A 144,179-nucleotide genomic window follows, 5' to 3' on the forward strand; every position below is an offset into this window, starting at 1 on the left:
TGGGGCACGCCTTTAATCCCAACACTCAGGAGGCAGGGGCAAGCAGTCTCTGTGAGCTCCAGGGCAGCCAGGGATATAGTCTGAGGCCATCTCAAAGAAGAAGTAACAGGGACCAGAGACACAGCGCAGCAGTTAAGAGCACTTGCTGCTCTTCTAGAAAACCTAGGCTTGATTCCCAGAACTGGCATGGCAGCATACAACTGTAACTCCAGTCCTGGGGTCTCACACCTTCTTCCGGACTCTTCAGGAACCATGTACACACATGGCGCACAGATATACACATAGGCAAAACACCCATACACATAAAAGGAAATCTTTTTTTTTCTTCTTCTTTCTTTCTTACTTTTTTCTTTCCTTTTTGGTTTTTTGAGACAGGGTTTCTCTGTGTAGCCCTGGCTGTCCTGGAACTAACTCTGTAGACCAAGTTGGCCTTGAACTCAGAGATTGGCTTACCTCTGCCTCCCGAGTATGAGTGCTGGGATTAAACATGTGTGCTACAACTGCCTGGCAAAAAGAAATAAATCTTTAAAAACCTGAATAAATAAACCAGAGAAAAGCTTATAACATTGCTTTAAAGTTTCTCTATGAATTCTCAACACTCCTAAATCAACCACATGAAAAATCACTCACTGCACTTCAGAACAGGAAAGCAACACATGGCAACCCACAAAGCCTCTGCATGGGCAACCATTGAAGTATAGCTTTAAATATTCTATCAGAATTTCTAATTATTGGCTAGGCATTCTATAAACTCAATACTTAGGAAGCAGAGGAGGACTGCCATAAATTTGAGGTCAGCCTGGTGGATACAAAACTCCAGGCCAGCCAGAGCTAGACGGCAGACTCCATATCAAAAAATAAACAATAAATAAAAAATAATTTCTGGTTCTGTGTATGTGTGTGGGATACCTGTCAGATCCCCCACAGCTGGAGTTACAAGCAGTTGTGAGTTGCCTGATGAAGTTCTAGGAACTGAACTCAGATCTCTGGAGGCTGGACAAGCAGTAAGTGTGCTTAACCACTGAGCCATTTCTTCAGGCCCCATTTCTGATTATTTTAAGCAAGAGAGGTACATTTATCTTACTGTGTATGTTCTTGTGTTGGTCAATCCTCTCCTTCCACCAAGTAGGTCCTGGGGATTGAACTCAGCTTGTCAAGCTTCATGGCAGCTTCATGGCACTGAGCCATCTTACCAGCCCAAGGTACACATTTTTAGCTATATTGCCACATACCCATATACCCACATATGATTAGTGGTTAACAGATACCTAGTGAAATGATTTATCAAAAACAAAGTCACCAAAACCTGTAAGCAGTCTGGATTCACGTTTATTGAAGCCAGTAATTAGACATCTTCCCCAGCACTAGAAAGCAAGGTTCCACATGACTGCATACTGCACCCAGATAGAGCCAAGCCCTGGACTAAGGCCAGTGGGAGATCATCTGCACTCCGGATTTAAGTTAAAAACACCAATGAACTTAGCAGAGAGACAACAGTGAACTTTCACTTACAGCATCAGCATTGTTAAGGTCATGATGTACAGAGCAGTCACTTTTAACTTCATCAAGTTAAGAAAACAGTTTCTTCAGTTTAAATACTGTTTTTTAAATGCCAATTTAAAAAAAACAAAACAAAAAAAAGGTACAGCTGGGCATTGTAGCACACACTTCTAATCCCAGCATTTGGGAGGCAAAGTCAGGTGCATTTCTGAGCTGGAGGCCAGCCTGGTCTACAGAGCAAGTTCCAGGACAGCCAGGACTATATAGAGAAACCCTGTCTTTAAAAAAAAGAAAGAAAGAAAAAAAAAGTGCAAATAAAATAATCTAGCAGCATATCTGTTGGATTTTTAGGAAAGACCAATCCATAGCCCTCGTCTGGGCTGTAACTTTTATGTTGGGCTTATTTAAAATTATCCATTTAAAGACAAACAGAGGTAATCACTATAATGTGTATAAATAGTCATAAAATTGTCTTTTACAGTCTACCATACAAGTGTATTCTGCAAATAAAATTAATTTTACTTTAAAAAGTGAAGGCTGTTTATTATTTGGCCTTTGGTTCCAATGCTTGAGAATCCTAAAATAATAAAAATTACCTCATCTCCCCAAACCCCATAAGAACCCTGAAGCTCCCCAAAGCTGGTAGACTTTGGCAACCACTGAGCATGTGGTAACATGCGTCAGTTTCTTCTGAAACTAGAAGCATCCAAGTGTCAAAGGAGTAACAGTGCTCTCCCAGAAACCTTCACAAGACCAGGCCTCAGCATTTCATTGGTTGGTTTTAGCACGTTTTACATCAACACAAAAAGTGCTTAACCATTCAAATGATACATTTTAAATTTTGCATCAAAATTAAAAACAAAACAAAAACACACAATTAGGCATGTTGTCTTTCCTTCCTTGTTTCTGAGGTCACTCGTTTTGCCCTGGCTGCTGCAGAGATTAAGCGACCCTACCTTTATGTGCCCATATAGCATCTGTAGGTCACTACATCACAACTTTCACTCTATCAGTTTACTGTCATCACTTAAGACAACCTGGTCATTTGAAGCAACAATGCATGTTTACAGAAACAAGAACAAAATAAAAACCCCAAAATAACAACAACAAAAAAAACGGAATTAAAAAAGGAAAAAATAATATATTTCAACAGTAAAACCGGCACAAAAAACATCTTTTTGTTGTTAGAGAGGCAAGTAAGCACTCAGCTTTCTCCTTAACAGTGTTCAGACCTTTACAAAATGACTCCAGACAGTCGAGGAGCCTTGTCATAAAACTAGATGTTAACTTCCGCCCAGCACTACATTAGTGGTTAGTCAAGTCTGGTATGTATATAAAGTAATGACATTAGGGACATTATGCCAAGACACACTATAACAAACATTCATATAAAAAAGTAAACTCCACGGAAGTGAACTGTGGTTTTCCCCTTGGTTTGGACAACAAATGTCTTATACATTAAAGTCATGGTAGTGTTTGCATTTACATGTGCTGTGTCACACAGAAAACTCAAAGTGCTATTTCATATCCACAGAAGTCATTCTCAGAATGGTGGTGTGACATGATGATGTGCATGAATATGCCCCTAAATGGAAGACACATAAAACTCTCACTTCCATAAGAAAAGAAGTGCTACATTTATGACAAACACAAACCTGTCACTTCCATTTTCAATGTAAAGCACTCACTTGTTGGTCTGGTAACAGTGATCAGACCAGGGAGCTACAGAAAGAACCTTTTGTATCAGTGAAGGTTACCACAGACTCTAAGGCAGGAATTGGTACAAGCTAATTAACCAGAATGCAATGACGTTAAATACTTCCCCCAAACTTTATATAGCACACTGCCATTATGGTAAAATGAGAGATCAATCACCCATTTTCTGTTAGTTGGCCAGCCTGTGGTAGTTAAAAATAATAATTAAAAAAACAAAGCAGGAGCTATTCAAAATATATAAATCAAAGTAAACTAATTTTGTATCTGCTGACTTCGAACACAACCCACAGCAACTGCCTGTCCCAGGTTATAGATGCACAGAGTCAGCATTTCTCCAAGGACAAAAGGACAAGGCCTGGGCCAAGCATGTGGGTTCTGGGCAGGTGCCATCTTCACCACCCGTGTCAGATCCACCTTTCTCAGGTGTCCCCACACAAAACACATTTCTCATAAATTAAAGATGCACTCAGAACAGTCCAATTCCCATCTGTTTAGTGTTTAGTTTGGAAATGCTTCTAATTGGTTAAGTCTTAAACGATGCTATCTGCCTTCTACCGTGCATGTACTTCATGCCGCTCACTTCCTTCTTCCACCTCTCTAACGTTCAGCTTCCCCACAAGCACGTCTCTCATCCCTCCTGAACTCTTCTCTTTCCTGGACTTTCTGCTCCTTAATCTGATTCCCAAGAACAAGGGACTTTGCTAACACGCATCTGGTCAAACTAACGACCATCTGATCAATGACTTCCTAGTCTCATTTGCTCCACCCTGATAGCAAGTGGGCTTCCTTTCTCCACTCTAAAAGAAGCCCAGCTGTGCTTGCTTCCCACAAGAGAACCGCAGCCCAAGAGTCCACGGGACATCCCTAACAAGGGGCCTGACGTGTAACCTTCCTAAATGTGCATTTCACACTCGGACAAGCCAATGAAGTATATATTTTTTTAAAAGTTCATCTCCCCTACCCCAAAAAACTGATAGCATGTGCCATATCAGAAAAATCCTGGTCTTATCAGATAAATATACATAGTTATTTGGTCATTTGACATATGCACTTTTAAAGGAAGATCAGGCTTCATTTTCTGTTGTAGAGTTTGTTACCATGGAGTCTGGCTTTCGAGTCATTCTATCCAGTTCTTCTTGAACGTTTGACAACACAGTCTTTTGTCCTTTAAAAAAAAAAAAAAGGAAATGGAACGAGAGAGAGAGAGAGAGAGAGAGAGAGAGAGAGAGAGAGAGAGAGAGAGAGAGAGAGAAATAGCAGTGTGAGAAAAAATTTTCCCCCACAAGGCAGTTTCTCTGTGTAGCCCTGGCTGTCTTGAAACTCACTCTGTAGACCAGGCTAACCTTACTTTTGCCTCCCAAGTGCTGGAATTAAAGGTGTGTACCGCCACTGCCTGGCTCTGATGAAGAAAAAAATTTTTTAAAAGAAGCATTTAAAATCATACAGATAGCCTTTAACTCCAGTACTTGGGAGGCTGAGTCTGGTGGATCTCTGAGTTCAAGGCCAGGCTGATCTATAGAGCTAGTTCCAGGACAGCCAGAGAGACAGAGAAACTCTGTCTTGAAAAACTAAAAACAAATAAAACCACACAGACTTCTGCCATCATTTGTAGTGACAATATCCTCAAACATGAGAAAAGCCTTTTTGCCAAGGACAATGAGACAGATCCTAACTTTGTTAATGCCAGTGTCACAGGTCTGTGTTCCTCCAATTATGCAGCTGCCTTCTTAGCAGGGGGTAGGGAAGCCTCTGTGCCAAACTCAAGGGGCCTTTCTAAAAACCCTCACCCCATCCCTATGCCCTGTGTACTTTCTCCACCATCTCCCTGGAGGTCATCACTGAGTTTGAGGCATGCAGTAAACTACTTTCTTTCCCAGACAGGCACTCACTCAGCTTTTATTTCTAACTGCAACACCTCAGACTGACTAATGGGCTGATGATGGTAGCTTTGGCAAACTATTTGCATTAACACACAGGGTTCAATTCCTGAAAAATAAAACAAAATGAACCCATAAAGTAATTTAGCTTAAACTGACTCACATGGAAAGACCATGTTTTATGATGAGATTGAGGCTGAGCAGTTCAATCCTGCACAAAACTGGTACTCCTATTTTCTGTTGTCAAAACAATGTCTGGGGCCTGGAAAATGACCTCTATTTCTGGTAAGGGACAAATACCAGGTCAAGGCTGAGGCACAGATCAGATTCTTGAGTCTCTAAGAAGTCCTAAGTTGCTGGAGACCTAGACTGCCCCAAGGACAAAATTATCTTTTAATGTTCTATTTTGGAAAAATAGATTAGAGAAAACACCACATTAACATATGCCTAACATGCCCTTTATATGTGGGGTACTTGGTGCACACTTACAGTCCTAGTAAGAGGATCAAGGGTTCGAGGCCAGCATAGGTCCATCTCTAAATATACAAAGGCAAGCCTAAAATATACTCTATGGCTTGTCTTAGTATTCACCAACTCCTGGGTTTGATCCCTGGCCTCACAAAAAGAAAATAAATGTTCTCTAGACTAAGAAAGAATGTGATTCCCAAGGACTCCACCATTTTGTTTCAGAAACCTCTTATCTTACCAACCTAAATGGAAGGATAGATGGCTGGGTCACCACAGAGAGATCCTGCAGCCAGAGTGCAGGTTCACAGGCTCTAACTCCCTGGAAGATTAGGGGCAGCAAAGCAAATGAAACTTTTTTTTTTCTTTCTTTTTCTCCTTTTTTTTTCCCCCCACCACTTGCATGCTTGGTGCCCAAGGAAGTCAGAAGAGGGTATCAGATCCTCCGGAACCCGAGTTAAGGATGGTCGTGAACCACTGTGTGAATGCTGAGAAACCCAGGTCCTCTGCAAGAACATCAAGTGATCTTAAACGCTGAGCCATCTCTTCAGCTCAAGCAAATAAAAACTCTTGAAGTATCATATAAAATGAAATAAATGTCAATAGCATATTTCACGATGACCTCCAGCGGAGTTTCCAGATCAAGGGCACAGTCACAACTTAAACCTTATGCTGCTTTACTCAACAGCCTGAATGTACATCCAATCACACTTTAAATGTGATGTGCCAAGTAGGCCAGCACAAGGCTTAGTTCTGTTCCCAGCTGGTCAGAACACTGGAGGTCTGCAGGCTGGTGAAGGCAATCACTGTGTCTATATCACCATCCTGCCAGCACTGTTCAGACAGGGGATCTAGAGCTCTGAGGGCCCTACCTGACTTCTTGGCTGTGTTCTGCACTCCACCAGCACTAGGACTTCCAGGAGAGCCTGTTTTTTTACTCAACAGACTATTGAAGAAGCTGGCCAATACCCCTTCACTTGCTGCATTATCTAAGGAAACACAAAAGAAAAACATAACAAAACATCACACTGATGACTCGACAGAAAAGTGGCTCTTAGATTGGAATTAAGTAGCAGTGGCTGTCACTTTCTTAGCTCACTGACCACATTCACTGTGGTCACTGTTAGCTGAGGCTAACTGGGCAGTGTTGAGATTACCAGTGGAAACATGTTTACATTTCCCACCTTTGAAGGTCACAGAAAAATCTTTGTTTTTGTCATTTCTGTGTCCTTAGTGCAGTGCTTTTCAGTTTTATAAGCCCATAAAACTCACAGCCTATTATGAAACACTCATATCCTATATAAAAGATGATAGCTGAACATGAAAAAATTTACAGAATTTTGTTCTAATGGTTTACTGTAGCCAGTACTTTTGGGTATCAGTAAGTACTGGGATAACACCTTGGTCTAGCTTGGTAAGAACAAAAGGAAAATAAAATAGCCAATTCATAAATAGTATTAATACAAACCTAAGAAATAAAACTACAGATTCAAGATACATATTGAACAGTGACTTCCTAAGTTGTATTCTTTTCTGACGGCACCTGCAGGGTCTGAGGTTTTGCACAATGCCAGGTACACATGGTTAATCCTTACTGGGAAGTAACTTTTGTTGGAAAGACAAGAGCCCAGCTTTACTAGATTTCCACCTGAGAGCCTCAGCTACTGTTATGGCATGTCCTGTGGGCCCAGGACTACAATCTTTCCCCAAAGACAGCATACATACTTTTGATGTTTGGATCTGGTTTCTTTACTGATGTTCCTGGGGAAGCGCTTGGCACACTAGCTGGTCCACCCCGACCCTGGGTCCTTGGAGAGCCAGAAGGTCCTCTAGCAGGAGATTCCTAAGTCCAAAACCAGCCCACATCACACATAGGTATAAAGATAACAAAAAATACAAATTTCAAATTAACACATTTTTGCATGTCTAAGGTATAAGTAGTGGTGGTTTGCTCCCAGCTCGGTCCCTTTCTATGCTTCAGTCTCCTGAGAAAAGAGCTAAAAGCTTACCGATTCTCAGTTGTAGTACTTCATCAAACATTTCTAAGACTCTACTGTATTTCTGGCTGTGGGCCTTTAGGGAGACCAATTCACTTTAGAATATAAAAGCCCACATAAACATAAACTGTTACAAATAATGGTGGAAAGTTAGAAGGCACCCATGACACTGGGCCATGACCCCCTGTTTGGTTTAAGGTACTCACGGAGGTTCTTGTGGGCGTGGCAGGCTGCTTGGCAAGAAGTGACTGCAAAGAGAGGGACAAACTGGCCATTAAACAAGGCCTGTAGCATGAACTGAGGACTGGAGAAAGGGTTGACTCCTATGACTCTACTACAGGGCGCCAGTAACCAGTTTTGAAGCTAAGGAAATATCAGGCTACAGAAAAGGGAAAGAGTTGGGAAAAAACTGCCAAAAACTAACAGGACCTGGACAGACCGTTAGGAGAGGGTGACAGGTCTAACAATTTGGGTCAAAGAGAAATGTTAAGATTGAGTTTGTGGGGACTGGAGAGATGGCTCAGCAGTTGAGAACACTGGTTCCTCTTCCACTGGACCTGGGTTCAATTCCCAGCACCCACATGGCAGCTCACAACTGACTGTAACTCCAGTTCCAGGGGATCCAACACCCTCACATAGACATACATGCAGGCAAAACACCAACGTACATAAAATTAAAATAAATAAATAAATAAATAAACTGGTAAGATTTAAAAAAAATACTGGGTTTGTGTTCAAAATTGTCATCTTAGGTGGAATCAGAGTGACTCTGGAAGAAGTTGAGGGTGAATGTCATAAAATCAGTGTATATATGCATAAAGTCCTTTTTCTTTAAAAAAAAATATTATTTATTTATTTATTATGTATACAGTGCTCTGCCTGAATGTATCCCTAAAAGCCAGAAGAGGGCACCAGATCTCATTACAGATGGTTGTGAGCCACCATGTGGTTGCTGGGAATTGAACACAGGACTTCTGGAAGAGCAGCCAGTGCTCTTAACTACTGAGCCATCTTTCTAGCCCACATAAAGTTCTTTTAAAAATAAAATACTGTGGGAAGAGAGATGGCTCAGTAGTTAAGAGCACTGACTGATGTTCCAGGTTCAATTCCCAGGCCGTCAGGTGTCTGACCACGCCAGGACTTATAAATAAATAAATAAATAAATAAATAAATAAATAAATAAATAAATAAATAAATAAATTAAAACCGTCAGTTTGGAGCCAAGGATGTAACTCAGTTGGTGGAATACGTGCCTAGCACACACAAAGCTGAGTTAGATTCCCAGCACTGCATAAAACCAAGTGTTGGGCCACATTCCTGTAATCCCAGCAGGGTTCAGTGCCATCCTTAGCTACATATTGAGCTCAAGGCCAACCTGGAAAATATGAGAACTTGCCTTAAAAAAAAAAAAAAAAAAATTTAGAACAAAAAAGCTAACAGCTTGGGGAAATTACTCTTTTTACCTACAAAATATGTATTATCTGCTTTTATATACTGTAAGAAAAACGGAAGTGAAGCCAGGCCACTTGATAAATTGTCAATTCAAGAAGTCAGCCAGCCAGTTTTCCCAGGGCACATAGGGCACATAAGCACACTAAGCCCATCCCTGCAGGATAATGTCCAATGAGGCAAGCGCTCCAATCCCCATCCCGTAGAGAAAGGAGGAAACAAGGAAACCTCTTCTTAACCTCCATGCCTCTGTAAACTCTCCAACACATACAGCCCCCATTCCCCTCCGGAAAGGGAACTCCCTGGAAGAGAGGGCCTCTTACCTGTTGTTTCATTAGGAACACTTGCTCATCCTCTGCTGCCAACTCTTTGTCATGGACCAGCTGTGAAACAATACATGTTTGTGGCCACAAGCAATGAAAATTCTCAAATGACTCTCAAAATTTATGCTACAAAAATCTTGGTCCAGGCCTCCACATAGATTTGGGGGATCTTACTTCAAAGTGTAGTTACATTTTTCTAACCAGGTACAGACTCTCTCCCAGAACTAGCCATGGCATATAGCCAATTTTTAAGTCTGGCAGGTCCTAAACAGTACCTCCCAGATCATAGTCTTCAGAAGACTCCAAAGGGAGGGGATTTAGCAAAAATAATCCAGAAGTGATAGGAGCACCATTGGAACTTGACAGGAAATGAGACCACAATTGACACGGACATATCATCACTCACACTTCATATCGAAAGCCATTCCTGTAATATCAGCTCTCATTTTCATGACTTACAACCACCTAAAAAAGGCCTTCAAGGGACTAAGGTACCTTTCTCACAGGAGGCTTTACAATAAAATCTTCATATGCATCTTCTGGCTTCACGGTTGTAAAATTTTCATGTAAAATAGCTATTTTCTTTTCATTATCCCAGCCTGCAGGTCTAAAGACAAGGAGGCACAGATTAGTTTGCTTTGCCTGGAATTGCCTTCCCACATGTATCTGAAAGACATTTCAGGCTGTAAGAAACTCCTGGGTAAAGTCCTTTTCCACATCTCTAAGTCTGGAGGTGTTGTCAGTGTCTTGTAGCTTTGGGTACATAAGCCAAAATACACAGCAGGCCTATCTCATCAAATTGATGTGACACATCCTGCTCCAGGGATTCCTGCTTCAGGGACTCAGGGACACTAGGCCTAAGGAGCCTGTGTGAGACACTGCCCCAGTGGAAGGCTTCAGGAACCCTGTTTAGACCAACAATGCACAAGGGTTAGAGGTCCAGAGAGGACTGTTATTCCTGGGCGTTGGCTCTCCTCTTGCATTCCGTCCCTCTGAGGACACTTCTTTATAACAATCATCTTATGGACAGTTCATTAATTTTGCTGGCATGGAAGATATGCCTTGAAGCCAAAGAGGGAAGCCCTGTATCTATCCTGAGCCCCACAAAAGAGACACAAGAAGACCTTAGATTCCTGTGTGGGTGTTGTAATAGCTTAATATCACAAGCAAGAAAGAACAAGGTTTGATCAGGGTTCTCACTTTACTCTCTTAAAGGTAGCAATGCCCTATATGACACATTTCTGAGCTCAAGAAGCTCTAGATTTAAAAAAAAAAAAAAAAAGACAACTGACTGTTCTCACAACCCTCTCACTGGCCCAACTCCTAGTCCATAGCTATACCAAGAGGATGCCCATCCAGGATGCTTCTCCCAAATGGCCTTGCTGACTTACTAATTCCTACATAGGCAACTACCCACAGACACAACAGTAAAAAGGGGCTGGACACTGGACACAACTGAGATACATCATGACCCATGCAGCCTCTAGAACCACAAGATGCTTCTCCATTATACACTAGCCCTAAATCCAACCAGAATCCCTGCTACTCAGGATCATATAATTAGGAATGAAGTAATTACAAAAGCACACCATTCAGTAAGTTTCTGCTTTAGTGCCTGTCTGACTGTTCTGGGTGATTCTTCAGAGTTAGGGTATGAACAATCTGAGTGAGACTCTCTTCAAACACACAGGCGATAACCTGTTCAGTTTCCATGAAGCACCTGGCTCTTGTACTTGCGGCCTTTCATGGATCCCTTGGCCCCTTCCTTCTGGTCTGCCTGAGATAGTCCACTCATCTACCCACACCCTTCTGGCCCTCTACACTAGCCCACCACTACCCTCCTCTTCAGTATATGTCTGTCTCTATGTGATAACAGGGACGTATCTCATTCATTTCTGTGTCCTCAGCAGAGAACCTGGGTACCTAGGAGGTACTGTGTAAAGCTTGCTGAATGGACAAATGTACTTGTCAATCAAGTCCAGAAGGTATCAAATTGTAACATCAATCTGCTAATCTAAGACCACAGCACTGTCACGGACAAACATGGCAACGTGATTCTCTAATTAGAAAAAAGACAGCAACTCCAGCAAACAGGCTAGCTAAGTCTCTAGCACAATGGCCATCCTAGAGGCTTGCAAAAATACAAATGCCAGAAAGTACTAACAGCAGAGTTTAACCCACACCGACAGGGACACGGAGAAGAGGCTTGCAATCACCCTGTAAACAACAGTCACCAGGTGCTTTTACTACAGCCACTGAGGAACCCCAAACTGAAATCTTGAAATCTCTATCCTTTTGAGTCTCTCCACAGCTAATGCTTCACCAGAACTGACAGTAAGTATACAAAATGGCTGGCTTACATTCTGACTACCTTCTTTCACTGATGGAATGCAGCACCTCTGACCACACCACCCACTCCCCTTAAACCAAATGAGTCAATCCAGAAGGAGCAGGGAGGAAAGGCTGCATCTATCTGCCACCTGTCAGGTTCAGCCCAAGCACTTTCTTAGACAGAAGCGCTGAAAAGCACAACATAAGCAGCAAATGTACTATAAAGAGATGAGCTTAGACGCCATCACCTCCAAAGAACTCACATAAAAACTGCGTCCTTTTCCACAACTAAGGCGGGTATGGTAAAGTGGAAGCCATATGTCTTATGAACAATGTACTTATACAGCAAGTCAAGGTTTTTCTCTTCCTTCACTGAGGTGTAAATCAAGGCAGCTCCATCTATTCAATCTGCTTAAGGAAAACCAATTCATTGTGAGACAAAAACCAATCACACATAAATATATCACACCTTACAGAGCTAGGTGATCTGTTGTTATCCACATGCAAACAACAAAGCATGCAAAATTTAAAACTAAAAAGGAACAGGAGCAGAGGAACCATGAGCAGTCCACACAGGTGGAGGCTGTATAGGAAGCAGCTGCTTTTCTTTTTCAACATTCAGACTGCTGTCAATTCTCAAGGCTGCTTCCTAAACAGCAAAATCAGTGGACAACACCTCAGCATACAGAGGCACACAGATTACTCACAAAGGAACGAGTTTACCATCAAGTACTCCGTCAGAGATAGGTGTCAACCAAGGGCTCAAAGGAAGCACTTGTCACCCCTACTCCAGGGTGTGGAACTAAGATACCAACTGCTGTTGGCTTTATACAAGACTCAAAAAGCTGCTGACATGGTATCTTTCTCCTGGGTAGCACAAACACCTAACAAGCAGCATCTAACCTAGTCCACACTGGTGACTGTACCTCTCTGAGTAAAAGCAAAGTCTAACAAGATGGCTAAGTACAATCAATGTAATTTGTCATAAAATGGTCACACATCAGTTTCTTCAGAGAAAAGCCAATCAAAAGTACAGCCTCAAAAACAAAGCAACTAAACTGGGCATGGTAGCACGTGCGTAATTCCAGCACTCAGTAAGCTTGGGCAGAAGATCATAAGCTTCAGGCCAGCCTGGGTGACACTGTAAGACTCCATCCAAAAGTAAAAATATTAATACTTAACAAAGTGACCAAAGACATGCCTAAGTTAGTATATATAAAATGCCAACATAGCAAAAATATAAAACTAACCAAAAGATGACAATTTTTCCTCCCATGGCAAAAAAAGTACCCTGTGAGACAGGTGAGATGGCTCAGTGACTGAAAGCCTGATAACCTAAATTTGACCTGGAACCTACATAATGGAAGGAGATAACTGACTCCCCAAGTTTTCCTCTAACCTCCACACTCATGTGCCCCACCCCCAATAATTAAGTATAATAAAAAAGAAAAAAAGGACTACTCTCTGTTCAGGGGGAGCTTTGAAGACACCCCCTTTGGAGGAAAGCCTGTGCTCTGGGGCCCGCTACAGCATCCCAAGGATACACTGGAGGCAGAATCTCCGTAGGTGTGACTGGATGAAGTCCAAGTGCTCATCCCTGTAATCATGTTCCTTCTCCAATATGCTCACTGCATCACACTGCAGGAGAGACAAAACCAAGAGGAATATTAGCGTTCTGCTTGTCTGGCTGCTGAAGATAGAAACAGGGATTTCTTCAGAAATAAAGAATTTCTAAAGAAATAACTCCACAGGGGTCCAGGTACTAATTAGAGAATAATAAAAAGAACAAGAGAGTTCTTGTTCATCCTGGCCTCAGTTTACACACAAAGTACAGATGTAATAGGCCTGATCATCTCCTAATTGCTTTCAACATCCAATGAGGTCATATTGGGAGAGGACCTTTCACACCGCTGTGCACTGCACTTCACACCACTGTGTACCGAACAAGGTAGCTTTTACTAGGAATAAAGCACTTTTGAAATCCAAAATGTTTTTAAAGCTACTTTCCCCCTCTTATATGAGACATACCTTCTATTTCTACTTTATCATTCTATTTTCACTGTCAGTCTGGACCAGATAAACTGGCTTACAGACCCTTAAGAAAACTGCTTTCGTTTAAGTTTGCCCATGAAGTCAACAGGGCTTTCTGAACTAAGTGATGTCAAGGTTGCCGCAGCATTAAATGACAGTATGTTCTACCCTGACACAGTCAATGTACCTTAATGAATCCTGAATAAGCCCAATTCTCCCTTGAGAAGAAACTTCATCAAAGGTTCTGAAACTCTCTTTCAGATGGTAATTGTTCACTGGACAAACCCAGCCAAGCTTACAATTCCCTGGACGCACCTTTGTGCACACCACCAACACTGGGATCCCCAGGTTATGAGTCAGCACATTGTCACCCAGAGGGAGGGCAACACTGTCTTCATCTGAGCCTGAGGTCAGAGGCCCTCTTCTCTGTGGGGAACCCTGACAACCTTCTTCAGGCTCGATATAATCTTGAAAATCTTTCATAACTACAGAGGAAAAAGAGAAAAATTACATAGACACAAATAAAAATACACCGCAGGTTTAGAAAATTAAGGGAAAAAAAGTAGTAGCAAGTACAAAAACAAAAGCATTTATGCATGGCAGAGGCTGCAGCTCTAGAGTTTAGGGACGGTGATGCAAAGTACCAGATTTGCATCTGGTACCTCACATCTACTGAGCTCTGAGCGACAACAGCAGCAGACCTTCCTAACAGCTTCAATTTCATGCAATTCCTAAACAGGCTTTAAAATTTTGTTTTTAAGAATAGTACTGTGAGCCGGGCAGTGGTGGCACACGCCTTTAATCCCAGCACTCAGGAGGCAGAGCCAGGAGGATCTCTGTGAGTTTGAGGCCAGCCTGGGCTACCAAGTGGGTCCCAGGAAAGGCACATAGCTACACAGAGAAACCCTGTCTCGGAAAAAAAAAAAAAAAAAATAGTACTGTGGCTCAAACTTGGAGATTTTCCATGTACTAGTTCTTAAGCTCATACTAGTTCCTATGATTAAAAACCACCAAAAATAAAACAAAACAAAGACCACCACCACCAATAATTCCCTCACATACACTTCTCTCATATAGCCTACATTTTTCAAAGTATGGACAGCCCAACCATTACTTCATCATAGGTGACCATTAGAAATCACAGTAACACAACTAGTCAGGATCCTCATTAGGAAAGCTTACTGAACGCCTACATGCTGAACTCCAGAAGAGCATGCCATTTCCATGTAGCAGAGGCAAGCACAGACCATGTGACTGCCCAGCACCAGCCACATTTCCTCCTGTCTCTACTCTTATGAACTTAATCTTCAGGGGATCTTGAGTTACACATGTAGTGTGCATGGCATATCTGTACTTAACACAACTGTGCAGTGGTATTTGCTCCGACCATGACCTTGGGCTCTATGGCCTGAAAGAGGCAGTGCTTCTTGCCTTCACATGTAACCTCTTAAAAAGAGAGGAGAGAGGGATCATGTGGCGACTTTTTTTTTTTTTTGGTGGGTGGGTGGGGCGTGATCGGACACCGGACGGCCAGGTACAATCATGTGGGTGCTTGTTCAGCTATTAAGAGCACTGACTAATGTTCCAGAGTACCCGGATTCAATTTCCAGCATCCACACAAACTGGCCATCCCATGTCCTATCACGCCCCCCTCCAAAGCCACCACGTGACCCCTCTCTCTTAAGAGGCAACTCACATAGGAAGGCAAGAAGCACCGCCTCTTTCAGGTGGTAGAGCCCAAGGTCATGGGCAGAGCAAACACTGCTGCACAACTGCACCAACATGTCTGCTTCTTGGCACCACATTTGTTGTCTTGGTTAAAGGGGCCCTGAGGGAGCTAAGCTCAGAGGACTGACTGGGCAGAGGACTCAGCTTCAGTTCCCAGCACCCGTGGGTAGCTCCAGTTTCAGGGTACTCTCTTCTGGCCTCCATGAACATTAGGCATGGAGTACACATACATATGTATAAGTAGAGCACTCATAAGACAAATAAGTCTTTGCAAAAAGAAAAAGGAGCTGGGCAGTGGTGGTGCACGCCTTTAATCCCGGCACTCGGGAAGCAGAGCCAGGTGAATCTCTGTGAGTTCGAGGCCAGCCTGGTCTACAGAGCAAGATCCAGGACAGGCACCAAAACTACAGAGAAACCCTGTCTCTGGGGGAAAAAAAGGATTCTTAGATGGAGTAGCCAATGGCTATAGTTAAGCCAACTTAACACAAAGACTGAAAACCTGAACCTATATGTGAGCACTTCAAAAATCTTGTTTTGTTTTGTATTTGAACAAAGTCTCACTATGTATCTCTGGCTGGCCTGGAACTCACCATGTAGACCATATTGGCCTTGAACTTGCAACGATTACCCTGTCCCTCCCTCTGACTCCTGAGTGTTAGGATTATAACTGTGAGTCACCAAATCTAAATCTTCATATAATAGTAAAAACCCCTCGAGGCTTAGGATCCAATAGGCAGCTCTATTTTTCTAATATACCACAGGACTGAAAAAGGCCTTTTATATTTTCACCAAAACCATATAAAGGAAATGTAACTAAAGCATTAGAAGAGGAGGGTGGGGGACTGGAGATAATGGGTTATTGGTAAAGAGCACTTACTACTCTTCTAGAGTACCCAGGTTTGATTCCCAGCCTCCACAAAACAACTAACAACCACCTATAACTCCAGTTCCAAAGGATCTGACGCCCTCTTCTGGTTTCCATGAGCACTGCACACACATGATGTACAGACACCCATACATACAAAAAATAGAGAAATAAAGCACTATGGAAGACCAAGAAATTATTTTTGTTGCTACTTCCTAACTGTAATTTTGTTACTATTATGAACTGTAACGTAAATACCTGATATGCAGCACACCTGCTATTTGATCCCTGTGAAAGAGTTGTTCAAAGGGGTTGCAACCCACAGGTCGAGAACTGCTATTCTAAATGATGGAAAAACTGGGCTATTTGTCCGGCATGGTTGCACATGTCTTTAATCCCAGCACTCCCGGGGCAGAGGCAGGCAGATCTCTGTAAGTTCCAGGCCAGCCTAGTCTACACACCAAATCCCAGGTCAGCTGGAGCTACAAAGTGAGATCCATGTCTCAAAACAAAACAAAACAAAACAAAGCCTGGCTGTTTAACAAGAGTAGGACATTCACATATTTTTAAAAGAACATTGTAGAAAACAGATTAGAAGACAAAAAATAATGCATAACACATGGGAAAATTTAAAAAAAAGGTAGATTACAAAAAATGAGAACTATAATCCTGAAAGTAAAATGTAGCTCACTGTCACACTTTCTAGGTGGTGAAGTGCCAACATGTCACAGGAGAAACATCAAGCTCCAGGGCTGAAGGAGGTCCCCACTACTCCAGCTTCACTGCTACTGCGGCTCCCCTTCTTCCTACCTCACCAACACTGGAGGCAGTTTTGAGAGACTCCTTCTATGAAAAAGCCTGACATGCAGCAGGGAGTACACCAACTGTTGGGGTTTAAAGCAGTGGGTTCGGATAGTGACTCGACAAGGAGTAGTCTTGTGATAGCTCATTTGTCATCATGACAAGGTTTAAAGTCATTCAGGAAGGAGCATAGTGGTGCACACCTTCAATCCAGTGCTTGAGAGGCAGAGGAAGATGCCTCAGTTTGAGGCCACCCTGGTCAACAGAGAGTTCCAGGACACCTAGAACTACACAGAGAGACCCTACATTTAATAAATAAATAGGAGACAGACCTCTGGGTGTGCCTGTAAGAATGTTTCCAGACTTATCTATGGTTTATTCACGGTTTATGGATACAGAGACTCAGAGCATCTATGCCTATCTGCCCTTTCACAAAGGTAGTAAAGCTTTCACCATGTCTCCACACCCTAGTCCCTGCTCTTAGACTAGATTAAAAAAAATGAGAAAACAAGCTGAGCACTAGTACTCATTTCTGCTCACTGACTGCAGATGTATTATTGGGACCAACAACAGCCTTATATTCCTGACACCATGCTTTCCCTTCTTGTCATGATGGACTGTATTCCCTCAAACAGCCAAAAAAAAGAAAGGAAGGAAGAGAGGAACAACAAAAATCCTTCTTTACGTTGTCTTGTCCTGTTGTTGCAGCAACAAGAATTAGCACAGCATGCTACAAACAAGCGCCACCTTCTGGCAGCTCTAGGAGTTGCTTTCATTTTGCCAGCTCTGGATCACAGTGGCTGATCACAAAGCAGTTCCAAATCAGACAGGCTAGAATGGAAACTTGATTGTAAAGTAGTGTTCACTTATTGAAAATAATACTACAGGGAGCTGGAGAGATGCTCAGGAGTTAAGAGCATGTCTTACTCTCGAAAAGGACTGCCTAGCAACCTCCTCTAACTCCAGCTGCAGGAAGATCCAACACAACACCTGCATTCACATGCATAAATACTGTGTCCCCCATAATTGAAAATACAATAAATCTTAATAAGAAAACTAATTAATCTGGAAGGTAGTAATCCTCTGAGCAAGAATAGAAACAACTAACTACCGTCCTAAAAGGTAAGCTAAAACCATCATGAACAAAAGCACTCCTTCAACATGCATCACATAGACATGGCTACCATTCCAAACATCACAGACCAGGGACAGTAAAAGCAGAGACCCTCAGCACAGACATGTTCAGCAATTGCTAGAAACCCTCCAGTATTCTCTCCTCTCCTCTCCAACCCGACAGAGCCCTGGTACTCAGAACACACAGCCACACAGAATTAAGATTTTTTTCTGTACTGGCAACAAGGTCAGCAAACTGTGAAACACTGAGCTCAACCCCTGGTACCTGTAGTGGAAGGAGAGAACCTTCTGAAAGTCAACCTGCACATGCACGTGCACGTGCACACACCCTTCAGAAAAACAAAAAGACTCCATTCTCAGCCTCTTTAACAGATAGCGGGCACGTGCACCTCAGCATTGCCTTCCTGGAGCACAGGCACACTGCTCAAGTTCCAGCTGTCAAGAGGAAAAGAACCACATCCTCAAAATGACGATCGGAAAGCACAAACTGAACCAGGGCTCTGGAGCTCTCTTCCCAGGCTGCTCCTTAGTTGCAAACTGCCTTCCTCTAGACCTCATTTTCAGGAGAAATAAACCTCTTTCTTGTTTAAGGCATCCTCCTCTCCAGTTTCCTGTCATATGTCGCTAAATCTAATCTTCTGTGACACAGACACCAATGACTAAGATCATTAAATAAATTCAGTGTCTCACTTCACAAGCTCCCCAAGAATAGGTATCCTGTTTGCTGTATCCCCAGCACCTAGAACAACACCTGGTACCTCACACTTTCCTTATCTGAGAAAGAGTAGTACATTGGCCAATGTGGATCTTTTTCTATTTTAGTAAATCTTCGTAAGGTTATCAATCCAAGAAAATGCATTCACAGAACTGAAGTCTGTAGCACATTAGTTTACTAGTCTGGGTATGAAGCTGTGTGCAATGGTCTAGAAACAGTTTCTTTGCCTTAGAGCTACTCTGCGGAGATGTTTTTAGCATCTCTGTTCTGCAAGAAAAAGAGGCATTATCTAAAGAGGTCAGTGGTTGGAGACAGATGAGATGAACTGCATGACAATCACTATACCCACATGTGGATGAGCCGGGAAGCACACACGAACAAAGGAAAGATAAGGTGTTAAGTGCCTGTTTTAGTTAATGACAGACGGGCGAGATGATGGGTGGGACAGGAAGACATACAGTAGGAAACTGAAAAGCACATCAACTGCTTCTCTAGTAGTAGATTAAGGCGCAGCCACTGTCTCGAAGATAAAACAACAGTTAATGACTTCCATAATGAAGTATACTACTTAAAAAGGGAACAGACATGCTATTTGTGGGAAAGAAAATGAAAGATTAAAAAAAAAAAAAAAACGAAAAAAGAAAAAAAGAAAAGCACCATCAAAATTTTAGAACTCTCTTGCCAGTGTGCAGATACTATGTGCCATGCTCCAGAGCCCTCATCCATCCACCAAGGGGAGTGATGTCACCCTGTGGCACTAAGCCAGAGGCAGCCAAGCTTGCACTGGCCAAGACGCAGCGGCTGCCGGTTCCACTGCCTGCCCCTCCCGTTTCCCTGGCAGAGGGACAGAAGCTGATGTAACTATACAGAAGCAAAGGAAGGAAAAACAAGCTTCTGAACCACATTTGAAAACCCACTAAACTTCCTTTAATTTGAAAGTTCTTTGTTCTCAGAAGGATTCATCTGTCTTTAACCCTAAAATAGCTTTTCTTTTTTTTTTTTTTTTTTGGTTTGGTTTTTCAAGGCAGGGTTTCTCTGTGTCACAGTCCTGGCTGTCCTGAAACTCACTCTATAGACCAGGCTGGCCTCAAACTCACAGAGATCCACTTGCCTCTGCCTCCCGAGTGCTAGGATTAAAGGCGTGTGTCACCACCTCCTGGCTAACTTTTATTGTATTTTAATGACCCCTCCCACAAAACAAAACAAAACAAAACAAACAAACAAAAAACAACCTTCCTATTCCTGAATGTAATCATATTTGCTATATTTCAAAATGAAGTAGTTAGAAATGAAAGATTTCTCTTCTTTAGGATTTTTATTAAACCTGCCAACAAGGAGACATGGGATCTCCATAGGATTCCAGAAACATGGGCTTGGGGTTTGGAAGAAAAAATGTTCCCAAAGACTGTCCCTAGCTGGTGGCATTACTAAGTTATGGGATGGAATGGGCACTAAGCTCTCAATAGATTTCCACTCATGTGCACTCAGCTGAATGGCTACTAGAAGGGGGCCAAGCTGAAGGAAGGAGGCATGCAGGTATGCCTTTGATACCTTTCCCCTTCTCCCTACCCTTCTTTGCCTCCTTTCTGCAAGGACAGACAGACTCATCTCAGGTCCAGAAGAAACTGGACTGGAACCTCTGAAGCCATAAGCCAAAACAAAGCAAACCTTCCTAAGTTTTTTTTTTTTTTTAAATACTGGGTTTCTTTATGTAGTTGTGGCTGGCCTGAAACTTGCTATGTAGATCAGGCTTGTCTTGAACTCAAGAGATCTGCCTGCCTCTGCCTCTCAAGTACTGGGATTAAAGGCATGCACCACCAAATCAGGCCAAAGTACTCTTTTTCATCTGTCTGTCTGTCTGTGTTTGCATGCACTTGAGTGCCTGACTGTATGTACACTATATGCATGATAGTGACCACATGCCCTGGAAATGGGACTTACAGGAGGTTGCGAGCTGCCTAATAAAGATGCTGGGAACTGAATTTGGGTCCTCTGCAAGAGCAGCAAGTACTATTAATCACTGAATCGCCTCTCCAGCCCTTCAAATTATTTTTTGAAAACTGAATTCAATAACTAAAAGAAGTATTTCAAAACAAAAGCAGATTCTATGTGAAGTAAACCTTCTTGGCTGAAAAAGAAGGTGGCCATAGTAATTCAGAGACCAGTAAATTTTACTCACATTTCCGTTCCAGATCCCTCATTTCCTCTGGTGGAATTTTCATCTTGTCAATGTGCTCACGTAAAACACTAGCCCACTTCTGTAGAGATTCCATTACAGTCCAAGGTCTAGACATGTCTGCAACAAAAATGACCAGGGTCTCCGGCAAAGATTCAGCTGAAACTGCAAATTTCAGCAGGCCTTTGTGGTAGAGGTCTCCATCTAAAATCCACACATTGCAGCGTGTGTGGTCTGGGAAGAGAAATGAAACGTCATTATCACCTAACAGTGACTGTCTGCACAGATAATGAGAACAGCAGCATTAGGAGGGAATGAATCCACACAGAAATCCCAGCCTTGTGCCAAATACCTATTATCCAACAAATCAGCCTAGTACAGAATGAACTGCCCAGACCACTAAAAGTTTAGATTATCACATATAGATCACCCTAAGATTTCAACAAACTCTAAGGAGCGGAGTGAAAGTAATTAGCTTTCAATAACAACTGAAGGACACTAACGTTTAGTGATGAATGGTCCCTCGGTCTAAATAATCTACTGTCCTAAAACACTAGCAATCTGTGAGGTGGTGAACCAGCTGACTAAACAAATCCTTCTGTGTGTCACACTAAGCAACTATAGTCATTCTGTTAGAATAATAAGTTACATACTCCAAGCACCTTTATCTTTTAGATACACATAAGGAAGTATTTACAGATGAAATGGGAGTGATGTCTGAAACTGGATCGAGAATAATCCAATGTGGACTACAGGGAGATCTTAAGATACAGCTGAAATAAAATGTATCAAGAACTAGTAACTAGTATAGTTGTGATAATTCAACTATAGAAGATAATTCTCTAAATTAATAGGATATTTTTAGAAAATTTCAAGCATATTCCTTAAGGGTTTTTTTTTTTCTATAAAAGTACCTTGAGAGAGGGAACTCCTAACATCAAAATGTCATTTCATTAACTTCTTTTCCAACATATACTTGTAAAATCTATCTTTCTTTAGCTTCCTTGTTGGTACAAACAAGTTATTAATATCAATAAAAATGCATTTTGATGAGTTTGAACATTAAAGTATCTACATCTAGCTGCATTTCTAACCTCTAAATTATGTTAAATTTTTTAGATTTATTTTTATTATTTTTAATTATACATAGGTGTGTGTGTGCCTACATGTGGTTATGTGCGTGAGAGTGCAGGTGCTCTCAGGCCAGAGGTCTTGGATCCTCTGAAGCTGGAGTTATAAACCACTGTAAGCCACCTGACATGGTGCTGGAAGAGCAGCAAGTGATCCATCTCTCCAGCTCTTATTTAAACAACTTTATAACATGTATTTAGAGTAAGGTATGCTCTTTAGAGTATAGGTGAGAATATGTATAGGTGCACACATTCCACAGTGAAGTCAGAGGACAATCTGTGGAGAGTCCTTTCCATCATGTGGGTCTCAGGGATCAAACTCAGGCTCTCTTGGCAGCAAGTGACTTTATCTGCTGAGCTACCTCACTGGTCCTAAAACTCCAGTTTATTTTAGTTTGGGTCTATGAATCAACTCCAAACATACTTTGTACTCAAAATCTGAGGTTTATATGCCTACCCATCAGAAGCATGGTTCCTTTTTTTCAGCTTTTCTTGCCAGTGTCAACTATACATAACTCACCCATGCATGGGAATCCCATATCCCATGCAGCATTAAACAGATATCTGAGAGGCAGTGGTCCTTTGACATGTAATGTCCTACCACAACCCAGATACAACCAGAGACTATTTTCTTTAGCAGGTGATTATCTGTGAAATGTGTACTTACAACCCAGTCATACCACACAATTAAAAAGACTATGGCTGGAAGACATATAATTAACCTACGGTAAGGGCAACTCTTCCATCAGACAAGGACTCCCAAGTAAGTAGCCAAAAGAAAAAGTCCTATAAATAAATGCAGCAAGGAAAAAAATCTCACAGTAAGCTGAAAGGAATCTGACATAATGTTAGCATAAACTCCAACTCAAAGACAAGCAAATGCGGTTCCTGGGACACTCTGTCCCGAGATGTGCCTCAGTCTTGGAAACGGAAGATGCAGCGATTCTGAGCATCTCTGCCAGTCTGCCCTTTCCCCATGTCTCCAGTGCTCCTCTCACACTCCCACACTCTGTCCATGTGCAAATGTACCCTCCTCCTCCTCTGAGGAAACGGAAGTGAAGGGTGGTTAAGTCGGTGATCAGAGGCCACATAACCGCTGAACACACGAGTGGCATTCTGAACCAGTTCTGTCTGGTGCCCAAGCCCAAGGTCTTCCCACAGAAACCATGGTGCCCTACAAAGGCAGGAAGCAAACAACACAAACATTCAAGGTCCCCTCAGCTTGGTTTAGTGGCCTCAGTCATCTAAGCACAGACTGCAGTTGAGTCTAGACAGACACTCAATGTCTGTTTTTCAGACAGAAGACAGAGGCCCTGACACCAGGCCTACTTTCTGCATTCCTTTCAAGTCCTTTAAGGAATGTTCAAAAAGACAAAGTCAAGGGACTATGGCTAATATCCCTGAAGGTGTAAATCAGCACACAAAGGTGCTCAAGCTCTAGGAAGAGCCCTTATCCATGTCCTCTACTAAACAGCTTAGAGAGAGCAGGACTGTAGTGCGGAGAGGCTTGTGGTCTATCTTCTTCAACTTAACAATAAGAAGGTAGGGGAGCTTTATAAAAACCACCCTAACATCATGATCACTAGTATTTAAACAGATAAAGGCAAATATAAAGAATGAAATTAATCACTACACTTCATCTTTAGACATAGGAAAAAAAGACCGGCTGGGTGGTGGTGGTGGTGGTGGTGGTGGCGGCGGCGCCGCATGCCTTTAATCCCAGCACTTGGGAGGCAGAGCCAGGTGGATCTCTGAGTTCGAGGCCAGCCTGGGCTACCAAGTGAGTTCCAGAAAAAGGCGAAAAGCTACACAGAGAAACCCTGTCTCGAAAAACCAAAAAAAAAGAAAGAAAGAAAGAAAAAGAAAAGAAAAAAAAGACCTAGGCATTGGTAACTATTCTATAATCACTAAAAAAGCTGAACATGAAATCTGAAAAATTATAAAGGAGTCATTACAGAATAGCATCTCTGAGAGTTCCAGGCCAGCCTAGTCTATATAGTGAGTTCCAGGCCAGCCAGGGCCACAAAGTAAGACCTTGTCTCAAAAAACCAAAACCAAACAAAAAGCAAATGACATACATTTCACTTATTCTCTTCAGTTCTAACAGAAAGCTGGGAATGCCTGGACAGGGAAGAGTCAAGAGTCCTGCATGTTATCTTTACAATGGAGTCACTCACCATCTCGATCCTCATCATGAACGCTGAGGTAAAGATACTCCAAGCCTCTTCCTTTTTTGCCATGCTCTGCTCCTTGTAGTTTGGTCATGAGAGTTGTTTTACCAGAACCATCTTCTCCTACAAACGATATTTGCAAGAAGACAAAGTGTACTTACTGTGTGTCATGCTAGTCAAAAATGGCAAGCCCTAACAGCAACACAATAAGGAGCAGCTAAGACTCTCAAGCAAGCCTGCTTGCTGCTAAGGTCTCAGCTCTCATGAACAAAGTAAACCTGCTCTGGGTAGAGGCAAAGACAGCCAACCCCAAGAGCCCAAATAACCCTCTACTGTCGTTCTCTTTACTTCACAAGGGAAGGAATAAGGCAAATCCACTAACTCTACCTACAATTTCTAAGACAGACATCCAGAGAAGGGAACGTCAAAGAAGAGGGCTAGTTTCTCACAAAATAAATCTTGACCACAGTAAAAGAAAGAACTCTTCAAAACACAACTAACCTCAAAAGTCTAGGAACACTGAACTAAAATTCTGTTTCTGAGCCGGGTGTGGTGGTGCACTTGGGAGACAGGCAGGCAAATCTCTTAAGTTCGAGGCCATTCTGGTCTACAGAGTGAATTCCAAAACAACCAGAGCCACATAGAGAAACTCTGTCTTGAAAAACAAACAAATCTGATTCTGCCTCATAATCATGAAGTTTATAAATATTATTTACATGCATTTGATTTTAAAAACATCTTCACAAGTACCCTAAAGGCTTGGAAACTGGAAAGAAAGTAATTACTGACCTATGCAAAACTCCTTAGTCTCAGTACCAAGTGCTTTCTCATCTCCCTCTGACTACCCATATCCAATACCATCCCCCACATAATACCCCCTTAAACATAAACTAGAACCACTGTTACCAAACATCCTCAGATTCAACAATATGGAATAAGAGAACATGAGAAATGAAAAGCAGTCCACAATGATCCTCTCTCCTCAGTGCCTCACCGTTTTCATGCTGGTCACAATCCACCTAGACCATGGTGAATGCTTGTCAGCCTGACTTCAGCACCTGCTCATTCTGATCTACCCGGCACTCTGCAGCCTGAGTTATTTCCCTAAAGCATGTATCTGGCTATAACCTACCACAGTGGCCATTACCTGGATGAGAAACATGGGGAAACCACCAGGCAGTTATTTCCATAAGGCTCAGAGGAAGATAAAATCTGTGAAAATCAGGAGCCTCAGGAAAAAGGATTAATCCTTCAGTCTTTCATGATCTGACCTCAACTCATCTTACCATTTACTGCAAGAAACTTCTAACAGTGCTCAAACTCTTCACCCTCTTGTTATCTCTATGTGCGTGCACCTAAACAATAACCCTTCAAAACACTTGACTCCACAAGCTCTGTTTCAACACATCAAGCAGTGTGATGCGCCCACAACGGTCTGCTCTTGACAGGAAAAGATACAGTGCAACCACGCACACATCTGCCTCGGCTAGACTGGGATTCTTGCAGAGTGTCTAAGATGGTCTGTGCTGTCCCATTGCTCACACCAACAGCTCCACAAACAGCTCTGCGTGTGAATGCGCCTGATCCCTTTCATTTGTATGAGATAACTGAAGACAGGAAGATTAAACGACTGACTTGGCAACCTAGCAGTGAGAGCAGGAATAGTGCAAGAAAGTTCCTGGGGCTGACTCGCAGCGTGTGCCGCCTTTGGGGAGTCCCTTATGCCTCTGCTCACGAGGACTGAAGAAAGGCTTCTAGACATCTCCTCGGTTCCCAGCCCAGGTCACCTAGTTCCCTCATTTTCTCCATCTAGCCTGCACACCCTCTTTTCCCTTTCTCCACACCCTCAACTTGGTGAGCACCAGACCGAGCGATGAAGAGAGTCAAGGCTGAAGGCTCAGCCAGTGATTGAAGGAATGTGCCCCAAGCCCACGCTCCAAACCGAGCTGCATTCTGGGGTCAGGAGAGGTGTGGGCTTGGAGACTCTCAAGCTGCCTTGCTAGAATCCAGTCTACCGGCCGGCGGCAAGCAGGCAGTAAGGGTGGAGAAGGCTGGAACCTGTGGGAGGGACACCGCCTGGCCCACCCCGGCGCCCCAGGGCAGTACCCAGTTGCTCACCGAACACCAGAATGTTCTTGCCGGAGGGCAGCTTAGACCTGGCGCGGGTGGACACTTCGCTCAAGATCGAAGACCTGTGGCGACAATGTCAAGAGCGGTCAGCGCGGGACCGCCCAGGACCGCTCGCCCCGCCACTGCCGGTCAATGTCTGCCCACGGTACCGCCCGTTCCGGCCCACTCTCTGCCCGGCCACGCCACCCGTGGCTCTGTACGTCCCTCACCATAGACTCTGGCCTTCCTCCTCTTCACTGGTTAGGTCGCCGGCGGCCGCCACCGCTGGCCCATTGGGGCCCAGCAGCAGCTTCTTCTCCACCCCCACCGGCGCCATCTTGCCAACTGCAGCCACAAAGAGGGCCCTCCCCCGGGCCGGCCGAGGACCCGCAAGGACCCCGGCCGGGCCGCGCCGCCCGCCCGCCCAGCCGCAGAAGCTTCGCTAGCCAGCGCGTCCCGACGGACTGGCGATGTCCGCGTGCGTCAGCGGTCGCGGGATCGCCGCAGCGAGGGCGGGTTGCCCGGTCAGGCAGCGAGCCGGACAGCCTTACGTGGAGGTGGAGCCGCGGGCGCTGCCACACCGAGGGCGCGCTGGCGACTCCTGCAGTCCTAGACGCTGCAAGCCCAAGCTTAGGAAGATAGCCCCATTTATGCCTCAGCTTGTGTGTCACAAGCTATCTCGTTGACTCTTGCTTAACTCTTAATAAGTGAGGAAACTATAGCTCAGAAATGTAAAAGAAACTGGGCTGAGTCGTGGCCTACCATGAAAGACGCTCTACAAAAACTGAGCATAAGTTTGCATGCCTGTCATCCTAGCAACGGGAAGCTGGCAGAAGGGGAACCAGAAGTTCAAGGTCTTAGATTACATAGCAAGTTTAAGCTGAGAATGAGCTACATGAGACCCTGCTTCAAAAATAAAATAAAATAAATAAAAAGAGCTTGGCATGGTGGCACACGCCTTTAATCCCAGCACTTGGGAGACAGAGGCAGGTGGATCTCTGTAAATTTGAAGCCAGCCTGGTCTACATACTAAGTTCCAAGCTAGACAAGGCTAGATAGTAAGACCTTGTCTCAAAACACAGCCCTAAGTCCCAGTGATAGAGGTAACATCCCAGTCATGATCATTATTCTTAAATTCTTATTTAACAAACTTGGCATAATTCTCAAGATGACTATTGAAAGATTATCACAAATCCTCAATGTTATCTTTCCTTTCCTCTGTAGACTGTATTACTGTGAATAATTTTTTACCATTATTCTTGGCTTTTCTTTACCAAGTTTTTTAAAAATGCTGTTTTTAGGGAGCCAACATTTGACAGCAAAACAAGAGGCTGTAACTGCTTTTCTTCAGTGGAGATTGTAATGGGGAAGAGACTGGATGCGAAAGGGTAAAGAAGTAACACAAAAGGAGAAGTAATGGAGAAGAGAAAGAAATGTTTGTGCTTATCAGAGGTAACTGTAGGTATGGCCTCTACCTGAGGGCTCTTGCTGTTCTCTATCGAAGCAGGCTAATGTTACAAGACACTGATACATATCATAAGGAAATGTGATATGGCAGGAAAAGCAATCACCTAACTGGGTTTCAGGTGAAAAGGAGAGTGATTCTGGGTCTGCCAAAAAAAATTAGCATCATAAATTACAGGATCCAACAATAGGCATATAATCTGTCAATTTGAATGTAAATTAGCAAAAGGAAAATGGGAGGAAAGAGCAGGCAATACTGGAAGTCATACAAGGACAAGCAGTATATGAGTTTTCACAGGACAGTAGAGTTGAAAACTGGGTCTTCGAGCTTTAATTCCCCACTACATTAATTAATTAATTCTAATATGACCAGTTGCAAAAGGAGAAGATAGCACTAGATGCAAATGCATATAATAGCTTTCTCTTCTTGCACAAATATCAGGTGGGAGGATGCTGGAAAGATAGGGAATGCAAATTTCCACAGAATTGAACAATTCACAACAAAAGAGAATAAAAAATTAGGCTGGATGATAACACTGAAGCTTGTTAAAGACCAGGGCAGCCTCTTGTGGTGGCATATGTCTATAACCCTAGCACCGAGGAGGCTAAGAGAGGAAGAGCTTGAATTCAGAGCCAATCTGGTCTGCACAAGATTGTGTCTGAAAAATAAAAAGGAGGCTGGTCTGGTGTGTAGAAAAGGGGCTACCAGAGGTGCTAGGGCCTGCTAATAGCCAATTCGGAGTACCATCTGAGACTTAGAGGAGAATGCAGCAGCACACTCACATAAGCAGAAACAAAAGTGTTTCCAAAAATACTGGATGACAAACAGCACAGACTAAATCTAACAAAATGAGAAATTTAACAGGAGCTCTTACAGTCTTATAGTAGGGTTTAACAAAAAACAACCATGAGCTGGAGATACCACTCAGTTAGTGCTGGTGTAGGGATGCATTCCTAGCATCCCACAAACTGGGTTTGGTGGCAGAAACCTATGATCCCAATACTTGGGAAGCTAAGGCAGGGGGATAATGAGTTCAAAACCAGCCTGGGCTACATAGTGAGATACTGTCTTAAAAACAAAACCAGGGCTAGGGCTGTAACTCAGTGGGAGACTTGACTAGCAAACACAATGTTCTAGGGTCAAGCCCCAGATCTCCGAAACAAAAACAAAGGCAGCCATTCTAGAATATATAGTGAGTATAAAGACAGTCTGGGTTACAAAAGACCGTATCACAAACAAACCCAACTGGATAGAATTATTTGAAAAATAACGTAAAAGGTATAACTATATTAGCTATTATTGGAAAACTGGTCACACAGAATGTAAAAAGACATCAAAATCAGGTTCATAAAACTGGGTATATGAGAGAAGTGAGCCCCTTCTAAGGCCATACATTACAAATAGATAATATGTCCAGCAGTGATTAAGCTCTTGAGAGCTACAGCATGAAGTAGCTGAGGCTCACTAACATGAGGGAAAAAAGATGTGGAAGGACGGGAAGAGGAAATGAAAGACACTGTAAAACAACTAAAGCAACCAGTAAGATGGGTTGGTGGGTAAAGGCACTTGCTGCCTTGCCTGACAAACTGAGTTCGACCTCTCGGATGCACATGGTGGAAGGAAAAAACTAACTTCTGCAAGTGGTTTTCTCTGGCCTTCATATGTGCCCTGTGGCACTCATGCACATAGACACAATACATCAATACAATGTAATGAATAAACAAAGCAAATAAACATATAGCAAAACAAGAATTTGATCACAGAATATGAGAGAGCTAATACAACTTCGTAATTAATCTTTAGAAGAAGAATCATTTCAATTAAATGTCAAATATTTATTTGTTGAGTGAGAGTCTTAGCTGAACAGCTTGAGAAATTTTCTGAGTTCTAGAGTGGACATTGGCACTAGGCAAAAATACTGAAATGCAAATGTCTCATACACTATTTGTGGCAATATAATGTTAATTGATGTTTAAAGGCTGCTAATTTTTTTCTTCTGATTTGTGTTCTTTGACTATAAGGAAAAGTAAAGGCACAACATATTTGGCCTCATGGAGAAATTCTATCTAATTTTCACATTGAAAATGAATTTGCTTATAAATTATTGTAATGTTTTAAAGACTTTGTAACACAAAAATCATTTAAACTCTCATCATTTCTTGTCTCTTAAGAGTTTAGAATATTTAGCATTTTGTATCTCCTAAAAATTCTAAATTAAGAGTCAAAACAAAAAAACTGAGTCTCCTCTAGTCATATGGCTGCACAGTTGGGGCTTCTGATAAGCTTGTGGTATTTGTGAGCAAGATCTACAGCCCTTCGTCCTTGTTGAAAGGGGAAAGACCACAAAATTGAATTCCAATGATTTCCCATTTTTTTAACTCCATGGAAAAGATAATTTACTTCTTCTTTGGTAAAGTTTTTACGAATTCTTCTTTTTTCTGTAATGAAGGAAATTGTAGAAGATATTAATACTTGATGAAATAAGAAATCTTCTTAAGACTCAAATAAATGTGTAACTTATTCCATAGAGATAAACTACAGAATGATAGTTTGATGCCAGAGAAACTTTTCAAATAGAAATTTACTTCAGTTTAAAAGATCATTAAGTGAGGTGCAATCACTGTGACTTCTTTAATGTTACAGTTTAATCCATTGAAATAATATTCACATCTATCAATCAAAAAGCAAGTTTATAAACATTAGATTTTAATGCAGCATTGCTGTGAGGGTGGTTAACAAACAGCTTCCTAGCTTACAGATACAGTCTTCTCAAAGGTTCCATAACTTTACAGGATAGAGAATATTAACATTTGTTATTTTGAATACCAGTTTTGAAGAATAAGAGTCTTTTCAAGTTCACTTAAAAATAAAGCACATGTACTATCTATGGTGGTGCTCAGCTTATCAAAATGTAAAAGCAGAATAGGTCACATAATAGAAAAAGAAGTTTGTAGGTTATCTTTTCTTTTCTCTTTTTCTTTTTTTGAGACAAGCTTTTCCTATGTAGCATGGGCTTGCCTCAAACTCACTATGTAGTCCATGCTGGCCTGGAACTTGGAATCTTCTTGCCTTAGCCTCTGGAATGTTGGTATTATAGGCATGTTCCTCCAAATCTGGAAGTTTTTGACTGTCTGGATTTTGATGAGTAGGTTCTATAACAGAAAGAATACACAGCTGGTAAACCGTTATTTCAGTTATCTCTTGGTGACTATTATGAGGAAATAGTTTTACTATTACTGTGCGTGTGTGTGTGTGTGTGTGTGTGTGTGTGTGTGTGTGTGTGTGTGTGTGATATGTATGGACACACTCATGCCATGGCATGCAAGTGGAGATCAGAGAACAACTTTGTGGAGTCAGTTCTTTTCTTCCACTTTGATATGGGTTATGAGGATCAAACTCAGGTCATCAGGCTTAGTTGTAAGCACTTCTACTGCTGGTCTCTCTCTCAAGCCCTAGGAAATAGGTTTCCTCCAACTTTGAAGTTCATTGATAACTTGTGTGGCACTGTAGCCAGATGCCAGAGAGACGTGCTTTAACATTTCTACCTGAGGCTGCTACTTACTGTAGAAGGAATGGATGTATAAAATTTGACCCTTACAAGCCAACACTGCTGGCCATTTGTCTACCTTCCTAAGGTAAATGTGATGGTTTAAAACAAAAGAGAACATCTTCCTAGCAGATGCTGAAAAGTCCGTTATTACTTAGTATTTAAAATGCAAGCTCCATGAAGGGCTAGACTTCTGAATAGCTTAGTCACCACTGTATTCTCCAGGCTCAGAACAGTATCTCAGACATAATAGACAATCATTTATGAAGAGAAATTTCTATTTATTTATGAGAAAAAAAATATTGATAAAACTTCCTCAAAACTTGTACATGAAGTTACTCCTTAGCTTGGGGAATGCTGGAAAACTGTTGTTACCCAAGTTTCTTTGAAGCTTCACTTGATAAATGACTTACCTTCTTGTATTCAGGACTGGGTAGGTCATAACTTTTAGGATAGAGGCCTTAAAGTTGTTCACATAAAGCCCCCCATTTCCACTGAGGCTGCCATTTCCCTGACTTAAAAAATTCTATAGACTCTGCACTTCAAGGCTTCACTCCATGGCCTTTTGAGTGAAAATTTAAAACATTGATTATTATTTTTTTAATTGGGCTTCTAGAAAATCTTGCTATATAGCTCACACTTGCCTCAAACTTGTAAGCCTTCTGCCTTAGTTGTGGGATCAGGGACATGAGTCACACACCCAGCCTCAGTGCTATTCTTAATATCCACTGTGTGTTAGAGAAGAAAATGAGCAAGAGGGCTTAATTCCAGAAAATTTTACTTGTCAAATTCTCTCAACATAGCAAGCTATCCTAAAAAGAGCTTTGGAGGAGTCTTCAATACACATGGTACATTGCCCTTCCTCAAAATGATAAGCTCAAATCTGAGTATAAACTACAGTTAAATGAATGGTAGTGAGACACCTAATATGAAAGGCAAATTAATCAAGAGGAAAAAAAATGGTCACATAATAAACATTCCAGGCTTGATCTCTTAATTTAGGATCACTCTGTATAATTAGTGTATAATCATAATTATGTCCATTTGCATGGGGCTTGCTGATTATTTTTCAATGTAAATTAATTATAGACTAATTTTTAGTTGTTATTTATTTACTTTTAAGACATTACTGAAAAAATCTATTAATAATTTGATCTCAAGTTCTTGCCAAGAACATTTTTTTTTCTGGGACATAGTTTCCCTGTGTAACAGCCCTAGCTGTCCTGAAACTCACAGAGATCCACCTGCCTCTGCCTCCCAAGTGCTGAGAGATAAAAGGCATGTACCACCATGCTGAATAAGAACAAAATTTCTAAGGGCAGCATGTCTCTATGGGACAAAATTCCCATTTTGTAATAGCTACTAAAGAAACTATTACTTGGAAAAATAGGCATTTCATGCCAGGAACAGTGCTTCGTACCTGTTATCCCAGCACTTGGAAGATTGATCTATGCTGTATCTAATAGAGTGGCACTATATTTAATTTTAACTTACATAAATAACCTTTTTGTTGATTTTATATTTTTTGAGACAGGCTCTTGGTGTGTGTACTCTGGCTGGCCTAGAATTTGCTATGTAGACCACGCTGGCCTTGAATTCCAGCAATTCTCAAGCCTTTGCCTCCTGGGGGCTTGGATTATGGGAACACACTACCACACCTGGTTCTACATGAAAATATTCTTTCAGTTTTTTGAGACAGGGTTTCCCTGTGTAACCACCCTGACTGTCCTGGAACTCTCTGTAGACCAGACTGCCCTCAAACTCACAAAAATCTGCCTGCCTCTGCCTCCTAAGTGTTGGGATTAATGGTGTGCACAATCACTGCCTAGCTATGAAGAATTTTTTTTAAAAAAATTATTTATTTTATGTATATGTATGAGCCTAATAAGTTCATGTGAATCACATGAATGCAGGCATGCTTAGAGGGTAGAGGGCATCAGATCCCCTGGAAATTGAGTTACAGGTGGTTATGAACCACCTGATATGGGTACTGGAAATAAAACCCATGTCCTGTACAAGAACAGTAAGCACTCTCAACTGCTGAGCTACTTCTCCTGCTCCATGAATAACTTTTAATGAAGAAAAAGACTCAAGATGTATGAAGTGAATTTTAAGTAGCTTTCAAGGTTTGGCTGTGAAAATAACCAAATAAATGTTAAGTGAGACAAAATGATTGTTGGATATACCAAGTCCAAAAGTCTGTAATAAACAACAGGGTAGCTCTACTAATACTACTAATCTCCAGATAACACTAACAAGTAATGGACCCCACTTCATGTTCTTAACCTGAAAGTATTATCTTCCTAGGGTTAGAAGAAAATGATAATGCTCTTGAAATCTCTTTGATAAATGTGAAATGATGAAAAGCCAGAGACATTAACCTTATGGTTAATTTAAAATTGCGTAATCAATCAGTGTGTATGGAAGCCAGAGAGGTCAGTTTGGGTTTCTTCTTCTTACTGCTTGCCACCTTAATTATTTAGACACGGTCTCTAGCTAACCCTGGAACTCACCCACTGGCAGGACTGGGTGGCCTGCCGGCTCAGGGGTCTGCCTGTCTGCCCGCCCAGCACTAGGATTAGGGATGTGCCACCAGGTCCAGCAGTTATGTGGGAGCTAGAGATCCAAAGTCAGGTCCTCGTGCTTCGACAGCAAGCACTCCAGGTGACTCCTCACTCCCTAAAGTTTCTATAAGCTAACTTACCAAGGATTTTTTTAAAAAGAGAAAATTAATCCCATTTGTCACTTCAATTTTTATTGTTTAAAATACTATAGTTATGAACAGAAGCCTTCTGAAAAGTCTCTCTGAAGTACTTGACCAGAGTTTCTAGATGTCCAGGAGATGTGATGTCTTCTTTGGCCTCCATGGGCACTGCATGCACATGGTACACATATATACATGCAGGCAAGTATTCATACACATAAAAGAAAAATTTATAAAATCTACAAAACTAGTTAAAAATAAATAAATAAAAGGAATGTCTGTTTCCTAGAGCTCCTTCCTCAGGTGGCAGGCAGCAAGCAAACAAACACCATAAAGGAGGAAGAGGGTGTCTCTTTTCAGTAGGTATAATCTCATACAAGCCAAGGGTTATAATTTTATGTAATTAATGAGAACAGTCATTCAGCTGCTCTCTTCTTTTTAGGAATATGTAGAATTTAAGCTTATTTAAAAATTAAATATATTCACTTAGTCCTTCAGGGGCAGTAGATTCTTTACTAAGTTGTCTTCTTCTACGGGGGGTCAGCAAAATTTCTGAAAAATATAAAAAACATTTAGTATACTTAGAATATCAATCTAAAAAGTTACATATCAATTTTATTATACAATGATACTGCTTACCCTCTTCTAGTGGAAATCCTTAAGTGAACTAGAAATAATTGTTTATTTATTATATTTCTTACTGTGTATGAGTGTTTTGCTTGCATGTGTGCATGTATACTACATTTGTGCCTAAAAGGGGTGCTGGATTCCGTGGAACTGGAATTACAGATGGTTGTGAGCCACATGTGAGTGCTGGAACTGAATGAACCTGGGTCATCTGTCAGAGCAGCCAAGTGCTCTTAACTGCTGAGCCATCCCCCAGACATACCTTTTTTTTGTTCTTGGTTTTGAAATAGGGCTTCTCAGTGTTGCCCTGGCTATCCTAGAACTAGCTATGTAAACCAGGCTGGCCTTGAACTCAGGGATCTGCCTAACTCTGCTTCCAAAGTACTGAAATACCAGACATGTGCCACCATACCTAGATCTTTTTTTGTTTGTTTTTTGAAACAGGGTATCAGATAGATCAGGCTGACCCCAAACTCTGTATAACCTTGAATTCCTGATTCTCTTGCCCCTACTTCCCAAAGGTTCAGAATATCAGTGTGTGCCACCATGCCCAGTTTAAGGAGAATTTTTTTAGGCCATTATAGACTAAATCTACTCTAGTATATCTTAAGCTACTGGTAACCTAGAGATAGGGTTTTTCTTCCAGCAGTATTTTACACTCTAATCAGTATACTTAATACTTTAGCTGATAGTTCAGAATGTATAGCCGTAATTACAGTTAAAGTTGCTGAATTAATTACCTTTGTCACAGATAAGTCCTTTCCTTAGTTCACTTTTATATTTATCTTCAGCTTCCATAATGACTTTATGATGATCACATTGGTATGCACAAGAGTGCAAAAGCTTGCTAAAATTTCGGCTGTTGAGTTTTCTTACCACTATGCAACCTGAAAGAAAACAAATTAAGTTGATGTACAGATGTTACAAAATTATATACTAATAACTCTGTGAAAGCAGATAACCTCTAGGATGATACTAAAGCAAATTAAGAATTTATAAGTATTTCAAGAAACCTCAACTCATCTCAGAGAGTAAAGAAAATAAATACGACACAGGTAGGCCGGCAAGAGGTAGACAGGACTGGTGGTGGCGGCAGCCTACAGGGACATTCAGGCCCGGCAGCAGCCGGCAGAGACATACAGGCCCAGCGGCGGCCCACAGAGGTAGACAGGCCTGGCAGCGGAGACAAGCAAATGCAGGTAGGCCTGTGGCGGCGGCCTGCAGAGGTAGATGGGCCCAGCAGCAGCAGCCTATAGGGACATTCAGGCCTGGCAGCAGCCGGCAGATGTATGCAGGCCCAGTGGCAGCCCACAGAGGTAGACAGGCCCGGTGGCAGTGACAAGCAGAGGTAGGTAGGCCCGCGGCGGCAGCCGGCAGAGACATACAGGCCTGGCGGCAGGCCGCAGAGACAGACAGACCCAGCGGCAGTTGACAGGGACATACAGGCCCAGCGGCAGCGGACCACAGAGGTAGACAGATACAAGCAGACGCAGCTTGGAACAGGGACGCCTCTAACCCCAACACCTGGAAAAGAAGCTATCTCCGTGGGTTGGAACCAGAACGAATCTGAACACTCCGTCTGAGGACAACCCAGGGCCCAGCTGCTGATCCTTCAAAACCCAACAACTTGGAGGTGTTGGTGAGACTATCCCGCTCAGCTGAAACCCATCTGGGAGAGGATTCAGATACCTACAGTTGGAAGTCCGAAGAAACAAGATCAGCTGAGGAGTTGACGAATGAACAAAACGTGACCTGGGAACACAGAAGAAGGCGCTGCCTAGCCACCAAACCAGATCACCAGAATCATAAGTACATACTTCACCGACTGAGATCAGCTGCCCCTGAAGAAATAGCCCAATAGCACCAATTTAACCAAGAACTCCTACTAAACCAAGACTAAAAATTTGAACAAGAGAGGCACTCTCAGACACAGATACCACCTGCACCACACAGAGGAAGAGATGAGTAGACGCCAGTGCAAAAATACAGGCAACAACATAAAGACCTATATGGAAACATCAGAACCTAGTGATTCTACACCTGCAAGACATGAACATACCAATACAGAAGAAACAGAAGAAATCAACCCTAAAAATGACTTTAAGAAGATGATAGAGGCCCTTAAAAAAGAAATAAAACATTCCCTCAAAAAGGAAATAAAAACTTTCCTTAAAGAGGAAATGAAAAACTCCATTAAAGAGGAAATAAAAAACTCCCTTAAAGAAATGGAAGAAAAAAACAAACAAAAAATGGGAAGAAATCAAAGAAAAAGCAATTAAACAGATGAAAGAAACATTCCAAGATCTGAAAAATGAATTTGAAACAATAAAGAAAACACATGCTGAGGGAATGCTGGAAATAGAAATCCTGACTAAACAAACAGGAACTACAGAAACAAGCATAACCAACCCATTGCAAGAGATGGAACAGAGATTCGTCAGTCAAAGAAAACACTAAAGACAAAAAAAGTCGTAACACAAAACGTCCAGGAAATTTGGGACACCATGAAAAGACCAAACCTAAGAATAATAGGGATAGAAGAAGGAGAAGACTACCAACTCAAAGGCACAGAAAATATATTCAACAAAACCATAGAAGAAAACTTTCCTAACCTAAAGAAAGAAATACCTATGAAGATACAAGAAGCTTACAGAACACCGAATAGGCTGGATCAAAAAAAAAGTCCCCTTGCCACATAATAATCAAAACAGTAAACACACAGAACAAAGAAAAAATATTAAGAGCCACAAAGGTAAAAGAACAAGTAACATATAAAGGCAAACCCATCAGAATAACACCAGACTACTCAATAGAGACTATGAAAGCTAGAAGATCATGGTCAAATCTCATGCAGACACTAAGAGACCATGGATGCCAACCCAGACTATTATACCCAGCAAAACTCTCAATCACCATAGGCGGAGTAAACAAAATATTCCAGGATAAAACCAGATTTAATCAATACCTGTCCACAAACCCAGCCCTACAGAAAGCACTAGAAGGGAAAATCCAACCCAAAGAAGCTAAACACATCCATGAAAAATCAAGCAATAGATAATCCCACACCAACATACACCAAAGAAGGACACAAAAAATAACAGGAATTAACAATCACTTGCTGTGGGATGGTCTGTATGTCAAATCTGTTGCTCTGATTGGTCAATAAATAAAACACTGATTGGCCAGTGGCCAGGCAGGAAGTAGGTGGGACAAGGAGAGAGGAGAATTCTGGGAAGAGAAGGCTGAGGCAGAAACACTGCCAGCTGCCGCCATGACCAGCAGTATGTGAAGATGCCGGTAAGCCACCAGCTACGTGGCAAGGTATAGATTTATGGAAATGGATTAATTTAAGATATAAGAACAGTTAGCAAGAAGCCTGCCACGGCCATACAGTTTATAAGTGATATAAGTGTCTGAGTGATTATTTTATAAGTGGATTGTGGGACTGTGGGGCTTGGGGAACCTGGAGAGAAGCCCTCCAGCAACAATCACTGGTCATTAATATCCATCAATATCAATGGTCTCAACTCACCTATAAAAAGACACAGGCTAACAGAATGGATAAGAAAACAGCACCCATCCATCTGCTGCATACAAGAAACACACCTTAATTTCAAAGACAGACACTACCTCCGAGTAAAGGGATGGGAAAAGGCTTTCCAAGCAAATGGACCTAAGAAACAAGCTGGTGTAGTTATCCTAATATCTAATAAAATAGACTTCAAACTAAAATCAATCAAAAGAGATCAGGATGGACATTACATATTTATCACGGGAAAAATTCACCAAGATGAAGTCTCGATTCTAAACATTTATGCTCCAAATACAAAAGCACCCACATTCATAAAAGAAACACTACTAAAGTTTAAAACGCACATCAAACCCCACACATTAGTAGTGGGGGATTTTAACACACCACTCTCACTAAAAGATCTACCAGACTAAAACTTAACAAAGAAATAAAGGACCTAACAGATGTTATGACTCAAATGGACCTAATAGATAGCTAAAGAACATTCCATCCTAACACAAAAGAATATACCTTCTTCTCAGCACCCCATGGAACCTTCTCAAAAATTGACCACATGCTTGGAAACAAAACAAATCTCAATAGATACAAAAAAAATTGGAATAACCTCATGTATCTTATCAGACCACCATGCCTTAAAGTTAGACCTCAACAACAACAAAAATTATAGAAAACCAAAGACTCATAAAAACTGAATAATGCCCACCTGAAACATCAATGGGTCAAGGAAGAAATAAAGAAAGAAAGTAAAGATCTCCTAGAATTCAATGAAAATGAAAGTACAACATACCCAAACTTATGGGACACTATGAAAGCAGTGCTAAGGGGAAAATTCATAGCTCTAAATGCACACATAAAGAAGATGGAGCAATCCCATACCAATGAATTAACAGCACAACTGAAAGCTCTAGAACAAAAAGAAACAAACTCACCCAGGAGAAATAGACGCCAGGAAATAATCAAATTGAGGGCTGAAATCAATGAAATAGAAAACAAGAGAACAATACATAAAAATCAATGAAACAAAGAGTTGGTTCTTTGAAAAAATCAACAAGATAGACAAGCCCCTAGCCAAATTAACCAAAAGGCAAAGAGAGAGCACTCAAATTCACAAAATCAGAAATGAAAAGGGAGACATAACAACAGACAACGAGGAAATCCAGAGAATCATCAGATCATACTTCAAAAACCTGTACTCCACAAAAATGGAAAACCAGGAAGAAATGGACAATTTTCTGGATAAATACGACATACCAAAATTAAATCAAGACCAGATAAACCATTTAAATAGACCAGTAACCCCTAAAGAAAGAGAAACAGTCATCAAAAGTCTCCCAACCAAAAAAAGCCCAGGACCAGATGGTTTCAGTACAGAATTCTACCAGACTTTCAAAGAAGAACTAATACCAATCCTCTTCAAAGTGTTCCACACAATAGAAACAGAAGGAACACTACCAAACTCTTTCTATGAGGCTACAATTACCCTGATACCCAAACCACACAAAGATGCAACAAAGAAAGAGAACTACAGACCAATCTCCCTCATGAACATTGATGCAAAAATACCCAACAAAATATTGGCAAACTGAATCCAAGAATACATCAAAACAATCATCCATCACGACCAAGTAGGATTCATCCCAGGGATGCAAGGATGGTTCAACATATGAAAACCAGTCAATGTAATACACCATATAAACAAACTGAAAGAAAAAAACCACATGATCATCTCCTTAGATGCTGAAAAAGCCTTTGACAAAATCCAACACCCCTTCATGATAAAGGTCTTAGAAAGATCAGGAACACAAGGAACATTTCTAAACATAATAAAAGCAATTTATAGCAAGCCAACAGCAAACATCAAATTAAACGGAGAGAAACTCAAAGCGATACCACTAAATTCAGGAACAAGACAAGGCTGTCCACTCTCCCCATATTTATTCAATATAGTACTAGAAGTTCCAGCTAGAGCAATAAGACAACAAAAGGAAATCAAATGGATACAAATTGGCAAGGAAGAAGTCAAACTTTCACTATTTGCAGATGATATGATAGTATACATAAGTGACCCCAAAAACTCTACCAGGGAACTCCTACAGCTGATAAACTCCTTCAGTAAAGTGGCAGGATAAAAGATCAACTCAAAAAAATCAGTAGCCCTCCTATACACAAATGATAAAAGGGCTGAGAAAGAAGTCAGAGAAACATCACCCTTTACAATAGCCACAAATAATATAAAATACCTTGGGATAACACTAACTAAACAAGTGAAGGACCTTTTTGATAAGAACTTTAAATCTCTAAAGAAAGAAATTGAAGAAGATATCAGAAAATGGAAGGATCTCCCATGCTCATGGATAGGTAGGATTAACATAGTAAAAATGGCAATCTTACCAAAAGCAATCTACAGATTCAATGCAATCCCCATCAAAATCCCAACACAATTCTTCACAGACTTGGAAAGAAAAATACTCAACTTCATATGGAAAAACAAAAGACCCAGGATAGCTAAAAAGAATCCTATACGATAAAGCAACCTTTGGAGGCATCACCATCCCTGACCTCAAACTCTACTATAGAGCTATAGTAATAAAAGCAGCTTGGTACTGGTATAAAAACCGACATACGGACCAATGGAATCAAATTGAAGACCCTGACATTAATCCATGCACATATGAACACCTGTTTTTTGACAAAGGAGCCAAAACAATACAATGGAAAAAAGAAAGTATCTTCAACAAATGGTGCTGGCATAACTGGATGTCAATATGTAAAAGATTACAAATAGATCCATATCTGTCACCATGCACAAAACTCAAGTCCAAGTGGATCAAAGACCTGAACATAAATCCAGTTACACTAAACTTAATAGAAAAGAAAGTAGGAAGCACTCTTGAACGCATTGGCACCGGAGACCATTTCCTAAATAAAACACCAACAGCACAGACCCTGAGCACAACAATTAATAAATGGGACCTCTCAAAACTGAGAAGCTTTTGCAGGGCAAAAGACACAGTCAATAAGACAAAAAGACAGCCAACAGAATGGGAAAAGATCTTCACCAACCCCACATCTGACAGAGGATTGATCTCCACAGTATATAAAGAACTCAAGAAACTACACATCAAAATACTGAACAGTCCAATTAAAAAAATGGGCTAAAGAGCTAAACAGAGAATTCACAAAACAAGAACTACAAATGGCTGAAAGACATTTAAAGAAATGCTCAACATCCTTAATCATCAGAGAAATGCAAATCAAAACGACTCTGAGATGCCACCTTACACCTGTCAGAATGGCTACGATCAAAAACACCAATGACAGCCAATGTTGGAGAGGATGTGGAGTAAAGGGAACACTCCTCCACTGTTGGTGGGAATGTAAACTTGTACAACCACTGTGGAAATCAGTATGGCGGTTTCTCAGAAAATTAGGAATCGAACTACCTCAAGACCCAGCCATCCCACTCTTGGCATATACTCAAGGAATGCTGATTCATACCATAAAGATACATGCTCAGCTATGTTCATAGCAGCACTATTTGTAATAGCCAGAACCTGGAATCAACCTAGATGCCCGTCAATGGAAGAATGGATGGAAAAAATGTGGTACATTTACACAATGGAGTACTACTCAGCAGAGAAAAACAATGAAAGCATGAAATTTGCAGGCAAATGGATGGAACTAGAAAAAATCATCCTGAGTGAGGTAACCCAAACCCAGAAAGACAGTCATGGTATGTACTCACTCATAAGTGGATTCTAGATATAAAATAAAGAACAATCAGACCACAACCCATAGAACCATAGAGGCTATATATATAGCATGGAGGTCCCTAGAATGACTGTGACTTATAATAAATTTTGGATCTACTCAATTATTGAAAAAAAATAGCCAAATGAATGGGAACACATGAACTATGAACCAAAGGCTGAGGGGCCCCCAGCTGGATCAGGCCCTCTGAATAGGTGAGACAGTTGATTGGCTTGATCAGTTTGGGAGGCAACTAGGCAATGGGACCAAGTCCTGTGCTCATTGCATGAGTTGGCTGTTTGAAACCTGGAGCTTATGCAGGGACACTTGGCTCAGTCTGGGAAGAAGGGACTGGACCTGCCTGGACTGAGTCTATCAGGTTGATCTCAGTCCTCGGGGGAGGATTTGCCCTGGAGGAGGTGGGAATTGGGGCTAGGCTGGGGGTAAGGGGAGGGGTGGGAGGGGGGAGAATAGGGGAACCCATGGCTGATATGTAGAACTGAATGGTATTGTAAAATAAAATTAAAAATAAAATAAAAATAAATAAAATAAATAAATAAATAAATAAATAAATAAATAAATAAAAAGAAAATAAATACAAAGAAATAAGGGTTGGGGTAGAGGTGTGAACAGTTACAGCCACACAAAAAAGAAGCATCCAACTCACTGTGGCAACACATGCCTACAATCCTAAGTACTTAGGAGGCCAGGGCAGGAGAGCAGGAGGTTTCCAAGTTCAAGGCTAGCCTGGGCAATTTTGTGAAACCTGGTCTCAAACAAAATAAAACAAAAAAGTAAAGGGCTACTACAAGTCAATGTACAGTGCTTGTCTAGCATGTGCAAAGCCCTAGGTTCAGTTCTCAGTACTGAAAAAGGGCTAAGGATTAGTTCAGTTGGTACAGCATTTGCCTAACACTCACAAAGCTCTGGATTACATTCCTAGCATAGCATAAAATTGGGAACACACTTGTAATTCCAGCATTTAGGAGGCAGAGGCAGGAAAATCAGAAGTTCATGGCTATCCTTGCTTACATAGTGAACTAGAGGCCAGTCTGGGATATATGAGACCATCTCCAATAAACAAACAGAAAAGAAAAAGAAACAAGAAGTATCTACGTTGGTTTGGTTTTGAGCTATTAAAGGAAGGTACCTAAAGAAGTTGTGATGGTTTGAAGTGTCGCCCATAGTCTCAGGCATTTGAATACTTGGTCCTCAGCTGGTGGTGCTGTTTAAGAAGGTTCAGGAAGTGTGTCACTACAATGGGCTTTGAGAGTTTAAAGATTGGTGCCATTCCAGTTCACTCTCCTTGCTTCATTGTTGTGATTCAAGATGTAAGTCTTAGCTCACATGGTGGTCACGGTGATGGACTCCTATCTCTCTGGAACCTTCCTTCTCTAAGTTGCTTTGGTTAAGGTATTTTATCATAGCAACAGAAAAGTAGTACAGAAGTGTTCTTTATGTGCAGTCAATTTTTTTTTGCTTTAAACATTAATATTATGGAACATTTTAAACACCTAAGAGTAAAGTGCAGAGCATAACAAACATTTGTGTTTACTTCACCTAGTTTCATAATTATTAAATCATAGAAAGTCATTTTTTTTTAAGGTAGGGTTTCTCTGTGTAGCCCTGGCTGTCCTGATACTCACTCTGTAGACCAGGCTGGTCTCAAACTCAGAGATCCGCCTGCCTCTGCCTCCTGTTTGCTGGGATTAAAGGCGTGTGCTGCCACCACCTGTAGAAAGTCAAATTGTATTGTCCTCTCTCCCATTACAATATACCCATGAGGACAATGAATTAAATATCATACATTTATGAATACTTATGTATCTCTAACATAAGAATTCTGCTTTTCAAATAAACACAACTATTACCTAAGAAAATAATTATTGCTATAATCTAATATACAGTACTTATCTTAGTTAGGGTTTCTTTCTATTGCTGTGAAGAGACACCATGACCACAGTAACTCTTATAAAGGGAAGGAAGGAAGAAAAAAAGGAAGGGAGGGAGGGAGGGATAGAAGGAGGGAAGGAGGGGAGGAGGGGAGGAGGGGAGGAGGGAAGGAGGGAAGGAGGGAAGGAAGGAAGGAAGGAAGGAAGGAAGGAAGGAAGGAAGGAAGGAAGGAAGGAAGGAAGGAAGGAAGGAAGGAAGGAAGGAAGGAAGGAAGGAAGGAATTGTTATCAGGCAAGACACAGTTTTACACACTTACAGTCCCAACATCTTGGGAAGCTGAGCTGAGCCAGGAGGATCACTTAAGTCCATGAAATTCCAAGCCAGTCTAGGCATTATATAAGTAACTCACTCATCTTTCCAAAAATTTTATCAAGTGGCATTAATATTTTGAATGTGGTACAGTCGGGCGGTGGTGGTGGTGGTGGTGGTGGTGGTGGTGGTGGTGGTGGTGCAGCACACCTTTAATCCCAGCACTTGGGAGGCAGAGGCAGGCAGATCTCTGTGAGTTCAAGGCCAGACTGGACTACAGAGCGAGTTCTAAGACAGGTTCTAATGCTACTCAGAGAAACCCAGTCTTGGGGAAAAAAAAAAAAGAATAGCAAGTGCTCTTTACCACTAAGCAATATTTCCAGCCCCTGGCTGTCCTGGGACTTGCTTTGTAGCCCAGCCTGGCCTCAAACTCACTGAGATCCACCTGCCTCTGCCTCCCAAGTGCTGGGATTAAAGGCGTGCGCCACTACCATCTGGCTGTACTTGCTATTCTTGCAGAGGAGATTGGTTTGATTCCCAACACCCACATAGTGGCTAACAACTTCCTGCAACTCCACTTCCAGGGGATCCAGTGCCCTCTGGACTCCCAAAGACTGCTGTACACATGATGTACGTGAACTCACATAACAACACACATATACATGAAAATAATTTTTTTACAAAGAATTTTGTTTGTTTGTTTGTTTTCAGACAGTATTTCTCCATGTAGTCCTGAACATCCTGGAAATCTCTCTGTAGACCAGACTGACTTCGAACTCAGAGATCTGCCTGCCTCTGCCTCCTGAGTGTTAAGATTAAAGGCGTGTACTGCCACCACCTGGCTGCAAAGAATTTTCTTAAGCTACTGGTTTTAGCTGGGTGTGGTAGTGCACATCTGCAATTCCAGTACTCTAAAGGCAGAGGAAAGAGGATCACAAGTTTGAGGCCAGTTTGAGCTATATGGAAAGATTCAAAATAAATAAAAGACTCAAAAAAATTAACAAGCCTGGGCATGGTGATGCATGCCTGTAACTTAAATTCTGGGGTGCCTGACACTCTGTTCTGGCCTGCTTGGGCATCAGGCACAACTGATACATAGGCATACATGTAAGCAAACCACTCCCCCCCATACATAATTCCTCTTCTCTCTTTAAAAAAAAGAGAGAAACTGTAGAGTAGATGAACATTTAAAGGGAAAGAAAATTGTACCAAATATTTGGATTTTTAATATAAGGAAAAATAAGCCTGGTTCAGGTAGAACAAATGGATGTATGTAATAACCCAAACTATCTGCCTAGGTATTCTGTAATGAACTCAAGAGGGTACTATAAATGCTGTGAAATTCATAAGGAAAGTACAACAATAATCAGCATCTATTAGTCATGAACTACCTAGATCAAGGAGCCCAGAGTTTCAGCACTGAAACATTACGTTAATCTGGGAGTGATGACTCACAGCTCAAAATCAGGCTAGCCTAGGCTACACAGTTGGTTCCAAGTCAGCCTGGATTACAGTGTGATACCTTGTCTCAAAAGCAGTATAAAGAAACTTGAGATTAAACCACATTTCTCATATTAATGTTGTCTGTGGTGGTTTGAATAAAAATGGTCCCACTGGCTCACATATTTGAAAGCTTCATTACCAGGGAGTGGCACTACTTGAGAAGAATTAGGAAGTGTGGCCTTGTTGGAGGAAGTGTGTTACTAGAGGTGGGCTCTGAGGATTCAAAAACCCAGAATCTTCCTCTCTTTGCCTACAAATCATAATGTAGCTCTCAGCAATTGCTCCAGCACCTGCCTGCATGCCATCATGCTCCCCACCACGATGATAAATGGACTAAATCTCTAAAACAGTAAGCAAGTCCCCAATTAAATTTTCTTTATAAGAGTTGCCTTGGTCATGGTGTCTCTTCATAGCAATATAAATGTGACTTTGTTTGCATGTGTGTTTGAGAGATGAAGTGGTATTACACTGCTTAAGCTAGCCTAGAATTCCTAGGTGCTAATGATCCTTCCTACCTCAATCTCCTCAAAATAAATCTCTCTCTCTCTCTCTCTCTCTCTCTCTATATATATATATATATATATATATATATATATATATATATATATATATTTCTTTCTCTTCCTCCCTCCCTCCCTCTCTTTTCCTGGTTTTTCAAGATAAGTTTCTCTGTGTAGCCCTGGCTGTCCTGGAACTCACTCTGTAGACCAGGCTGGCCTTGAACTCACTGAGATCTGCCTGCCTCTGCCTCTTGAGTGCTGTGATTAAAGGCATGTGCCACCACTGCCCAGAGTGCCTCAATTTCTTAAGTAGCTGTAATACAGGTGTGCTAATTTAAAGGAAGGGACTGCAGAAAAGATTTTACAATTATATTAGACAGAAGAGAGAGAATATGGGATTCATATTATGGTTATATATCCACTTCAGAGTAACAGAGATGAAAGTCTTCATTCAAAATAGAATAGTGATGTGCTGAACTGAACATGGAGTTACCTCGGTTTTCTCTATAGAACAGTGAGTATGAAAAAACAAGAAATGGTACGGTATGAAGAAGAGAAAGGTTTGGATAAGTGCAATGAGATCTTATAGAAAAAATCAGTAGTGGGGCATGGGACACTGGGAACTTTAATAAACTTATGAGAAATATAAAACTATATATGGAATACTTAATACCTGTTTAGAGTATAATATAGAATAAATATCTATTTCTCTGCTCTCTGAAAACATATTTATCTTGCTCATTTAAAGTTACAGTGTTGTGACAAAAACAAAAATAGACATACTAATTGCATTTACTCATGTGGGCATGGCCTAACGCAAAACAGACAATATTGACTTGAATGCTTTCAAAATTCAAAGGAGATTAAATTAAATTATAAGGCATAAGTATTATAAATTCTAGTTAACCAATAGCAGATATAGATTCAATTATGAAATTATTATAATTAAAAAATACTCACCTGAGCACCTATAATTCAACATTTTGTCAGTTGCTTGAAAACCAACTTCTTTATCTATTATGTCTAAACACAATGTAAATGGATCTGAAAGAAAATGCAAAACATAAGATTTTTTGTTTAATAAAATGTTCTGAAATTTATAATATTTATTAAGCCTCAAATTTTCATACATTTTCTCTTACTACTACATATCCAGTCTCTTAGTGGATAAAGAGAAAGATTCTGGATATGAGTAAATAGTAATAAAGGCAGGTGTGCCAGAGTCAAAAGTATGGCTTACATAGGGCAAATAACTAATTTACATTTGAATTTCAGCCATCCAAATACCTATTTTCTTGAAAAAACTAAGAAACATTTTAAAACATACCTGTTACTGGTACCTGTTGCTTTCTATTTTTGACAGTGTGAGTCGGATGTTTGAAAACATGGTCACTTAAAAAAAAAAAAAAAAGGATACTACATTACTAGAAGTAAAGAGTCTATGGTGTAGGGAAATTTTTAAACAGTATGGTGGTTCTGAATGTCCATCAGGCAGATAAAGCTGTTTCCAAAATCTAATACTATAATCTGAATGTTAAATGTGCCCCAAAGTCCATTATTCAAGCCCTGGCCCTTAGTTCGGCACTATTGGGAGATTTTGAGATGTTCAGGATGTGGGGCCTTGTACAAGGTCTTAAGGTCACCAGGTATACACCCTTGAAGGGGATTTGTGCAACTCTGGCTTGTCCTAGTTTGTTTCTTGGCTCATGAGGTGAGTGGTTTGCTCCAAAAGATTGACACCCTATGCAGCCCTTGCTAGAGACCTCAAAGCAAAGGGTACTCAGCTTACCATGTCAGACTGTAACTTCCCAAACCATAAGTCAAACCTTTTCTCTATAAAGGTTAATTGCCTCAGGTATTATGTTATAATGACAGAAAGCTGACTATCACATCAACAAATTTGGTCAAAGTAGGATCTGCAATAGTCATAGCCTTGTTTGTAGATGTAAACAAGACTCCAGAGAGTAGTAACATTGATAAAAAACGATAAAAGCAAATATTATTAAAACAAAACAACAAACAAACAAACCACTAACACAGGGCTGAGGATGTAACTCCCTTTTTAAAAACAAAAACAAAAATCTCCTTTATCCTAGACTGCCCTTATACTCACTCTGTATTAGAGGGTGACTTTGAATTTTTTATCCTGCTGCCTCTACCTCCTGAGTGCTGGGATTAAGGTATGTGTTACCATACCCAGTTTATGTGGTACTGGAGCCTTGAGTTTGATTCCTAGCATATGACAAAGTGTGTGTGTGGGTGGGTGGGGGAATAGATGAATGGATAATAGTCTGAGTTATAAAAAAAAAATACAGGAGAAAACATTTAAAAGAAGAAAAGATGGGCTAGGGATGTAGATGGTAAAGGGTCTGTCTAGCATTTGTGAAGCCCTGGTTCAATCCCCAATACTACACAAACTGGATACGGTAATTCATAACTTAATCTCAGCACTCAGGAGGTAGAAGCAGAAGGATTAAAAAAATTCAAAGTCACCCTTTAATACAGAGTAAGTTTAAGGCCAGTCTGGGACACAGGAGACTTGGTTTCAAGAAGAAAAAAAGAGGAGGAGGAAGAGAAGAAAAAAGGAAGAAATGAAGGCCAAAAGGGAGAGAACAAAATCAGTGGGAGAACATGGAGGACAGTATAGCAAACAATAATCTAACAATAATCATTGCTAATATCTGTGATAGTTTGAATGTAATTGGCCCCCATAAACTCATAGGGAGTGGTACTATTAGGAGGGATGGCTTTGTTGGAGTAGGTGTAGCCTTATTGGAGGAAGTGTGTCATTGTGGGGTGGACTTTGAGGTCTCCTTTGCTTAAGCTATGTTCAGTGTGGTACACAGTGGCTTCTGCTGCCTGCAGATCAAGATGTAGAACTCTCAGCTCTTTCTCCAGCACCATGTCTGCCTGCATGCTGCCAGGTCCCACCATAATGATAATGGACTAAACCTCTGAACTGTAAGCCAGCCCCAGTTAAATGTTTTCCTTCGTAAGAGTTGCCGTGGTCATGGTGTCTCTTCACAGCAATAGAAACCCTAACTAAGACAATAGCATTTTGTAAACTGGGCATAGGACATACAACAGTAATCCCAGGATTTGGGAGGCTGAAATAGGAATATCATGAGTTATAGGCCAACCTGACCCAATCTCAGAAAAAAAAAATTCCATATATAGAACCACACTTTTGTGTCTGGTAAATAAATGATTGATGAAGGTTGGAAAGATAGTTCAGTGATTAAGTGGTCTGCTTCCAGAGGACCCAGGTTGAATTCCCCGCACCCACAGGGTAGCTCACAGTCATCTGTAACTCAAATCTCAGGGGATGTGACACATTTTTCTGGCCTCTCTGCAGGCCCCAGGCATGCACATAGTATATAGACACACATGCAGGCAAATACCCATACAGAAAAAATAAAATGAAAAGAAATAAATATGATATTTAAAAGAGAAAAAAGATATGGCAAGATATATGTTTATTTTGTATTTTGAGACAGAGTCTCACACAGCCCAGGCTGGCCCTCAACTTGCTTTGTAGTTGAAGGTGACTCTGAGCTCCCGATCTTCCTGCCTTCACTTTCTGAGTGCTGGTATTATGGGCATGCGACACTATGCCCACTTGATGCAGTACTGGAAATCAAACCCAGAGCCTTGTGCATACTAGGCATGCATCCTACCAACTGAACTAACTCTTTCATCGTAACTCACCATTTTATGGGGGCCAATTTCAAACTACCACAGACACTAACAATGATTATTGTTCATTTCTAGCCCTGTGTAAATCTATTTGTAGGAGGTACAAGACAGAAGAGAAAAATATTTAAAATGCAAGTATTAGTAACTCAAACTGACACTAAAATAACATTAATAATAGCTAAGAGAGAAACATGGCCAATCTTAGAGTCAGAGAGCTGGCTCTGCAGTTAAGAGCAGTGGCTAGTTAAGAGCTCTTCTGGAGGACAGAGATTTGATTCCCAGCACCCACATGTAGGCTCACAACTGTGTATAACCAGTCCCCAGGGATCCAGTGCCCTCTCTTCTGGCCTATGTAGACACCAGGCATACACAGTGCATAGACACACATGTGAAAACCATTCATAACATAAGAAATAAAAGCAGGACCAATTGGAAAAGAGAAAAAAAGAGTATGGGTGAAAGCCTTGGAATAGGAGGCAAGAAGGCTGGCCCAAAACCATATCTCAGCATTCTGCAATTTCCTATCCCTGAGAAGTGAGGTTAAAATTACCACTGAGAATGGACTTTACAGAATTTCCATGCAGCACTGCTAACCTGCTCAATTTTCTCAGTTCGGACAAAAGTGTAAATTTTCCTTTGGCTTGTTTCTACTTTTCTTTTGGACACTGGTCAAAAGCCTAAGCATGTTTTCCTTGACACTCTGGACTATTTCTCTTTCTTTGAAACCCTCTTCCTCTTCCACCAAAAAAGCTCCTAATTGACCCACATTGCTCAGCATGCCAGCTTTTGCAATTCCTAACTTAAAAACTCACAGCTTTCTCTCTTCCTCTTCTCTATTTCTTTCATGCTAGCAGATGCTGAGATTAACAGCTTGTTTGCCTTGTTTTTCTTTCAAACTCTAATAAAATTGTCCTTGAGCTAAATAAAATTTTTTTTAAAAAAAAAAAAAGACCTTGCAGAGGAAGGAGTAATAATATAATCCACCTTCCTGATACTTAGTTTGCCCTGCAATCTGACCAGAGCATAGTCTCCTCTTCATTTTCCTTAAGTACAACAGCCATCAGACAAACACAAGAAAGGGTTTAAGAAAAGCTACACGCCTACATCCAATCTTACATGCTACCTGTGAGGGGAAAAGGGCAGTACTGAAAAAATTTTTTGGATTTTCATCAAACTCAACTCTCTTTACCACAGTAAACTTGAAAACTGATTTGTCACATTGCTCACAGGTTCAATGCTTTCATTATTGCTTCAAATATAGGAACTTAGTTTAAGTTTTTCTTTTGTGAGCATAGCTTCTAAAATTCAAATTTGATTGTCTTAGGGTTCCTACTGATGTGATGAAACACCATAATCAAAAAGCAAGTTGAGGAGAAAAGAGTTTGTTTGGCTTACACTTCCATGTCATAGCCCATCATTGAAGGAAGTCTGGACAGGAATTCAAACAGGGCAGGTACCTGGAAGCAGGAGCTGAGGCAGAGGCCATGAAAGAGTACTGCTTACTAGCCTGCTCTCTACATGGCTTGCACAGTCTTATAGAAGCCTGGACCACCAGCCCAGGAAGAGCAACACTCACAATGGGTTGTTGGCTCCGTCCCATAAACCACTAATTTAAAAAAATGCCCTACAGGCTTCCCTACAGCCCCAGTCTTATGGAGATATTTCCTTAATTGACGTTCCCTCCTCTTAGATGACTTTAGCTTGTATCAAGTTGACATAAAACTATCCAACACAAGTATTTCACTCAATTTAAAGTCTTCAGGAGCTTAGGACATATTTCAGTTGGTAGAATGCTTGCCTAACATGCATGAAGCCCTGGCTTTGATCACTAGCATCAAATAATCTGGGGATAGTAGTACACATAAGGGTAACTTCAAGGTCATCACTGGCTACAGAAGTAGTTGAAGGCTTTCTTGTTATTCGTGAGACCCTGTTTCAAAACAGAAAATAAAGCAAAAATGTCTTCAGTGGCTCCCCACATCCTGAGAACAACATGCAAAGCCTTTGATAAACTACAATCCATACCTCCTCATCTAAATTCATTGGTCAATTAAAAAAAAAACAACCCTTTAGAGCTGGGGATGTAGTTCAGTTGGTAGAGTACTTATTTAGCATCAGTAGTCCATAGGTTCAATCCCCAGCACTGTAAAACCTGGGTGTGGTTATACTTGCCTGTAATATCAGCTCTTGGGAGGTAGAGGTAGGAAGATCAGGATTTCAAGGTCATCTTCAGCTACATACAACCTTGGAATATAAGAGATCCTGTCTCAATTTTTTTTCCCTCTCCCATTCATGCTCATGGCAAGCAACCTTAATGAAGGGCAGTGAGGCACACAAGCACATATACTAAAAGGCATGGGAATAGGAAGGAGACATACTAGGAAGAAAAAAGGGATTGGCAGGAGGAGGGAATAAGAATATTCTGAAAGGGAAGTAAGATAAAGTACGTTTTATATGTATGGAATTGTAAAAGGATAAATACACTTGGGAAAAAAAGGAAACAAAAAGAATTCTTACTTTAGGCTCCTCCCAAGACCAGGTTTAATCTTTCCTATATCCACAGTGCTTAACAACATGGCACACAATAAGTACTTAATGAGTAAGCAAGCGCTATAGTCATTAAACTATACCTTGATTGAGAAACAGAATCCTTTTGGTTAAAGGTCATTTTTTCATTTAAGATTTGAGTGCAGCTTGAAGTGGCTTTATGCAAACTCTTACTCTGCCCTCTCTCCCTATAGGAAGGATTAAGGGGATTTGTGTTCTTTTTCAGAGTCTTCAGTTGGTTTTCATTTGCACAAGCTTTAGATATGATTTCACTGGACTTATAACTAGGATGCTGTCTAGACTGGTTTGTATCCTTATTTTCTGCTTTGGTACCTCCAATACTATCTGCACAGAGATGTTTCAAAGTGTTCTGTATTTTTATTTTCATAGATGAGGTATTATCCTTATATTGTCCACTTTGTAATTTCTCCTACAATATAAAAAATAGCAAGTAAATAATTTTAATACAATCATTTCTTTATAATATGCCTCAAATTTCCTTTATTATATAAAAACTGTATACGTTTTAACATAACATTTATAATAAAATGTAATGGGTAGCTGTTCCAGTTTTGACCTGGAAGTACTACCCCCGAGGCTTCTAGTAACTGTCAGGCCTGCCCCTGAGGTTGGGCCAAAACGGGAGCCCTTAAGACCCAAGATCTGGATGTGCCAGCTCTCTTGCTTCCTGGTGATCCTGGATGCTGGATGGCAGACCAAGAAGAGTTCTCTGGAGAACACCACTAGACTGCACTTCACCTCTCCCAGACCGTCACCTATCCCTTTACTTGTTGTAAGTAAAACCCCCTAATAAACCTCCCTTTTAACTATGTGGAGTTGCCTTAATAAATCCCCCAATAATAAAAGGAATAATTTACATTAGGAAGAGAAAGAGAATTTACTTAATAAATGATATTAGGTTACTTGAGAAGCTATGGGGGGGAAATATAGCTATATGAATATAAATGTAGCTATTTCACAACAATAAGGTAAAAGTGAACCAAATATTTTTAAAATGTTAAATGAAATTACATAGGCCCAGGGTGATGGCTAGGTGGGTAAAGGTGCTTGCTGCCAAGCTTGACGACCTAAGTGTGATCCCCAGGACCCACATGGTAGAAGGAGAAGACTAGCTTCAACAAGTTGTCTTCAGGCTTGAGCACACACACACACATACACACACACACACACACAAATAAATAAATAAATAAATAAATAAATAAATAAATAAATAAACATTTTAAAAAAGTACAGAGTGGGAGGGAAGAATGGGGGAGAAGAACTGAGAGGGGAGGATGTGAGGGGAGGCTGTGGCTGGGATGTAGAATAAATCAATGAATTAAAAAGTATAGCCATTGTAATAGAAACTATTCTCAAGGGGTAGAAGACCTTTCTAAATAGTATGCAATAGCTACATCATAAAAAAAACCAATATGCTTGATCATATAAAATATCTTTGAAAACTCTCCTAAAGACTAAGGACAATGAAGGAGAATGGACTTAGAGGAGGAAAAGGGCAAGAAGCAAAACCAATGGGAACCAAGACATAGAAAAATCACACATAAAGCATGTACTAGACCACGGGATAATTCTTTTTTCCCCCCCAAGATAGGGTTTCTTTGTGTAGCTTTGGCTGTCCTGGAACATGTTCTGTAGACTAGTCTGGCCTCAAACTCACAGAGATCTGCCTGTGATCTCTGGAATCAAAGGTGTGTGCCACCACATCTGGCTAACTCTTAAATAACACCAATAAAAAGATCAACAACCATATGGTAGGGTAAGCAAAGGAGATAAACAGTTCACTGGACAGGAAACATAAGTAGTTCTTAAACATATGAAAAATCCCTCCATCTCACTGTAATAAAAGAAATAGCTACTGAAACTATACTGCAACAGCTTCCTTCTCTACCAAGACAAATTCAAAGCATGTGGAGAAACAGACAGCGTGAACATTACTGGCTAGAGTGTATACATGTATCCATGACTAAATAACTTGACAGTTAACTTTTTTCTTTGAGACAGGATGTCATTATGTAGCCCTGGCTGGTCTAGAACTTGCTATATCTACCAAGTTGGCCTCAAACTCTGCCTCCAGAGAGGGACTAAAGGCAAAAACTCTATGCCCAGTCTTTAAATTTTTGTTTTACTTCTGTTTTGACAACTTTTATAATAAAACCAGTATGTATAAGAAAAACCAAATGGATAACTTTTATGTTGTGCAATATTAGTTGAAGATGTGTTACATTTGTTTATGCTGTGGAACATTTGTTTAACGATGTGAAGATGTGTTGTATTTTTTAATACTGTGTTTGTTTAACTCTGTGAAGCTGTGTTACTTTGCTTGTCTAAAACACCTGATTGGTCTAATAAAGAGCTGAATGGCCAATAGCTAGCAGGAGAAAGGATAGGCAGGTCTGGCAGGCAAAGAGAATTAACTGGTGGAGAAATCTGGGAAGAGAAGATCTAAGAATGAGAAAAAAAAAAAAGGAGAGAAGACACTAGGTGACAGCCACCCAGCTACACTAGGTGACAGCCACCCAGCTACACAACAAGCCATGAAGTAAGAAGTAAAGAAAGGTATATAGAATAAAGATAAAAGCTCAGAGGCAAAAGGTAGACAGGATAATTTAAGTTCTGAAAAGCTGGCTAGAAACAAGCCAAGCTAAGGTCAGGCAGGTGGTGGTCTCCAGAGAACCAAACAAAGCAGCAGTTTCACATTGGCTTGGACTTCACCACATACACCAGGATAGCTGGCTTGAAAGCTTCCAGGGATCTGTTTGTCTGCTACCTGGATTACAGGTGTGCACCACTAATCCCTAGATTTTTATATGGTTTCTGTGAATCTGAATTCCAATCCTCATGCTTTCAAAGGCAAGTACTTCACTGAGCCATCGACAGCTTGAGATGTAATTTTCATTCTATTCACTTCCTACCTAATTCAGTGGTTTTTAGTTAACCACACTATTTGTTCTTTTAAATTGTGATAAAATATATAACAATATTTCATTTAAACCTTCCTTACTTTTTTTGAGACTAGGTCTTATTTTGTAGCCCTTGCTGGCCTAGAACTTGAGTGGCAGTTCCTCAAAAAACTAAACATAGAATTACACTAGACTATAATTCAGCAATTCTACTTCATAAGAAGTGCAAGCAAGGCTCAAACAAATATATGAGGTATGTGTGTGTGTGCGTGCGTGCGTGCGTGCCTGCGTGCGTGCGTGCGTGCATGCATGCGTGTGTTTTGAAAGCTGGGAATGTAGCTCAGCTGTAGAACAGCATTGGCATGCAAAGCCCTGGGTTTGATCATCAAAATTTCAAAAAGAAAAATACATAATATACACATATATATTATATACATGAAATCACTGTAGAAACAGAAAGTTTCAGCAATGTGAAAAGCACCTAAGGACTAACACCTAAGGGTGTCCTCTGACATCTACAGGCTTACCATATACATGTGCACCCTCCCCCAACAATGTGTGTGGAGAGAGGTCAGGAAGTCCAGAGTGAATATGTATTGTTGACATGGACACAGCTGTCAAGGATCCCAATGCCTTAGACTCATGGGAGTGGCAAAGCCATCCCTGGTTGAGGCTCAGAGGAATTGGCAAAACCCAAATAATGACACAGAGACTTACATTATGAAAGCTCAGCCTTTAGCTTAGGCTTGTCTCAACTAGCTCTTACAACTTAAATTAACCCATTTATATTAGTTTACGTTCTATCACATGGTGTGACTTCTCTTCCATCTTGAACCTCTTGTTTCCTCTCTATGTCTCCTGGCTTCTCCTGCATGCCTAGATTCCTCTTCCTCTCTTTCCCTCAAATCCCACTATACCTCCTACATCACTATTGGTCATTCAACTTTTATTATACCAATCACAACAATATATCTTCACACAGTGTACAAATATCCCAACAATTTACTATGTTATATTTTTATCATTATTTTAGTGTATTCTGTTTACTATAAAACACTATACTGTTTTAGTCAACAGCAGTCTCATATGCACCCCCCATTTCATAAAGATTGATTTATTTTGAATTTAGGTGTATGAGTGTTTTGCCTGCATGTGTGTATGTTCACTATGTGCACATCTGGCACCCACATAGGCCAGAAGAGAGTGTAGGATTCCCTGGAACTGGGGTTACAAATAGTTGTGAACCACTGCATGTGTGCTAAGAACTGAACCCAGGTCTTCTCCATGAGCTGCTGCTCTTAACCACTAAGCCATTGTCCAGGTCCTCATACTTCTTAAATTTATTGCATCTCTTGACGCTTACCATCTTAGTTTGTGTAATTACTCTGTGATGCTTGTACAATGATGGAATTATCTACTGATGCATTTATCAGACCATACTCCTGCAGTTTAGACACAAGACCATGTATATGTCTGTGGGGAAGAGGGATCAAAATTAGATTGTTTCTTCTGCAAGTTTGTTGAAATATTATTCAGATGTTAGACTTATTTTTATCTTTTATGTAACTACTCTTTGTTACCATTTCTACTTTCTAAAAAATTATTTAGGGGCTAGAAAGATGACTCGGTGCTTAAGAAAGCTTGTTGCTCTTCCAGAGAACCTGAGTTCAGTTGCCAGCACCCACATTGGGCAGTTCACAATCATCTGTAATTCTAGTTCCAGGGGATCTGACACCCAATTCTGGCCTCTACAGGCATCCATATGTGCAGATACTCATACACACATACACACACACACCTTTAAAAATCATTTGGGAGAGCTGGAGAAATGGCTCAAGAGTTAAGAGCAGTAACTGCTCTATCAGATGACCCAGGTTTGATTCCCAGATGGCTCACAACTGTTAACTCCAGTTCTAGGAGATCTGATGCCCTCTTCTGGCCTTCTGGGCACCAGGTATGCATATGGTGCACAGACATAAATGCAGGTAAAACGCCCGTGCACATTAAATTAAAACTAAAAAAAAAAATATTTAGGAGCTGAAGAGATAGCTCAGGGGTTAAGAGAACATACTACTCTTGCAGAGGACCTGGGTTCAGTTCCTATTACCCATATCAAGTGACTCATAACTACCTGTAAGCCTAACTCAAGGGGATCTGATGCCCTCTTCTGTTTTCTTAGGGCTCCCTAAAATACATGGTGTGCATATACATATCAATAAAAGTAAAAATAAATAAATAGGACATAAAGAGATGGCTCAATAGTTAGGAATTATTGCTGCTCTTCCAGAGGCTATGAGTTAAAAATACCAGCAGCCAGCCCGGCAGTGGTGGCGCACGCCTTTAATCCCAGCACTCGGGAGGCAGAGGCAGGCGAATCTCTGTGAGTTCGAGGCCAGCCTGGTCTCTAAAGCGAGTCCCAGAAAAGGCGCAAAGCTACACAGAGAAACCCTGTCTCGGAAAAAAAAAACAAAAACCAACAGCCATGTAAGGCAGCTCACAACCACCTATAACTCCAGTTCCAGGGGATCCTGTGTCCTCTTCTGGCCACTTTCCTTCAGGTATTTAGAGACAGACAGACAGACAGACAGACACAGACACACAGACACAGACACACACACACACACACACACAAATAGAATCTTTTTTTAAAAAGATTTATTTATTTATTATGTATACAGGAGAGGGCATCAGATCTCATTACAGATGGTTGTAAGCCACCACGTGGGTGCTGGGAATTGAACTCAGGACCTCTGGAAGAGCAGTAGAATAGAATCTTTTTTTAATGATAAAGAAAAAATAAATGTAAAAAATTTGTTCTATACCTATGTCCTTTAAATATTACTATTAAAATTTACATTAAACATTTTAAAAAATAACTGGAGAAAAACATTTTTACTGCCAACCTCTATTGTTTTAAATTTGCACATATTCTAGTATTTGCATGGAGTTCTGTATTCTGTGAAATGAAAAAAAAAAAAACCAACCTCTTTTCCTTCTCTTTCAAATTGTTTTATTCTGCATATAATTTCTTTTGCTGCTTTCCAGTGCTCTTCAAGATTCTCTTTTTCATTTATGTCCTTTAGTTGGTCCGCTTCATTTTCATCAAAAGAATTCTCTCCTAGACTTAGAGATAATTTCTCAGCTTTGTAATATAGAATGCATGGGGGGGGGGAGAGGAGAGACAGGGGAAGGGGATAGTAAGTTTATCATTACTAGAAATGTTATTATTACACTTTAAGGACAACTACATATTCCACCCCATCCCATCTTTAAACTGTATGTTCTTATACAATAACTGGTACTGAAAATAAGTGGAAAGAAGGCAAAGCATGGGCCTGGGACTTAGTCAAATAGTAGATTCTACTTTTCATAGTTTTGGAAAATAACACATGAAAATGTTATTTCAGATACAAGGTTACTGGCTTTAAAGTAGTTTGTTTAGAATGCAAAAATTAAAGACAAGGTCAGTCATATGCTAAGTATATACTCTATCACTGAGCTACCTCTCTAGTCCAAAAGCAGATTGTTTTGGTTTGGTCAAGTTCATTTACTTGATATAAGTTAGAGTCATCTGGGAAGAGGAAACCTCAACTGAGAAAATGCCTCTATCAGATTGCCTGTAGACAAGTCTATGGAGGCATTTTCTTGGTTAATGATTGATATAGGAAGGCCTAGATCACTGGAGGAGGTTCTATTCCTGGGCAGGTGGTCGTGGGTTATATACAAAAGCAAGCGAATCAAGCGATGTAAGCAGTATTCCTCCATGGTCTCTGATTCAGTTCCTGTCTCCAGGGTTCCTGACTTGAGTTCCTGTCCTTACTTCCCTTAACAATGTACTGTAAGGTGTAAGCTGAAATAAACCCTTTCTTCCTCAAGTTGCTTTTGGTCATAATGCTTATTACAACAATAAGAAGCAAACCAGGGGACATAGATATGCTTAAAACACAGTCTTTTTAAAAATTTATTATGTCCATAGTTTTTCATTCACAAAGAAATCTCATAGCTACCACCAGCTCTCTGGGCTCCAGCTAGACTGCCCATCAATTCTTTGAATACACCAGTCCCCTTCCTAAGCTAGGATCTGTTGCTTAGGCCTGAGCCATTTATAGCCCATTTCCTCTTTTCACACAATTAACTCTAGACATTTAGATTTCTGTTCAAGAATTACTTTCTTCCTATAATTTTGGGTCCTTTCTCCCAAAACCTTTACTGCTTTAAATCTGGGTCAGATCACTGTAGCTGAAGTTTTCCTGTATCCCGGCCTGCTGGCAGTCGGGACAAATCTCTCCCACTTGTGTCCCCCAAGTAAACATACAAAGACTCATATTACTTATAAACTCTATGGCTGTGGCAGGATGCTTGCTATCTGTTCTTATATCTTAAATTAACCCATTTCTATAAATCTATACCTTGCCATGTAGCTTGTAGCTTACCAGTATCTTACATCATGCTTCTCCTCATGATGGCTAGCAGTGTCTCTCTGCCTCAGCCTTCCACCTCCCAGAATTCTCCTCTCCTTGTCCCGCCTACACTATCCTTCCTGTCTGGCTACTGGCAAATCAGCGTTTTATTTATCAATCAATCATAGCAACAGGTCACTTTGCTATAGTGTATTGCTAAGTATTCAGAATATTCTCCCTCACAACCTTTATATCAATTTATAATAATATCTAATTTTAGTTTTTAGAATTATTATTTCTTTACTCAGACTAAACTTACAGACCCACAGTTTACTTATAACTCTACCCTCAATCTCAATGCCTTTCATGGTACTTAGCATATAACAGAAAATCTAATATTTAGACTAATGAACAAATGTACTTTATATTATGATTTAGAAACAAAACACGAGGCATAAAATAAGTAAATTTCCTCAGCTTCTGCTATCTAGTTGTTCTCTTTTACATAGGCTTGAGCACATTGAAAATACTCTAATTGTCACTTCCAAATTATATATGCTCCTTTCAAGCCCAAATAATAATTTGGAATCTAAATCATTAGAGTACATACAAATTCCTCTTTAGCAACTTCCTTTCCTTCCTTTCTTTTCCTTTGGAACAGAGTCTTACTATGTAACTCAGGTTGGCTTTGAATACACAAAAACCTGCCTGCTTCTGGTCCTGAAATTAAAAGTTGTTTGTCACTATACCTGGCAGTTGATATTTCAATTTTTGTTTGTTTGAGATAAGAGTCTTACTATGTAGCCTTGGCTGGCCTGGAACATCCAGTATAGATACTGGCCTTGATCCCTAAGGAATCTGCCTGTTTCTGCTTCCCAGGGCTAGGATAAAGGTGTGCGTTACCATGCCCAGCTAGTTGATATTTTCCTAAAGTAACAGTAAACTTACTAATTGTTTTGCAGTTTTGAAGCACATAAGTGGCAGCTTTGTTTAGTTCTTCATTATTAAATTCAGTTAAGGCTTGTATCATTAGTGGCAGCCCATTGCTTTTTAAAAGTTCATATTGATTTTCCTCTGTAAAAATATCAAAAATTAAAATGGTGATTATTTTTCATAAAGTTTATAAAGCTTTGTATGAGGTCATGATTTATCACTGTGATAATTATGAACAAAATTCAAACTTTAAAATAAAGAATATAATTTCAAAGCTATTTTCCATTTATTAATCTGTTTACAAAAGGTACCAAATTCTCATAAATGATGATTTCTAAAATGTTGCCACAATGTACCACACCTCATAAGAGATAACACATAGCTCTCATTTGGTTTAAAAAAAAAAATGAAGTGTAGGGACTGAAAGATGACTCAGTGGTTAAGAGCACTTGCTGCTCTTGCAGAGGACCCAAATTTGGTTTCCAATACCCACATCAAGTGGTTCATAACCACCTGTAACTCTAGCCCTCCTCTTCTGGCCTCTGTGGGTACCCAGAGACACACATATACATATGCATGAATAAAAACATTCTTAAAAGGTTAAGAGAAAGAATAGAGAAATTGATAAAGGAAACAAAAACTAAGGAAAGAGTAGATGAAACAAGAGAGAGAAAAGAGAGGAGAAAAAAGTGGGAAAGTGCGAGGAAGGAGGGAAATGGTTAGAAGAGAGGAAAGTGAAGATTGTTGGAAAGATGGATTAGAGCAAGACTGGGATGGAAATAGAGTAAACAAAACCTTTGAGAGTTTTCACTGAAGGTTAGAAGAACTGGCCTTTCAAGGTTTTCAGTGAGGGAAAACAGGATCAGATTTGTATACTGACTCAGCAAGAAGACTGAAAATCAAGAGAGACAAGAGGAGCAGATGAGGTAGCTGTTACAGTCATACTGGTGAAAGGCAATAATGGGCTGGGGGCAATGGGAAGAAACATGGAGTGAGAAAGAAGTACAACCAGAGGCCTTCGTGATTAATTGAACATAGTATGAAAAAGAAAATAAGGAGCTTTAATGACTGGGACAAAAGCTGGATTTTAAGCCTTTCATACAATAAGAGGAGAAAGAAGCAAAAGCATGTTTCCACCCCACTGTTTTAGTACACACACTGAATTAAATGAATACTTACCACAATCCTCTGTGCAGTGACCAATGGCAAGTATGATGCTAAATTTTTCTCCTGAATCAAGACTTTCATGAAGCAGTAATGCCAGAAGTTTTGAAACAATGTGGTATTTGGATAACACCACTGAAAAGGTAGCTACTAGTTTAATACAGGGGAAAAAAGGTACAAATTTAAGATTTCTAAGTATACAAGTACTATATGTTTTAGAGCTTACTCAGGGAGAATATTATATGCCTATATATTACCTAATATATACATGTCATGTAGTATCCAATATATGTGTATACATGTCAATTTAAACAAACACATTATAGTAAGAAAATGGTTTATGGTCTTCATTATTTACTCTGTTTTTTTGTTTTGAGACAGCATTTCTCTATGTATTCCTGACTAACCTGGAACTCTCTATGTAAACCAGTTTCAAACTCACAGAAATCCACCTGCCTGTCTCCCTAGATTAAAGGTATGCATCATGACTAGTCTTTTAGTTTTGTTTTGGTTTGGGGTTTTGGTTTCTTTCTTTCTTTGTTTAAAGGGATTTTCTTTGTAGCCCTGGCTGTCCTGGAACTACTTCTGTAGACCAAATTGGCCTCAAATTCACCTGCCTCTGCCTCCTGAGTGCTGGGATTAAAGGTATGCACCACCAGTGCCCGGCTTATGTTCTTCTTCTTTAATGGTTTCTTCTTAGTTTCTTTCCATGATGCTGTAAATATGAACTAATAATATATTCCTAAAAGCTGAATACACCTACTCTTATCTTACATATCTCCTTATAGCTACACTAGACAGTAATGACGTTACTAGATAAATCCTGCTTGACATTGAAATATGACTCTATGACACTATTAACATTAATGATGCAATGAAGGTTATATAAATCTATGATGAAGTGTGATGAGATTGAAGAAGTCTACTATTAAGCTATACTTCTCCTTATGAGGTATTTATTTTATTTTTGATGACTTTAAACTTATTATTAACCAGAGGCTAACCCTGAACTGATCCTTTTGCCTCTATTTCCTAAATGCTGGGATTATAGGTATGCACTACCCTGCATGGCCTCCATAGGGTTTTTAACAGAGTTCATCCAGAGTCTAATAATACTGGTATGAACAATAAAGTTGTGAATTCCTCAAGGAACTGTATCATTTAAATTTTTTTTTACATTTACTTATTGTGTTTATGTGCATGGTGCACACACAGAGGTCAAATGACAACTTTATTCAGGAGTCAGTTTTCTCCTTCTACCATGTGGGTCCCAGGATTGAACACAGGTTATCAGGCTTGGCACCATGAACCTCTACCTGCTGATACATCTCATGGTTCAAGGGACTATATCTCAATTACTTTTATGTCTTTGGGACTTAGCACACAGCAGATATTCATTAACTGCTTATTAAATAAGCATCTAAGGGCTCAGTAGTTAAGAGAACTTGCTGGTCTTACAGAAGAAGATTCAGATTCAGTTCCTAGCACTGACATGGTGGCTCACAACCAGTTCCAGGGGATCCAATGTCCTCTTCTGGTCTCTATGAGCACTAGGAAAACACATGGTATATATACAAACATTAAGGCAAAACACTCATACACATAAATCTTTAAAAACTCAGCCACCTACTTTTTGGGTTGTTTGTGAATGTAAAGGGGTCCTCACTACAAGAATTTACACACTATCATTCTAAGTGTTTGTACAATGAGAAACGTATGTCCTTAGTTCTGGCTCTGCTGCTCACTCATGCACTAGATGTATCAGACATTACCCTCATCACAAAGGCATGTTTTAATTTTAATGTATACGTATTTGTCTCTATATAAGTATATGCCACATGTGTACAGGTGCCTGCAGAGGCCAGAAGGTGTTGGATCCCCTGGAGCTCTAGTTACAAGTGGTTGTGAGCTGCCCAACTTGGGTGCTGGGAACCAAATTAAGGTCCTCTGGAAAAGTAGCAAGAGCTCTTAACTGCTGAACCACTTCTCCAGCCCAAGTTTAATTATTTACATAATTCCTAAAATTTTGTACATTGGGTTTTCCAATATCTCAATGTCTTTTGATTTGTCATTTAATTTTTTTTAATTAAAGTTGTTTTTCTTTTTAGACAATGTCTCACCACTGTGTTACCATGGCTGGCCTAGAATTCAAGAGATCTATCTGCCTCTGCCTCTGCCTCCCCAAAGCACCACATCTAGCTAAAACAGTTTTTTAAGTGAAATAATGACTTAAAGAATTACAGGACCTTACTTTGATTCTCTTATTAGACCTAAAGTCAAAAGACTTAGATGTGCATCCCAAGGGAAGTTGTAACTTCTGATGGGAAAATAAGGAACTAGAATAGATAATTTCTAAGACTCCTCTCCATTTGTAAGAAGGTGGAAATTTTGCCATTTTAATACAATTTTGCCATATTAAATATAATAGTATTTAATGTATTTATAAATGTATTAACATATTTGTTCACCAAAGTTCAATTATAGAAAATTGATTAAGCATTTTCACTCACAATTATTAGTAATACATGCATCCACGGTCTTTGTCACTACCACTGCAAGCTTAGCACTGGAAAAAGTATTGTGTGAATCAGACTCCAGTTGCACAAGAACTTGAGACAAAACATCCAGTCCACCCGAAGATACAAAGCAGTTCTGAACATGTGCTTAAGGAATAAAGTAGCAAAACTATTAATATCTCAAAAAAGGCAGGTATATGAGTTCATTCAATTATTTTATAATAAATACTTTTAATTTGGTTTTTCAAATACTGTAACTCCCCAAAATTACAGAATTAAAAGTTCAGCTTTCATCCATTTATGTGCGCGTGTGCACACACACACACACACACACACACACACACACACACATAAACTTAGTAACACTTCCCCTTGACACAGTACAATTATATGTATAGTAGGATAGTGCTTCATTTTGTGTAGGAGATCTTTTATTTCATTTCTGAGAACTGGTGTTTCTGTGATATTATTAAACAATACTTCATAATTATTAAACAAGTATTTCAATAGCACTATATAGAATAGATTCAGTAAGGGCAAGGAATGGAAAAGTGGTCTAGGCCTATCATCTTAGCATTATGGAAGCAGAGGCAAAAGGTAATGAGTTGTAGTCTGGGCTTACAGCAGGACCCTAACAACATGATAACAATCAAAGAACAGATTCATTTGTTTATCTTGGTATTATAACCAGCAATTACTTCCTAAATTCCAATGTAACTGATATCTCAGATCACTTTACTCTAGAAATGACAATGTGTTCCATTGTTTCAAAAACACATGTAAATTTTTTTTTTTTTTTTTTTTTTTTTTTTTTTTGAGAAACAGGGTTTCCCTATATAGTCTTAGCTGTCCTGGAACTCACTATATAGACTGGACCTTGAACTCACAAACATCCTCCTGCCTCTACCTCTGAAGTGCTAGAATTAAAGGTGTATACCACCACACCTGGCCACATATGCCTTTTATTTATACCTAATTCTTTTTTCTTCTTGGAGTACAAAATTCTAATATATTGTTGAGCAAAGACTGAGTGACAGATACATACATATATGCACAAAATGTGTGTTTATACATATTATGTATATATAAGTATATTTTTGAGACAAGGTCTCACTATTTACCCCAGGCTGGCTTAACTCTTAGGATTCTCTTGCTGCTTATTCCCAAGTGATATTATAGTCATGTGCAACCACACCCTCATTTGAAAGTAATGTTGATGAAAAAGTATCCCCTGCGGCTCCAAGTCAGTATCTCTACAGCTCCTATCCTAGAAACAGGCTTATGACCAATGGTGATGAGGCTAGTAGTTAAGATCCTGTCACAATTTTTTTCCTAGTTTAGCCTTGTTCCAAGGATGATGATTTAAAAGCCAAGATGATTAAAAACAAAAACTGACTTTTGTATTGTGAATAAAAGGGATATTAACATAAAATAATATCACATCCAGAATTTAACACTATTCACTTATTTGGTACTAGTGACTGAAATCAGAAACATCTACACAGAACATAAGCACTCTACCACTGAGCTACATCTCCTACCACCCCTTTCCAAAAACATATTTTGTATTTATTTGACTAACTTCTTTTTGGAGATAGTAGTAGTAGTTTCTCAATTAGTCCAGGGTGGCACTGAACTCCTAATGTTGCCAAGACTGACCTTTAACTCCTGATTTCCCTGCTTCCACCACTGCTGGGATTACAAAATTTATGCTGCTGTCTTAGAAAGAAAATGAAACATTTTACAATGTAAAAAAAAAAATTCTAGTTTTTATTTATATGGAATGTATTTTTATTTAAATTTATTTATATGGGAAGTGTGGAAACTGCATATGTCATGGTCGGCATAAGGAAGTCAGAGAACAACTTGTGAAGTTGGTTCTCACTTTCTACCATGTGGGACCTTGGGAATGAACTCAGTGTCAGGTTTGGCAGCAAGCACCTTTCCCCACTAATTTCATTGGCCTTAAAACAAACAAAAAAACCTTCACTTAAAAAATTTTGTTATTTTTACATTTATTTATTCATGTGCATATGTACACATGTACCACAACACACACGTGGAGGTCAGATGACAACTTTCAGAACATGGTTTTCAACTTACATGATATGAATCCTGGGAATCAAACTCAGATAGTCAGACTTAATGAATGGTAAGAGTCTTTACCCAGTGAGCCATCTTGTCATCTTGGTTTTTTTCTTTAGAGTGGGGGCTGGTGGCATGGTTTTTTTGAGACAAGGCTTCTCTGTGTAGCCCTGGCTGTCCTGGAACTCACCCTGTAGAACAGGATCTCACAGAGATCCACCTACATCTGCCTCTCCAGTACTGGGATTAAAAGCATGCACCACCTGGCTTGCTGTCGTGGTTTTAAGGACAAGCACATGTTTTCAATATTATAATGACTACAAGACAGCTTCTTCACTACACAGTATTTTTAATTAATTTTTTTCAAAAAGTGAGGTTTTTTTCCTTGTTTGTGGTTTTCAAAGTCTAGCTTTTATTTTTCCTTTTTGAGATGAGGTCTCATGTAGCCTAACACATTCTGGACTCTGCAGGTGCCTGCATAGATGTAGCACATATAGACAAGCAAGCACCCTACACATGAACATTATAAATCTCCTCACAATTTAGATATTTCTCCAACATTTTGCTGTGTTAGTCAACTTTATTGCAGTGACAACATACTTAAATTAACTTATAAGGAAAACATTTTACTTTGGGCCATCATTTTAGAGATTACAGTCTATGATTTGTGGCTCTGGAGCCTATGGCAAGGCAGTACGCATCATAGTAAGACATAAATAGGTTATAAAGGAAACTGATCACCTGTTGGAGCCAGGGAGGCAAAAACAGAGAGGAGCAAGGGTTTTTACATTCTCTTCAATGGTGCATCTCAATGACTTATTTCCATTAGGACCTACATCCTAAAGATTCCATGAATTTCCCATGAGCTATTTCCAAATAGCACTATAAACTGAGGACAAAACCTTCAATACATGGGTCTTTGGGAGACACTTATTAAAATAATTGTACAGGCATTGCATATATTTCATTAAATTTACAGCTAAGCATTTAGTCAAGTATTTTCATTTTTTGAGATATAGTATCTATCTTTAGCTCAGGCTAGTCTCTAATTCACTATTCATTATGGTCTCAAAATCCTCCTGACTCAGCCTCTCAAGTGCTGGAATGACTGTGTGTCATACTATCTGTCTTGTTTTTTACCCCCAGATTTATCTTTTATTTCATGTATATGCATGCCTGCCTGTATGTATGTGTACCATGTGCATTTCTGGTGCCCATGGAGGCCAAAAAGAGGGCATTGAATCCTCTAGATCTAGAGTTACAGTTGTGAACTGCCATGTGGGTTATGAGAATTGAATCTGGGTCTTCTGTAAGAGTAGCCAGTACTCTTAACTTTTGATCCATTTCTTTAGTCCCAGGCTAGATTTTTTTTTTAAAGCATACTATTATAAATGATGGGGGCTGGGGAAATGGCACAATGGGTAAAGCACTTGCCAGCAAGCATGAGGATCTAAGTTCGGATCACCAATAACTACATCAAAGCTGCTCAAGGCACTGTGTACCTAGAGCCCCATTGTAGATGTAACCAATCGTCTTATTAAAATAAGAAACACAGAGCCAATGTAAAAGAGAAAGCCGAGATGTCAGAGCTCAGAGCTAAAATCTTACCTCCTGCAGTGCTCCTAGCTTCTCTGAGAGAGCTTCTTCCTGTTTGTCTGTCTTTAGTCTTTCTGTTCTGCCTTCTCATTGGTTGTAAACCCAACCACATGAATGCCTCATCACTGCCTGTAAGTACCGCCCTCCAGGTCTTAAAGGCATATGTCTCCAATACTGGCTGTATCCCTGAACACACAGAAATCTACCTAGCTCTTCTAACCACCACGCTCTTGCTATGGCTCTAATAGCTCTGACCCCAAGGCAACTTTATTTATTAATATACAATTAAAATCACATTTCAGTACAAATGAAATATCACCATACCCCAGTGCTGGGGAAGCAAAGATAGGCAGGTTCCAGGGGCTTGCTGGTCAGTAAGTCTAGCTGAAACAAAAAGCTCCAATTTCACTGAAAGACCTTGTCTCAAAAAGTATGGTAAAGAGTGACAGAGGAAGATACCCAAAGTTATTCCTTGACCTCCTTGGAATACACAAAGAAGTGTACCTGTAGCCACATAATTAATATAAGCATATACCCTCAACAGACACAAATGACAGTTTGAGGTTCAATAATTTGTTGGGACATATAGAAATACAATTGATTTTGTATGTCCTTATATCCTGCAATCTACCTAAAATCACAATTAGCTATAGTTGTGTGTCTGGATATGATACTATCACATCACTTATGGGAAAATTCCTTCATTTTAATCTCTATGAATTTTATTTCACTTTCTTGTCTTATTTCAATGGCTAGAAATATCCAATAAAATATTAAATAAAAATAATGAGAATAGCAGTTACATGTAGCATTATATATAGCCCTTTATCACATTAAGTATGTTCCCTTCCATTCCTAGTTTACCAAGAGTTCTTATTATGAAGACATATATTATGCATAATACTTTTCTTCTAATTATTAAGATTATCATATAGTTTTTTTCTAACCTGTGATTTATGGTTTTATAATGTTAAACCAATCTTGCATTTCTTTGAGATAGACCACTTAGTCATAATGTATTATCTTTTTTCCATATAGTTAGATTTTTAGAAAATACTTTTTGAATTCATACTAGCCTGGAACTCCTTATGTAGATCAGGATAGACTCAACTGATGGTAATCATCCTGACTTGATTTTTAAATATTATTAATATTAATATTTATTATTAGATATTTTTATATCTAAGGCTGGGAATGTAACTCAGAATTGGTTAGAATGCTTGTCAAGCATCCACAGATCAGTGGGTTAAACTTCTAGCAGCACATAAACCAAGAATGATGGTGCACATTTGTAATTCCAGTATTTGGGTGGTAGAGGCAGAAGTTCAGGAGTTCAACATTATCCTTGACTACATAGAGAATTTGAAGCCAAGCAGATTATATGAGGCTTTATCTCATATAAGTAAACAGTATTTTTATTTCTATGTGCATAATAGATATTGACCTATAAATTTGTTGTAATGGCTTCTTTCAGCTTGGGTGTAATGCTAGCCTTATAGAATGTATTCGGAAGTGTTTCTTCCACTTCTTATTCTAGAATTTTTTTGGGGGTGGTGGGTTCCAAAAAGTAGAATTCACCATAAAATTATCAGGCTTTGAAATTCTCCTATATTTACTACAACTTTAATTTATGAATTCCGTCTCTTTGATATAAAACTATGGAGTCAGGTGTGATAGCACACACCTGTAATCTTAGCACTTAAGAGGTGGAAGGGGAAAACCAGTTCAAGGCCAGTCTCAGCTACACAGCAAGTTCAAAGCTAGTCTGAGCTACATAAAACCCTGTCTTGAAAAAAATAACAAACATGGGGCTGGAGAGATGGCTCATTGGTTACGAGAACTCTCTTCTCTTGAAGGGAGGAGATGTTGATTCATTCCCAGCACCCACATGGCAGCTCACAACTGAACTCCAATTGCAGGGGCATTTACACCCTCTTCTGGTCTCCAAAGGTGTAGCACATATGAGCATACAAGCAAAGACTCATACTCATCAAAATTAAGAAAGAAAAAAAACACAAAAAAATAAAAAAAGGACAAACAAAACCAATAGAGGAATATTCAAGTTATCTATTTCTTTGGAGTAAGTTCTAGTAATTTCTATATTTTTAAAGAATTTGCCCAATTCATTAGAATTGTCTAATTGCATGGTGTAAAACTGTTTCTACTATTATTTTGTTAAATTCTGATAGTTCTTGAGTGAGGGATGGAGAGCTGACTCAGCAGTTAAGAGAACTGTCTGCCCTTCCAGCAGACACAGGTTTGATTCCTAGCACTCAAGAGGTAGCTCTGTATAACTGTATCTCCAATCCCATGGAATCTAACTACCTCTGCTGGCCTCCAATGGCACCAGGCATACATGTAGAAAACAGGCATACATGCAGATACACACTCATACACATCAAATAAAAACAAGGAAACATAATATAGAGAGAGTGATGTCACTTTTCATGGTAATTTAGATTGATAATTTAGATCTTTTGTAGGGGGGTAGGTTGGGGAGGTTGAATATAGTGCATCATACTGTAGCCTAGTCTGGCCAGAAACTCACTATATATGTAACTCAGACGAGCACGAACTTTCAGCCATCCTTATCCCTCAGCTTTCCACAACCTCCAGAAATCCAAGTCTTTAATAACCACATATTTGGCTATCAGTCATCTTTTCTAGTTTTTTTTCTTTTGTTCATTTATTTTTAAAAATTATATTTATGCTCTGACCAGGGAAGCAGATCAGTACCTTGCTTAGCTATCAGTAGAAAAGCTTCCTCCTGCAGAGACCCATAGCCAGACATTATGCAGAGAGAGAGAGAGACTTTGGAATACTCAGCCCTAAACAGGATCTCTCTACCAAATCCCTCCCCCTCAGGGCTCTAGAAACCCCTAGGAAGAAGAAGTAGAAAAAGTATAAGATCCAAAGGATAGAGGACACCAAGAAAACAAGGCCGTCTGAATTAACATGAACAAAGCTCATATGTACTCACAGAAACTGAGGCAGCATGCACAGGCCTGAACTAGGTCCTCTGAATATATACTATGGCTTTAGCATTTTTATGGGATTCCTGAGTAAGAAACCAAGTGGGTCTCTGATTCTTGTGTCTTATCTTGGATTCATTTCTTCTTGTTTCTTTGTCTTGCCCAACTCTGATGTTATAGTTTTTAACCTTATATATTTTTATTTTGGTATATTTTAATTTTTTTAAAAGGATAAGTATTAAATATAAAAATTTGTATTTATTATAATGGAGTTGTGTGTGTATAAACACACACATACATGCACATGCACTATAGGGGTCATAGAACAATTTTGTGGAGTCATTTCTCTCCTTGCACCTTAATGTAGGTTCTGAGGATCATCAGACTTGCATCATATTGAAGGAGAAGAACCTTTACAGACTGAGCCATCTCAATAACCCCATAATTTTTTTTTCATTTCTAATTTAATTCCATTTTGGTTAAATTGTACATCCTGTGGGGTTTTAGTTTCATTATTTCATTGCACTGTTTTATGAGGGTATTTAGAAAGGTTAAAACAAAAACAAACTATATTGCAGGATAGGGATAGTGGTTCATATTTATATTTCCAGAACTTAGGAAGTATGGAAGAAGGATCATGAACTCAAGGTCATCTTTTGTTATACAGAGAGATCAATAAGCCAGTCTGGGCTACAGGAGATCAGTCTCAAACCCCACCTCCCAAGAAACAAAAATGCTGCTGTAACCATCTTTCCAATGTCCTCCCAGTAATATCTACTTCCAAGATTGTCTTATCTTCAAAAGTCTAGCCAAGAACTCAAGGCAGAGGAAGATCAGAATCTGTTTGAAGCCAGCCTAGTCTATATAGTGAGTTCCAGGCCAGCCAGGGCTATACAGTAAGACCCTTTCTCAAACAAAACAAAACAAGTCTAAATACATCCAAAATGGTACAATTAGAAGCATCAAACTCTTAATTGAGTTTAATAGTTTTTGTTATGCTTTGAAATACAGTTCTTAATGTACAGCCTGGAAAATAATAAATACTTACTATTATTTGCAAGAGTAAGTCCAATAAATGAGCATATAGGGCGAATTATCTCAGGTTTCATACAATTCATTAGCCATTCATTAGCATATGGGAAAAGTGAACAACAAAGTATTTGATTCTCATCTGAAAGGAGGAAAGCCAACCATGTTTTAATTAGACTTTTGCAGAATATCAGTCACCATTTGTTTTCATATTTGTATTTAAGTAGTTGAAATAATTACCATTTTGAGGATTGTTGACACAGACACACAGAGTACTACACACTGAAGACCACAACAGATAACTCTGGAAAACATTATTATCTGACAAATTCAACTCATAATTTGAAAGAACTGTCCTATTGGATTAAAAAGAAAAGGTAGTAAATTATTATAAATGCACTAATGTCCTAAACAATGAATAATAAGACATTTTTTTTACTTACCTGAACAACTGTGACAGAACTTCAATACAACCTGTTTCTCTTACAAGCGTTTGTCCATTCCCTTTAAAAATAGCCATATATTACATGAATATAACTTTTTTTTAAAGATTTATTTATTTATTTATTAGGTATACAGTGTTCTGCCCGCATGTATGTCTGCAGGCCAGAAGAGGGCACCAGATCTCATTACAGATGGCTGTGAACCACCATGTGGTTGCTGGGAATTGAACTCAGGACCTCTGAAGGAACAGTCAGTGCTCTTAACCTCTGAGCCATCTCTCCAGCCCACATGAATATAACTTTTATTTAAAAATAATTTTGTAAAAATTAAGACATTTAAAATATTTTAATTAGCTTGTAAGCTACTTTAAAGTATTACAAAGTATACAGAATTACAGTAGGAAAAAAAGAAAACCTACAATCAAGGGGCTGGAGAGATGGCTCAGCAGTTAAGAGAACTTTCTATTCTTCCAGAGGACCTGGGATCAATTCCCAGCACCCACATGGTGACTTACAACTCCAGTTCCAAGGGATCTGATGTCCTCTTATGGTCTTTGTGGGTACCAGGCATGCACATAGTTAGTATACAGATATACACATAGGCAAAACATCCATACACATAAAATTTTGATTTTTTTAAAAAACTCTACAACCAGTTTTATTATGGAAAATATACTATGCTTAGCAATTTACAGCTTTGTTTTTCCTCTAAAAATTACAAAATGCTTTAGTTATAGTTTTGTTACTATATGAAAAGAATCTCCAAAGTAGAAAAAATACAAATCTTTTTCAGGTTTTCCAAAGTAGAAAAAACAACCTCGAAGCAATTCAAGTACCTAACAATTTCAAGAATTAAATGAAGGAAGTTTTTAAAAAATGAAGAGGTTGGGTAGATTGATGAGTCAGTAAAGTGGCAGCATAAGGAACTGAGTTTGATCCTCAGCACTCATGTAAAAAATAAATAAAAAGCCAGGCACAGTACATTGTGTTTGATCCCTGGGGCTTGCTGGGCAGTCAGTCTAGTCAGATTCAGTGAGAGACCCTGTCTCAAAAACAAGAGGTGGAAACTGATTGAGGGAGATATCCCATATCAATCTCCAGCTTCTGCACCAAGCACACTCTACATGCATATGTACAAACATACACACGCAAAGTCCTAACAGGTAGACATGGACACTTATACTATATTTTCAGCTTTTCAATAAATCTAAAGTTATCTCAAGATAAATGCCATTGGGGTATAATACAGTAAATCTTGTAACAAAATGATCAGTTCAGTGAAAAGTCAAACAATTAATTAAATATTTGTTTTCTTTTTAAAGATTAAGTAGTACAAATCACTTTACTATTTCTTAAAACTAATAAATATCAAGTGATTACCATATACTATTAATTCCTTCCTTAGAGTTAGTATCTCTTGCATGTTAATGAGATTAGAAAGTCACTAATACATTTGGGAAGCAGAGGCAGGTGGATCTCCATAGTCTACATAGTGAAACTGTCTAAAAAAAAATAAAGGCACCTATATAACAATGGCTAGAATAAAAGTATTAGTGACTATTCCATAAAATATAATAAAATATTTTAAACATTCATTAGAGAACATACTTACTATTATTTGAAACCAGAACCAAAAGAACATAGATGGACATTCTTTTCAAATTTGTGTTTGAATCGTCATTAGATAAGAGCAAAATTAAATCTTGAAATAATTCTGAAGTACACAAAGTTTGCTGACAGTAAACTGAAACATAAAATACAATTTTCATTTTAATATATTAGCACAAAAATACACAGAACAAAATACAAAGTTGTTGAAATAGGGATGCTTCTTAACTAGATGTAATTTAGCTGTCATATATTAGAAACAATAACATTTATGAAAACATGATATGTGCTTAACAAACCAAATGAGCAATTTTAAAAAAAATTTTATTTATTCTATATGCATTGGTGTTTTGCCATGGGTGTTGGGTCCTCTGGAACTATAGTCACAGACAGTTGCTGCCATACGATTGCTGGGAGTAGAACACCGGTCCTCTGAAAGAGTAGTCAGTGCTCTTAACCACTGAGCCATCTCTCCAGCACCCCTTAAAATTTTTTTTAAATTACATTTATTTATTTACTTGTGTGTATGCACACATGCATGAGCGTGTGTGCCCACCCACAGGTGCAGACATGCCACAATGCTCTTATGGGTCAAAGCACAACTAACTTATGGGAGTTAGTTCTCTCTTTCCTTCATATGAGTTTCATACATCAAACTTAGACAAGCACCTTTAACTACTGAGCCAGGCAGCCAGTTGCAAATCAACACTATCTTAATCAAAATGACTTGGTCTAAGCTCCAAAGCAAACATTAAAATACTCTAGAATTGCCAATAAAATCCTAACCAAATAAAAAAAAATGCAAATCAGACCAAGTAAAGTAAAAAGTGAGACCAAGTGAGAAAACTAGCAAAAAACAAAGCAAGAAAAAAACTTTAAAAAATTCATATATCTACTTTGGAAAACAGAGGGTCAGGCAATATCTATGATATTTATGAAGACTTTTAGAGGTACAAAATCTTCCAAGCTCAAAAGTAACAATAAGCATGTTGCAATCCCAATACTTAGGAAGCAAAACAGGAGAACTTTGCATTCAAGGCCAGCCTGTGCTTTATAGTAACCCTAACTCAAAAAAGAAAAAAGAACTCCACTGGAAACAAACAAAATAACCCTAAAAAATAAGAGTAAAGCCAGGTGTGGTGGCATTCACCTTTAAGTAAAGAGAAAACATTTTAAATATTTTAAATTAAGGACATAAAAATAAAATTTTATATTTTACCATTTTCTTCTGCAATAGATCCTAATGTGTATAAGGCTGCTTCTTTTACCAAGCTATGCTCACTTGACTTTGCAAGATTTTTTACAAACATCAAACCACCAATTTCCCGGAAATAAACACCTGCATCACCTGTAGGATTTGCAGATAAAACAAGATAGACATTAAAATTACTTTGATTATTCTGTTAAGGATAAGAAAATCAAATGGATAAAGTAATATAACGTACATTAAGTAGAAGAGAAACAGCCATGCATATTAGTATATTACAGTAGTACAAAACTGGAATCAGAGTAGGCCATGGGTTGTGGTGGTACATTCGTGCAGTCCCAATGCTGGGGAGACTGACAGGAGGATCAAGAATTAGAGACCAGGCTGTGTAGTTACTTCAGGAAATGAGATGAAAGAAAGAGAGGAAGAAGAGAGGGAGAGGGAGGCATAGACAGAAAGAGAGAGATGGAGAGAGAGAAAGAGAAAAAGAGAAAGGAAAAGAAAAAAGAAAAATAATAGAATTATGAATAAAGTTCATTATTATGTCTTACTGTTTTGTTGACAAACTGAATGAATAGTGATCAAAACTTCCTTTTGTGACAAAGGGTTGCCCATGTGATACTTCAGACATTCTAACAGTAAATTCAGGTCAGTCTTCATTTCTACCGGAGAAAAATTATTTTAAAACCAGTTTTCTTTCAAAGATCAATAATTCAAATTCTATTTTATAATTACACACCTTTGAAATGTTTTTAAAATAAGCATATATTTGCTTTATAATCTAAGAAATATACTTAAGATATTTTAAGTGAACTGATTTTCTTTTTTTTTTTTTTTTTTTTTTTTTTTGGTTTTTTGAGACAGGGTTTCTCTGTGTAGCTTTGCGCCTTTCCTGGAACTCGCTTTGGAGACCAGGCTGGCCTCGAACTCACAGAGATCCGCCTGGCTCTGCCTCCCGAGTGCTGGGATTAAAGGCGTGCACCACCACCGCCCGGCGTGAACTGATATTTTAAATGAAAATACAACATATTAGAATTTATAGGATGCTAATGAAGCATATTTATGAGGAAATGTCTAGTACTAAATGCCTATGTTAGAAAAGAAAATGGTTGCTAATCAATGACCTTAGCTTCCATCTTAAGAAACTAGAAAAAGAGCAAACTCAGCCCAAAGTAAGCAAGGAAAAAAAAAAAAAAAACCTATACAGACAAAAGCTGAAGTCAGTGAAACAGAAAAATGAAAGAGAGTGAGACCAAAGAGATGGCTCAGTGGTTAAGAGCACTGGTTGCCCTCCAGAGGACCGGGGTTCAATTCCCAAGATCCACATGACAGATCACAATTGTCTGTAATCTAGTCTCAGGGGATCCAATACTGTCTTCTGACTTCACTCAGGCATCAGGCATGGACAAATATACATGCAAGCAAAACATCTATACACATAAAAATAAATTTAAAAATAAAAAAGAGAAGGTTCTTTAAAAAAATGATAAAACTGATAATTCTCTAGCCAGACTAATTTGATAACGGAGTACAGACAAAAATTACCAATATTAAATGAGAGAAGAGCCAGGTATGTTGGCTCACACCTATAATCCCAGCATTTAGGAGACCGAGGCAGAAGGATTTCCACAAATTCAAGGGCTATATAGTGGGTTCCAGTCGAGTCTGAAGATATTCAAAAGGAAGTATTATGCACAATTTCATAGAGATTCAATGACTTAGATGAAATAGAAAAAAAAATTGCTTTCAAAGATGTAAATCATGCACACACATCCAAGAACAGATTATCTGAATAATATATTTAAGAAAGAAGCTGAAATCATAGTTACAAAGCTTCCCACAATGAAAATTCCAGTTTCAGATGATTTCATTTGAAAACTCCACCAAACATTTAAAGAAGAAATAGTATCTAAAAGGTTAAATAGTACCTAAAATGTTACTTCCTAATTAAAAAGTAGGTTTTACTATACTCTACACTGATCTCAAACTTAAGATCCTCATGCTTCAGCCTCTTCAGTAACCAGGGGCACACCACTATGCCTGGCTTCCCAACTTATTTTGAGGTTGGCATTACCTTTGTATCAAAACCAAAACCATTAGAAAGAGAAAACTATAAACCAATATCCCTCATGAACATACATGTAAAAAAAAAATCTACTATTTTAGTAAGTTGACAATATATTAATAATGGTATATTAACAATATTTCATTGCACAAGTTGGTTTATCCAAGGAATACAGCATGGATTTCTTATTTGAAAGACATGTTATATTGAAAATCAGTCAATATAACATATCAAACTAAACTCAAATCCTTTTACTAGGTAAATCAAATGATTTATAGGTGTTGTTTTGTTTTTTTAAGTTTTTATTTCTTTTATTTTGGCTTTAAAAATATTTTATTACATTAAATTATTCATTTATTTATTTGTAAGGAGGCACATGTAGAAGTCAGACGATAATGTAGGAATCTGTTCTCTTCCTCTACCATGTGGGTCCCAGGGATCAAACTAAGGTTGTCAGACGTGGCAAGTGCCTTTACCAGCTGAGCCATCTTGCCTTCTTTGACATAAGTCTTGAACTAACATTTACAAGGGGTAGACTTAAAAATAGAAAGGCACATATTACAAAAATCTATGATATATAATACAAAGGTTATTACTGATTTGACTATGGACAAAAGCTGCTGTGGGATGGTCTGTATGTCAAATTGCTCTGATTGGTCAATAAATAAAACACTGATTGGCCAGCGGTCAGGCAGGAAGTAGGTGGGACAAGGAGAGAGGAGAATTCTGGGAAGCGGAAGGCTGAGGCAGAGAGACACTGCCAGCCGCAGCCATGACCAGCAGCATGTGAAGACACCGGTAAGCCACCAGCCACGTGGCGAGGTACAGATTTATGGAAATGGATTAATTTAAGCTATAAGAACAGTTAGCAAGAAGCCTGCCACGGCCATACAGTTTGTAAGCAATATAAGTCTCTGTGTTTACTTGGTTGGGTCTGAGCGGCTGTGGGACTGGCGGGTGACAAAGATTTGTCCTGACTGTGGGCAAGGCAGGAAAACTCTAGCAACAAAAAGCAAACATTTATTCATGATTATTGTATACATTAACAAATCAACGAGATAATAAGTTTGTATGGATATTAATGTCACATTAACAACACGCCAAAAAAATTGCAAATAGGGTATGGTGCTTTTCAGTTCTGGGCATTATGCAGGACTTCATTCCCTTCAGCACTTCTTCCTCACACTTTAAGATTTCCTATCATGGGGCTGGAGAGATGGCTCAGAGGTTAAGAGCACTGGCTGCTCTTCCAGAGGACCCAGGTTTAATTCCCAGCACCTACACGGCAGCTCACACTGTCTATAGTTCTGGTTACAGAGGATCCAGTACCCTCATACAGATATACTTGTAGGCAAAACACCAATGCACATAAAATACAAATAAATTATTTTTAAAAAAAGATTTCCTATCATATGTTCTTTCCCTTTTTAGCCAAAGTACCTTCTTTCATATACAATTATCACATTTCATCTTGATTTAACCTTTTTTGGGGCTGAGCAACCTAGTTTCTTCAATTCTCAAAGAAAAAACAAAAACTGAAGTGCACACAATACCAAAAGCAACAAGCAATAAAAGAAAACATGACAGAATAGACCTAAAATTTTAAATTTTTATTTTTTTGTTTTGTTTTGTTTTGTTTCCAAGAGAGGGTTTCTGTGTAGCCCTGGTTGTCCTGGAACTTGCTCTGTAGACCAGGCTGGCCTCGAACTCATAGAGATCCACCTGCCTCTGTCTCCTTGCCTCCTGAGTGCTGGTATTAAGGGTATGCACTACCACCAACTGGCTGTTTTGTTGTTTGTTTGTTTGTTTGTTTGTTTTAGACAGGGTCTCACTATATAGACCAGGCTGGACTTGAACATGCAGAGATCTGCCTGCCTCTACCTCTCCAGGGCTGGGATTAAAGGCATGTTCACCATCATACCAGGCTTTAAAATTTAAAACTGCTATGTAGATTTATGTAGAATGCAAAAGCAGCTCAATGTAGAAGGAAATATTTTCAAACCAGATATTCAATAGGAGTTTGTGTTCATCCTCTGAGATTGATCCCAGGATTTGCATGTCTGCTCACAGCTGTCTGTAACTCTAGTTTCAGGGGATCTAATACAGCCTTCTAACTTCTGTGGGCACGAAGTATACAAGTAATATACATGTAAACAAAATACCCATGTACATAAAATTGTTAAAATTAGTATATATGGGATGGGTAGAGGTCAGAAGATAACTGTGGGAGTTGGTTCTTTCCTTCTACTATGTGGATCCTGGAGAACAAACTCATGTTGTCAGGTTTAATGATCTTTACCCACTGAGCCATCTCACCACTTCTGAATACCTTTAGCCTGCTACCTATCTACCTACCTATCTACCTACCTACCTACCTACCTACCTACCTACCTACCTACCTACCTTGTCTTAATATGGTCCAGGCTGGTTTAATCTTGCTATGTAGCTAAAGATGAAATCTTGTGGGGGCTGGAGAGATAGCTCAGCAGTTAAGAGCACTGGCTGCTCTTCCAGAGGTCCTTAGTTCAATTCCCAGCAACCACATGGTGGCTCACAACCATCTGTAATGAGATCTGGTGCTCTCTTCTGGACTGCAGGGACACATGTAGGCAGAACACTATATACATAATAAATAAAGATGAACTCTTGCACCTTCTGCCTCCACCTCTTCACTTCTATAGTTCCTCTCAAACCTGTACTTGGGAGAGACCTGACTCTACAGCAGCAAGGTCTACAGCAGACCTCGAGCCACGTTCATTATCTTTGCATCCCTATATAGCTTCCCAGCTTCTACTCCTCAGCCCTCTTTAAAACTTCTTGAAGCCTGGTGTAGTGGTGCATGACTTTAATCCCAGCACTAGGAGGAGGCAGATCTCTGAGTTTAGGGTCAGCCTGCTCTACAAAGTAGGTTCCAGGACAGCCAGGGCTACACAGAGAAACCCTGCCTTGAAAATTAGAGAATAAAAATAAAAACAAACAAAAGCCCCAAAACAGAACTTCCTGAACTCTGCTGAGGCCTCTTTAACCTTTTGTAGTCAGATAGATAAACAGGTTCACTATGTGATGTGCAATGTGCGACCTGAGAGTTAATATTAGTAGTTGAAACTGGAACAATACAACCTGGTTTTGCCTGGGCAGGCTATTAATTAAGGTGGCACTATGTGGCAAATCAATGCCAATGAAGCCATTATACCTTGTGAACTTGCTGATAGTCAATAAATTCTGGGTTGGAGATATAGTTTAGTTGGTAAAACGCGTGCCTAACTTCAATTTCAAAAGCTCCAGTTTCAATCTCCAATACTACACAAAACAGTCATTACAGCAAATACCTATAATCCCAGCACTTGAGGCTTGGGAGCAGGTAGATCAGAAGTTTAAGGTCATCCTATGCCACATAATGAGCTTGAGGCCAGCTTGGACCACATGAAAGCCTGACTCAAAAAGCCAATTCTGACATTGTGGACAGTCACAAACATATCCATCTATATTGCTGACAGCACCCTCACAACAATGAGCTACCATGTCTAGGGACCATTGTTCTTTCATATTCTGCCAAATAAATCAACTATCTATGTCCCCCTCCCCCAACAGTCTCACTATATAGTCCTGGCTGGCCTAAAACTATGTAAACCAAGTGGCCTTGAACTCAGAGATCTGCCTGTCTCTGCTCCTGAGTGCTGGGATTAAAGGCAATGATCCACCATGCCTGGCTCATATGGCACTCTAAGTATCAGCATGATATTTCCCATGTCTGCTTCCTTATGCCAGGAATTACATGACAGGCACAAAGTAGGTGTCAATATGTATGCTATGACATAGTAATTTCCTTCATGTTAATATATCATCTTGCAAGAAAGCTCATTAAGATACAGGGTGGAAGCAGGGCAGTGGTGGTGCACACCTTTAATCTCAGCACTTGGGAGGCAGAGGCAGGCCTCTGTGAGTACAAGGCCAGCCTGGTCTACATTGTGAGTTGCTAGACAGTGAGAACTACAGAGAAATCCTATCTCAAAAAAGTAGGGGGAGGGGCAGGCATGGTGGTGCACCTTTAATCAGTCTCAGCACGTGAGAGGCAGAGACAGGTGGATCTCTGATTTCGAGGCCAGTCTGGTCTACAGATCTAGGTCTACAGTTGCAGGTCAGCCAGGACTATTACACGGAGAAACCTGTTTCAAAAAAAAAAAAAAAAAAAAAAAAAAAAAAAAACAGACTCAGGTTGAGGCTCCTTAGAAGTTAGGAAATAAACAACTTAGAAGATTCAGGAAGCCCCTGATATTAACCTCATATGCTAGGCCCCTCTTTTCCCAAGGTTATATAAAGGATAAGAACTTCTGAGAAACATCAGACCAAGAGTTGCTTCAAAGAAGCTTAGACCAACTAAACAAGTTGGAAGAGAGAGATCAACTGAGCTGCCTGAAAGAGATACTTTACAACCTGTCAAGCTGCCTGCAGTTTTCACGAGCTGTCACTCATGCTGGGGTGGACTTTTGATGATATAACTCCCTTTGAGTCATTTCTGCTTCTGTAAATAACTCCACACAATATGCCTATAAGTAACTCCAGTAAACTCACTGGCAAGTTGGATCTGGTGATATCCTTACTTTGGTCTATTGGCAATTCTCTATCTGGGGTAAGTAGATGTTTGTTCATGTCTCCCAGAGAGAGTGTCATATATGTAAATTGATGAATGATTCTTTCATTTTCTAGAGGCTGTTAGATATGATACACACACACACACAAAATACTACAATTACACAACTATAAAATATATAAAACTAATCCAATTACATGATTCACGGATTCTCACCTTGTATTTTCTTTGTGTTCTCACTTTCCATGCTTGTCTTTTTTTCTTATATTTCATCTAGAAGATAGGGTATTTTTAGTAAGATCAGCTTCTAAGAAATATTCTAGGCAGTATGCTTGCTTCAGTAGCACATATACTAAAACTGGAAAGATCCAGAGAAGATTAGCACAGCTCTTCACAAGGATGAGACACAAATTCATGAAGAAGTCCATGTTAAAAAAATTTGCAAGCATGAAATATTCTAGGCATGATGGTGCATATCTGTAATCTTCAGGCAGGAAAGCGGGTGGCAGAAGGATCATGAGTTTGAAGCCACACTGTGTTGTAGAATATTATTTTAAGATGTGTTACATTTGTTTACACTGTGGGACATTTGTTTAATGATGCAAAGATGTGTTCCACTCTTTTATGTTGCATTTGTTTAACTCTGTGAAGCTGTGTTACTGTCTAAAACACCTGATGGTCTAATAAAGAGCTGAATGGCCAATAATGAGGCAGGAGAAAGGATAGGCAGGGCTGGCATTCAGAGAGAATAAATAGGAGAAATCTTGGAGGAAAAGAAGAGCAAGAGAACAAAGAAAGGAGATTGCTAGGGACCAGCCACCACAGAGTAAGAGTGAAAGTAAGATATACGGAAGTAAAAAAAGGAGCCAGCGGTGGTGGCACACGCCTGTAATCCCAGCACTCAGGAGGCAGAGGCAGGTGGATCTCCACCCTCTTCGGTCCTAGGGATAGAACTCAAGGTAAAAATCTATCATTAAGCAACATACCTAACTCCTGAAATTAGCTACTCTAGAAAATATTCATATCAAAAGCTTTGTGTAAAAAAAGAAAAACAGAACAAAAAAACAAAAACAAAAACCTATGTATCTGTCCTTCCCTAAGAGAGACAGAACATCTTTCTGGGTGGGGCTGGCAGAGCTGAAAATCCTAGCATGAACTGTTTGGTTTGCAAGCTGTTCAAGGTGGACGTCTGCCTCGGAATCATAGATTGTGGAAAGCATCTCTAATGGGAGCAAAAAGGCAAATGTGTACCTTGCACTGTCAATTTTCTGCTCCAAAAGTTTTAAGGGATCCGTCATTCCATTCGGGTCCCAGTAAATACCCTGAGGGTAACAGGAACCAGTTCAGGACGGATAGGAGGTGGGGGCCCAAACCTGCACCCTCGCCCAGGTTCCCCCGCCCGTCCATCATCTTTCCAAGCGTTAAGGCTGCCTCGCCGCCGGCTCCCTGTCTCTCGCTCCAGGCTGCGGCGGCCCGGCTCACCTAAAGAGCGGTCTTCTAGCACGGCCGGCCGGTCCCACGGGCGTTTCTGCACAGTTCTCCGCGGGGCACCGGGCACTGCCCCAAGCCCGGCTCTGGCAGGCCTCACGGGAGCAACCCCCCGGTTCCCAAGGCTGGCGCCTCCCTCGGTGGAGGTGCCCGGGACACGCTGTCGTGGTTCTCACAGACGAAATCCCCTGCGGACCGCCGCAGTCACCTGGGGCGGCCTCGGCGGCCCCAGACTAATCAGGGCTTGGCGCTCTTGTCCCCTACAGGTTGGGGCAACTGCGGCCTGGCCGGGCCCGGCGCCAGCTCAGGAAAGCCCCGGCCCTCGGCTCACTCCGTCCCCTGAGCTGAGCCCGTTAGGCAGGGCCACGCCAGCACCACAGCTCTGAGGGCAGGAGCCCACCGGCCCCAGAAGGCAACAGGCAAGCTTGGGCTGAGCTGAGGCAACCCCCGAAACCGGGAGGCGGAGGCTGTGGCCCTCAGCCTGATGCCGCGAAGCTGGTCGGCCCAGCAGCAGCTCTTCCCCGAGGAAACCCGCACTACCACGCCGGACTGGGTTTCCCGCCCAACGCGAGCCAGGTTGACGTCCGCTGGGCGGGACTTCCGGCCGGGCACGTGCGGGCACCCAGAGCCTAGGCTCATTCATAGCAGCAGCTGGCCGCTCGTGTGCTGAGGATGGAAGGGGGCCAGTGCGTGGCGCCGGGTTTTAGAGTGGAGGAAGTTACACTTTGAGGGTAGTGTAGCCTTACCACCTTAGGACTCCCTTCTCGGAAAGGAACCTCTGCTCCCCTCCGACCTTGCCTGACGCCAGGCGTTCCTCAACTACATTGGGCATTCCATGCACGGACACTCTCACTACACTAAAGCAGTCACTGGGTGAATTCCTAAACCACAATTTTTGGTTCTGGCCAAGCTAACTTCTCACTGTGTAGACCCAAGAACCACAGCTCTTGAGTCTTAAATGTGGTCTAGGTGTTATGTTTCCTAACAGAATCCATCCAATAGGACTGTGTTGGGAGATGAAGTGAAGTACTGTCAGAGCAGTCCATCCTGTGAGAAAGTCACTTAACAGGTAGCCAAGCAAAAACGACACACCAGTATCCAAGAAAATAAAAGCCTATCAGCTGTCCCCACTCTTGTCAAATATAACAGGTTCTCACACCGGAGACCGCCTTTGATGATTATTATACAGCAGGCAGTTTAAGGGCCTTAAGATACTGACAGTCACATTAATACAGTCAGCCAGGTACACATAAGTCAGAAACTGAGCCCTGCTTCCATTTCTGTATTTCTAGTTTGCTGCTATTCCTCATCTTATTGAATTTTCTTTCCCATCTAACATGATGGTAAATGCTATTATTCCAATCTGATTAATTAAAATGGAATTTACGAATGGGACAACCCTATGCAATTTCAAAAAGTATAGTGGTAAAATATTTAGTTATATATAATGAATGACACTATGAGGAAATGGTTTTGTTTTCTGATAAAATTACACATCCTGAAATGCTTCTTTTAAAATTCTATTTTAACAAATAATGATCTTAAAATGTCCACAGCTAAAATCCATATCTTCAATTGGTTAAGATGGTTAATTTTTTTTACTCTAATGAAACAGATGTCTATGATATGTAACTACAAAATAGCAAGCCAGTATTAATGAACTAAGTTATAAAGAGATAGCTTTTATTCTTCGAGAAAATGGCTGCTTTCTCCCCACCACCCCAAACGACAAGAATATACTACAAATGAGAAAAATGTTTATTAAGGAAACAATGACTGCTCTCCTTTAACAGATTTTTACAACTAGAGCACAATATAAAGGCAATTACAGTTTCAACCATTAACATATTACACGTGGAACTTATTCAATTATTAACATATTACACGTGGGGCTTATTCTACAACTGGAAAGTTGCAGAAGTTTGTGACATGCCACTATAGATGTAAGTATTATTAAAAATTACAAATTGTTTGGTGATTATTTTGATAACTTCTTGAGCAGCAGCTCCTGTAGGAAAAAGGAGAAAAGTAAATCTTTGAAAATAGTAAAATTTAAGAGTTAGATAATCTAAGCCAGAGTGGGCCTGGTGGTGCACGCTTTTAATCCTAGCACTCAGGAAGCAGAGACAGGTGGATCTTTGAGTTCAAAGCCAGCCTGCTAAATATAATGTGTTCTAAGCCTGCCAAGGCTATACAGTGAGACCCTGTCTCAAAAAAAACAAACAAAAGAACCGGGTGTGGTTAGTGCATGACTATATTCATCACACTTGGGAAGTAGAGGCGGTATGATCATGAGTTCATGGCTAGTTTCAGTTACAAAATGAGCTGGAGGCCAGTCTGGGGTACATGAGACCTATGGTATACAGAATACACCATAGATACAGCAGAACACAAAAGAGAAAAAACAAAACTGAGTCCAAAAAGAAAGCAAAGCTGTTTAAAAGTAATCCAAAACAAACATAGCTTACTGAGTCATAACAAAATAAAAGACTATAATTATTTTTGTTTTTGTTTTTTTGAGACAGGGTCTCTCTATACAGTTCTGACAGTCCTAGAACTCACAATATAGATCAAGCTGGCATCAAACTCAAGAGATCCTCCTGCCTCTGCCTCCTAAGTGCTGGGATTAAAGGTCTACACCATCATGCCCTGCAAAATACTATGATTCTTTATAACTATGTTATTAAAGGAAATAGAAGGCTCATTTTAGGAATTACCCAATGAAATAGTGAACAACAAATTTTAAAAATAAGGTATTTTTAATTATGGTGATTTAGAAAGCTGGCAGAATATAGTGAATGGACAAAGCAAAGTTTAGATAGTAGTTTGATTGAAGGAACTTTTTGAAAGGATATAAAAAGGCATAAAGATCCTCTTCAGCCAGGAGATAATGGTGCACACCTTTAATCCCTGCACTTGGGAGGCAGAGGCAGGAAGATCTCAAGAGTTCAACGCCAGCTTGGTCTATAGAGTGAGTTCTAAGACACCCAGGGCTACACAGAGAAACCCTGTTTCAAAAAAATCAAAAACATACAAAAAAAGATCCTCTTCAAAGAAAGCCCTTCTGTTGCATCCAAGGGTTGTGTGTGTGTGTGTGTGTGTGCTTTATTAATATTTCTATTAACATACAAAGAAATGGGTTTCATTGGGATGTATTCATACATACCTATTAATATATTTTGTTCTTGTATGTCCCCACCCTGCCCTTCCCCATCTCCCTATTTCCTCCTCTGGTTGGTCTTCCTCTCACCACTGCACTGGAATTCTACCTTTATCTATTCTACCTTTAGAGTAAAAAAGAATAAAAGCATATTTGCTCTAAATCAATCAATCAATCTCTCTGTGTCTCTCTCTGTGTCTCTTTCTGCGCGCGCGCGTGTGTGTGTGTGTGTGTGTGTGTGTGTGTGTGTGTGTGTATTGAGGAGCAAACCCAGGGACTTAATGCTAGGTAAGCACTCTGCCATTGATCTATATCCACAGCTTTGAAATTCATTTGTAATTTAAAAAGTCTCTACACTAAATACCACAGAGCTCCTATAAAGTACTCAAAACACAAAATAAACAGCAAAATTCCACCAAAAAAAAACCCTCTTCTTAACTGAAGCAGCTTCTTTCTAAAATGCTGAGGCTGTGAGACTTAAGACTCTACTACACACCAAATCCTCTTTAGGCACCACAGACAAAGCAGACAAAAGTATCTGCTGTTTACTCACTTGGGTCTTTCTCTTTAACAGCAAGAGAAAAGATAGCTTAAAAATAAACAAAGTGTACAGTATGTAAAACGACTAAGTGCTAAGGAGAAAAAGAGAAGAGGAAGAGCACAGGAGAAGTGGCTCAAGTTTATGTGGGGAAAGCCTCGGAGACGAAGGCTCAGAATCATTACAGAACATAAAATCAAGTCCTGCTTCTATTTGCACCTGTTAGATCTCTCTGACTGTGTCTCTCAGAATCTGGCCTAGATCTGAATAAATAATAATGTGCACTTTTCTATGAATTTTCAGATTACTTTACTATTTAGACATAAAAGAATGATTTTATTTAAATAAATTATCAGGAATCAGGCTTTAATTTATGTTTGCTTAAAGTATCGTTTTCTTAGATCTGCATTATTAGCATTCTGAACACTATTAATCAAACTGGATCTGCCTTCAGAACAATCATCTAGAAAGGAAAATGTCATAAGCAAATAGCTCAAGCTATTGGAGGTAATAGGCAGGAGAAGAATTTTTTAAGGTATTACTTACTGTGTGTGCTCCCCCTCTCTGCCGCCACCCCCACCACCATTAATATGTTGAAAACTCTCAATGCAATGGTATTAGAAGGTAGGGCTTCTGGAAAGTGATTAGGCCATGAGGGCGGAGCTCTCATACATGGGTTTATGCCCTTATAAAAGAGATCCTGCAGATTTCCTTTGACATTTTTAAAAGAATAATGTGTGAGGACACAGTAAGAAAAAAACACCACATATGATTCTGGCAGTGAGACCTCAACAGACCCTAATATGCTGGCATCCTCATTTGAATCTTTGAAAACTGTAAGAAATAAATTTCGGATGTTTATAAGGTACCCATAAAGTAACTCACTTAACCGACTCAAAGAAGAAATGGTGGGAACAAATAGTAACTGTATTCTATAACAACAAATAAGTCATTTCATCTATAAAACTCACCTCCCAGGAATGCAGCAATGGTGTGCGGCTCAGCAGCTCCATATCGGCAACTACAGGAAAAGAGGTAGGTATGAATTTTTAATAGTCTAACCACAAACATGGAGAGTATTATTCCTATATGATCTAAAGAATACTCACAATTCATGGACGTAATCATCTTTCACCGTAACAGATAACCCATATTCCTGAAGAAAGCCAGTAAGACAGGACTTCAACTTCCCTATATCTTCTTCAACTTGATAGTTAGATACTCCTAAAAAATTACATATATTATATATACATATACACATTTTCATTAAAATAAATATGGGGGCTGGGTATAATAGCACATGCCTTTAATCCCAGCACTCGGGAGGCAGAGGCAGAGAGATCTCTCTGAGTTTGTGAATACCCTGGTTTACATAGTGAGTGACAGGAAAGCCAAGGCTGCATAGAAACCCTGTCTCTGGGGAAAAAAAGTGATTCAAATTAACGGCTATCTCCTTTACTTAATCCAATTCCAGGTGGTCTAACAAACACAGTAAGGTATGAAACTAAAGAACAAAGTAATTAAACATGAAACCAACATCTGAAAATATCAGAAATCTATAGGTAAATCCATCACAAATTGAAGCTCAGTTAGTCTTTGTCAGGTCCTGGGGTACGGCTTAGTTGGTAAAGTGTGAACTCAGCACAAACAAAGCTTTGGGTTTGATCCCAACACCACCTAAACCAGGCATGATGACACAGCGTTCCAGTGTGGGTTTTGTTTGTTTTTAAGTCTTTGTTAATCATTGTTCTATAATTATTTGTTAATTTTGTACTACCAGAGTAACACATAATACTCAATAATTATTTGATCAAAGAATTAAAGAGAAAATACCTAACTTATATCCTTCAATTAAAATTTTTATTTTCTTTCTTCTAGAAACAAAGAGTCTTATGTATCCCTGCTGGTCTTAAACTTGCTCTGTAGCCAGGGGTGACTCTAAACTTCTGATTCTTCTGCCTCTAGCTCCTGGGTGGGAAGGATAACAGGCATGTGCTTTTTCAGTGAGCACTGGATCTTTAAGATGTGGATCTTTAAGTTTTCCAATTACTGCCTTTCAAGGCAACAACAACAGAAAATACTGACCAAGGAAATCCTTGCATCTTTACAGAGTTCAAAGTTCAGAAGTCACTGATTCACCACTTGTGGGTTTCCTATTCCTTCAGGTCAAACTCAGTGTGAGCTACAGGAGTAAACTATGAGCTGGGAATGGTGGTTTATATATAGTCCTCTGAAGGATAAAGCAAGATCAAGAGTTCAAGGCTAGGGCTGGAGAGATGGCTCAGAGGTTAAGAGCACAGACTGCTCTTCCAGAGGTCCTGAGTTCAATTCCCAGCAACCACATGGTGGCTCACAACCATCTGTAATGAGATCTGGTGCCCTCTTCTGGCCTGCAGGGACACATGCAGGTAGAACATTGTATGCATAATAAATAAATAAATCTTTAAAAAAAAAAAAAAAAAGAGTTCAAGGCTAGCCTGTGATATACAGCACCTTCCAAGCCAGACTTTAAAAACTAAAAGATTTAATAACTAAAGGAGCTGATTGTGATTGCTCATGTCTGTAATCCTAACACTTGGAGATGGAGGTAGGAAGACTGCTACAAGACTGAAGCTAGTGAAGGCTATATAATAAGTTCAAGGGCAACCTTAGAATGAAACCCTCTCAAACACACACACTTTAAAAAGACAAAAAGAAAAAGAGAGAGAGAGAGAGAGAGAGAGAGAGAGAGAGGAGACTTTTTAGTGACTTAAAAGACTATTACAGAAAACAGAAGCCAACTATGACAACTAGCAGATAAAAATTTTTCTTCCATACGCAATCAACCAATATTCCTCTAATTGTTTTGAGTTATGGCCTTAAAAATCAAATAGTAGTTCCTCTAAATACCTACAGAATACTAAAATTCAGGTCAAGTGTGAGTTGTTTTGTTTTGTCTTGAGACAGGGTTTCTCTGTATAGTCCTGGCTATACTGGAATTTACTCTATACAGCAGGCTGGCCTCGAACTTAGAGATCCTCCAGCCTCAGCCTCCCAAGTGCTGGAATTAAAGGTGAGTGCCACCACCACCAATGTGTTTTTTGTTTTTGTTTTGTTTTGTTTTAAGACAGGTTCTCTCTACATGACCCTGGCAATCCTAAAACTCATATGTAGACCAGGCTGGCCTCAAACACACAAGATTCACCTGCCTCTGACTTCCTCCCATGTGCTGGAATTAAAGGTGAGGCCACCATACCTGGCATCAGGTCAAGTATTTATTCAAGATTTTATTGAGCCAGCTATGATGATTCATGCCTATAAATCCAGTACTTAAGAGTCTGATAAAGGAAGATCACAAGTTCAAGACCCGCCTGAGCTAAGTAAGATCCTGTCTCAAAACAACAAACAAACAAAAAAACCCAAACAAACAAAAAACAAAACAACAAAAAGCCAAAAGATTTTCCTTTCTTTCTTTTTGTTTTTCTTGAGACAGGGTTTCTCTGTGTAGCCCAGGCTGTACTGGAACTTGCTCTGTAGACCAGGCTGGCCTCGAACTCAAGAGATATGCCTGTTTCTGCCTCCCAAGTACTGGGATTAAAGATGTGTGCCACTACCACCTGTTGGGGAATATTATTTTAAGGTGTGTTACTTTTGCTTATGTTGCATTTGTTTAACTCTGTGAAGCTGTGTTACTGTGTCTGTGTAAAACACCTGATGGTCTAATAAAGAACTGGCCAATAGCAAGACAGGAAAAGAGATAGGCGGGGTTGGCAGGCAGAGAGAATATATATAGAGAAATCTGGGAGGAGAGATGGAAGAACTAGCCAGAGAAGGAAGAGGACTCCAGGGGCCAGCCACCCAGCTACACAGCAAGCTATGGAGTAAGAGTAAGATTTACAGAAGTAAGAGAACAGGAAAAGCCCAGAGGCAAAAGGTATCTGGGATAATTTAAGTTAAGAAAAGCTGGCAAGGAACTAGCCAAGCTAAGGCCAAGCATTCATAAGTAAGAATAAGCCTCAGGGTGTGTGTGTGTGTATGATTTATTTCAAAGCTGGGTGGCAGGCCCCCCTGAAAAAGAAGCAAAAAACAAACAACACCCGGCTATTTTCTTTGTATCTGATAAGTCAATTGCTGTTCTTACCTGGGTATCTGCCATGCTGTTTATGAAATCGATCAACAGCTCGCAACATTAGGTATAGGACTATCTCACTATCTGGATTGTCCATGCTAGAAACTGAAAGAAAAAAAGAAAAAAAAATCAGAACAGGGCAACTTACAGCATACAAACAACAAAAGGCTGAATTCATACTTAAGTTTCAGGATATGAGACAATATTAGCAAAAAATTTAAATATTTTATGAAAATAAAAGAATAAAATTATAAATAAGAAGAAATACATTTAAGATGTAACCCAGGAGTCTTATGGACTACTAGCTAGAGTCTCTACCAAAGTAGAAACACAGCCGAGCAGCAGTGGTGCACACCTTTAATCCGAGCACTCAGGAAGCAGAGGCAGGAGGATCTCTGTGAGTTTGAGGCCAACCTGGTCTACAAAGGGAGTTCCAAAACAATCAGTACTGCTACTCAGAGAACCCTATCTGGAAAAAACAAATCAAAACAAAAAAACCACCAAAAAAAGTAGAAACATGATGGTGTTAATTCTTATATATAGCACACAATGCACTCAGTAATCTAAATACAGTGTTATGTATTTATTTTTGTATAGCATATGTAAATTAAAATTATTCAGGTAAATCTATAAAATAGAATATAAAATATATACTTTATAACACCATTTATTCAACACTATTATACACATTTTATTAATAACTTTTAACGTAACATCTAGTTGTTATACTCACTAATCTCATCTTTGTTGACTGTATCCAAACCATACTCTTCAGCTAAGGAGCGACATCTCACCACTCGAAGGAATGCAGAATTGCTGCCTGCAAACAGTAAAGACTTCAGGATGGCTATGACAGGTGAATATACTGAATTATGGGTCACTCTAAGAACAAGAAGTTGGGGCTACAGGATAGCTCAGCAGTTAAGAGTGCCTGCTGTTGATGGAGAGGAACTGAGTCAGTTCCCAGCATACACATCAGGTACCTCGTGACTACCTGTAACTCCAGTGCCAAGGGGATTTGACACCTCTGACCTTTGCAGGTGCACATATCCATATACAGACATACACATGATTTATAACTAATAAAAAATTGAAATATTCATTAAAAATTGTATTACGTGGCCACAGTACAGCAGATTATGTTAAATATTGAATTTCAATGGTATGAACTAGTTCCTAACTTGGTTATATTCTCAGTTTTGTGTGTAAGAAAGGCTTAAAACATAACTGTACATGTCCCTGTGTATGTTCTTTGGGGCTTCCTTTGTTTAACTGATAAGTCATCTTTCTAGCCCTACAAGTAACTTTTTGAAGCTTTTACTTGTGTGTGTGTGTTATATGCATGGATGTGGTTACCCACATGTGTACATGTGGTGGATAGAGACTGATTCTGAGTATCTTTTTTTTTTAGGGGAATTTTTTTTTAAAGATTTATTTATTTATTATGTATACAGCATTCTGTCTGCATGTATGCCTGCAGGACAGAAGGCGGCGACAGATCTTATTACAGATGGTTGTGAGATACCATGTGCTTGCTGGGAATTGAACTCAGGACCTCTGGAAGAACAGCCAGTGCTCTTTAACTACTGAGCCATCTCTCCAGCCCAATTCTGAGTATCTTCTATCAATCTCCACCCTATCGTTTTTTCTTTTTGTTTTCCACCTATTTTTTGAGACAGGGGCTTGTACAAATGCAGAACTCACCATTTCAGATAAAGTGGGCTCAGCTCCTCATGTGTGCATGGCCAGCACTTAACTTACTGAGCTATCCCTCAACCTGCAACTGACTCAAAGAAAATGCCTTTATCCACTGAGGAGTTAGGAGAAAACTCCAGAAGCCCAGCCATGAACTATGTAGCAAATTCTTAATTCCATTACAGTAATTTAACACAGATAAAATGAGTACCTATGGCCCGGTCTTACAATTTCCTTTTTATTACAAGTTAATAAAATAAAATTTACCTAAGGACACACAGACACCTCACTTAGAGAATTTCAACCATTTAAAATTCCCAAGAACATTCTCTGTAGCATATTTTTATCAAGCAAAATAAGGAAATTAAAAGGACTTACAAAGCAATTTTAATTCTTTCTCCGAAATGGACTCTGGTGCCTATAAAGAGATAAATGCAGATTTTTCTCCAGCACACACACACACACACACACACACACACACAGAGAGAGAGAGAGAGAGAGAGAGAGAGAGAGAAGAGAGAGAGAAAGAGAGAGAACAGTGGGCACAGCACAAAGCCAATGGCTGTGAAATGAGAAGCTCTCTCCAAGAGCTGGGAGAACATTTCGCACACACCTGTTTTCTTACAACAGGGGTTCTCATTAGAGAGGCAAGTAGGCCCTGCTGCTGACGAAACAAGAAGCCAGGTCTCTAGCCCCTCCCTGGCTGAGTTCCACACTTCTCCGTGGGGAGAAGTACTTATTGTCACGGTGCAATGTACCCAGCAACTTACCTGACCAACAGACTGAAGCAATTTGGCAACATGATTACCCACAGCAGCAGCATCTTTCTTTGCTTTCTCACGGTAACTAAAAAAGAACAACAACAAACCCCACAATTAACAGTGTCTAAAATTAGCAAAACTTAAATCATCTTTAAGTGAACAAATTTATTTTTAATAACAAAATACTGATTTAGGAACATATAAAATGTGAAAAATGCTACAGAAATGCCACCAGCAGCACCTCTTACTAGTTAGGGGTCTTTTAAGAGCTGGCAGTAAGACTTCTGGAGTCCTCTAAAACCAAGGCTCCCATTATATTCTACAGCATCAACTTAAATCCACGCAGGCAACATCCATGGAGTCTTTATTATTTATTTATTTATTTATTTATTTATTTATTTATTTATTTATTTATTTATTTATTTAATGTATGAGTGCTCTATACATATGAGTGCTCTATCTGCATGTACAACTTTATGCCAGAAGAGAGGATCAGATCCCACTAGAGATGATTGTGAGCCACCATGTGGTTGCTGGGAATTGAACTCAGAGCCTCTGGAAGAGCTGCCACTGCTCTTAACTGCTAAGCCTTCTCTCCAGCCCTGAGTCTTTATTTTTAATCATTTTCTTTTAGTCATTAATCTTTCATAATTTAAGGAGTCAATGACTGTAAATAAATACCTATTATCCTGGTACCCCTACCCTGACACACACAGACTTGTAAGGTTGGGTCTCCATGGATGTTACCTTTTTCTAACTGGGGTATGGTTCTGACGAATCCAAGGGTACTGACTTGGCTTCCTCCAGGGCCAAATACTACCATACAGACAAGATCTTGGCCAGTGTCTAGCAAATCTTAGTTTGTTGTCCTAGTCTAAGAGTTGAAATAATGAAAATTTGGGAAAGGACAATTGAAGATAGAAACTAGTATGACTTTAGAGACATTGCTCAGTAGTAGAATTCTTGCTTAGTATGTATATGAGGACCTAGGTTCAATAACCAATAGTACTACCTTCACCCGAAAGAGAAGTATGACCTTACCTGGGAGAGACCCAGTTTTAATACTGATTATTTTTACAGAGTAAAATATAACATTTAAAATGTGTGTGTGTGTGTGTATGTGTGTGGTTTTAAAAATATCACTTTAAAAAGTTTTGCATGACTTATAGTATTGGGCAAGTTTAAAGTATGTGATTTTCCTTGGATTTGACTTCCAGGAGATAAGTTGTTAGTAAAGTATTCTCTTGGGTCCTCTGTCAGAAACCAGGGTCCTGAGTCCCTCTAGCAGGGCAGATTTAAGTAGTCTGTTATATAGTTTAAAAACAGTCAGCAGAGTATGGTGGTACACTCCCTTACTCAGGAGGCAGAGGCAGGTAGATTTCTGTGAGTTCAAGGCCAGCTCGGTCTACAAATCTAATTCCAGGACATTCAGGGCTACAGAGAAACCTGTCTTGAAAAATAAACCAAACAACAACAACAAAAACAGTCACTTACACATTCTGCAGTTTTATGTACTTGCTTGAATCTGCAATCATATCAGGAATTGTGCCTCGAACAGGTAAATTTCCTTGGCCCTCTTTGGCTACAAATTCCTTTAAGGCGCGGGCTAGTATCCAAAAAGGTGGGGTCTAAACAAGAAAAAATACAAGTGAAAGGTGTTTATTTTGAGCTGGTGTAAGGCAGCAGCATCTTTACTTCTTGTTGTTACCTGTTTGGTGATATTTATGCAGCGATCATCATTAAATATATCTTCAATACTGCTTGGGACCTAACAAAGGAACATGAAACATTTCTTACATTATGAATTCTATCCACCTTTACTTTCAATGTTATTTCTTCAAATAAGTTCTTTGTATTTTCAAAGTGCGGTAAAATATTAACTTCTGATGTATTTAGTTTTATTTAGAATCAGAATTTGATGGAGATCTGATGGGGAAAGAGAATGGAAGAACATCCTCTCCTGCCCACTAATAGCATTCCAGGCAAGCCTATTCTCCTCCATCACACATGGAGGAAAGAACAATCCAAATAAGTCATTTATATAGTTATATCTCAAGATAACAAAAATTTGGTTATTACTACAAAGTTAGATTTAAAGTTGTTCATGAAAATTTAGCTTATGAAAATCCTGAAATCCATGTACCCTAATTCAAGGCTGTTGAAAGAGACAACCACTCTAACAAAAACAAGAAATTATGCAATTTTATTGCTAGCAAGATCACCAGACTAATAAAAATTTTACAAACTGTAGGCTTTGATTTTACTATTGTGGAGATAAAAGAGAGTTCTTCGTGGTTCCAGTCCTTGACTGGTCTCTCGGCTTCCAACCCCACACCCTCTATTATACTCACAAGAGTCCAAATAGTCTTTTGGATGGCCCAGTGTAGTGGCACACACCTTTAATCCCTGCACAAGCAGGCAGAAGTAGGTCAATCTCTGTGAGCTCAGGGCCAAACTGGTCTACAGAGTTCCAGTGAGTCAGGGCTACATATGAGAGCCTGTGTCAACAGCAAGCAGATCTTTCTCCTTCCCTACTCAAAACGCTTCAGTGGTCTGCAGGATTCTGTTAGGATACGGCCTTTTCCACCTCTCCAAACTCAAATCCTTCCAACCACTTTCTTCCTTCTTCAATCACACTTACTTTCCTACTGATCCTTTAACAAATGTGAAACTTCATCTCATTTCATGACCTTTGTATGTGGTCCTCTGCTTGAAAAGCTCTCCCACCAGACCTCTGGATGTCACTTCACGAGGCATTTTCCTGGCCCTCTATCTAGTACTGCCCCGAAACCCAGACCTCCTTCTGCCTTCTCATATTCTAATTGATTAATATCTGGTTTACTGTTCCTCAACTCCTAGAACCATTTTTATGTTTTATTTTTGAGACAAGGTCTCTTGTGGCAAAGGCTAGAATTGAACTCACTATGCAGCCAATGTGGTCTTGACCTGCTTCCTCCACCTCCCCAGTGCTGGGATTACAGGCATTTGCTACCATGCCTGGCTTTAGAATAATTAGTTTGTCAGTTTTTAAACTTGATTTTTTTTTTTTTGGAAAAATGCACAAATCTAACATGTACAATCTGATGTTATACATATACATTTTCAACATTCTCTCCAATTAAGATAAAAGGTGTTCCTCAGGTACCCTGACTTACAAGGCATACACTCAGCAATATTTTCACTGTCTTCAAAATGTCCACAGTGACTTAAGTGCTTTCCTAATATGAAAGGCAGTACTCTAGCTATAAATTGTAAAAAAAAAAAAAAAAAAAAAAAAAAATTCTGAAAATCTTCCAGAATTATTCCATAGCTCCCCAAATTAAAAACAAAACTGACCAAGCAGCAAAATAGTAATATGATAGTAAGTCAATTTTTCACTATGTGGCTCAAGCTGGGCTTGAACTCACTATGTAGCCCAAGCTGGCATCAGGCCTCAGATTCATAATTCACCTGCCTCAACCTCCAAAGTGCCAAGATTACATATAGGGATAAGCCACTATACCCAGCCTGTAACTTCTGAAGTGTACAAGTCATGCAGAACATCCCCAATCTAAGTAACAGCTGTCAGATGAAAATGCAGGGTAACAAAATTCAAGTTTTTAAGTACGCTTTTTTTTTAGGTTTTTCGAGACAGGATTTCTCTGTGAAGACCCAGCTGTCCTGGAACTCACTCTTTAAACCAAGCAGGTCTCGAACTCACAGAGCTCTGCCTGCCTCTGCCTCCCAAATACTGGGATTAAAAGCCTGAGCCAGTACTGCCTGGCTGAGTAACACTTCTTTTGACTAGCAAAATATTATTTATAATTCTTATCTCCAAATTCTCAACTATTCATAAACCATATACTTAAAATAATTTATATATTTCTCTAAATGAAAAAGAACAAAAATAATTTACTTTATTGCTATTATATGCTGAAGCACTAACATCATTTGATGATGTAATGAGAATAATAGAAAACTTTTTAAATTTTTTTTTTTGAGAAACCCAGCTGGTTTTGAACTTGCTATGTGGCCAAGGATGACTACTGATCTCCTTGCCCCGCTACCATAATGGAGTTATAGGCATTCACCACCATGCACGGCTCAAGACCATACTAAAAGAAAACTCAAGTTTTGGGCTAGGCATGGCACACACCTATAATCTCAACACCTGAGAAGCAGAGAGGCAGGAGAAGTATCACAACGAGGTCAAGACTAGCCTGGTCTATACAACAAATTTGAATGTAGCCTAGGCTACATAGAAAGACTTCATCTTTAAAAAAAAGAATTAAAAAAAAAAATCAAGCTAAGTTATAGGTACTTATTTTTAACTTACTATACATTTAGGCAATATTAGGATAAATTATTATATTAACTTTCATATCAGAAAACATATTGGTTATGGCTTCAGCAATTCCTTTAATACCTTAGTTATATTTAGTGCTGTGTTCACATTTTTAATAGCTTCTTCAAAATTTTCTTCATCTTCTGGAGCTCCATTCTCATTCCTTAAAATCCCTATTAAAGTAAGAAACAGTAAACAAACACGGCTCTTTCCACTGTGTCTTCCCAACATAGGAAACCCTGTGAGGCTCGGAACAGAGGATCAGAACGCTGAGCCTCAATAGGACATACAGCTATGATTGTTCTTCTTAAACTATTTAGAAAATGGCTCCTTTATTCCCAAGGGAAGAGTAAATTTAAAAACTCATGATGCCATCATCTGACAAGAGAAATCCAATAAATATTGGCTTCAAGTAATTCTTTTTTCATATAATACTTAGTTATAATGCAGAAAATTACCTTGTCTAATCAAATCTCTGAAGTCCTCTTTTTCTTTATAGCTTTTAGGAATTCGTCCATTTGTCTAAATTGATTAAAAATTTTAAAGATCTAGTTATCGAAACTCAAAATATGAAAATTGAGTGTCTAAAGTTTTCCTCATTCTCCACAATAAGATTTTATCAAAAAATATATTTCAGTGACATCAGAGGCTCTCTTAATTTGGAAAGAGTAACTGTAGGCCATTTCTTTCCATTCATTCCTCACAGTAGTTTCAGGATGAAATTCACTGAAATTCCAATTTGTTAATTAAAGATCAGTATTGAAAGAGTGGTACTTAGATTAACCTTAAAAGCTCCCACTTGCAAAACACAGGAAAACGCTAACCTCCCACAACCCTCAAAAAAGCTTGAAAATACAGTCACATATAGTTTAATTTTTAAAAAAGGACGTACTTCGCTATACCACTGTGCTAAATATTTAGCTATGATCACAATCCATGGAGTATGGCTATGGTCCTGAAAATAAAGACACAAATTGAAGAAAGTATCAGTATTAGTTAATATTAATTCTACACTTACATCATCTTGTTTTCAATATTTACAATTATCTTCTACTACAAATAAAGTAATAAACAGAGACAAACGAACTGGTTTAATAAAAATGGTTTTAGAAATGACTTCTGAGTGGCTATGGAATAGCTCAGTGAGTAAAATGCTTGGAGGCATGGCTATAAACTGAAATGTCAGTCATGGCAGGCAGATCCTGGAGCTCTCACTGGCCCTCAACCGAAATGAACAGCTAGCTCCAGGCTCAGTGACGAGACACTGTCTCAAAAAACAAAGTGAAAGCAACTGAGTGAACCCAAGGTTGACCTCTAGCCTCTACGGGTACATGCATAGCTTTCTGTAAAACACACACGCACACTGAGTGAAAGAGAGAGAGACAGACAGACAGACAGACAGACTGGGGTTGACTTTAGAGGCAGTGTCTACTTTAATCCTGGTATGTCAGGTATACAATAGTCCCTTTTGTTTTTTGAGCAACAAAATCGTCTCAGACACGACACCCAAAGGTAGCTCAAATCTCTTCATTTCAGGTATCAATACTAGGCTGAAAAATGAGAACTTGTTTTCTGATAACCAAAGGAATACTTGCTTTTAATTAGCTGTAGGTTGAAAAGGAATATATGCTCATTATATATATATATTATATATATATATAATATATATATATATATATATATATTTACCTACGAAAAACTTTAGGTTAAAAAAAAAAATTTAAGCTAGGCACAGTGGCACATACTCTTAATTCAGCACTCTGGAGGAGGCAGAGACAGGAGGACTGTCACAAACTGAGGGTCAGACTGATCTATATAGCATGTTCCAGGCCAACCAGGGTTATTCTTTGAGACTCTTTCAAAATAGCCAAAATAAAGAAATAAGTTTAACTCCAAACTTAAGGTCTCACACACACACACATATACATACACACACACACACACACACACACACACACACACACGCACCACGCACGCACGCACGCACGCACATTCTACCAACCTTTTTCTCCATATGCTCCAAATCATAAGATTGAAAGTGTTCTCTCAGTTCAGGAAACGGCTTATCTAGTCGTAGATCCTCCAATGCATTATCTGGATGAGATTCTATTACTGTCAAATAATCCCAAAAGATATATTTAATTCTTTAGTAATATACTACATTACAGTAACTTAACATATACACACACATACACACATTTTGTTTGTGTGATTGGTTGGTTGGAAATGGGGGGGGATCTTATTCTATAGCCCAGGCTAGCCTTGAACTCATGGCAATCCTCCTACCTCATCATCCTGGTTGTTATTATAGGCATAAGTCACCAACACCTGACTAGAAACCTATAATTTTTATTTTTTTATTTTTTTTATTTTTTATTTTTTTTGAGACAAGAGTCTCATTTTAGCTTTGATTAACCTGGAACTCAGTATGCAGACCAGGCTGGTCTCAAATTCACAGAGAACTGCCTCCTAAGTAATGGAATTAAAGATGTGATACCATGGCTGGTTGGAAATCTATAATCTTGATGGTGATAGTGCCTACAGAGTTTTTCACTGTGTTACTGAAGTACAACTTTTGTATAGTAAATACACAAATCTTAAGTGGGTTGTATGGGTCTGTTTTCTTTCTTTTTTTAATGTTAGTAGTGGTTATTTTATTTGTTTGTTGTTTGTTTGTTTGTTTGTTTCAACACAGGGTTTCTCTTTTTCAAGGCAGAGACGTTCCTGGAACTCACTCTGTAGCCCAGGCTGGCCTTGAACCAACAGAGATCTGTCTGCCTCTGCCTTCCCAGTGCTGGGATTAAAGGCAGGAGCCAGCACCACCACCACCACCACCACCACCACCCCCACCCCACACACTTTTAACTCTTAAATGGCCCAACGTTGCTTATCAAAAGCTTACTCTAACTGCACAAATGACACTACTCCTTGTGATGTTGTCAGTGTTAAGAGCTTCACCAACCGAGTGTGTGGCTTGTATCACAGCTGGCATAGAATGAAAACACTTAATTCAGGAGAAGCATTTTTTAGAGTACTGAAGGAACATTTTATAAAATTCTAAGATTAAGATTCTAAGCCAGGCGGCGGTGGTGGCACACGCCTTTAATCCCAGCACTCGAGAGGCAGAGGCAGGCGGATCTCTGTGAGTTCCAGGCCAGCCTGGGCTACAGAGACCCAGGAAAGGCGCAAAGCTACACAGAGAAACCCTGTCTCGAAAAACCAAAAAAAAAAAAAAAGATTCTATAGAAAGAGCTGATATCAGCCCTGGACTGATGTAGGCTGCCTACAAATGTCCCTGGTCTCCTTTAACACTGTTTCTTTAGGAACAGGAGTTAGGAAAAAGGCTTATCATGTGTAATTGAACATGAAATGGGGAAATCTAAGGCCAGTATGAGACTGGAACAAAAGATTGATGTAAAATGTTGATATAATGCAGTGGTTCTCAATCTGTGGGCTGTGACCCCTTTGGGGTTTACACATCAGATAGCCTACATATCAGATAACTTACATTACAACTCATAAGATTAGCAAAATTATAGTTATGAAGTAGCAACAAAATAATTTTATGGTTGGGGATCACCACAACAGAAAGAACTATGTTTTTTGGGTTTTTTTGTTATTTGAGACGGGGTTTCTTTGTGTAATTTTGGTGCCTATCTTAGATCTCACTCTGTAGACCAGGCTGTTCTTGAACTCACAGAGATCCGCCTGGTTCTGCCTCCCAAGTGCTGAAATTAAAGGTGTGCGCTCCCACTGCCTGGCATGAAGAATTATATTAAAGGATGGTAGCATTAGGAAGGTTAGGAACCACTAGTGTACAGTCTGGGTCAAAGCGATCCAGGCACTCTTGTGGTAAATACCCTACTTTGAGTTGGGGACCAAAGAACCAGGCACTTGCACAGCTGTCAAGCCTCTAGCAGGATGAAGCTGGACATTATGTCTCTGATCTACATCCATCTACAATGCTATGTAAGGAAATAGCAGACAAAAACCTACTGCATCAGTCTAGAGAGGTGGCTCACTGATTAAGAGCAGTGGCTGCTCTTCCAGAGGACCCAGGTTCAGTTTCCAGGACCAACAGAGTGGCTCACAACTATCTGTAACTCTGGTTCTAGATGATATGACACCCTCTTCTGGACTCTGCAGGCACCAGGCATACACTTGATACATAGCCATACATACAGGCAAGACATCCATATACATTTAAATAAGTTTAAAAAAACAAACAATAACAACAACAAAAAAATATTGAATCTGATTGCCTCTTTGAACCTGTAGCCAAAGATGTACTGCTATACATTTATTTAGTAATTTAAAACTGACTTTCTAAATTACCAAGTTTCTAAAATTACAGCTCAAACAACCAATAGCAAGTCCCATATGCTTAACAATTTTACCTGGGTGTTCTTTTATAATAATCCTCATATAACCAACTAGTCCATATGTCCTACAGATCAAAAGAGGGATCTGGGAATTCCAGAGGACATCTGCTAAGCGCAGTAATGTACTGTAAAGGAACGCAAAATAAGAACATAAGCAAGTGAATATATGCCAGACATGGAACTGTCTAACATAAATAGGCAAGAGTATAGTAGAAAGCAAGCAATTTTACTTGGCTGTAATCTCAAAAGTACTGAACTAGAGGGATGTAAGACCTTAGTCTGGTTTATTAGGAAGAATGCTGGTTAAAACACTAAACCTTTTTTTTTTTTTTTTGAAACTGGGGTTTTTATGTGTAATAGTCCTAGTGGTCCTGGAATTCACTCTATAGACCAGGCTGGCCTCGAACTCACAGAGATCCACCTGCCTCTACCTCCTGAGTGTTGGGATTAAATGTGTGCACCACCATGCCTAGCTCTATCTAGACATTTCTATGACAGTGAAACACATTTATAAAACCCATATATACACCTATAAATCTTTCTGTAATCAGTAACAATTTAACTAATTTGTTTTTAGTTTTCTGGGCTTTGGTATTTCTGAAACACCAGATCCAAATATCTCACTTTTAATTCCCTATCCTTTCAAAGCTACAATACATACAAGAGCATCAAATTAAACATTTAAGAATTTTAGAAACCAGGCAAAATGTGTACACAGAAGAATGTACATGGGGAAAATCATACAAATCAAGTAAGACTAAGAAGGATGTTAACATCTAAAATTTACCTTTCAAGAAGCTGAGTTGCAACGACAACAGTAAACCTACAGAAAAATGAAGGATCATTGTCTAGAAGGTTTTCTGGACTCTAAATAAGACAAGGGGAGGAAAAATTCAACAATTTCACATATTAAACATGGCAGAAACAGTTAAGCTACTTTAAAATAAATGAGTTGACAAATTAAATTCCAACTAAATATAAATGACACAATGACTCAAAGTTCTAAGTTCTGGGGTTTTGAATTATTTTAAAAACATACTGTAGCACAGAAATAACAATGTGTATATACATATATGTATTATACCTCTTCCACAAAACTTCCAGAGACATCGCTATTTAGTTCTTGTAAGAATTCCATGGCAGCTTGAGCTCGGTTCTTTTAAAAAACAAAGCATTTGACTTGCATTAGAAAGTACTTAGCTACAATGTGATCCCCAAGTTTATAGATCAAGAAAAACTCACTGTGAAAATTTCCAAATTCCATGCATAGATGGGACAATTCTACTCCACAGTACTTAGCTGACGCTCAAGTAGAATGTTATACAGGGTTGAACCAGACTGTCACTACCAGAGTTCTTAAATGATCACATCATTTGCTCTCACTTTTCTGACTAGGTAAATGGCAAAGATAGGTGGCAGGCAGCATTATACTGGATCAAGTTCATACCCACTTTAACCACCCACATCTATAATGCCATCGAAGAGTGGCCAATTACTAAATAAGTGCAACTTCTATTCAGAATATCAACATGAATTCCTAAGATTTTCACCCTGGCTAACTCTACTTACTAATTTCTTAACTGTAATACACCGTCCACTGAATATCAATGTTACTCAAGACTTTAATAAAGGGCAGTGTAAAATCACAGGTGGTACTCTAAATTCTTCAACTGCCAAAAGAGATTTGCCAGATTAAAAATGAGCTAGAATAAGGTCTTTTAAAGACATAACTTTTCTAGCAGCCAAGATATAGTGGCATTATTATTAGATGCTCACACACACACACAACCATACTTTGTAACAATGACTACTTACCTTGCCAATACTGCTTTTCTGAAGGAAAAAACTAAAGAGGATAAAAAAAAGTGAAGATTTTTATAGCAGTAAAGCAAAAGTTGTTTACCATTTATAATAGTGTGTGTATCTCATTCAAAAGATAAATCAAGCCGGGCGGTGGTGGCGCATGCCTTTAATCCCAGCACTCGAGAGGCGGAGGCAGGCGGATCTCTGTGAGTTCGAGGCCAGCCTGGGCTACCAAGTGAGTTCCAGGAAAGGCGCAAAGCTACACAGAGAAAGCCTGTCTTGAAAAACCAAAAAAAAAAGATAAATCAAGTGTGTGTGTGTGTGTGTGTGTGTGTGTGCGCGCGCGCGCGTGTGCGTGCGCGCGCGTGCACGTGTTTTATTGTCCTTTACCACTGAGCTATGCCCCCAGCCCACAAACATTAATTTCATAATGGATTATACCAGTCTTCTTGGAGGAAGAAAAGTGGATGGGCTAGTAAATCAGTGTTCCTTCCCCAAGGCACATATTTCACAAGATGCTCTGAGAGAAAAGAGTTCCAAGAATGAAAAAGAGGAAACACCATATGGTATACCCTCCTTCTTGGAAAGTCATAATGTACTTGATAACAAAGTTTTTTTTTTTTTTTTTTTTTTTTTTTTTTTTTTTTTTTTTTTTCGAGACAGGTTTTTCTGTGTAGCTTTGCGCTTTCTGGAGCTCACTTGGTAGCCAGCTGCCTCGAACTCACAGAGATCCGCTGCCTCTGCTCCGAGTGCTGGGATTAAAGGCGTGCGCCACCACCGGCCGGCTATAACAAAGTTTTATAGTAAAAAAATTTTAACCTTTGAACCATTCCCCAAACTCATTTGACCATGAAATCCACTGTCCCATTTAAGAGCCATTAACATTTCCTATAATCAATGTTCTGCAGACACCTGGGAAATACTGTAGTGAACTATTTGCTTTTGCAGGAAATTACAAAAGATTCATTCAGGCTTCCTCCTACACATATGCTGGTCATTTCACAAAGGCCCAAACTGAAGCTGCTGATGAGAGTCAGGGCACAATTTTGTGGCAAAGGCACATGGTTCCATAAGAAAAAGAAACCTTATACTTAACACATGCTGCATAATCAGCCAGATAAGCAACAATAACGTAACTTTTATTATTTTACAGACACCAGTAAAAGAATTGTGCTGTAGATAGCAGAAACATACTATGACCCAAAGAAAAAAGCATCAAAGTAAATATGAACTAAATTCTGTTTTTTCTTGAATTAATGTTTACTTGTTTAGGGACAAATATGAGAGATTCGTAGACTCTAAACCCCTGAAAAGAATAAATATGAAATCAAATTGGGAAATGTTCTGAAAATCTAAATGACTATCTATAAAGAACAAAACATAGATCACTTTTTAAAGAAGCATTTAGAGCATATATAGCATACATATAATATATACCATATATAATATAGTACAAGGAGATATACACCAGACTAAGTTTAAAAGATACAAATGAGAAGTATTGTTCTTATTCCTTTTTTTTTTAAAGACAGAGTCTTACTGTTTAGCAGACAGGGTCTGAATTGTTTAGCTCTGGCTGTTCTGGAACTCACTCTGTAGACCAGGCTGAACTCACAGAGATCTATCTGCCTCTGTGCTGGGATTAGATGCATGTGCCACCATGTTCAGCTTATATTTGATGTCCTAAATAAAATCATTACTCTGCACTAACACTAAGGAATTAATGCAAGGACTTAGAAAGTACTCAGATTTCACAGGTAAGAGAAGAGTGACTACTGCTTTGTAATATAAGCAGTAAAGACAGTAACAGTGAGTCCCGTTTGTTAATGGCGTACTTGCCAGACACTGCCCCAGCACTTCACCTTTACTCACTCACTACTTCTTCACCATAACCTAAACATACGGTCATGAGGCTAAATTAGTACTCAGTCCTCACCCTGAGTAGACTACCTTCTCTAACAGGTTCATATTTTAAAAGAACAGGACATACTTGTTCCCAGCATCTTCTCCGCTGACCTGGTTTCCATCAATAATTGTAAATGATCCAATACCTGGAGAGACACAGGACAGTCAAAAGGTTTTGTTTTGTTTTTTCACACTTATTGATTTGAATGTCAGTGCACATGTGCCATTGCATACATGTGGAGTTCAGAGGCCAACCCGTACAGCTGGTTCTCTCCTTCCACCTTAGGGGCTCCAGGGATCAAACCCAAGTTGTCAGGCATGACAGCAAGTAACTTCCCACTAAGCCATCCTGTTGGCCCAAGAATATGTAACTTTTTATCAGAACCTTAAAGAAGTTACCTAGAATGTAATCACCAATATTATATTACCTGGTAATACCAAGTTTTTAAGAATTTCAGTTCCTGTAGCTGTTGCGTTTATTAGGCAAACATGAGCAGATTCCAAAGCTTCTTGCCCATGATCACCCCACAACCTATAAAACAAAACACAAACTGAACATTAGAGAGTTCTCAAAAATATGACTTCCTTATTTGAATGGTGATATTTAAAGTAGTCTTCCATAAAATAACATATCACATACCATAGCAAACATGTGAGACATGAACTGATATTGTTGCATGGGTCATCTGACAATGTAATTGAAAACTTTGATAAATCATCTTTTGCATGATATAATCAGGACTATTAAGCTTTGTCTTTTGTCTTTCTAGTATTTCTAGTATTTTGTCTTTCTAGTATTTCTAGTATTTACTCCTTTGAAACCAGGTGATTTACAGAACAGAAAGCCTGGGAATACAACATTAAAGAAAGGTCGTAGCCAAGTGAGGCTGCATGCACCTGTTGTCTCAGCTATTCAGGGAGCTGAAGCAGAAGACTCCCTTGCAGCAAGTTCAGGGTCCGCCTGAACAACACAGTGAAGCTCTATCTCCTTAACAAAAAATAAGGAAGAAAGAAAGCATCTTGCACCTAAAAGCTAGTTTATTCTCAGTTTCATTTCTTCAAGTGATGTAGATCCAGTACATTTAAGATCTTGACTTAAGACGTTTCCTCATGACATCTACAAAAATAAGCAAAAGCTTTATCAAGGAAACTTTATCATCTGAAAAAGCCTTGCACTGGATTCTGCAGAAGTGCTTTAAAATGTAATAGCCAATATTACTGTAGCCCTTGGTTGCCTTCTAGACGTTAAAGCTAAATCCCTATTGCTGAAGACACCATGCACTTCAGACACAAGACCTGGAGGAACTGAGCAGGATTTGACTTGGAAGCCTTCTGCCTGAGGACTAGCTTTTATGGTATACAAACTTGCAAGGGAGGGAAGCCACTGATGATTCTGGGAGAGACGCCACTGATAATTCTATCAGCTGTAATGCCTATGAATCACACAGGTGATGGCCAGCATGGCATGATAACCATGAGGGTGCAATAGTGGCACTCTTATATTGGTGGTGACCAACAGCTCTCCAATTAGACTTACGGCCCACTCAGCAGGACAGAAATCATACCTGTTACTGGAAACTTAGCCAACTACCCAGGACTAGAGAGGTCATGGATGTTAGAGAAGAACCTATTGCCACTCTTTGCTAAGCTAGCATAATTCCTAACTGCATTCTAATATTTATTCTTATAACACAGGTAAGTGTAGTTCTCACCACTCAACAAAGGAACTTCTCCTTGCAATAGATGGAAATCATTACAGAAAACCACAACCGGTCAAAAAGCAGAGAACAAGTGATCATGGGTGCTCAGATCCAAGGATGTATCTACAACACAACTTTTGTACCTGAGCAGAGGCAGAGACTGTAAAAGTCAGAGGGCCAAGAAATCTGCTGTGACACTGTGTTTCCTGGAAATGACAGGAAAGGTTCATCCATGATACCACAACAATGTGGCTGCCCAAATAAGACTTGAAAAACTACACCAGCATACATGCCAACATGGAAGGGGAAATCTCAGGAGGCCCCACCCATAGACAAAGAACTACAGGCTGATTAGATGGTCTTTCTCACAGATGAGCCCCCAATTGGTCATGGAATATCAAGTGATCAGCTTTGAGATCATATACATATAGGTAATACTACATGGACTAAGCAGGTTATATTTATATATTAGGGGTGTGTGTGTGTGTGTGTGCATAACAGTAATAGAGAAAAAGAGGCCATGATTTCAAGGAGCAAGGCAGTACATGGGAGAGATTGAAGGAAGAAAAGAAAGGAAGAAAATTACATGTTTAATTGAAAAAATATATATAAATAAAAGCTATAAAATATAATAGTCAATGAATATTCTAATAGAATGATTAAAAGATGCATACATTAACAAACACAGAGGTATAATAAAAATTAGAAATGTGTTATGACCTGATTGATACTGGTATATCATTAACAAGTTCATGATCACAGACATACTGTGGTTTTGGGGCCAATCTGGTCACTCTACTCCCCCATTCCTCAACACAAATACACACCCCAAAAAATCCTAACCAACCAACAATGTACTATTTTCTTTTTTTTTTTTAAATGATTTATTTATTTTTAATTTGAGTGCATTGGTGTTTTGCCTGCATGTATGTCTGTGTAAGGGTGTTGGATCCTGGAGTTACAGACAGTTGTGAGCTGCCATGTGGGTGCTGGGAATTGAACCTGGTTCCTCTTGGAAGAGCAGTCAGTGCTCTTAACCACTGAGCCATCTCTCCAGCCCCCAATCTACTATTTTCTCTTCAGAAGCATGGGGAAGTCCAAATTATTTGAAAATGCCTTTGCCAGCTGAGTACTACTAGATGCCCAGAGGACTAAGACTGTGACATTCCTTCCCTGCCACCAATACAAACTGTACCATCTGAGCTTTCATTTACTGAGCATCTGTCTCTTCACTTCAAAGGGTCCCAGACCACGCTGCTGGCACAGGGCTTAGCCCAGCAGTAAGAGCTGATCACAGAATAGCTGTCAAATAGAGGAATAGCCTGCGAAAACCACACAGGCCAGAAACAGACTTTTTCTTTTCTACGGAAATGGGGCACAAGGTCTTATCTGGCTAATAAATGGTTGCATAGTTGGAGAATGAGTCTTAGAGTACTGGTGCATCCATTTTCTCGCTGGCCTGAGAACCAGCCCTTGATCTTGGCTGCTACTTGCCCATCCAACTTTGTTTCTGTTTCCTTCTGACCCTTCTAAAGCCAGAAGCAGTTCTTATTGTGACAGATAAAAGTTAGTACTTCAAGGAATGGACTCAATAAAAATCCTCTTCCGGTATCTAGTAACCTTAAATATTCTTAGTTTTGTTGCCTATGGTTCTGCCTACACCCAAAACACAAGAACTACAAGAGTATATTAAGACCTCATAACAGTTATAGTCATGTTACCGTCTTTCTCTCTCTAGAAACTTGGGAGAAAGAATGAGTGTGAAAAAGTTAGATGGCCCCAAGTTGAAAACATGCATAAATCTGGGCCAGTTACCTTTTACAAGTCTTAGTTTCCCTGTCTGTATTGAAGAACCTCTGCCTTCAAGGATAGTCTCAGAACAAAGTGCCTGAATCCCTGATACAGTACTAACTAGGCTGTCTGTACAAAGGGAAATTCCCATCCTTAGGGACGTACTGTACCGTGGGAGCTCCTGAGAGGAGAGGTGGTGGCTAGCACTTTTTTAACTTTCATTGACTCAACACACAGAAGATAATAAATAAGGAATGGGGGCGGGGGGCAAGGATGGGAAGTAGTTGAAGGATCCACCTGATGGTTTAGATATGCCTTGTCCGTTAAGGTATTTACAAATGGCTACTGAGTCCTAGAAACGCAGCTAGCATGAATTAAGACATTCTTTATGTGTGAAATAACTGATTTTTAAGACAGTGTGGACAAAAAAAACTGCTTAGTAACTTTTTACGATGATACCATTGAAATGCTAGTATTTTAGACATACTACGTTAAAAACATTATAAAAATTGTTTCGGGGGCGGGGAGAAGGGATGTAGCTCAGTTTGGTAGCTTGCCAACCATGCATGATGCCCAGAGTTTCATCCTCAGCACCTAATAAAATGAATGTGGCAGTCCACAGCGGTAATCTCAGCTCTTGGGACAAAGAGGCAGGAGGATTGCTGCAAGTTTGAGGCCAGTCAGGTCTACACAGCAAGTTCCAGGACACTCAAGGCTGAAAGACAGAAAAAAAAGGTGGAAGAGCAAAAACTTATTTTTGAGCCTGGCCTGGCAGAGAACATCTGCAATCTCAGCACTTGGGAGATAGACGCTTGAGTTCAAGGCCAGCCTGGGCTACTTAAGACCGTTTCTCAATAAAAATAAAGGGGGGTGGGAGTGCTACTAGTAGTAGCAAAAATTACTTCCCTGTCTCTTTTTACTTTTTACTTTTACTCTTTTTACATTGGTTCTTCCTATGTAGCCCAAGCTGGCTCCCCATTTCCAATCCACCTGCCTCTGCCTCTCAAGTGCTGGGATTACCAACGAGCTCCGGCCACCACGTCTGGCTTCTTTTAACTTATTTTAAAGGTGCCTACTGTAAAACTTAAAATTACGAACACAGATCGCTCACACGAAACTAGCATCGTGCATTTCTATTGGACAGCGCTGGCGTAGACCAATACCAAGCACTCGGGGCAGCACACTGCGGTCGAGCTGGGGTACTCCCGACCCCCTTGGTCCGTGAACGAAGTGGGCCGGCCGCGACCGTGCAGCCCAGGTTCGCGGAGACACCGAGCACAGCCTGGCGCGGCCCTGCGGGAGGGTCCGGGCCTCCGCCGAGCACTCTGGCCCGTGGCCGGAGCCCAGTGCGCCGGCTCCCCACGTCCCGCACCGCCGGGCGCAGCGTCAGGCCTGAGGGAGGCCCGCCCACGCCGCCTGGGCACTTAGGCCCCGCAGGCCTCAGGAGAGCCCGCAGACCCGCCGGCTCGCTCACTCGGAAACCCTGGCTCACCTCAGCTGCCGGTCGTACTTCTGCTCCTTGAGTAGTTTGCCCTGCTGCGCCATTGCCCGCCCGCCCAGCGACCAGCAGAGCCGAGGTAGTAGGCCGCCACCCACTCACTTGTGCGCAGGCGCACTAGGCGCCCTTCGGCGACCACCGCCTTCAGCGCGCCGCCAGTAGGGGGCGCTCCCGCTGCCCTGCGCACGCGTCACCGGGAGGTTGGGTCTAGCGTAGTTATGTTTCTCAGTACCTGCAGTAATTGCAGAGAACTCTCTTTTAAATCAAGCAGACTTGCATTTAAATCGCTTACTAATTGTGAAGATGTCTCTTTCCCGTTCAAACCGTCAGTGTGTTCACCTGCGCAATGGAAATACATGGCTCTCCCATTTTTAAAATAAGATTTTGCTTGTTTGAAGCCGGACGGTGGTGGCGCACGTCTTTAATCAGGAGGCAGAGCCAGGCGGATCTCTGTGAGTTCAAGGCCAGCCTAGGCTACCAAATGAGTTCCAGGAAAGGGACAAAGCTACACAGAGAAACCCTGTCTCGAAAAACCAAAAAAAAAAAAAAAAAAATTTTTTTTTTTTTTTTATCTTGTTTGAGACATAGTCTCACTATGTAGCCCTGGCTGGCCTGGAACTCACTACAAACCAGACTGGCCTGAACTCACATAGAAGACCTGCATCCCGAGTGCAGGAATTAAATACGTGTGCCACCATGTGGGGCTTGAACTGAGATTTTAAATACAGAGAGGGTCAGACTCACAAAAAGGTCTTGTACGGACAACTTTCTTTATGATTCCTCAGGTTCACCCATTTCTTTCCTGTCACGAGGCAGGCCCACACCTTGAGAACCTGTTTTGAACTACAAAGCCAGTGGCTCCTATCGGTGAGGTAAACGATAAAACTCAGTTCTCTTCTGGGTGAGTTCACAATTCCTGAGGACCGGCTAATAGAGATAGTACTCCGGCACACTTACCAAGGTGGCTCTCCTATGTAGAGAAGCGGCCCTGATGGGTAGACAGGGGAGCCCCACCCCACTGCTTCCCTCCAAGAATGTTCCCTGTGGTGAAGGGATGGAATAATGTTTTGAACAGGAAGGAACAGTATCATCTCGTAACAGTTTTCTTATAGCCAGGTGGTGGTGGCACACGCCTTTAATCCTAGCACTCAGGAGGCAGAGGCAGGTTGATCTCTGAGTTTAAGGCCAGCCTATTACACCAAGAGTTCCAGAACAGCCAGGGCTACACAGAGAAACCCTGTCACTAAGGTAACAAATGAGAAGAGGATTGATTGGGAGGTTTACTTCTTGCTGGAGCTGGCTATGAAGACCATGAACAAGGAGAAATGTAAAGCTGCAATTGCTCTGTGGTACAGGATGACTGTCCTGTGGTGGCCAATGCTAAGGAAGGAGTTTATGAGCAAGTTGAAGACAGGATCAAGAGGCTTGGCGACAAGTGGGGACAGAAATAAGGGTTCCCTTCCGCTGTATTCCCGTCTCTCCTGGGGTTTCCAGGTTAATGATTGCTAGATCCTCTTGCACATCCTGAGATTACCATCCCAGCACCATAAAGAGTGTACATCTTCACACGCAATCACTCCAGCCACGGGCTTGGGGGAAGGGACAGAAGAGGTGGCTCAGTTTGACAGTAATGTTGCAGTCCTGATAAATGCACTTCCCCTGGGCATGGCGTCAGGACTGAAGGGAGGGCACACCCTGCCATGACTTCCCTCCCAGCCCCTATGGACCCCAACTGATGGGAGAGAAAGGCATGAGGCTTTCCCAGCTCATTATGTGCGTCTGCTGTCACATTTCCTTTTCCAATTAGACAGGTGAGACATGAGAGATAATAAAATACACCCAGGGGATGTGAGAAGGTCAAAAGTGACAGGTGAAAGTTCACTCCATAGCCTCTCATGCACAATGGCACCAGGAAAGGGAAGCACACAAATGTGATTGGAAATGAACTACATGGGGCGGGGGGAGGTTGTACAGCCTGTGAATGCATGATTGTGAGAAGGACTGTGTTGTTGGTATCTGTAAAAAGATTCCTCAGAGCATGCATTTCTTACAATCTTTTCATATTTATTTACATCAGTGTGTGCAAGAATGTCACGGTGCACCCGTGGAGGACAGAGGACAACTTACAGAGGTCACTTCCCTTCTTCTTCCATGCAGGTTCCAGGGATAAACCCAAGTCCTCCAGTTTGGCAGGAGCCTTTACCTCCTGAGCCATCCTGATGCCTCTCCTTTAAGAAAATATTATTATTTAATGTGTATATGTGTGTGTGTTCACATGTGAGTGCATGAAATGTGGGCCAGAAATATGGGATTCCCCTGGAGTTGGAGTTACAGGTGGTTATGAACCATCCAATGTGGGTGCTGGGAACTGAACTCAGGTTCTCTGCAGAGCAACATGCTCTTAACCGCTGAGCCTTCTCTCCAACTCTTGAGAGAAGTTTTAAAGGAATTGGTGAAAAGGAAATGAAAGAAATCAGGAAGAGGTCTGAAACTTTAGTCACTTAAATTAAAAGATTGAATCAGGCCTTTGCAGAAGCAAGCTTTACCCTGTGTGTGAGGGGAATGGGGTTAAAACATTTGCGTAGAGGTTTCACAATGTGGAGGTGATAAAAAGATTTTAATTACTTTTTTGTAAACAAAAGTTTTATAGTTTTGACAGAAAAGACTGACATTTAATGGTTTTTACATGTGCAACCTGCTTTACACACAGAGAATAGGCTTGGAATGGGAGAGGAAAAAAGCCCAACTTCAGAACTAGAAACAAATACTCTGACATTTCTGGCCAGACCCAATTCAAGTCTGTTATTTCATCCACCCTTGTTGATCTCTACCCAGAGACATTGGGTCTATAGTTTTAGGGAAAGTTGAAGATAGCCTATGATCTGTGAGAGACCAGCCAAGAAAGAAGAAAGTAGCATACCTTGTGGTGCTTGACCACTAGCCCTCCCTGTCTGCCCTTGTCCACCTTTGCCCTTCTCCACCAGATGCTCATTGTCTGATTCTTGCCTCTCTCCGTAACCTCTTAACCACTTAGCCATCTCTCCAGACCCCACTATATTTTCTACACTTTAAAATATGTTATTTGGGAGCTGGATGTGGTATTGTATGCCTTTAATTCAAGCACTTGGGAGGCAAAGGAAAGCAGATCTTGGTGAGTTCAAGGCTAGCCTGGTCTACATAACAAGTGCCAGTGCTACATAGTGAGACTGTGTTTCAAACAAACAAACATACACATCATAAATAATGGGGTTAGCAAGATGACTTAGCATGTAAAGACACTTAAAGCTGAACCTGACAGCTTGAGTTTGATAACTAGGACCCACATGGCAAAAAAAAGAACTGAGTCCTGAAAGCTGTCTTCTGACCTATACACATATGCATGGCATCTGAACGGGGACACACACACACACACACACACACACACACACACACACACATACACGCTTGCATACACACATACATGAAAAAACAGAATAAATAAATAAACGTATGTGGGGGTATTGTGTCCCCCCAAAATATTGTGTATTCTAATAAATTTATCTGGGGTCAGAGAACAGACAGCCACTAGATACAAAGGCTAGAAAATGGTGGCACTCACACCTTTAATCCTAGCATTCCAGAGATAGAAATCCCTCTGGATCTCTGTGAGTTCAAGGCCACATTGGAAACAGCCAAGCATGGTGACACGCCTTTAATCCCAGAAAGCCAGCCTTTAATCCCAGGGAGTGGTGGTAGAAAGTAGAAAGATATATAAGGCGTGAGAACCAGAAACTAGAAGTTTTTGGCTGGTTAAGCATTTGGCTGGTTAAGCATGTGGCTGGTTAAGCTTCAGGCTTTTGAGCAGCAATTCAGCTGAGACCCATTCGAGATGAGGACTCAGAGGCGTCCAGTCTGAGGAGACAAAACCAGTTGAGGATCCGGCAAGGTGAGATAGCTGTGGCTTGCTCTGTCTCTCTGATCTACCAGCATGGACCCCAATAACTTGCCTCGGGTTTGATTTTATTAATAAGAACTTTTAAGATTCCTGCTACAAACGTAAAATACTTACTTTCATTGGCAAAATGGCTCAGCAGGTAAAAGTGCTTTCCAAGCCTTGTGACCTGAAGCAGATCCCCAGAACCAACAGTAGAAGGAGAGAAGTGACTCCCAAAAGTTGTCCTCTGACCTCCACATACACGCCATGGCACATGCCCAAAAGCATTCTCACACACATAGCACACACACAATAATAACTCATTTAAAAGGATACTTGGCAATATGTCTATCATTTAACCTGGTAATTTTATTTCTCAACATTTATCCTAAGGAGTCATCATACACACACACACACACGCACATACACACACAAAAGATGAATGAGTAAGGATGTTCAGTGCAATATTGTTTGCAGTTTTGAAAACTGGAAGGTATACCAGATCAATGTATGAAGAGTCAGCATGAATGTATGAAGAGTCAGTTCTCCAAGGCTAATAGAGCAGGGACATGCTTACTTAGGGCAGTAAGTGAAAAGGCTGGTGACAAGGCTATATATATAAAATCTTGATTGTTTATGCATAATAGAAAAGCCTGGCCTGAGAGTCACTACAGTCTTAGCTGTGGTGATGCTTGGGGAGAGACAGCACAGCGATTTCAATTTTCTTACATGTGTTTTCCTGAGTCTAACAAAGTTTCTGCAGTGGAGATGTGTCTCTGTAATTTGAAAAGAAATGTTTGGGGTTTTAAATTTTCCAACAAACTATGCAAAAGGGGAAAGGGTAGAAATCCTAGGAACAGAGAATTGCATCCTGGGTACCAGAAGTCACAGTTAATATCTCATCTGACCATCTTTTGGCCTACTAGGCGCTCTATTCCTGTATTATAAAATAATAAATAAAGCAAATGTAAATTCAGACTCAAAGAGGTGACACTATTTGCTCCAGGTCACAAAGCCTGTGCTCCTGGGAGCATAAACAACATCTACATGGTTTATCTGTGCCTACAATCCAAGCCCATTACTTCGCACCATACACACATATATACATACACACACACATATATATATATACATACATACATACACTCATACTTGATGTGGGACTGTATGTGGTGTGTGTGTGTGTGTGTGTGTGTGTGTGTGTGTGTGTGTGTGTGTGTGTGTTGCTATGGATCAAATCCAAGAAATTCTTTTTAGTACTAAAAGTAAAGACTCAAGACTGGCCCACAAGCCCTGTAAAGCAAAGAGTGAGATGGAGGCATTATTCTGCATCTTGGCGCTGCATTGGGCATCTGTTGTTTCAATGTATGTCCACAGAGATCCCTGGAAGATGGGCAAGGCCAGGGCAACCCTGTCACTCTCTTCTAGAGTAAAAACACTGTACTTTGGAGAAGGAAAGTGAGATCTGGTGTGTGATAAGTGAGGCATGGCTTTTCAAGATGCCCACACTCTCTTAATTCAACCCTTTCTCGTATTCTCACATCCTTTATCCCCTGCACCATAGTGAAAACCAGAAGCCATTGCTGTCTCTGAGACCAAAGAGTAAACTCTCAAACAGGGAAACCAATTCGGCTTTAAAGAGAGTGTGTAAATGAAACTGGAGGCGTCTGAATGGGGCACAGTCTCCCCCAGGCTGACCTGAGTGGGCTGCAGGGGCCACTGGGCCTTCACTTGGAAAGGCAGATGTCACTGGATCTTTGTATTTGTCTAAATTCCCAGAACTAGGGGGAAATTCCTGAGAATGACTTGCAGGAGAGAAAGCATTTGGATCTTTCACTTGGTGTAGTATGCTGTGTGTACTCTAATCCTTGTAAGTGCAAAGGACTAGTTAGTAAAGTGACTTTTCACCTGCATTTTGTATCCTCCCCACCCTTCCATCTCCAGTCTCCTCCCTCGAATCTATACAACATTCTCCCTTGCTTTCCTTAACCCCTTGCATATGTCTATACAAATGAGAAACAAATGTAGAATCCACTTCCTCTCCTTGCTGTGATTTTAAGGGCTTGAATGAGGAACCCAACAGCCTGATTTTCATCTTTGCTCTGTCATTCACTGTGAACTTTTGGCCCATCACTCAACCTCTCTGAGCTTTGCTATGCTCATCTGTAAAATGGAGCAAAACGTTTCCCCTGGGTTACTATCTGGGTGATGCTGGATGCATATCGATGTGAATCATCCCAGTTTTATTCATTTTTTAGCATTTATTTTATTTATGTGTATGAGTGTTTTGCCTGCACGTATGTTTGTGTACCACTTGCATGCCTGGTGCCTGAGGAAGGGAGAAGAGGGCATCAGATCCCCTTGGAACTGGAGCTGCAGACTGTTGTGAGCTGCCGTGTGAGTGCGAGGAATCAAACCCGGGTTCTTTGCAAGAGTCACAAAGTGCTTTTAACCACTGACTTATTTCTCTAGCCCCGCCCCCCATTTTATTCTTTCTAAAGACTATTTTATCTCATTTCCTATTATGTGTATGAATAGTTTACCTTCAAATATGTGTGTGTATACACTTGCATGACTGGTGCCTGTAAGAGTCAGAAGAGGGAGTTGGATCACCTGGAATGTGAGTTAGAGACAGTTTTGGGTTCTGGGAACTTGTTGTCCTCTGCAAGCACAGCAAGTGCTCTTAACCACTGAGCCATCCAGCCACCCAACTTCATTCTTTAAGTATTATAAATACATATAGAAAAAGCCTCAACTGCTGTGAAGTGGAGGGGTCAATAGAGTCTGTACCATCCACAGATCCTGAAGGGCATTGTAAGTCTTTCAGGGGAAGGGTATCTGGTCACGTTAGGAGACAGGATGCTATACCTCCCCTGAACGCCACTGTCTTGCCAATCTGTAGGTGGTGTTAGAAGCTAGAGCTTCAATAATGTTGAAATTGCCAGGTGTGGTGGTGCACACCTTTAACCCTAGCACTCAGGAGGCAGAGGCAGGCAGATCTTTAAGTTCAAGTCTACAGAGCCAGTTCTAGGACAGCTGGGGCTACACGGACAAACCCTGTCTCAAACAAACAAACAAACAAATATTAATGGACTCTCTGTGGTTGCTGATCTTGGAGACATGCCCCTCCTACCTTCATCTGGAACATGAGTCTTCAACCCCTACCCTGAGGTCAGATCTGTACTGAGAGCCCCTTCCTGCTCTTGGGTTAAAGCAGGGCAACTTTACAGGATTAGCAAATCACTGAAGTCAGCCCAGCTGACTAGCTATCCATCAATGAAACAGCTTTATCTGGGGAACTGGAAGAAGGAATTGAGGCAGTGTCTGACATGTGTGTGTGGGAGTATATAGATGAGTTCTCAGACAATATATTTCCCAAGGTCAACCAAGAGCAGAAACTAGAGTATCCCCTGGTCAACATCTGACCAGCAGAGAGATTCTACAGATGGTTCATCAGTTCCTCTTGGGCATAGGACCCTGGGTACGACTATGTCTGTCCTTCCATCCACCCATCTGTTTCTCTTCCCCACACTGCCTGCTGAGGCCTAGCCAGAAACAAGTCCTATCTTTGGCACAAGGCCACACGCTAAGATGAATCAGATTGGACCTACTGGAGTCCGTGGGTGGAAGACAGAAGTCATACCAGGAGGAGGGCACAGCCAGGACCAGGGCTGGAGGGTGGGGAAATGTTGGGCCAAGGCAGGTATTCCGGTACCTTGACAACAAAGGGGAGGGCCTAAATGCCCAGCAGGTGCATGGATGGCTATGGAGAGGCAAAGACAGGAGGGACAAACGGCAGACTTTAGAAACATAGGCAGAAAGTCCCCGAAGGAAGGAAGGAAGCCTCAGAGACTAAGAGGGAGCCTGGGAGGCAGGACTTCATACTTGATTCTACCATAATGTCTTCAGTGGGTCTAGCTCCCTCCCAGGCCACTGGTTGATGCCTTCCTACTTCTACTTCAGGGCTCTAATTGCCCTTGGGCCAAGGGTTTGAGGGCTGGCAACCCTGTGCCTATCCCTCACATCTACTCCAAGGTGCCTAGACCTTCATAGCCTCAGCATCCCCTTGTCCTCATAGGATCTGAAATGAGACACGCTGAGAATAAATCCCTGGTGCTCTAGCTAGATGACCTTGGGCGAGTCATCCCACCCGACCTCAGTCCCCTACTGTTATACAGCAGCAGTGTAAGCACTGTGGCTTGTCGAGAGGTGTCTGTAGCGCAGGAAGGACCTAAAGCTTGACACAGACCCCCCATAGCATCTGGAAAACAGGTCCAAGCTTCAGTTCTGGACACTTGCTGGTCAGTGCAACGTTCTTTTCCACTCCAGAGGATTTGGGGGGGGGGGGCAAACCCCAGGTGCTGACTGCTCAGGGACAAGCCTGGGGTGGAGGATGCAGCGTGAAGTCCTGTCGTCCTCAGCATGGATGGTATCTCCTTTCCCAGAGTTCATACACGTGCTGGCAGTAAGGAAAGAGGGTGGTGGGGACTCAGGCGATAAGAAATGAGGAATCGGCTTATCTCTTCTTGACCTCCTACCTCGACTTGGGACTTCACCGGCCAGCGGGCGGGTGGGGGCAGGGCAGGACCAGCCTCTCCTGCATTGTTGGGGGGTGGGGGGCGGGTCCCTGGGGAACCGCTCCTCCCGCCTGCCGCCACTTTAAGAGGCTGCTCCACCGCAGCAAGCGGGGCCGGAGCCACAGAGGGAGCGAGCGGACGGAGCGGATCCGGCAGGTACACCGCCGCGGGGACAGCAGCGGCATGACCGGCCACCACTGTTGGGGCTACGGCCAGGACGACGGTAGGCGCAGACCCCTGGTTCTCACCCAGCTGGGCTCGCTGCAACCCGCGCTTCCGACCAGGTTTTCGGAACCCTCAAGCCCCACGCTTCAGAACCCACCCGGACCTCTCTCTTGTACAGTCCCCAGAACCCGACCCCCGCCTTGCTTCCTCTGACCTGGCGCAAAGTCCGCGCTGCGCCCCGGGCCCGCCAGCGAACCACTGGATTGCTGAGCGCGCCCTGCCGCCGCCTCCGCGCAGCGCGGGACTGCAGCGCTGGCTCCCACCCGACCCCACACTCTCTCTCTTCCCCGGCGTGCGCAGCGTTTGCAGGTGGCTCCGGGCGACGGGAGCGGGGGTGGTGGTGGCCGCGTCGCAGCGCTATGCGCGGGTGTCATTGCGGGGAGCGCGCACAGCGGGTATGCAGGGACCTCCCGGGAACTGGGTTCTATGTCCCCGCAAGAGAGTTTCCGCTGGAGTGTCCGAGCTGCGGTGCAGGCTGGTACGCGAGGAAAGAGGGAGGGCACTTGGGGACACACGGGAACGTCTGGGTGTCTATACCGGGTAGAATGTTTCAGCGCGTCTTAAATGAGTGAGGCCATGGGTACCGGGTCTAGCCAGGAGGACTGCTCCTCCATTCTGCCTCAGTTTCCTTAGCGTGAAGAGGGAGGATGGAAGAGGCTAGTGAGCCAGACAGCTTGAGTGTGGGTCTGGGGCAGGTCAGCTCCCTTTGGGTGTGTTTCTTGCCAAAAAGAGATAGGGTGTGGGACAAGCAAAGGCTTCTCCATTTCCCAGAGAAGGCTGATCACCCAGGATCGTGGCTGTCAGGAGGGGAACCCAGGCAGGGCAAGTGGAGCTGGAAGCAAGTGCTGGAGGGGGTACTGTTCCTCCGGCTCCACTTTTTCCCGGGATAGTCACTTTGTGAGAGAGAGAGTGAACGTCCTGGACTATTGTCTGGGTTAGGAAGTTGCAATTGACCAGAGGGGATCCCGTAGTTGCTGCCGTTCTGTCCTCTTTGGGACCCCCCAAAAACAAAGGATCATGTTTTGGCAGGGGAACCTCAGATTTGGACATACTAGACTGGACAGAGACATTCAGGGTAAAAGAAGGTGACAGAGACAGGCAGAGATGGAGAGAGAGGCGGAGAAAAGCCAGGTTGATAAAAGACCATCTTCTCCCCTGCATGCATTGGATCTGCTTTTAAGTGCCCTCCCCCCACCACCACCCCCATAGTCCCAGTGCCCTGTTCCTAACCTTCCTGCTAGCCCTGTCCTCTAGCTCTGTGCCTCGAGCATCCTGGACAGCTTGTCATCTTCACGTACCTACCCCTCACCCAGTCAGACCTGGGCGGTCCAGCTCAGGGAAGGGAAGGACAGAGGACAGAGGTGCCCAAATGCGGCAGCGCTCACAGGGCTTCAAAAATAACCCAGTAGGGCTGGGCTACCATTCTGAGTCATCCATTGGGGACACAGCTCTGTCGGCACCTGCTGCTGTTTTCTCGGGAAAACTTAAGAAGCCAAAAAGGGGGAGAAGCACCAGCCGGCAGTAGCTCTAAAAATAGGCTGCATCTCAGGATGTTCCCCAGGGAGATGCTGAGCCTCCCCACTGCAGATGGAGCCTCTGGGAGGCAGGTGGTGGGTGCCTGTGGGTGTGCATGCAGGTGTGTGTGTGTGTGTGTGTGTGTGTGTGTGTGTGTGTGTGTGTGCACTCTTGGGTATGTGTGCATGGGTATGTGTTCTACTGTGGTCCTTTCATTGGGATTCCAATAGGAGGTGTTTATGTATGAGGATGCATATGTGTATGTGTCAGATGTAATCAGCAGAGCTGGTGGGCAGGGAGAGCTCGGACCTTCTTGACCTGGTGAGTTCAGGTCACTGCATATTTCATGCATACATGCATGTACATAGGAGGATCTACATGGACCTGTCAGCACATGCTTGGGGAAGGCAGAAAGAGGCAGTCCATGCATATACTACGTGTTTCTACTAGTGCATGTATGCATGTGTGAGCATGCACGACTGACCCTCAGTTTCTCATCTATGGCATGAGCATCATGCTGGTTTCTACCTCATAAAGTTGTGGTTGTAAGGAGAAAACATGTCACCTCCAGAAAGCCAGGTTGATCTGAGTTTTTCTTCCAAGTGCCAAGTTTGCACTAAGTTCCTCAGGGTACAGGAAGAGGCTAAATTCGTGATCAGGTCAGGTAGAGTAGAATGAATTCAGATCCCCAAGGGCCTCCCTGAGTGTTTGCGGTGGGGGTGGGTGGATTTACTATCTGGAACCACCTCTGGGTTGTGGCTGGGTTATGCTCCCTGCCCTCCAGTGCTTCTCTGGGCTCCTATCAGTGCCAGGGAAAGGAATGGGAAAGATTTGGAGGCTGATTCCCAGACAAGGAAAAGGAAAGTGAATCAAGAAGTAGCAGAGGCGGGATTAGAACTCAGGGCTTGTGTCCCTCCCCACCCCCAGAGCAACCCTCAGGCCACAGCTTGGCTGGCCTGAGTCCATGACCCTTCCCTACCTATCTATAGGCCCTTCAAACTGGCACAAGCTGTATCCCATTGCCCAGGGAGATCGCCAGTCACCCATCAACATCGTATCCAGCCAGGCTGTATATTCGCCCAGCCTGCAGCCACTGGAGCTTTTCTACGAGGCCTGCATGTCCCTCAGCATCACCAACAATGGCCACTCTGTCCAGGTGGACTTCAATGACAGCGATGACAAAACTGGTAAGTGGCCTCGAACCCTTCATGCCCTCACCATGGGTGGGGCAATCTTAGGAGGGGCAGTTTGCTATGGTAGGGAATCTAAACTCTACCTCTAACCTGCTGTGGTGAAGCCCAGAGCTCAGTCCCCGACTCTCGTTGACAAAATGGAGCAATAATATTCTCTAGGGTCATAGAGGGGGCAGTGAAAAAACCCCGATGTGATGACTGTAGTTCTGCATAAAACAGATGCTCAAGAAATGTTAACTCCCTTCCTTTCCTTCCTCTCAGAGCTCCAAATCATGTTTGTTTTCACTCCCAGCCTCTCACTGACCTGCTTGTGGCCTAGGGCCAAGCCCTCTTCCTTGTGATCAGGCCAGGCTCCCAAAGGAAGAGGAGGGGATTGAGGTGTTCTGTGTGCCAGGCTAGCCTCAGATGGGTGGTGGTGGTGCATGCCTTTAATCTCAGCCCTTGGGAGACAGAGGCAGGCAGATCTCTGAGTTTGAGACCAGCTTGGTCCACTTCAGAGTGAGTTTCAGGACAGCCAGGGCTACATGGAGAAGCCCCATCTCAAATAAAAACAAAAAAAGAAAAAAAGAATGAATTCAGGTCACTTCTCATTATTTAGTCTTACCAAGAACCCATTGCCATAGCTAAGGCTCAGTGGTAAGAGCACTTACCCAGCATGCACAAGTCCTTGGCTCAACACATCTGGGGCTGGGGATACAGCTCAGTTGGTACAGTGCTTGCCTAGAATGCACAAGGCCCTGGGTTTGAACCCCTGCATCTCAGTGCTACACACTTGTCATACTAGAACTCTGGAGCTGGAGGCAGGAGGATAGAAGTTCAAGGTTATCCTTGGCTACATAGTGAGTTCAAGGCCAGCCTGAGCTAGTGACCCAGTCTAAAACACCCTCCCCCCCCCATCAGATGGGTTATCCAATGCTTAGTAAGCCTCTGTCCTTGCTTCAGAAGGGAGAAAACCTAGGAGACCTCCAGGAGCAGAAGGCAAAGAACCCCTTCATATCAACCCTAGAAACAGCCTCAAACAGAGCCCCTGGCACAGGACAAGGGCTCAAGATGACCGTTTATGGAGGAGCAGTTTGTAGTCCAGATCATACCTGCTCCAGCTTTATAGGTCTGTCCAACTCATCCATGACCCTCAAGGTCCTCACCATCATGGACCAGAGTGAGGCCTGCAGGAAATTGTGCCAGTGCCTTCCTAGGCCTCTTTGCCTTAGGACTAGAGTCCAATATTTCAAGATAAGTTCCCTGGCAGACGCCTTAAGGATATTCTATAGTGAAGAAATTTTGTTCTCATCCCAAGGTCTCTGAGGGAGAGAGTGGGGTAAGAAGAGAACCTGTTAGGTTTTTTTTTTTTTTTTTTAATATAAGGAAATATTGGTTGTTTTGCTTTACTTCTCCCTACCCCCTACTCAATGAAAGCACTCAAGAGACTTTATCTGTCAAAGAGAAAATCAAGAGAAAAGAAAGCCCCACCTTTCATAGAAAGAGAGAGATTAGTTGCTTAGCTCTAAGTTCCTTGGGAGGATAGTTAAAAGAAAGAAAAAAGAGAAATAGATTCAGCTATAGTTTTTCCTGCAGAAGTAAGCCTAGCAGAGCCTTAGAAAAGAGAGACAACATATTACCTTGTTTTGAACTCTAAGGAAAGTCTTTTATCCAGAGCCTTAGAAAGGCAACATGAGACTTAGATGACCTGGGTGACAGTTTATGGAGGAGCAGTCTTCATGGCTGTCCCTTTGAACAGCCTTCAAAGGTTCAACTCAAACTGCCTCTTTGCCTTAGGACCAGAGTCCAGGCTTCAGAGATAAATTCCTAGGTAGAGACCGTAGGCAACAGTCTTTAGTGAGTATCTGTATAACTGATCTGAAGGCTCACAGGAGAGGCCTAGCTGGGGCTCCACTTCCCTGTCAGGCCTAAGGAGCCAGGGAGCCAGTGGGAAGAGGAAGACAGATGGGACTCGCCACCACCCATTGTAGGTTACTCTGGAGGTCAAGTGGGCTGATATCCACAGAGCACCAAAGTGCATAGAGAGTTCAGAGTGAACAGGGTATCTGCAACTTGATAGAGTGAGGAGAAGATGCCCCCCTGGCACCATCCTGTAGGGTGCTAGGAGAGGAACACTACAGATGGACCCAGAAGTCTCCCAACCGCAGACAGCCTAGGATTCTGTGGAGAGCCACCCAGCCCTGACTCTTTTTTTTTCAACCTGTACTATGGCCCTAGACGGCCTGTTTCTGAAACAAGGCAGGGCAGCAGAGATGGGCCCCTGGATTTTGTCCTGATCACCCATCATGAAGGGGCCTGGTAGAACTCTGAACTTAGAGCTGTCACTTGATCTAGGAGCTCACATTCAGGCCTAGCTAGGGCCTCTCCACCAACAGATCTCTTTTCAGCTGGAAATTCTATCGGTCTCAAGAGGCCTTCTGGGTAGCCCTAGATCACCAGCTACCAAGGTGAGAACGTCACAAAATCAGCATGGCTGGGGCCCTCCAAAGAGGCCATTTGTACGGGGACAGCCCTGGGAGACCCCGAGACTGTCTCAGGGGCTGGCCTCCTGTTCCAAGGCAACACCATGATCTGGCAAGGGGCCAACTTATGGGGAAGCCATGCGACCTGGTTTGCAGTCAGGACTTTGGGACACAGAAGCTATGGGCTTGTACTATAGCTCAGCGCCTCGCCTTGTAATCTTGCCCCATTTTCCTTCTTTATAAAATAGGACCCGCCAGGCACAGTGACATTCTCCTGGAAAGCCAGTACTCAGAGGCAGAGGCAAGCTGATTTCTGTGAGTTCAAAGCCAGTCTACTCTACATAGTGAGTTATAGGCCAACCAGAGCTACACAGTGAGACCTTGTCTCAAAAAAAAAAAAAAAAAAAAAAAAAAAAAAAAAAACCACAAAAACAACAACAACAAAAAAAAAAACCCACAATAAATAAATAAATTCTGTCCCTCCTGAGCTACTAAGATAACAGACAAAATAATTGTTCCAACTCAGCCTTGGGTCTGGACATGGGAGGCCTATTGTTAGTGGGAACAAAGAATCTGAGAGGCAGGAGCCTAGGCTACAGGAAATCTGGCAGGAGCTGGGAGGAGGGACCAGTGCAAATCCCCCTTCTATCAGAACAGCTACCCAGTAGGTTGTCATGCCTTCTGCCTTGACCCAGATTGGGGGTCAGACTGTAGGAATTGGTGGGACAGATCCGTGTCCTATCCAGCAGGTTTTCCACATGAAAACTATAGCCCCTAACCAGGCTTGGTGGTATAGGCCTGTAACCTTAGCTACTCTGGAGGCTGAGGCAGGACAATAATAAGTTCAAATTGAGCCTAGAAACTTAGCAAGACTCTACGTAAAACAAAAATGTCCAAAAAGGGTCAGAGATAGAGCTCAGTGGTAGAGTGTTTGCCTAGCATATTTGAGGCCCTAGGTTCAATCTCCAACATGGTCAAAATAAATAAAGTATGGAGCCCTTGGTTGGAGATGTAGCTCATCCATAAAGTGCTTCTCTAACATGCATCAAGTTCTGAGTTTGATCCTCAATGACACACACACACACACACACACACACACACACACACACACACACTCCCCATGTGGACTGCCTGGGTCCTGGCACTACCACTCACCAAGTTGAGTGTTCTCCCATATGAACTGCCACATCCCACTTCTACCCACAGTGGTGACTGGGGGACCCCTGGAAGGGCCCTATCGTCTCAAGCAGCTCCACTTCCACTGGGGCAAGAAGCATGATGTGGGCTCAGAGCACACGGTGGATGGCAAGTCCTTCCCCAGTGAGGTGAGGTCTTTTTTGCTGCATCTCTCTGCTACTTGAGGGAGGGGGTGTGTGTATGGGACAGTGTGGGGCTCAAGGATGCCTGGGGCAAGGGCTCTGGAGAGCATGTGTAAGAGAGACCCCCTTCCCATCTGCATGCTGTCCACACTCCTGAACACATCTTGGAGTTTTAGGAAGGACCCAGACAGGGATGGATGCTACCTTTGTTCTCTGGGGCCCCCTAGGATCCTGAGATTAGGAGGCTTGCAGCCCCCACCTCTTTCAGAGGGAGCAAGGGGAAACTGATTTCATGCCTCTGCTGCTTCTGGAGGCGCTCAGCCCTGGCCTGGCCTGGCTTGTTTTTGCCTCTCCAGCTACATCTGGTTCACTGGAATGCCAAGAAGTACAGCACTTTTGGGGAGGCAGCTGCAGCCCCTGATGGCCTGGCTGTAGTTGGTGTCTTCCTGGAGGTAGGTGATAGATTCCCAGGGCAGGGAAGGGTATGCAAGGCTCATGTACCCTTAGTTTTAGAACGAAGGCATTGGAGGCTCATACTGTCCTCTCCCTGACAGACAGGAGATGAGCACCCCAGCATGAACCGCCTGACAGATGCACTCTACATGGTTCGGTTTAAGGTGAGACCAGGGGTTGCTGTTCCTTTCTAGAGCGGCCAGCTGGGGAGAGAGGATGGGTAAGACTGGCTCATGGAGTGGCCCATTCACTTTTGCATTCTGGCAGCACCTCTGGCTGAGACCCAGGATGAGGGTCCTCTTCACCACCCATGGGTGCCTAGCATACAACCTGGTAGGGTATGTATAAAGTACTGATCATATGGATGGTGGTCTGCTGCATAGCCCCAGCGAGGGCATCCAAAGGCATGGGTATGAAAATGATGACTCGAGAGCCCCCAGAGCCACAGCTTTTACATGTAAGCAAACAAGAGGGCCTGGCCCTGGCTGGGAGGTGGCATTTGGGGTCACAGATATTTGCCCACAATTTGCATCATCATGTCAAAGGACAGGCCCAAATCCTGCCGACAGCAACAAGCAAGGAAGCTGCTGGGCTGATGTCGGTAGGAGCTCTGTGTTAATTCCTGGGTTCCCATCCTGCACAGGATACCAAGGCTCAGTTCAACTACTTCAACCCCAAGTGCCTCCTGCCCACCAGCCGGCACTACTGGACCTATCCTGGCTCTCTGACCACACCCCCGCTCAGCGAGAGTGTTACTTGGATTGTGCTCCGGGAGCCCATCAGAATTTCTGAGAGGCAGGTGAGTTCTCCCAGAGTTCCAGGAGTCAGAGCAATCAGATTTCAGCCACGGCAGGGTGACTTCCAACCAGCAGGATGTGGTCTGGGCCCTGCCATTTGACTCCCATCTTTGACTACCAAACCAAAGATTCTTTGATTGATGTAAGCTTGGTTGCTAGTCCTGAGGTCCCAGCCATGGTGAGAAGGGAAGAGACCTGATCCTGGGATCACTCTTAGTGTGTTACAGTCAGGAAGTTGCAATTGCCCAGATGCCTCAGCTAGACAGGACTGGACCTAGCCTTCTAGTTCCATGTTCAGGGGCCCATTGGAAACAGACAACTGAGGGTAGGGAGAGTGAAGCCACACAGGAGAAACAGAAGGGTAGAGCTCCCTGAGCAGCATCTGGGACTAGAGAGGAAAAGAGCACCCATCCCTGCCCTGACCATCCTTTTTGTCTTAAGATGGAGAAATTTCGGAGCTTGCTTTTCACCTCAGAGGATGATGAGAGGATCCACATGGTGAACAACTTCCGGCCACCACAGCCGCTGAAGGGCCGAGTGGTCAAAGCATCCTTCCAGGCCTGAGCTTCCCACCTGCCCAGCCAGCCACTGGGGCACCATCTTCCCAAGGGCTTCCATGTCAGCGGACACCAAACCATCTGAGGCTCGCTCCCTGAGGGTGCTCTGGGCCCTCCTTCAGCTGGCTCGCTCCTTAGCCACATTGGAGGGTTCTTGATGAGACTCTTGAGTTGGGGGTACCCTTCTGCTGCTCTGGGGGGCTGAAAGAACAGGAACTGAGCAGGGGTCCAAGCCTGGGTCACCTCTGCTCCCCAAGACCCAAAGACCCCTGGGAACATCCTCTTGTCTTCCCTGCTGGCTGTGTCGGCAGCCCCAACTGGAGCTCACACTGTGATGGCCAAGACACAGCTCCCTGGGGTAGGCAGCTGTCTCTGCCATAAAGACTCAAGCAATAATTAGAGGTGGGCAGAGCTGCCCACTCTGCATTACCTCTTTTGCAGGCCTCTGCCATACATGCACCTCACTGCCAGGCCATTGAAACAGCACCCAGATGCTGGAGGTGATGTGGCCTCCTCCAGCCACCTGCTGCCACGGGCAGGCCCTGGCTATAGCTTATATACTATCTCCCTTTGTCCTTACCCAGCCACCAAAGCCACCTACATAACAACCCATTCATGTACTAACAAATAAATTCATTTATTCATGGAACAAAGTCCACCTGAGTATCCATGTTCTGTCCAGTGCTGCTCTGGGCTGTGGGAAGCCAATGGTAGCGAGTCAAGGAGGGACTGGCCCTGAGCAGTCGCTGTGGGGGCAGAAGGAAGGAGAGGCTCTCTCTTTGGGTGAAGAAATGTAATTCTAGCCAGTGTTCCAAGGCAGAAAGGAGGGACAGCATGGTGGAGGTAGAGGACAGAGCAGGTGTGAAGTTCCTAGGTAAGAGCCTAATGTGACTGTAGGGCTGATCCATAGGGCAAGGGTTTGCGGGGAGGGAGGGCCTGGATTACGGAGGAGCCATCAGCAGCGATAGGTGTACAAAGGGAACAGATTCCCATAGTGTGAGGAGAAGTAGTAGTGGCCAGTAGCAAGGAGAAAGAGAACAGCAGAGGACAGGTGAGAAAGAAGAGATCAGAGAACACCCCCCAGAGAATGCCCCCAGAGGGTGGGACAGAATCCTAAGAGAAATTGATTGTGTTAGTTGCCCATATTTGCCAGGCCTGGAAGGAAAACGTAAGGTGGCACAAAATCTAGGCCTAAACTTTGTATTTTCCAAAACCTGAAAATGAGTGTCCCCTTAAATTTACACCAGAAGTACTTCCTTCTCTTCCGGTCCCAGACCAGGGAGTTCCTGTGGCTGCTCACATTGGGGTTTAGCGTCTCGGTGAGCATTGTGACCCACTGAGGCAGCTGGACAGGCAGCAGACAGTGGAAGGACCGAGGAATAAAGGGCTGAGGACATGGGATAGTGACCTGTGCAGCAAAAGTGTGTGTCTGGTCACAGGTGGGGAGGGACAGCTGGGGGCCCCGGGGGAGAAGGATACTGCCTGAGAGAGGAGCTGATGATAGGACACCTGTTCTCGACAGACATCCCTCGCTCCCGTCACTTTCATTATACTAGACAGGCGCTTCTGGTCCCAGGGTACCTCTGGGCCTGGGGCCTCTAACTTTGAGTTCTGGAAGGCTAGAAGGGAGCTTGCCAGGCCTGGTGGAGGTAGGCGAGGAGTCCCAGCAACTTTGGAGGCTGAAGCAGAACAGTGAGTTCAAGATCTGCCTGGACGGCAGAGTCAGAGGCAGTCTGGCAACCCAGGAGACTGTCTCAAAACAGAAAGCAAGAGGAGGAGAGAGGGCCCCCAGGTTCCACCCCTCTCCGAGGAGCTATAGGCAGCTGTTGGCTGGTGAGAGAGGGAGTCACTTTTCTTTGGGGGATGTGGCTACTGATAGGTTGCTTATGATCCAGTGATGGCTCTACATCCAGTCTCATGTGGTCAACATTAATGGGACTTGGTGGGCTATTAATGAAAGTGACATGGAGTTGGGAGTGAGATGGTCTGGTGGGTCCCAGGGGGAACTGGAGGGAGGTGGTAAGAGGTGGATACGATTAAAATACTTTGTATACGTGTATGACATTTCCAGAGAATAAATAAAAAATAAAAGTAAAAACAGGGCTGGAGGTGTAGCTTAGATCTAGCACTTACCTAGCATGCAGGAGGCCCTAGGGTCAGTCCACAATATTATAAAAAGAAAGAGAGAAGAAGAGGGGGAAGAAGAAAGAGAGAAAGGGAGGGACAGAGAGCAGAAAGAAAAAGAAGAGTAGAGTTTACTCTGTTGCACCTCCTCTTCCCAAGCTCAGGGCACATCCGCCTCCGGCGGGGGTGGGGTTGGGAGGACAGGAAAGGGGGGGCCTCAGTAGTCGCTGCCTGACACAGGGCCAGGCACAGCTGTGCCCCCGACTTCAGGCTGGCTTCTTTCTCCGGGTTTCAGGAGCAAAGGGTGTGTATGTGGGTGCCTGGAGGCACCTTTTCCCCAGTTAGGTGCAGGTAGCTTTGGCAAAAGGGAAGTAAGCTAATAATATGAACTGTGAGAAAAGACCCGGAGCACAGGTCCAGCCACCTCCCTACTGTCTGAGAATTACTATTACCCGCATTTTATAGACAAGATTATGAAGACAGTGGCAGAGCAAGGGTTGGAATGGATCTGTCTGACCTCTCTCTTGCGATACACCAGGGCACCTGGATGTAAGGAGGCATGCTGGTGGCCTTCTGGAGGTAGCAGGATAGCTGAATTCTGATGGGTGTGCCTGAGACCTTGTCCAGCCCTTCTGGGGATTGTGGCACCTCAGGCCTGGCACTCTGAAGAACTTGGAAAATTGGAGCTGGTTTTGTAATTATCCTAAGGCTGCCAAGAATTCTCACTCCATGAGTCCTTTCTCTTAATTCATTTTTCAAATTTAAAACTATTAAAAAACCCAATGTGGCCTCCTTATGTTATAATCACAGCCTAAAATCTGACCCTTTTATATCCAAATGGGATGGCCCAGCTGGATTCCAAATGCCTCCAGCAAACCTGGCCTCCAGGGACCTATTACTAGGTCTTGATGCTTCATCCAGAACAAGATCCTTGGTGCATTTCAAGGATACAAGATAGGTTCTGCTTGCTCACAAGAGCCAGAGAAGCCTTTCCTGGATGGTCAGGGTGGGCCTCAGAGACCCAGGCCCATGTAGGGCACAGGCCTAATTGAATCTGTGTCCATACTAGGGCCACAGGCTTCCCTCCCTAATATCTCATAGAGGAACCAAGTCCAGGATCCCAAAGCAGGTATAGGGACATGAACTAACATCTCCTAGAGCTCTTGTTACAAAGAACTTTCTCCCAATGTCATGGTTGCCACTACAACTGCTGCTGCAGAAACCTGGGAATATCCCCTATGGACCGAGCTGGCCGTGGACCACACCCCCTAGGATGCTCCTGTCAGGTGAGGTGGCGAGGAACCTGGACGGGACCAGAGCTGGTTGCCGGGTTGGTAGGGGCTGAAGTAGCAGAGGCCCTTCAGTTGTAGCTGGAGTTGGCCAAGGACAGAGAGGAAGGTCAGACAACAAAACCTGGACATCTTGGGGACCTTGTAACACCCATGGGTCTCAGCACCAACTCTGAGGCTGCCCTCAAACACAGAATGTACTACTGATTGTTACAAGTCAGGGAAAGGGGAGCAAGGTGACTCTGAACATGAGACATTCTGGCACAGCAGGGCTTGGGGAGGGCATTTGTCGTTTTTTGGGGCACAAACCCTAGGGCAGACATTGTAGCACATGTCGCTCAAGCTCTCTGAAGCTTGTTTCCTCCTCTGTAAAATTGAAATGACATAATGTGAGCCACATCTGTCGTTTCAAATTTTCCTATAACTACATAAAAAATGTAACCGGAAATGGTCTTTTGTTTCAGTGCAGGATATTGAACCTAGTAATTCAAGCATGCTAGTCACATGTCAAACAAGTCATTTTAATAATAAAGTTTGGAGTTGGAGGTGCAGGTCAGTAGTAGAACAATTGCCCAGTTACCTACAGCCCTGGGTTTCATTCTCCCCACTGCAACGAGAATACAAATACAGTTTATTTTAACTTAAACTCAATCCCAAACAGACCCATTTTTTATGTATCATCAACATAAACTATTATTGAGATGCCTTACATTATTTTCTGTACTAACCTTTGGAATCTGGTGTGTTTTACACTTCTGGACTTTCTCTATTCGAAGGAGCTGTATTTCAAGTGCTCAAGAGCCACATGTGGCTGCCAGTGGGGATTGTATTAGATGGTGCAGTCCTAAACATGTCACTCATCACAGGCACAGTTTCTGGGAAGACTCTCTAGGCCTGCAACCAGACAAAGTGATAGCAGGCAGGACTCAGACCTGCTCTGGGGTTTTGTCCTCTTCCCAAGAGCAGCCTTTTGTGATTTAGTGTCAAGTTGTCCCCCGTGCCAGGCCTGCCTCATCTAGGAAACATCTCCATCCCCCTGTTTTGCTCCAGCCTTGCTGGCCCTGCCTCAGGACCTGGCAGAAAGTTTGCTTGTTCCCCAGTAGAAAGATCAAGACTTGGCAAGGCGATGACTACAGATGGCTGCTGGGGATTGGTGGGGTGGCAGTGTCCCCAAGAAAGATCCTGCCTGGGTTGAGAAAACTTGATCAGCCTGGGAAGATTTCCTGGAGCGGGGGCCAAGAGCAAAGCAGCTAGCGTCACTGCAAGGGATGGAAGCCTCGGCGGTGGAGAACCTGCAGCAGCAGAGCAGCCGGAGCTCTTGCCCACAGCATGGGTTCGCTAAGAGGAGGTCTGGGGTTGGGGGAAGGCTCAGAGACTCGCAGGCTTTGGGGACCACTAATGCCAAGTAGAGGTTCTCCTTTCGGGCTGAGGACCATAGGAGCCCCAGGAGTCTAAGAATGGTCAAAGACTGCTTGCTGGCTTGAAAGAAAAGAGCCCTTCCCTAGGTTCAGTAAGTACTGGTCATCACCCGGCACATAATTCACTATCTAAACAAGCAACAACTTTGGGGCAATCATATCAGGTACCATCACTGACCCTTTACAGATACCCTTCAACCAGTGGGATGGACTTGGAGCCTGGGCCTGGCAGCAAATGAGTCTAAATCTCCCTAGCTGTACCTCAGGTGTTTTTGTCTTGAGGGCTGTGGGAGCATAAGCGGGTGGCTACTTTTTTCCTCCTAACTTCACTCTTGTGACAGGCATTGTGAGGACCACCTAGGGCCAGTGAGCTCCGGGGTCTCTCAGGTTTTCATGGAGGACTTAGGGTTCTCCCCTTCTTCTCCCTCAGTTTCTGCTCCAAACTACAAGTTCTTGGTGGTGCTGGGCATGTGTGGCCCTGGAGGGCATCCTACCTTGTCTCTACTTACCAAGGCCCCTGGCCAAGTGGGGAGTGAGACCTTGCTACCACTGCTGCCGAAGTCCAGGAGTGAAGTTTGGAGGTATAACTCCTTTAGTCAGAGGAATCAGGAGCATCCAAGTTGACACCATTAGACAGGCATAACAATGGAGGCCCTGAAGGAACGAAATCTGGAGTGAACAGGTAGGAGAGCTGGGATTTAGGAATCCTAGGCTAATTCTTTTCACTCTGTCAGGAGGGTCTTCTGTTTCAGAAAGACCCACGTCCCCATACAATTTCCTGCTTGCTTGCCATGGTACCCGAAATCCTTTTATTTGAGTTTCTCGATTCACAGTGAAGACATGGACTTTGGATGGATTTAAGTCCCCCAAGGAACACACAGTAATACGTTCTCAAAGGATGATTTTATCATCATCATTCCTGTCCATTGTATGACCTGTTCTCTGGGCCTCTCAGTCTCCCAACTTTTCATTTTATTTTAGGACAGGATCTTACTGTGGAGCCTTGGCTGGTTTGGAACTTGCTTGCTGTGAAGACAGGTTAGCCTCAGTTTACCTCTGCCTCCCGAGAGCTGGGATTAAAGACCCTGCCAGACCCACTTTCCCCACTTGTAAAAGGGTTGGAGGGATCTTGAAAGGTGAGACTTGTAGGAGGAGAGAAAACAGATTTCCTAGAGCTAGAGGTAGATATTTGGCTGAGCTTGGGGGGCAAACAGCCTTGCATCTCAGCTGTGATCACCCCTATGGCACCCCCAAACTGAAAGGAGCCATGGTCCCGGGTAAGCCAGCAGGCCGTCAGGAACTGGAAGAGCAGCTGCCAAGACCTCCAGACCTTTGCCCATCACTGAAGAGAACGCAGGGGCTGAATTTCCCACCAGCTTCCTGCAACACCAGCTCAGAGCTAAATCTAATTCATTTACGGAAAACAAAGACATCGTTCTGTTTTTCACATATCCAAGTTTGTGAACTCTGACCCACACAACAGTGAGGTCTGTACTTTCAGAGAAGCTAATGCCTGGAAATGATTTCTCCCCTGGAGAGCAAAGCTGTAATGGTATTATTTTGGGCAGGGGCAGGTAAGCTTAAAAAACATTTTGGGGGTGGCCAAGCCTTTGGAGGTCTGGCCCCAGCACTAAATCCAGAAGCTTGTGGTTTCTGGGGATTATTCAAAGGACCTTGAGGGGAGCTTCTCACCCCCATTTTGTTCTGATTCTGGGGAGCAGAGTTACTCACATGTGTCCTTTGCCCCGGAGTGGGTGGTGGTGGTGCTGGAGACCTCAGCTCCAAACTGGTCACTTGAGATTAGCACCAACTGGCAGTTCCAGTAACTCGTGGGGGTCCAGGTCAGGGCATTGGCATCCAGTTTTTCAGGCTTAACAGCCTTCAAGGCGCCTGTCCAGAGCCTGGTACCCCTGAGGTCAGAGTTCATGCTAGGGAGATCTGGAGAAGTGCTAGAAAATAAGCTAAACCAAAGGAAGCCTGGAGCAAAGATGGAAAAAAGTCAGGTGTCTGTTCACAAGCTCTAGCAGGTTTCCACTTTGCTAAGTCCTTGTGTGAGGGAAGCAGCCTAGAGATGGGCCCTCAGCATCCCGCCATTGTTAAGACCTGACCATGCCAGGCCAGACAATGTGGGTTCTTCTCTTTACATTGATAATCAGGAGAACTGACATCACAGTTGTGGAGATGGAGAAAGGAGTGACCAGCACTTTGAGCTCTGCAATCAGGCCTGGTGCTCCCTGACAAAACTTTGAAAAGATTTTTTTTAAAAAAACTTTTAAATATAATTTTGACTTACAGTAAAGTCAAAAGAATAATACAACAAATACTTCTAGTCTAGGCTTGTCTTAAACCTTCTTTTTTGGTTTTTCGAGACAGGGTTTCTCTGTGTAGCTTTGTGTCTTTCCTGGAACTCTCTCTGCAGTCCAGGCTGGCCTCAAACTCACAGAGATCCACCTGCCTCTGCCTCCCAAGTGCTGGGATTAAAGACATGCACCAACACCGCCCAGTGCCATACTTTTTTTTTCAGTGACATGCTAAATTTAATTAGGGTTCCGTTCATGAGCACAGGTGTGGAAGTAGACCAGGCTGGCCTCAGACTCACAAAGATTCACCTGCCTCTACCTCCTGAGTGCTGGGATTAAAGGTGTGCACCACCTTGCCCGGCTCCAACACTTCTTTATATTAATAAATGCATTGTCTCCTAGTAAGAGCCTCAAGTGAAATAAAAAATATATAATTTAACTATACATACCATTTCAAAAAATCAATTTAATGTTTTATTTGTAATAGCAAGAATAGTAACTTGTGATATATAATAAGATATTGTTACATTGCTTTTTCTGGGGAGAGATAAACACATGTCTAGTCATGCTAGCTAGGGTACAACAACATACCAGAAAAAAGCTTCCATTCAGCTGAGCTTGGTGGGCCAATGGGTCTAATTGTATGAGCTAATTACTGGTGGTCACAACGCTAAAGAAAACCTGTCTCCCCCAGGAATGAGGCCTTACACAGGCTATCTCTTACTGGGTCTCACTTTGTGAGTCCTCCCTCTTCCCACAAGCAAAGGCTCCTTTTCCTAAAGGTCTCCCATGGGCAGTAATGGCTGCTCTGATTTCAAGAGAACAAAGGTCACGTCATACCTGGAGAACAGTGTTCCACAACATAGACATTCAATTTTGCAACCATAATCAACACTGTATTTAAATATGCAAATTATACAATTTTAATATGGTGTGCATGGATATGTAAATGTGATGCGATGAAGTCATCTAATGTTTATATTCATATTCAAGACTTCCATAACACAGCAGTCAACAAATAAAGGAGTTTGAGTGTTCCCTGGGGTGCTTTTCTTAGGTGGTGAATAACTCAGTAAAATTCCCAAACACTGGTTTTCATTGCTATAAAAATATATAATATTTCATAAAAATATATAAGATATACATAATAAATTTCCCAAGGCTGAGGAGTTCATAAAAATGAAATGTTTACTTTGGATGACAATTCTGACATCTGAAAAAAAACAAAGATTCAAAGCTGGTATCTACCCAACTTCTGGTGTGGGCCTTGTGTTGCTTCTATTCATAGTAGAAATTGGAAAGATAGGCATTTAAGAAGGCAAAATTGGAGCTAGAAAGATGGCTCAGTGGTGAAGAGCACATATTTCTCTTGCAGAGAACCCAAGTTCAATTCCTAGCACCCACCACACTTATAATTGCCTGTAATTACAACTCCAGGGGATCTAGTGTCTTCTTCTGAACTCCAAGGACATCTGCACTCACAGGTGCACAAACTCACATGTGGCTGCACACACACACACACACACACACACACACACACACACACACACACCCCTTTAATCCCAGAACTCAAGAGGCAGAGGCGGACAGATCTCTGTGAGTTCAAGGCCAGCCTGGTACTATGACAATCTTTCATTAAAGATACATACCCATACCCTAATTATTATTATTTTTTTTTTTGAGATGCTCTCATACAACCCAGGCTGGCCTTGAACTCCTCAGTGTGTAGTCAAGAATTATCTTAAATTTTGAATCCTGCTACTACCTCCAGGGGGCTTAGAATCACAGGTGTATGCCATCCTGTCTGTTCAGTTTGTGCAGTGCTGGGAATCAAACCCAGGACTTTATGTGCACCAGGGAAGCACTGTACCAGTGGAGCTACATCCCTATCTCCTTACTTACATCTTAAAACCTTATCACCTTTCAAGCGGTATGGTGGCACACTCCTTTGCCCTCAGAATTTGGTGGCAGAAACAGGTGCCTGGGAGGTTGAAACTTGCCTGATCTATATTGTAAGTTTCAGGCAGCCAGGACTACATCGTGAGCAGCTGCCTCAAAAAGAAAAAAAAAAAGTTTCATCACAGGTCAACATCTTATCATGTGGGTTTTGACAGGACAAACCTCATTCAAAGCCTAGGAACATAGTACAGTCTCCTCTCACTGTACATGATCATATTCTTATAAGTTTTGCTATCTGTGAAAAGTGTGAAATATTGTTTGTGTTTCTAAATTTCGTGGCATAAGTGTGTTGGCTTCAGTGCTTACAGACAGATAGATCACCCAGCAGAACTTTCAGATGGGTCCATTGAACATCAGGTAGCACCCACACATACTCAGAGGATTCCAGCACCCCTGACAGAGATCTCTCCAACTAGTACCAACCCCCCTAGATTCTCCTAACACTCTAGGATGAAGCATGGGTCTAGTGAGTACAGGGAGGCCTGGGCCTCGCCTGAAGCAGAGGCATAGCTGAGAGCACTGAGGATGTCGTCTCCCTAGGGAGGTCCTGAGGGAGCAGGTTGCTTTGGAGGCAGATAGCTCAAAATCCTATGTGGACTTTGCTGCCCATCACACAGTATATTCCACAGAATGTCTTTCAGGACCAGAGCTCTTTGGGGCTCTGTATATGCAGCTCTTACTCATCTCTTCTAGGACATACAGGAAATGTACCCTCAATGGTCAGTGGGGTCCCATTATCTGTGACCTCTGTGGAACCCTTTATGTAAAACCCTTACCTAAATAACACACCAAGAGGACTCAGGAGCCCTAACAAGTATAACTAAATATAACATAATATAAATATAAATTATCTAAAATAATAGAAGGTGCCTCTGATGTCCCTCATGCTACATTTACTTTAAAATGTGAGGCACAAATTATTTTATTTTTTGGGACAAATTATTGTATTTATTTGTATTTTATGTATGAGTGCTCTGCACATATACCAGCAGGCCAGAAGAGGGCATCAGATCCTATTATACATGGTCATGAGCCACCATGTGTTTGCTCGGAATTGAATTCAGGACCTCTGAAAGAGCAGCCAGTGCTCTTAACCGCTGAGCCCTCTCTCCAGCCCCAGGGACAAATTGTTTTTAAGTATCTTCCTCTGGTGTCCCTGAAGACCTGTTCTTTGTGGTATACCAGTGATCATGGAGCCAGTCATTAATCAGATCCAAACCATTTTGAGATCAAGTGTTTTTTGTTTGTTTTGTTTTGTTTTTAAAGACGGGTCTCATGTAGCTGAAGCTGGCCTCAAACTTGCTATGTAGACAAGACTATCCTTGAATGTCCTCCTGTCTCCAAGGATTTGGATTACAGGTGTGTGCCATGATGCCCAGTTTGGGTTTTTTTTGAAACAGGATTTCACTATGTGGCCCAGGCCAGCCTGGAATTTAGGACCCTTTTCTGCCTTGCTCTCAAGATTAATAGTCTATACCATCAGACCTGGAGAGGGAGGTACTGTTCTCGTTTGCAGATTCAACACTGAAGATTAGACTGGTTAGGATACTTGCTTTAGCTGGGAACAGGATTGGCTGATTTCAAAGCCAGGTCCGAGTCCAGGTCATAACTTAGTGTCCTTAACAGGAATTAGGCAACCCCTCATAACTTGCTATGTTATTCCAGGACAGCATCATTTCCTAGTGCTAAGCTAGCTTGGGTAGCAGCAGGCAAAATAACACACACACACACACACACTCACATGCACACATGCCTGCTCTGTGAAGGGAGATGTCTGGTGCTTCTTGCCACGTTTATGCCCCCTGGTGGCCACATGTAGAGCTGCTATTTGGTCTCTGGTTCATCCTAGCCAGTGATGCACCACTAGGGGCCTCTGCTATGTGGGGAAAGAGGCAGCAGGTTACTAGTTAACACAGTATTTCTGCTGTTGGTTGTGCTCTTGCCTTTCTGGAACTCTTAGCTCTTGCTTCCTCTGCTGGCCAAGGTACAATGGATAAGTGGACAGCTGGCCAGTGCCACTGACTGAAAGGACAGACATGGAGGACTATTCCCCAAAGGCATGGAAGATGTACTATTCCCCAAAAGCATGGAAGATGGAGGACATTCTGGGTAGAGGAACAGGAAGGGGGAGACTCGGGAGGCAGTCCTGTGAAACTGGAGGTTAATGTGAGGAAAAAGAATTAAATTTGACCCAGTCTCCAGCATAGCCTGGAGATGGGGGTGCCCTGATTACAGTCACAGGTCCTAGTTCTTCAGACAGAAATAACTCTGGAGCCAAGAAAAGGAGGCCAGCTCCACCCCCACACCCCACATACATCCCCCGCCCTCATTTGGCAATCACCCCACAGTTGGAGGCGAAGTGTCTGCCAACATCATGAAAATTCAGAAAAAGGGACACTAAATTCAACAGCGGCCCCTTGCCCAGGTCACACACGCAGTCTATGACAATGCTGCTCTACTCATGTCCACTTGACATGAGGCCCCATCCTGTAAGCCAGCACAGCACACACACTATCCTATGGCAGAGCTCCCAAACGCTTGGAGAAACAAGTGTAAAGTATGGCTAAGGGTCTGTCAGTCCATTCATGAGCCTCAAGGGTAATGGAGCCACCCTAGTCCACAGGGGAGAAATAAATGCCCAGTGTGGGCTCTCAGTCTTCTATGAAGGCTTGATCAGGTGGAAGCTTGTAGGCTTTGAATGTTGCCTTTGGTTGATGAAAGAACGCTTGGCCTTCCAAGAGTATGCTTACAACACATTAGCCATGCATCTCCCACAGTGGGGACCAGGCTCAGAAAAGCACCCACAACGCTGTTAGTGGCCTGGAGGTGACAGTCCTATTTGACTCATAGCCTTTACCTAAGGAAAGCAGATAAAGCCTCAGCAGAGGTGGGGATGTTTGGAGTGCCCTCTTGGCTCTGAAATACTCAGACTTGCCCCTCAGACAACTGATTGTAGATAGATAAACTTCCAGGAGACTTGAAGTCCAGAGAGCAAGGCTAAATTATGTGATCCATCAACTTACAGTTATTACCCAGAGGAATCTAGCAAAGTCAGTTCAAATCTCTGAGTCTTTTCATACATCTTCATACACAGGTGTATTAAGTCAGGCTTTTATGTTGCTGAGGTCAAAGATCCAAGAAAAGCAACTTAAAGAGGGAAGATTTACTTCATCTCCTGGTTTTAGAAGATCTAGTCATGATGGCAGAGAAAGGCAGCTCACTCCATGGCACCTAGGAAGCAGAGAAAATGGCATATAGGAAGGAGCAAAGACAAGATGCAGGACACCAAGAGAGTCCTTAGCGATCTGCTTCTTCTATCTAGATCCCAGCTTCTGACTTTCCCCACCTCTCAATAATGCCAACTTATTACAAACCGTCCATTCATCTGGTCATCATGCTCTAATTGTTGTTGAAAAAAATGTTACAAACACACTGTGGTGGTTTGAATAGAAATGGCCCCCATAGACTCGTGTGTTTGAATACTTGGCCCATAGAGAGTGGTACTATAGGGGGTGTGGCCTTGTTGGAGTGGGTGTGGCCTTGCTGGAGGAAGTGTGTCACTGCGGGGGTGGGCTTGAGGTCTCAGAAGCTCAAATTAGTTCACTCCCTGCTGTCTGTGGCTCAAGATGTAGAACTCTCCACTCTTTTCCAGCACCATGATCCCTGCATTCTGCCATGGCCCGCCATGATGATAGTGGACTAAACCTCAGAACCTGTAAGCCAGCCGCAATTAAATGTTTTGCTTTGTAAGAGCTGCCATGGTCATGGTGTCTCTTCACAGCAATAGAAACCCTGACTAAGACACGCACTCATAGGTGTATTCCACTAATCTCCTAGGCTTTTGTAAATCCAATCAAACTGACAATCATAAACAACCATCACTCCAGGCATAATGGCATAGGCCTATAACCTATATATATACTTAGGAGATGGAGGCAGGAGGATCATGAGCTGGAGGCTAGCCTGGACTACATAGCCAAGCATGGACAATGAGATGCATTTAACAACAACAACAAATTGCAACAGGTATCTTATCAAGCATAAAGTATGTGGGCTCTGTCAGACGTTAGACGCTTCCACCACAAAGGTATTCCATTATGAAACATTTGTATTTGCTGCAAAATAGGATGAAATCATTCTCCTGCAGGATTCCACAGAACCTGAACTAGGCCATTGTGTGATTGGGAATGACAACCAAAAAAATCCATCTAACTGTCCTTTATCTCAGAGCATTTTGTGGGGTCAAGTCTCATAGGGAGCACAACTCGGGAAGCACAGAGGAGTTGTCCTCTTCAATCCTATCCAGCCCTGGCCCAACGGCCTGGAAACAGGGCAAGCAGGTCTGGCCATAGCATCCAAGTCAAGGACCTTTACCCCTGCTGTTTGCTCTGTATGAAATGTTTTTCCTCTCTTTGTTGCTTTTTTTTTTTTTTTTTTTTTTTTTTTTTTGCTTTTGATTTTTCGAGACAGGGTTTCTCTGTGTAGCTTTGCGCCTTTCCTGGAGCTCACTTGGTAGCCCAGGCTGGCCTAGAACTCACAGGGATTCACCTGGCTCTGCCTCCCGAGTGCTGGGATTAAAGGCGTTCGATGCCACTGCCCTGCCTGTTTTTCCTCTTACTTCAGATCTCTGCCAAAGCCTTACCAGAGAGAACCTTCCTTGATTTCTGGGAGGAAAACAGCTGTACAGGCCGCTAGAGGGCTCAGCTAGTAAAGACTCTTACCCCCAAACCTGCCGACCTGAGTTCCACCCAGGTGTTGGAAGGAGAGAATTCCTGCAAATTGTCCTCCGACTTCCAAGTGCATACTGTAGCTCAGGCATGCCCAGCTGACCTCCTCTATGCAGTAAATAGCTGGAAGGAAGGCTGGAAGGAAGGAAGGAAGGAAGGAAGGAAGGAAGGAAGGAAGGAAGGAAGGAAGGAAGGAAGGAAGGAAGGAAGGAAGGAAGGAAGGAAGGAAGGAAGGAAGGAAGGAAGGAAGGAAGGCTGGAAGGAAAGGAGGGAGGGGGAGGGAGGTGTGGGGGAGAGGGAAGGAAGGAAGCAAGGAAGCAAGGAAGGAGAGACACAGAGAGAAAGAGGCAGAGTCCCCACCCCCAGGGCCAGGGGCTAGCCCTGCCCACTCCCCAGCCATTTCTTCTGCGCATGCACAGGAAAGTGGGCTATGTTCCACCCTGTCCAACAACTGCAAGGTAGTCAACAAAATCAAAAAGTAAAGAATGTGAAAGTTCCTACAGTTTCATTCCTCAGAACCGAGTATAACAAACTCCCTGCCTCATTAAACTTTTCTTTCCAGATAAATAGGCTAGCACAATGAGGGACGGAGGGTGGGGGGAAAGCACAGACCGTTGCTGTAATTATCAGCATGCCCTCTCTTCTTGGTCACGGCCGTTTCAACTTCACGTTCTGTCCTGGCCAATTCCAACCCCACACTTTATCTACTGATAAATACGGGGTGTGGCTGCTCAGACCAACGAGGGGTCACTCAGCTAGGGGAGACCCTGACGTTGACACCGTGCACTTCTCTATTCTCATGCACATTACTGGCTACCTGCTTCGCTTGGAGCTGCCCACGGGCTTGCTCTAGTCAAGGCCTCTCTAGGAGAGGAAGGGAGTTTCCTGGAGAGTTACTGTTTCATTAAGTAGCACAAACTGGGATTCCGGGCCATTACTTGCTGACCTAGAAGACACTCCGGTTTCCCTGAGCTGGAACCTTTCGACGAGCGATCTTGAGGCGCCCCCTGCTGGCAGCCTCTGCTTGGTTGTCGCTGCAAGAGAAAGCACAGCCAGAGCACACTTCAACCTGTCTCAGAAGTGCCTCTCCTGCTTCCGTTCTGCGCCTCTTCCCACGCCAAATTTCCAAGGCTTTCCTTCGCTCTTCTCCAAACTTACTTTCACGAAAGGATATGAGTCATTTGCAATTTGGATTGCAAACTTTAACCACAAGGCCCATCCAACCACATCACTTCCAAGTAATTCGTTTTAAAAGTTTTTAGATTAAATAGTTTTATTTAGGATTTGTTTGTTTTGTTTTTTCATTGGGCTAAAGATGGCTTGGCAGCTAAGAGCACTTGCTGCTCTTGGAGAGGGCTCGGATTCAATTCTCAGCTCCTTCATGATGGCTTACAACCAACCATCTGTAACTACAATTCCAGGGGAATCCATGTTAATCGAGAATAAGACCACTACCATAGTTTAACTCTAAATTTGAAGCAAGCTTTAATTAAATACTAGCCAGGTGAATGGGCTCTGATCAGGTCCACACCCAGATTCCTGGGAAATGGCCTAGAATCACAGTTTGCAGCAGCTTAAGAAGCAAAGTCCATAATTCATTGCATTTCCCATCAGGTCTAATCAGGGGCAAGCATACATCTTGACATACCTCCAGCCTGTGAACCTCCCGCCCACATGTGATCAAGCACATCCAGTGCAGATAGGTCAAATAAACTTGCTTAGGGGAATAAAAAACCACGTGACTTGTTATCTCCCATGAACAATAGCCTCCAGCATTTCAGGAACTATCTGTCCTTGGCAAAGGGCTTGCAGATCAGAGGTATTTTTGTTTCAGGGATCTCTTAGGCATTGTACTTAAAACTTAAAATGTAACTTTAGTTCTCACATCTGATGCCCTCTTCTGACTTTTTTTTTTTAATATTTTTTATTTATTATGTATACAGAGGAGGGTGCCAGATCTCATTACAGATGGTTGTGAGCCACCATGTGGTTGCTGGGAATTGAACTCAGGACCTCTGGAAGAGCAGTTGGTGCTCTTAACAGCCCCCCTTCTTCTGACTTCTGAAGCCACCAGGCA

At 41.7% G+C, this 144,179-nt stretch overlaps 4 protein-coding genes and 1 non-coding gene across 10 annotated transcripts; 2 read left to right on the forward strand and 3 right to left on the reverse strand.

Moving 5' to 3' along the window:
• Window positions 1-2,621: 2,621 nt before the first annotated feature.
• On the reverse strand, window positions 2,622-26,896 carry Dync1li2 (dynein cytoplasmic 1 light intermediate chain 2). Of its 2 annotated transcripts, XM_028884373.2 has the most exons (13): window positions 26,749-26,896; window positions 26,528-26,601; window positions 24,416-24,532; window positions 21,112-21,342; window positions 14,005-14,174; window positions 13,203-13,296; window positions 11,922-12,057; window positions 9,823-9,934; window positions 9,328-9,387; window positions 7,762-7,803; window positions 7,284-7,401; window positions 6,431-6,547; window positions 2,622-4,381 (listed from the first exon to the last, which is right to left on the reverse strand). In XM_028884373.2, the coding sequence occupies exons 1-13, from the start codon at window positions 26,853-26,855 to the stop codon at window positions 4,281-4,283; spliced, it is 1,479 nt and encodes a 492-aa protein (XP_028740206.1). In that variant the 5' UTR covers window positions 26,856-26,896; the 3' UTR covers window positions 2,622-4,280. The 2 variants fall into 2 exon arrangements, with proteins under 2 accessions (XP_028740206.1, XP_028740207.1); XM_028884374.2 differs by lacking the exon at window positions 7,762-7,803.
• A 2,907-nt stretch (window positions 26,897-29,803) lies between these two features.
• Window positions 29,804-85,017, reverse strand: Terb1 (telomere repeat binding bouquet formation protein 1). 3 transcript variants are annotated; one of them, XM_037206173.1, is made up of 19 exons: window positions 83,604-85,017; window positions 82,338-82,394; window positions 76,017-76,127; window positions 75,478-75,606; window positions 74,263-74,394; window positions 72,651-72,711; window positions 72,448-72,563; window positions 72,227-72,349; window positions 64,520-64,672; window positions 62,025-62,159; window positions 60,861-60,986; window positions 58,497-58,630; window positions 52,675-53,021; window positions 47,676-47,740; window positions 47,309-47,392; window positions 35,602-35,748; window positions 34,721-34,786; window positions 31,013-31,135; window positions 29,804-30,421 (listed from the first exon to the last, which is right to left on the reverse strand). In XM_037206173.1, the coding sequence occupies exons 2-19, from the start codon at window positions 82,366-82,368 to the stop codon at window positions 30,234-30,236; spliced, it is 2,271 nt and encodes a 756-aa protein (XP_037062068.1). In that variant the 5' UTR covers window positions 82,369-82,394; window positions 83,604-85,017; the 3' UTR covers window positions 29,804-30,233. The 3 variants fall into 3 exon arrangements, with proteins under 3 accessions (XP_037062068.1, XP_037062067.1, XP_028740209.1); XM_037206172.1 differs by having other exon boundaries at window positions 58,497-58,654; window positions 62,025-62,156; window positions 83,604-84,187; XM_028884376.2 differs by having other exon boundaries at window positions 58,497-58,654; window positions 83,604-84,187.
• Window positions 82,454-82,555, forward strand: LOC114703555. Its single transcript, XR_003736144.1, has one exon. It is a non-coding gene; the product is annotated as a U6 spliceosomal RNA (small nuclear RNA).
• Window positions 85,018-85,346: 329 nt separating the features above from the next.
• On the reverse strand, window positions 85,347-111,399 carry Nae1 (NEDD8 activating enzyme E1 subunit 1). Of its 2 annotated transcripts, none has more exons than XM_028884375.2 (20): window positions 111,269-111,399; window positions 106,714-106,817; window positions 106,371-106,431; window positions 104,393-104,423; window positions 103,662-103,733; window positions 103,365-103,444; window positions 102,593-102,702; window positions 100,198-100,307; window positions 99,088-99,150; window positions 98,654-98,717; window positions 98,277-98,368; window positions 95,580-95,639; window positions 95,366-95,499; window positions 93,881-93,956; window positions 93,489-93,528; window positions 92,149-92,235; window positions 91,428-91,520; window positions 88,417-88,531; window positions 88,279-88,328; window positions 85,347-85,617 (listed from the first exon to the last, which is right to left on the reverse strand). In XM_028884375.2, the coding sequence occupies exons 1-20, from the start codon at window positions 111,319-111,321 to the stop codon at window positions 85,508-85,510; spliced, it is 1,605 nt and encodes a 534-aa protein (XP_028740208.1). In that variant the 5' UTR covers window positions 111,322-111,399; the 3' UTR covers window positions 85,347-85,507. The 2 variants fall into 2 exon arrangements, with proteins under 2 accessions (XP_028740208.1, XP_037062069.1); XM_037206174.1 differs by lacking the exon at window positions 111,269-111,399 and adding an exon at window positions 110,371-110,450.
• An 8,436-nt stretch (window positions 111,400-119,835) lies between these two features.
• On the forward strand, window positions 119,836-128,941 carry Ca7 (carbonic anhydrase 7). 2 transcript variants are annotated; one of them, XM_028884378.1, is made up of 7 exons: window positions 119,836-119,987; window positions 122,494-122,691; window positions 126,366-126,484; window positions 126,835-126,930; window positions 127,033-127,095; window positions 127,575-127,730; window positions 128,170-128,941. In XM_028884378.1, exons 1-7 carry the CDS (start codon window positions 119,948-119,950, stop codon window positions 128,290-128,292), a joined length of 795 nt encoding a protein of 264 aa, XP_028740211.1. In that variant the 5' UTR covers window positions 119,836-119,947; the 3' UTR covers window positions 128,293-128,941. The 2 variants fall into 2 exon arrangements, with proteins under 2 accessions (XP_028740211.1, XP_028740210.1); XM_028884377.2 differs by lacking the exon at window positions 119,836-119,987 and adding an exon at window positions 120,002-120,467.
• The last annotated feature ends 15,238 nt before the right edge of the window (window positions 128,942-144,179 follow it).

The sequence above is a fragment of the Peromyscus leucopus genome, chromosome 5 (assembly GCF_004664715.2).
Source record: "Peromyscus leucopus breed LL Stock chromosome 5, UCI_PerLeu_2.1, whole genome shotgun sequence".
Classification (NCBI taxonomy): Eukaryota; Metazoa; Chordata; class Mammalia; order Rodentia; family Cricetidae; genus Peromyscus; species Peromyscus leucopus.

Excerpts from the sequence above, each read along its gene's own strand:
- Nae1 (XM_028884375.2), bottom strand. The coding sequence starts at position 111,321 with ATGGCGCAGCAGGGCAAACTACTCAAGGAGCAGAAGTACGACCGGCAG. Across the intron at positions 95,640-98,276 it reads CAGCACTAAATATAACTAAG|GTCCCAAGCAGTATTGAAGA; the intron begins GTATTAAAGGAA and ends TTCCTTTGTTAG. Across the intron at positions 93,529-93,880 it reads TGCTTCAGTCTGTTGGTCAG|GCACCAGAGTCCATTTCGGA; the intron begins GTAAGTTGCTGG and ends ATCTCTTTATAG.
- Terb1 (XM_028884376.2), bottom strand. The coding sequence starts at position 82,368 with ATGGAAAGTGAGAACACAAAGAAAATACAAG. Across the intron at positions 35,749-47,308 it reads GTTGAATTATAGGTGCTCAG|GTTGCATAGTGGTAAGAAAA; the intron begins GTGAGTATTTTT and ends GTTTTCTTTCAG. Across the intron at positions 34,787-35,601 it reads AGGACTTATCTGTGACAAAG|AAATTTTGCTGACCCCCCGT; the intron begins GTAATTAATTCA and ends TATATTTTTCAG.
- Ca7 (XM_028884377.2), top strand. The coding sequence starts at position 120,416 with ATGTCCCCGCAAGAGAGTTTCCGCTGGAGTGTCCGAGCTGCGGTGCAG. Across the intron at positions 122,692-126,365 it reads TGACAGCGATGACAAAACTG|TGGTGACTGGGGGACCCCTG; the intron begins GTAAGTGGCCTC and ends TTCTACCCACAG. Across the intron at positions 127,096-127,574 it reads TCTACATGGTTCGGTTTAAG|GATACCAAGGCTCAGTTCAA; the intron begins GTGAGACCAGGG and ends CATCCTGCACAG.
- Dync1li2 (XM_028884373.2), bottom strand. The coding sequence starts at position 26,855 with ATGGCGCCGGTGGGGGTGGAGAAGAAGCTGCTGCTGGGCCCCAATGGG. Across the intron at positions 21,343-24,415 it reads TCATGATGAGGATCGAGATG|ACCACACACGCTGCAATGTG; the intron begins GTGAGTGACTCC and ends TTCTCTTCCCAG. Across the intron at positions 4,382-6,430 it reads GAACACAGCCAAGAAGTCAG|GACAAAAGACTGTGTTGTCA; the intron begins GTAGGGCCCTCA and ends TTTTTTTTAAAG.